Genomic DNA, 142,560 nt, shown 5'->3' on the forward strand with positions numbered 1-142,560 from the left:
AACATAGATTTGTATTTATTGCTTTATGCAGTTGTCTTTTAAGTCAGTAGAAAGGAGTTACAAATAAAAAATACATTTATAGCATCTTAATTTATTTATGTAGTTTTACCAGTGCTCTTTATTTTCTCATGTTGACTGAAGTTGCTATTTAGTGTCCTTTTATTTCAGTAGTATTTCTGGTAGGGCAGGTCTGCTAGAGACAAACTCTCTCAATTTTGTTTATCTGGAAATGTCTTAATTTATCCTCTAGTTTTGAAAGATAGTTTTACCAGATATAGAACTTTTGACTGACAGGGTTTCTTCCCCGCCCCGGTCAGTACTTTGACTTTGCCATCCCACTGTTTCTGGCCTCCATGGTTTCTAATGAGAAATCATCTGTTCATCTTATTGAGGATCCTCTGTATGCAATGAGTTGCTTCTTTCTTGCTGCTTTCAAAGTTCTTTGTCTTTGTCGCCCAGTGGTTTGATTTTTATGTGTCTAACAATAGATCCCTTTGAGTTTATCCTACTTGCAGTTCACTGAGCTTCTTGGGTGCATAAATTAATGGCTTTCATCAAATTTGGGGGGGTTTTGGTTATTATTTCTTTAAATATTATTTTTCTTTCTCTCTCCCTTTCCCTTCCTTATAGAACCTGATTGTGCATATGTTGGCGTGCTTGATGGTGTCCCACAGGTTTCTGAGGCTCTGTTCATTTTTCTTTCTTTCTTTCTTTTTTATTTGTGTTCCTCAGACTGGGTAATCTCAATTGCCTTATCTTCAAGCTCACTAATTCTTTCTTCTGCCTGCTCAGATATGCTGTTGGGACCCTCTAGTGAATTTTTCATTATACTTCTAGTGAATTTTATTATTGTACTTATTAACTCCACAATTTCTGTTTGATTCTTTTTGATAATTTCTGTCTCTTTATTGATATTCTCTATTTGGTGAGACATTGTTCTCACACTTTCCTTTAGTTATTTAGACGTGGTTTCCTTTAGGTCTTTGAACATATTTTAAATAGCTGGATTTAAAGTTTCAAAGACCTCACACTGGTAGCCATCTTCCCTGTGCACAAATCAAGCTCTGCTTGCCATCCCTGCTTTCTTTCTCCCACTTCACACAATGTAGCCAGGACTCTGGTCTCATTCCTGAGCCCCATCCCAAACCTCCTCCCCAAAGTCTTTCTTCTCTTCTAGATTGGAGGAGGGACCTTAAAATCAGAAGTTGTTTAGATCTGAGAAACCCTCCCCTCCACCTTGAGCCTTTGGCTGCCCTGCTGGAGAAGAGCTGCTCAAGGAGGTGTCCAGTTCCCTGGGGAAGTGAAGCGAGGCCAGAAATCCTCACGCAGTGTTCCCCCTCCTGCCGGGAATCCAGACATTCCACAAAGCTTCACTCACAAGGGATAGGTGTGGGAAGACAGCAAATCAGAAGCTTATTTAAAAAGCAGTTTAATTACTTCAAAATAATGAAATCACAATATATAAGCATACAAAAACCATGACTCAGCTGTCCTGTTGCTGACTGGCCCTAGGTTTCCTGCTATTTCTCCTCCTATCATTCTGGGGAACAGAAAGTGGTTCTACAGATTCCAACCAATTCAGTCAAAATCTGTACTCATTAGTTGTTCCCTCCCTCCTTATCCTGGGGTGTGTGTTGGTGGGGTGAGGGTGATGACGGTCGGCAGGATACGGGAGCTTTCTAAACCTCCCCACTTCCTAACTGTTCATGTTTCTATTAATAGACATGCTAATTAGTAGCAGCAGTAACAAAGAACACCATAACTCTACCTTTCACACAAATAGGGCACATAATCGAAGTGCCCTGTTTAGGAAGGACCCGAACGGCGCTTGGCAGAGGACCTGAGATCAATGTGGAGCCTGAGGAGCGCTTGTGAGGCTGGGCCATTTATCATCCTTGGGCAGGACTGGGTCAGGTCCAGGGACTGATCCCCTCCAAGGGCTGCGGCTTTATCAGGGCTCGGGCTGTGATCCGGAAGTGGTAATTGCAGGCCCTTGTCACAGCACCGGGAGATTCCACTCCCCCAAAATAAGGACTCCTAGTCCCAGTCAGGCCTGTGCTATCATAATGATTATGACTGCACCCATCTGACCTATCAAAATAAATACTACACATAAAAACACTGCACTCCTAAGCAAAACTGCCCAAAGAACATGGAGAGAGAGGACGGAATCTTTTTTGACTCAAAAAGAGGAATTGAAACGTGGTGCTCAAGGGGCATAAGAATGAGTTTGGGTCACGTGACTATGGAAGTGGGGTTCAACGAGCAGGTGTAGAACTAGGTCACGGGCAGAGGGTTGGGGTGATCCAACCTCCAGTCCGTGGGTTGCCGGGCCGTTCTGTAAAGTTTGGGTGTGGGGTTTATCTATACACGGTGTCCACGGACCGCTCCCCTAAGGGCACGGACATTCACCTATGTCACCTCATTTTGGGCACGGTGGCCGGCAGTCACTCCGCTGGACCCCTGGACCCCTGTGGCCTAGTAGACCCATGCGGTTTGCCCGCTGGCTCCAATGAGGAGCTGCTTCCGGCTTTAATACAAAGTGCTGAGGATCATTCCAGCTGCTGCGGTTTGACTGCCTTTCAGACAGTGTGAGGCCCATCAAAGCCTCTGTCTCATCACCCTGCAGCCGCCGCGGCTCCCGCTGGCAGCTCGACAGCTCAATCTGACTTGGGCTCCGTGCCTCTGAGCATTAAAAGATACTTCCCTGCCCGGCCCTCTTCTTTCCTGGTGTGGAACCAGCCACCTTCACCCAGGCGGTGCCTCTCCCAAAGGCTTTCTCTAGCCCCTAAAGACCTGTGCAGAGTGAGAACCTACATCCAAGTTTGTGGCATTGGGCAGAACCTGGACCTGCCTGGTGCTCTGAGCCCCAGCTTCCCAGGCTATAAAACAGTTCTCTCTGCCCGACTACCCTCACCAGGCGTGTGTAGGTCAAATGAGAACCCTGGGGACAGGGCTTAGTCAACCGAAAAGCTCTAGGCAAACTAGTTATCACATCTATCTCCTGTGAAGAGACCGGAGCAAAACACAATAGGCAAGAGAGAAAATCCTTCAAGTCTTGGTACTGGGAGCAGCTGGGGTCTCACGCAAGAGCATTTCCCATTTCCCTAGGCTGATAAAACAAGGAAAACCTGCATTCCTCCAAGCTAGACACTTGGTCTAAGAACACTCTGTATCTTCCCCCTCTGCGTTGAAGGTGGACAGGGGGCCCCGGCATCCAGGCTCCAGGCTCCCCCTGGCAGGGTTCAGGTCTCATTCACTTTTGTATTTACTAGGTCCTGGCACGCAACAGACACCGGAAGGGTGGATGGGCGGATTTTAAGACTTTATCTACCACACTCCTAATCGAACCATCTTTACCCTCATGGTTTATGAAACACTTTCACTTTGTGATGAGGCACAAGTTCTGGCCTTGGAGGGCAGTGAGTGATGGCTGCTCACACTTGTGAATGTACTTAATGCCTCTGAATGGTACATTTAAAAATGGTTAAAACTGTAAATGTACGCTATGTCTATTTTCCCACAGTACATTTTTTGAACAACCTCTTTCACAAACTTTTATGTTCCATGAATGGGTGAAGGAGGAATCCTCTTCAGTGCCACCACTGAGGCTCTAAAACACCCGATGTTTGTGTTGGGCTGTGTCAGGAGATGAGGGAGCAGGAAAGGAAGACCAGCTTGCTGACAGCTCTTGAGCTTCAGGGCACCGAGGGGAGGAAACACCTGGAAACCCACAACTATACACTGACGCATCATAAAAACACCGTGATGGACTTCCCTGGTGGCGCAGTGGTTGGGGGTCCGCCTGCCGATGCAGGGGACGCGGGTTCGTGCCCCGGTCCGGGAAGATCCCACATGCCGCGGAGCGGCTGGGCCCGTGAGCCATGGCTGCTGAGCCTGCGCGTCCGGAGCCTGTGCTCCGCAACGGGAGAGGCCACAGCAGTGAGAGGCCCACGTACTGCAAAAAAAAAAAAAAACAAACAAAAAACCCACCGTGACAACGACCCCAGGCTCCCCTCCCTGCAGGGCCCCGAGTGAACTCCCCCAGCCCACACTGCCGGCCTTGCTGCCCCTGCCCACCTGTGCACACCCGTCTCTTTAGGAGTTTGGCGCCTCTCCCTGGAGACAAGCTCCTGGGGATGAGGGGACCTCCATACACCGAAGGCCAACGGTAAGCATAGCCTGGCCCCAGAGTAGGGGCCAGAGTGGGCTGGATGACAACAAAATTGAATGACAGAGTCTTTTGTCGTTCCTGGAATTTTGTTGCATTGGAAAATATGCATTCCTACAACAGGAAATATGTTAACTTAGCACCCAGAAATATTTTGGTTTTGCAGAGATTTATGGGGTAAGTTTATGGGAAGGAGACTAGGCACTGGTACAGAAGCACTGGGCTGGGGGGAGGGAGCTGAGTACCGTCTTCAGGGGTAAGGGGCTGACTCTGGCATCATGCCAAGAGGACAAGATTAGAACTAATCAACGCAGAGGACGGGGCTTTCGCGTCATCCCAGGGAAGTTTGCCCAGTGACTGCCGTCCAGCAAAGGAGCAGGCTGCCTTGTGAGGTACCAAGCTCTGCGACACTAGAGGCATTCAAGCAGATGTTGAGGTTCTGCTTTAAGGAATGCAGGTGAGAAACTACATACCATGAGCTGCCAGGCCCTCACCTCCAGCCCACTGACCCCAAGAGTCTAGGATTCGTCTCAGCTGAGGTCGAAGTGAGAGTACGTAGTATAAGTGTGTGACAGGGGATCAGGATGGGTTAAACCAGGAGGCTCCCCTGGCCCAGGAGAATGTTGGGCCAGTTCACATCTTGAGTTCAGTTTCCCACTACCCCCTCCCCTCCCCCGCAAGCCTGTGTCGCCCTCCCCCAGTCAGCAGGGAAAGCACCTGCCTAAAAGCACCGCAGAGAGCCAGCCGTGCTCCTACAGCTTCCCTGGCGCAGGGAGAGGCGCTGGATCCTCGCCAGCGTCCTGCCAGCTCCTCCACCGTGGCAAGCGAAATTACCAGCTTCATCCTGCAGATCTATTTAAATCAGCCTTTCACGTCTGATGGATTTAAAAATATGCTAGAAGTCAGCGTCTTGAATATAGGAAACACAAACAAGCAGATGAGGCTGCGTTTTCCTTCCTCTGTGCCAGCCCCGCCCTCTTTCCCTCCTCCCCATCTCCTGCGCCCTCCCAGAGCAGTTTTCATTCATGAGGCCCATTTTCCCCCTCCCCACCCCTCCCCTTCTCTCAATGGCATGGAAGTCTGCAGCCTGAGCGGTGGCTGGGCGCCCCTGGGGTCTGGGTTCCCTCCTCAGCTCATAGGAGACAAAGGAGACCACCCCACGGGCATGCGGGGCGCCCTCACTCCCAGCTCAATCCCTGCCTGGCCGGGGGGTCATCTGCATTGGCCGTTGTGTGCAAATGCAGTGCCAGGCTGACCCCAGAGCTGGGCTCACCAAGCCCCCTCCCGTCCCAGATGAGGAGACTGCAGCCCACTTACCTGGCGGTCACGGCCAGCCTTCCCAAATCTCCGCATTCTGTTTTCCAGGAAGGCTGTTTGCTCTCTCCAGAGCCTCACAGCTCCCGATAAGCCACCTGTGAACACCTCACAGGCTGCTGTCACAGCAGGGGTCACAGTCTGTTCCCGGATATTCTGGAGCCTTGGCCCACTTTGGTTGATCTAACCCAGTTTTCTCCTGGTGTAATTTAAGCCATATTCCCTCTAACCTCTGAGCATCATCGCTTTGAGGCTTCATGAGCAGACCCGGCAGCATGTCCTCCACCTACAGGTAGGCAGCCAGGATTGCAGGGATTACAGTGGTAGAATCTGGAGAGCTGCTTTCCCAGAAACGACCCACCTACCGCTCCGCCCCAGTTGCACAAGGAAGGTGAGGCTTCCAACTTGAGGTTCTCAGCTTTGGATGCCCATTGAATCACCTGGGGAGTTTTTTCTTTATTTTTACTATTTATTTTTGCTTATTCTCCTTTTACTTGTTTTATTTATTTTGTTTAATTTTAAAATAATTTCTTAAAAAGATAATAACATTGTGCTTCTTTTGGGAGGGTATCATTCGGTGTCTGTTTAGTGTTTGAAAGTGTCCCTTTAGTTTTGTTATTTTACTGATAATACATTGGTGGATTATTTCTTTCAACGTACTTGGTTGGTAAGTACTAAGAAAAAAAAAAAAATACCAATCCTTGTATCGTTGGACTCCCCCCACAAGAAATTCTTATTTAATTAGAAGTTAAAAGACCTTTTAAAAAACTGTTTACTATTACCAATATTAACGATGGCATGGAGTAGTAGAAAGTGAAAAGCCCACCTGTGTGTGAACTCCTCCTCAGATCTGCTCTCTCGTGCCTCTGTCTCCACCCACAATCTTCCCTCTGTCTGGATTCCTTAAGGGCATTTCAAAGGTTTGCCTCTGTCCACACAGCTGGTCGTGAGCGAAGCAGGTGGCCTAACAGGGTTCTGAGACCTCCCCAGTACTGCAGACCCTCTCATTACCAGGCCTGGACAGCGGTCAGTGTAGGTGATCCCCACACTCAGGGGGAGAGTTGGGGCTCAGGTTCTGCACCCCATCACCCTGTGTCTGTTGGTCTATAGCACATACCCGAGCGCGCGTGTACACACACACAAACACACGGATCCACACACTCCACCTATTCCAATTTCATCCCTGACTCCCTTCCCAATCGTCCTACTGTTACTGACCAGGGTTCTCGGCCTCCTTAACCAATCGAAATTGACCAGAGGCCAGACAGGAAATTCAGGCAAGGCTTTACTGGGGCCCCTGCTGAAGCAGGGGGGAGTGAGGACAAACGGCAGGTTCCCTTGCGTGCTGTCTCCCCGATGGGGGGCAAGCCTGTTTCCCACATGGGATGAGGGTAGGGGTGTGTCCAGGGGTCAGGCCAAAGGGGCGGCTTAGGTGTTTTGCCCACTCCTTAGGTGGTGTTGTGTGCAGGGGGCACTCGCAGTACCCTGCTTTTGCTCCAGACTCTTCAAAAGTGGCAGTTGGGTTTTTTGGTCTCTTTGTATCTTTTGGTCCAGAATTTGCCCCAACTGAGCATGCACTGGTTATTTTTAGTCCCGTACAGTTTCTCTGTATTTTGTTGCTTAAGGAGAGATATGTCCAGGTGCAAGCATTGCAGCAAAAGGTACAAGGTCCCAGCAAAGGGTCCCAGGTCCCAGCCTGTCTCACTATCATGATGGTGTATACAAAGAATGTCACCTGCCATCTCAGTGAACAAAGGATGTTGCGGCCATAAAGCTATCAGCCACTGCAGCCCAACTGAGGGGATCTCAGGACGGAGGAAAACAGGACACTGGCCTTAGATAATTAACTTACATGTCAAAGAAATGACTTCCATGAGCCCAGACTCCTGCATCTTCCCTTACATAGAAGAGCACTCAATTCATTTACTTGAGATGTCTGGTTTTGTTTTTTCTGCTTTTCTTTTTTTGAGTTAGCAGTAATCTTTTGATGTTCCAGTTCCTGCTTTGGGGGTTTGTTTTGCAAAAATTCTTATATATCCTAGCTTCTCCTCTACCTCTTTGGAGTGGTCCCTCAGAGCCATCTGAGAGGCTGTCTCCCGGGCTTCAGTCCTCAATAAGTCTGCCGAATAAAACATAATTCTCAACTTTTAGGTTGTGCTTTTTTTTTCTTTTTTTTTTCAGTTGACAATAGCTTAAACTACTTTCCATGAAACTTTGCATACGTGCCATCCTGCCAAGCGATACGCTACCCAGGGGCTCAGAGCCAGTGAAGGAGCTACTAGCAAAGAGAGGGCTGGAAGTGACAGAGTCTGTGCAGATGCTGGCGGAGGGGAGAGGTGAGCAGGGTGAAGTTGCCCCTGGGTTTGCAGGGGGAGGATGGGTAGAGGCAGCCGGGTTTTAACACAGGATTTAATCAGGGTCTGAGGACTGAAGGATAAGGGGAAGGTGGGAGGGGAGCAGCCCGGCTGTCAGGAAGAGGAAGCGGTTTGGGGTCCAGCAGGGCTGGTGCAAGTCCCATGGGCTGGAGCAGAGCGAGGGAGGAGGGCTCTGGGGCGGGGGACGTAAGCAGAAGAGGCCGGAGCTCAAGAGCCTCCCCGAGCCTTCAAGAGGCTTTTAAATATCACCCGCCAGTGACAAGGAGCCACTGGAGGGTTTCAGCAGGGGAGTGGCGCTCAGATTTGCCATTGTGCTCGAAGAGGGTGGAGTGGAAGGACGAGGACAGGACTGGAGGCCGGAAGACAAGTTAGCATCTGTCACCCTGGTCCCGGAACACGACAGTGAGAGAGGCCAGGTGTGGTGAGGAGAGGGGAGGAAGGAAAACCTCAGAACCAACCAAGCTCAGCTCTCGCCGGGGTCCACATGTGTCCACTAGCCGCCGTGCCGTCCGCCTTGGCCTTCCCAGGGTCCATGTGCATCCGGGATCCCCAGTACGTCCCCGCCCCGTACTTTAAGTCATTAAATCTGCAACTTAGTTGAATTTTTACTTGACGTTTCTCCAACTAAATCCAGAGAGCCTTATTTAGCAAAGGGGATTTCTCAGAATGAAGTTGGGGCTTAGGGATTATGCACTGCAGACCTCAAGCCAGAAGAATTAAATTGTGTATCATCCACGGCTTGGAATTCCCCAGGCCATAGTTCCCTCCACGATCATGAGTAAACAAACCTAGCTGTGGTCTGTGGACTGGAAGAGAATAACAGAAAACCCACAAGTACCTGGCACTTTGGAGTTTACAAGTCTCTTCTGTGACACCCTCTGTGGACCATTTTCTCTCTGTGGAAGCATGAGGAACTCCTCCAGAGCATGGCTGGGACTCATCCAACCCAGGACCTTAAGTCCGGGGCCAGGTTGCTGTTTAGATGTGATCGCATCTACCGGTCATCTCCCCCAGGCCTCCCCTGATCCCCGACGCCGGCCCAGCCCTACTTCCCCCTCTGGTCCCCTCACCTTCTGCAGAAGCCCACCTCTCCAAAGGCCCACTCGTTAGGAACACGGTAGGAGTGATGCTTGCAGGGAATCTAATCAGAGATAATCAATAGGCAACATTAGCAGAGCTGAATTAACGCCCCGCTGGATGAGCGTCACCCAGCCCTGGCCAGCTGGCAGCCGTATCCTTAATTCCATTTCCGCTCAGTTATTAAAATGATTTTCCAAGAGATAGTCCCAGCTCAGCAGAGTCGCAGACTCATAACGGAGCTGAGAGCCTGGAGGGACCTGGCAGCCTGGTCCCTACCGCCCACTCTGCTGCATGTTGGCAAAGCCGCCGTGAAGCCGTGCTGCAGTCCTGGCGGGAACTTGTTTCCCCCTCGAGCCTTTATTTCTCGCCCTGACCCCTGACGGCCCAGCAGCCGTTCTACTCTCCCCACTAAAGGGTCTGGGGCAGGACCTCCTTGGAAAACTCTGAGTCCGGGGTCACAAAATAAGAGGCATAGAGTCGCAGAAGCAGGAAATCACAGCTTCGTCAGCTGGGTGGACGCCTGGAGGTGGTTCTAGGCTAGCACCTTCCTTGCATAGGTGAGAACAAACGCGGAGGCCTAGCGGGGATGGTGCTGACCTCAAGGCCACGCGGCAGGTAGGTTCCAAGGGCAGGAGCGTCACGGTCAGAAGCCGTCCTCAGCCCATTTGGCAAATATCCCCCAGCACCCAGAAGACCAATGATGGGCGGGGTCTGTGCCCGACATAACGCAAACACAAGTGAGATGCAAACCCGCCCTCCAGGAGATCACCGTCGAGGGAGGCACAAAAACGGACGCTGACAGTACAGCAGGGTACCACGCCTGGGCACACATCCGCCCAGAGATGCAGGGAGCCAGGCGGGGCTCCGCGGGGCTGTGTGTCCCACCCCTGGAGGGGCTCAACTGGACCCAGGTCAGAGCCACAGCTGCAAACACAGTCATGACGGCAAACCCATGCCAGCTCCCCTCGTCCCGGGCACGGGTCCCACTTAGCTCCACCACAGTCCTCTGAGGAAGGTTACCTCCAGTGTGCAGGGAGAGAAAACTGGGGTGGAGAGGCTGCAGGTCACGCAGCCAGGAGGTTATGGGAGAATCGGGGTTTGAATGCGGTCCTCCAGCCCAGAGCGTGCACTCCACTGTGCCTCAGGCTCCTCCCACGCGAGGGGACCGCGGGTCCTCCGTGACGACACCGCGGGAGCCTCCCATCACTGGCAGGTGTGCGCTCTGGCTCCAACTCTGCACCACGTGGCGGGCGGCGTGAGTCCCATTTAACAGCCTGAGGTCCCCCACGGCCTGGCCCTGCTCTGACTTCCCACCCCGTCTCTAATCCGGGCATCCTCAAGCTTCCTTCCGAATCGTTGCCAGGCAACGGCGGATCGTGTGCCTTGTCCCCTTGGCCCCAGAAAGCAAGCACTCTGACCCACTGTAGGCAGAGGCTTTGCCTGGAGGGGCTTCTCCCTCCCAGGGGCGCCTGCACGTTCTTGCCTGGGACCCTCAGTTCTGAGAACAAGGAGCTACCGTCTCACTGTGCAGGATGCGTTCCCGGCCATCGAGTGCTATCTCGTCTAACCCTCGCAACAGTCTGGGACAGAGGTGTGATCGTGATGCCATCTAACAGAGGAAGGTTTCACACAGGCGTGAGCAATTCCACTACCTCGCTGCGGGTCTCAGCCATTGGCTGGAGGAGCCAGGCTACAGCCTCAGGTCTGTTTAGGCTGGCTGGAGTTCAAGGTGTCATCCATGACTGTGAAGCTGAGTGGGAGCCTGAGAAGCCCGCGTCTTTGGCTTCATGCTCCATCCAACCGAGCTAACCAACTGTGGCCAGGAAGCAATTCTCATAACATCAGAAACCCATTACGACCCATGGAGACTCTGAAAGATGCTTCAGGAATACGCTCTGTGAGTAGAAAGCGATGCTGAGCATCACGGTCCCCTGGCAACAGCCGCCGGGGGCTGGAAGACAGAAGTATCCCGGCGCACACATCAGCCTGGTGCAGACCCGACATGCCCTCCTGCCTCCCGGACAATTGCATCCCTCGAGCCGTCCTTGTGGGAAGAGCAGTACGACCTGACACCAGAAAGGAAGAGGCAGACGATCTCAGAGCTGCACAGATTGCCCCTCTGCGCTTCCCTGTTGCGGAGAGGCAATCCTACAAGGCAGCCATCTGAACTCCAGCCATTTTCCACCAGCATCCAGAGAAGCCTCCTCTCCACCCTCCACCCGGGGCTCCTCGGGGTCCTGCCGGGTGTACTTTGCACGTACATTTTCTGTGGCTGATTTTCTGAAATAGGCAATAAGTTAAGTCTATTGCCATTTTCCAGGGGAAGCAACTTCCAAATTGAGTTCATTAGCTGGACAGCATGTGTGGCCTGCAAACCTTGTCCTGTCACTTTCCTGTTTAAAGCTCCAGTGTCTTCTCAGTGACCGAGGAAAAAGTCTGCTTGACACGGCCCCAGGCTCGCGACCGCGGACCCCGGCTGCATCCCAGGCCTCCCTTCTCCCCGTTCCCCCAGCCCCGGCCTTTTCCTTTCCTCTGCTCTTCTTTTCACACGTGCCTCCCTGTGTGGACTCCTTTGGGCGGGGCCTTCGCACCTGCCGTTTCTGCCTACGCATCCCCTACCTCTTTCTCCCTTACTCTCCCCTCCTCCTTTAAAGTCATATCTTCAGAGCGGCTCTCTTGATCCCCTAACAGTCTCTGCTCCCTCGTAATACGTCTCACTCTTGTGGAGCGTCTGTTCCTGGCGCCTGCTTTGTTCTCTGCTCTATTCCCAGTGCCTGGCGTAGTGTCTGCTGCCCAGGAGGGACCGCGACAAGTTTATGGAATGAGGAAATTGGAGGAGGCTCCTCACGTAGCTCTCCTGGGTCCCCCTGGGAGCAGAACCGGAGCCGCTGTGTTGAGGATGGCCCAGCACCCACGCCTAAGCTGGGAACCACCTCCAGGTGGCAGGTGGGGGCGTGTCTCCTTCCCCTGCCAGGTAGGTCTCCCACGTTTGGTGATCACACAGAATTCCTAGACCACACCTTCCTCCCCGCATAGGTGTTCTCCAGGGAGACGCACTCCTGGCCCTGAGCACAGAGAAGGACCCTCCTGTTCTGCTCTTTTCCCGACTCACCACGCCGTCGTGGCACACGCCTCTGTCACAGTAATGACGATTTATGCCAGTGGACTGTTGGCCGGTTATTTCCTGTTCAGTATAGCCAGACAGCTCTGGAGCATTTCCGTGGCTGCTACTGCAGTCAAGGTGGGTCTCACGGGTCTTACCGGTCCCCGCCTCCTCTCTCTTGCTGGTTCCCGGAATGTACTTCTGAGTCTCTCACTCTAGCCGTCAAAGAGAATAGGTGTCCCCGTTATAGAAACTGAATATGTCGTTGACCCAAAGCCAATACGGCGTTTCCTGGGGAGAGCAGTGTGAGTTGGATTCCAAGGTGAAGTGAATGCTGTGAATTCCCACTGCCCTTCCCCAGGATGCAACTCGGGCCCTCGGCCGGCTGGGGCTCAAGGTCACCAGGAAGTTCTTAGAAATGAGGTAGAGAGAGCCACAAGGGAGGGCCGTGCCCAGAGCACCCCAGGTGGGGCTGTGGCATCTCAGTAATTGAGGAGCTTTTCATTCTAACGGAAGGCCACACGCGTCTTGGTGCCAGGCGGTCGCTGCCTGCCGAAAGGCTGGGTGACAAACGTCAAGACCTCAGCGAGCCGCGTGGGAAGGCTTTAACGAGCTAAAGAGCAGAGCCACAAAGCAGGCCACTCCCGCCCGGGGCCTTTGGCAGAACTCTGCACGCGTGTCGCCTGCAGTGCTGTCCCCGAACCCGGGGCCTCAGCCTGCAGCCCCAGGGCCTAGCCCGCTGCTGACCATGCATGGCGGGGCCTGCTGTTCCCCCAGGGCCGTCAGAGGCCCACGGGCCTCAGGCGCTGGCGCCCAGCCGTACTTCTCAATGACAGGGTTGGAAAGCAGGCAGAAATGTTATTACTATAGTAACCGTAAGTGGAATTTCCATCGTACTTTCCATTTCCAAACGTGTTTTCTAGTTCTTTCATTTCTCCGTGTTACCTCCTTGCAGTCTCACCTGGCCCAGACTCACGTGGTTAGTTAAGCACCAGCGCTGGGGTTCGACCGGGTCCTTGGGCTCCAAAGCTCCGTCATGTGGCAGAGTCATCCAGGGATGGACGCTCGCCTTGGGAGGTGGGGACCGCATGGGCCTAGGGGTTTCCTCTGCCCCGTGTGTTCTGGCTTCTCTTGAGGCCGAGTCATTGGCCACAGCCTAGAGGTTGGTAAAGACCCTTTTCACTTCTGCGGTGTGAGATGACCTATCGCCAGGGTACAGGAAGGGCTCCGGGCCTTCTCTGAAAGTGACAGGCTGGGCCGCCGTGGGCAGTTTGTGGAGAGCAGGGCAATTCAGCAGGGTCTCTCTCTAGAGCAGATCAGGCCCCCCACCACCACCTGGACACAGCTTGTGTCCCCTGCTGAGGGGGCCAAGACTGCAGGGGACGGGGGAGAGGTGGGCTGGTCAGGGAGGACGGCTGAGGGACCCCGCTTCTCAGCTCTGGGGCAAGCGCAGGCCCCGCCCACCCAGAGACTGAGCAGCCCGCAGTGCGTACCTGGAGCCCCAAGGGCAGGGATGGTGCTGCGGACTCTGCTCTGTTATTACCAGTGCCTGGAGCCCATGCCGTTTCCAATACGTGTTTGTTGGCTGAATTTCTGCTCACTGAGCAGGCTGTGTCTGAGTCTCAGCTGAATATGGGCTGTTTCCAACAGGATGGGGGCAGAGCGGCCTCGGAGGCTCTGGACGTGAGCCGGGCACATCCAGCGTGGTCAGACAGGTGTGAGGTGATCTCCCATCTCCAGGGAGTCAGACTCCTCCCGGCAGTCACAGGACCACAGGCCAAGGGTCTGGGCTCCACACACCCAGGCGTGTAAGGTAGGATGCCTCACAGGTGGGGCTGTGCTCCAGGCATGAAGCCAGGCATGCAGGGAGGTGCCATTCAAGACGCCAGGGAGGGAGCAGGGATCCAGAAAAACCTGCCTTTAGGAAGCGGGCTCCAGAAACCAGGCTGGGGACCTGCCAAGTAGTCGAGAGGGGTGTCTGTGAAGGCAAGACGGAGCTCCTGTCCTATGTGGGACCTGGGACTTACAGATGGGAGACGAGGCAGGGCAGAAGCCCATGGATCTAAACTGGCCAATAGGCCAGGAACAGGCGCTTGAGCAGGTGACCGCCCTGAGGATGGGGATGGGCAGAGAGGTCTGGCTTAATTTCGTTCCGTTACTGAGGTCTGGAACCACGCTGGGCCTATCGGTGCAGTGCCCAGAGGAGAGGAACGCTGCCGAGGGGGGACCAGGGAGGGCCTGGCAAAGGGGAGACGGGCATCCCCCGAGGGGCAGAGATTGCAGGGACAGGAGCCTGGGGGTCCTTGAGTAGTTCCAGGGCACGTTCCGTGGGAGTCAAGCTGGTCCACTGTTGCCTGGTTCCTCCCACTTGCACCCCCATCTGTCCAGGGGCAACTCCGGCAGAAAGAGGCAGATCTCTTCCCTTGGAGCTTGTGGCCCAGCGGGGAAGCCCAAGCCTGCAGTGGGCCTCAGAGCAAGCGTAGAGGGGCCCATGAACAATCCAGGCCAAATAAGACCACGAAAGGGGCACCGCGGCTGCAGGCCTGGGGAGAAGTGGGGTGGGATGGAAGGGAGAAATTCCCCAGAGAGGGAGGAGAGGAACATGGAGAAAGTCACTACTGAGTCGGGTACAGTCAAGGAAGGAAGGATGGAAAAAAGAAAGAGGCAGAGTCAGGGGAAAACAGTTGTCACAAGTGAAGTGGTCTCCACAGCATCCCTGTCGTTGGGCTGAGCTCTCATCCCACCGCGAACGCGCTCAGAGCAGACGCTGCTCATTTCCCACTGAATCAGGGGAGATGACAGTCCCACTGCAGCGCTCTCACGGGCAGCACGGAGGGCGCCGTGGTGGAGGTGCCTCTCCACACTCTCCCGACTTCACTCCTGCAGCCCAGGGGCAGAGCAAGGAGCCAGGGTGGCAGGCGCTGAAGACCCGGGGCCCGGGAGAGGCCGCGGGGCTGCCCGCTTCTCGTCTTCTGGCTGGAGAGGCCTGCAATACTGCCGGGCCTTTGCCCAGCCTGGGCCTCCCCTTCCGGCCCCCAGGGGTGTCAGGAATGCCTGCAGCTTCCAAATGCCCAGAGCTCCCGGAAGGTCATCAACCTTGCTGGCTCTTGGTGGCCATGTGGGATTTGGCCCTGTGGACCATGGATGGAATTCTCCAAACCCGGATGGGCTCCCTGCCCAGGGATGGGCAGAATCCAGGGGCTCCCCGACTCCCACTAAGGGGTTCCCCTCGCGTGCCCTCTGGGGGACCCTCCGTCCTTCCTCAACCCCCTTCCTGCTTTTAACGCACTCACTGTTCTCCCCGATTAAGTTTCTCTATTTTTCTTGTCCAAAACATGTGGACAAAAGCATTCCACGATTTGCACTGTTATTTGTCTCTAGCTACAAAGAGAGGCCTCCCCAGCCGGAGATGCAGAGGACTGAGCAGTGCAACCGAGGACACGTGAGCAGGTGTGGAGATGGGGCCCAGCTCCCCCAGGACCCCACTCCTCCCCCGCCCCGGGGCCCAGAGGCTCAGCTACCATTGTGAGCAGGGCCTCCGTGCCCAACTCCCAGGGCTTCGGGGAAGCCAACACGTACGCAGATGCCAGAGGGCAATGAAAGGGCAGGGGCCGCTGCCACTGGAGCCAGTTGTCATTTTCCTGGGCACGGCCATTCCCAGGACACCCAGCTACAGGCCAGCCTGGCTCGCTCCTTCCCACACCGAAGAGGCAGCCCTCGGGCTCCTCGGCAACTGAATCCTCAAGGCAGCTTGGTCTGGTCCCTGCCCATGGGTGAGGCCCCATCTTTTCACCAAGAGATCATCCCAACCACAGAGATCTCATTCCTGCCACGGTTGAGCCCTGGAGCAGCAAGGTGGGGAACGGGGACAGGTGAAGGACTCCAGAGGCCCTGCCTGGTCCAGGGCACACCTGTCCCTCAGAGCCGGATGGCAAATGCAATCACAGTGTGTGACTTGCAGACAATGGGATGAGGCACCCCTGCTGGAGGACCAGCTCTGCCTGCCCAGGGCTCTCTCCAGCCCGGGAGGGCATCAGGGGTCACCAGGCACTTCCCTGAGGCCCCTGCAGTAGCTCACACCTTCTGCTCCTTCCCAAGAAGGGAACATTCTGGGCCTTCGAAGAATCCCAGGCCTCTGCTGACCCGGCAGGCCCCCATCTGGCTCTGCCCTCTCCACGATGGGACCAGAGTCTAAAGGGGTAGAGGTGGCAGAGCAGAAATCGTTTTGGGAACTGGAGATTTAGCAACCACTCTGGGGAAGGGAACTTCTGTAGAACCTAGGATGTCACCTCCAGGACCCAAGTTCTTTCACTTGGGCTCTGTGGGTGCCCTGTTCAAGATGGGGGGGGGGCGGTCCCATTGATGGGGAGGGTGCAGGCCAGGGCAGACACCCACCTAGGCAGCCAGTAACGGGGTGAGGGAGAGTAGGAACGAGACCGTCCACCACCACGCCCTGGCCCGTGCCTCCACCGGCCTTGCCCTCAGACCCTGCCCTCGTCTCACACTAGCAGCCCAGGACCGTGAGCTCACACCACCTCCTGCTTCCTCTGGACCCTCCCAGCCTTTCCCGCCCCGACCTTGGCCTCTCTCCGGGCTACACCTCGCCTCCCATTCTGGAGCACTCGAGGTTAACTCATGTCCCCCCACCCCAGCTGCAGGACTCTCCTCCCACCCCTGAGGGTCACAAGGGAGAAGCCCCTGGACTGGTCCTAGCTTCAGGGCTCCCTTTACCAAGGAGCTACCTTCCTTTCGGAAGCAGCACGACTGGATCCTCTGTTCCACTGTGGCCTCTGACCTCCTCCCGCCCCCCTGCCCAGAGCGCCGAGAACACAGCCGCCCCATCGCTTTGCTCTCATGTGCATTTATTGAGCGCCCACGGAGTGCATGGTCCTATGTCCAGGGTTCGGAGCCACCGTCCAGTCAAAAGGAGACCGGAGCTAGTACAGAGGACATTTCATAGCTGGGAAGGGGTGGGGAAGGGGGAGAACTAATCACAAAACAAATTCCTATTGGAAAGCAACAGAATCTCCTCTGAGAGTAATATATATTCTACGCACACACGCGCACGCACACACGCACACAGCCCTGGATGAACACGGACGTTACCGCTTGGCTGTATATGCAAGCACATACCAGTGTGCCGGGTAAAGGAACTAATAGGGATGCTGTCCGCGCACGCGCACCGCCGCACGCACAGCGTCTGGCTTACGCTATCAAAGGCGCTAGTCTCCAGGGTCTAGTGAAGCGATCTGTCCTAGATGCCTGCAGCATGCAAAACTTGAAGATCCGAGAGTCACGGTTAAGGAGGACGATGGGGACACGCGTGGACTCCTCCATCGGGGCCCGGCTGCCGCGCTGGCCGTGGCTCTCTGTCGGGACGACAGAGCCTCTGAGAAGGGCCCCCAGAGCAGAGCCGAGAAGCTGGAGGCCCTCTGTCCAGTGGCAGGGGCCTCAGGAGGCCGGCTGAGTTCACCGATCTCAAGGGCAGAGTGTCAGACTCCGGTTTGGAGCGTGTAGTCCTGCAAACAGGGTCCCTTGTGGCGGCGCCTCAGACGGAGGTGAGTTTCCGTGCTCGCTCGCTCTCTGCAGCCTCCCACGTGTGCTAACGCATTTTGTAGTAATTAGATACAGATGTTTCGCACAGCTGTCCCTTAAAATCCAAGTCTACTGTGAAATCGAGGTCTCGCTGCAAAGAAGGAGGAGCCGGGGCATCAGCGCGGAAGGAGGCGGGGACCGCCCCCCTCCCCGCAGGCAGAGGGCCGGGCGCATCTGCGCCGCTGGGGTTTTCCAGCTCAGGACTCCACTCCCCACCAACAGCCCTCGGGAGCCTCTTCCGGTGCCTCGTTACCCTCACGGGGAGGCCTTTGATTTCTAACCTAAGTAAGTCCTTCCTGTTAGAACACAGAGGTGTTCCCTCTGGTTTCATCCCGGGAGAAGTGGGGCGGTTGAGTCTCCCAGGGCGGAAGCCTCGGTGCACCCTCGGCGCCTGCCCGGCACGTGCCCGCACCCCGGGGGGCTCAGAAAGAATCACACGGCCTCCAGCCCCCCAGGCCAGCCTGAGGGATGCGAACCTGGTCTTCCAAGCCACCTCACACTGTTCTTTCCTGGCTCAGCTGGTCCTAAATGAGGCAAAGTCCATGGCCACAGCCTCTGTTCTCAAAACACCTCCCACCAAGGGCGGGAAGCTGTCCTCAAGGCTGGGAGGGTGTCCAGGGTGTCCTACAGAAAGGCTCCAGTTCCCCAGTCTTAAGGGGTCCAGGCTGGAGTCCTTGAAGGAGGCCGTCACATCCAAAGCCGCCTTCCTACCGCTGCCCCTGTAACTTTTCTGGTTCTGTACAAGGCAGCCAGGCCCCCCGGGGCAAGTGGGTCCTGGCAGCTCCCTGGAAGCCGGCCCCCCGGGTCCCCCCTCCTCTCTGACCCCGGCCTCACAGAGGCTGCCTCAGCACTCACCACGTTTTTGGCATTTGGCTTCATGGATATGGTCCCGTAGATCTCCTCCCCCCTCCGGACGGTGAGGTAGTCTTCCAAGTAGAAGACAGTCTGCTTCCAGTGGGTGTAGGGGGCGTCGGGGGCTGAAGGATGACAAGGAAGAGTTAGAGAAGACGTCTCAGAGGAGCTGGGACCCCGCGCGGACGACTCACTGAACACCGCAGCGAGCACTCTCGTTGGGTCAGACACCCAGCCCCTGCGCCTGCTCCAAGCCCGCAGGACGCCCCGCTCAGCCCAGGGACTCCTCCCGGGGTCAAGGCCCCACCCCCCGGGGACTGCGGGTCTTCGCTGGGGATCAGAAGAGAAACAAGCTGATATTACAAAGCCATACAAGGGGCGGCATTAACGACGAATCTCAAAATGCTACTGTTTTTCATTAGTTCAACAGAGTGAAGACTTTCAGACATTGTAGGGGAGAGATTTGGAGGGTGGCGCATCCTGTCTCCGCTTAAGTGACACCGTTCATGCCAACGCCACGGCTAAGCCGGTTTCGCCAATTCCACTGATACCCCAGTCCTACAAATAGCTTTCCCTGCCTGCCTCTCTGTCCTAAAACCAATCCTAGTTCCCTTGGCCCAGGCCTGCCCTGGGGTTTCAGCTGTGCCTTCCTACCCGGATGAATAGGAATAGGGGAAGATTCTTATTCCACGGACCCAACGCTGATCCACAGCTCACACCTCATGCATGATCCAAAGCCACACTGATGCTTGCACCTCCCCTCCCCTGTATTTGCCACGAAATCCCATCCATCCCTCTGGGCACCCTACAAATTCTACAACTAGATGAGGGGTCCTGTCTTATGGGCCCCCTTCCTCAGCAGCAGCTGTCCTTGGGACACTCTTCCCTCCCTCACCACCAGCCTCTCCCTTCCTCATTCTTCAAGGTCACAACCTTGGGCAAGCCTTGCCTGACCCAGCTGGATTAAGGGCACCCTGGGCTTATGTTACCACGGTGACTGTCATGCCCCTGCATAACCGTCTCTGTCTCTTTTTACGTGTTTGTGTCCTCCACAAGACTGCAATCTCCATGAGGGCCGGGGTCTGCTTACTGCTCTATCCTCAGAGCCCATCACCACCCTTGCTAGGTCTGTGAGTACCGAATAAATGAACGATGGTAAAAAGCCCCAGAGGGGGCGCGTTGTGACGCTTCAAGGTACCCAGAGGTGTTCGGTGACACCGCGGCTTTGGAACCTAAGGGTTGTAGAAGAACCCGTCTTACAGTCAGTTCCTCTTGCCCTTCAGGCTCTTGCCTCCCTCCACCAGGATTCAGGACTCATTAACACTGATTCCCTCTTTTCTTAGGACCAGAGCTAAAGGTGGGAAGACTTAGGGAGGATGTAGTAAGTGCCTTTCAAATACTTCAAAGGCTGTCACATGGAAGGACTTATATGTGGCCTTATAGATGGCTTTGGAGGCAGAACAAAGGCTAGACACTCAGAATCACTAGAAGGCAGAGTTTTAATCACAGGAAGGATTGGGGCTGCCCCACGACCGTGTATGCATACCTGCGGTCCGGCCCGGAGGAGTGCACACACAACCTGGCTGGGGATTTATCGTATGCCCAGTCAGACCAAGATCGTTCAAACCCCAAGATCTATTTTAATGGTGGTGAAGAGTCTGTCTGTCTGTGTCCTTTGCAATGAACCAGCTTGATCAAATGTCAGTGGTTTGGATACTCGAGTAGCCTTCGATGTGTGCATTTAGGAAATCGATGCAAACTCAAGGTCTAGTGGAGGGGAGGCAGCCTGAGGATTTGGAAGGGCTTGAAGGAGGATCATGTACATAGAGTCTGTGCCGCTCGGATCCTGGATCCCCAAACACACCCAGCCTTCCTGGCCTCCGAGGCGTACTGCGGCCCAGAGGCAAAGTCCACCTGCTCCCAGCACCTTCCCTTCCAACGACACCTAAACGAATTGTCAAAAGATCGTCTCCGGGGTGTGCAGAGGCTGGTAGCGTATGACTGACAGCACTGTCGCCCCCGCTGCCACGCACGCCTACCCAGACAGGTGTCTCTCCTGTTCTTAAAGACCTTCAGGCAAGGAGATTCCAGCAGCTACCTTCTGCCTCCTAATCAGATGCCTGTGAGACTCCCAGAGACTTCACTGGCTCAGCTCTGCCAGCCAGCGAGCCCAGAAGTCCACCTCTGATGCTGGTCGCCCAAAAGACATCAGCCTTGGGTTGGAGGAGAGTGACATTTCCCCTTGACATCAACATCAAAAGGTTAAGAACTTCCCCAAACATCTCATTTCCATGATGGGTCCACGGACTCATTGCTAAATCAGTTTTCTCAATGCAGGTTCTCCATCAAGGTGTCCAGGAGAAGTGGATGACAGTCCAGATGTTTTGACTCTGGTCCTAGAGATCTGAATTCAGTAATTCTGGGGTGTGAGATGGGGCCAGGCTTGCCAGAACGTAAAAGTCTCCCCCCAGGTGTTGGAGATACACAGCCAGTTGCTGTGCAGACCCAATCATTTACATCTAATACATCTCTTGGGTGGGTATCAGTGGAAGGGACATTTAATGAGGCAACAGTAGGCCCAGTGTCCAGTCTCCACTTTGCCAAGCATTTACACTGTGACCCTGGGGCTCATTTTCTACACCTGCAGAAAGTTTATCTCCCTGTGAGGATAGGTGATGGGAAGGGGAAAGGAAACACTGAGGACAACCGGCCTCCTGCTGTGCCCAGGACCGTTTTCCTGGTGCAATTATCTGTAGCTCTCCCTTTCACTCTCAAAGTGTCCTCATTTGAAAGATGAATTATATGGTCCCCTTATCTGTAACACAGCAGGCCCAGGTTAGGGTACTGCTAAGCCATTGAATTAGGTGCTTATTTAATCATTGTGAAAAGTGGCATATCATTTCACTTATCCATCAACTATGGCTCTGGCCTGTAAAGCAGTGCTGCCTCATTGTCGTGGTCTGGAATGTTCTAGGGATTCTCCAGACAGTTGCTGTGCACAAGGGTGAGCGTTCAGTATCACTGTGGACCACGACACCCAGAGTTCTGGTCAGTGGACAAGCCTTTCCCTCCCGCTCTGCCCCAACTACAGCCTTCAAGACAGTGTAAGTGGCTTTCAGGCTTCCTCGTTATGACCGTACCGTCATTCACTCGCGCGTGCATTCACTCATTCGGGCATTCAGCAGACATCCACTCAGGATGCCTGCCATGTGGTCCTAAATGTGGGGAACAGCAGCCAGTACAGCCTCGCCCCCTGAGATCCTGCAGCCTAAGTGAGAAGACACTCAGGTAGCTGGCCATAAAGTCCGGTGGGAGTCGTGACCGAGGATGGAGGTGGGGGTGCACAGGGGGCTGCAGGAAAAAATGGCTGGGGCCTCTCACAGGAAGATTTTCCCTGGTGCTTCTGGAGAGGGAGTGGAGTCCTGCCTCCTCTTTCTCCTCCCAATGGCTAAGTGGCTGGTACTTCTTTCTGGAATTTAATACTTTTTCTAGCTGTAAATTTGTAACTCTGTTCCCCGGGGGGGGTTCACAGGCTTTTTGGAGAATTAAAGACTATGCACGAAGAAGCTTCTCTGACCTGAGAAAATGGCTCAGTGTCACAGGGTGGCAAAGCTGGGAAGGGGTGCCAGGCCGTCGAGGTCCAACCGTGTCATTTCACTCATAATGAGCCCAAGGCCCAGAAAGGAGCTCACTTAAGAGCACCTCCACGGCCTGAAGGGCTTCCTGGCAAAACTAGGACTTAGCGCAGGCCTGCTTCTACTCTGGGTACTGCCCTTCCAGCAGTAGCCCCAGGGGGCCCAGTTCCCATTTCCTACCCCGCCCTCCGAGGCTGTGTCCAAGGGGCGGGGCAGCTGTGCTGGCACAGCCTGGAACCCTGGGCGCTTGTGCCCGTTTGCAGCGGCTTCTGCCCGGAGCCACAGCAGGCAGACACCAGCACCATTCACGGGGACTGTTTGCAAGCCTCACAAGCCGCGACGTGCTTTCACGTGGGTCTCCCGGAGCAGCTGCAAACCTTGGGGGCCGATGGCGAGGGGCCGCTTACAGCAGGCTGCACTTCGCCCGAAGTTCAAAGCCAGCTGAGACCAAACGATACCTTGTTTAGGCCTACACATACGCATGATAAAACTTTTTAAAATAGCAGGGGATAAGGAACTGAACATTCAGGATAATGCTCATTTAGAGGCGATGTGGAGGGAGGGGATAAGATGGGACCATCCGGGTAGCAGCAAAGGTGTTGGTAGTATTTAAGCCCTTGAGTTAGATGGTGAGCTCACAGGGATTTATTATGTGACTCTGAATTACTTGACTTGCATGTATTAATTCTAATCATATTTATTCATAATGTATTTCTGGTTAATATTTACATTCTAATTAACAATAGTTTATCTCTTGATATTAACTAATGTATTTACATTCTAATAATAATTAGAATTATTACCTTCTAGTTAATAATGCATTCTAGTTACTATTACATTCTAATTAATAACACTTTATTTACGATCTGTTACTGAGTTAGGTGGCAAGTTCACAGGTGTCCCTTGTATTAATTAAAAAGTAAGCAAAAAGTGAACTGTGCGTGATCCAATGATGGTAGCACGTCATGAGCCACGAATTAGGATTAATCTAATTCCGTGCATCTGAGGTCCTTAAAAACAAAGGAGAAATGTTCTTTCCTTGCTGGTCAGAGTGCAGAGGGTCTGAGTAAAGCCCACTGCCAAAGCCATGCCAGCTGGAAGATGGCCAAGATGGTAAAGATGGTACGTGCTGGACCAAAACCACGCTGTCATCGCCAGAAACAGATCACCTCAGGGAAAGAAAAACGCAGCCTGGAGCTACGGGGCTGGAGCCCAGGCTTTAGAGACACAGAACTCTTTCCAGAGTACCCTTGCCCCCTGACTTTCCCATCACCTGCGGCAGGGCGGACCCTGGGGGAGGCATCCCCCAGGGATGGAGGAAGCAGAGCCAGCCACCGTGGCTCCATCCCTGGCCTCCAGTCACAGGCACCGTCCTCGATCGGGGCCTTCCTCAGCCCTCACTGCCCCAACCCTCACCATTGCAAGGCTGAGTCTCACCCATCCTTCAAGGTCCAGGTTAAATATCCCTTCCTCCTGCTGCCTGTTCCTGCACACCCACCGAGAAGATAAGCTCGTCTGCTGCTCCCGTACGGAGGGTAGCAGCTGACAGTGACCTGGATCGGGGCTCTCTGGTCTCTTCCCCAGGATGAGGCGGCACCAGCGCTGGCCTGGCTGACGGAGACCAGAAGACCCTAGTCTTGATGGTCAGGAGACACCAACTCTGGAAGAAGCCCTTCTGTGAGGGATTAGGTGAAGTCTCTTGTCCGTTCTCTCCCACGAGAAAATTCCAGGCTCAGATGCCTTCACTAAGGAATTCCAGCAATCATTTAAAAAAGAAATTATCACTGAGCCTTCAAAAACTCTTGCAGCAGATAAAGGAGGAGGAAACACTCCCCAACTTATTCTACGAGATCAGAATTACTCTGTTGGCAAAGTCAGAGAGAGAGAGATTCACAAGAAAACAGATCTACAGACCCAGGGTCACTCATCTGTATAGATGTAAAATACATCAACGAGGTGTCAGAAAACTGGGCAACACAGACAAAGGATGAAACAACATGAGCAAGTGGGATCGCTGTCACCACGTGAAAGAGGACCACTGGCACCATGGCTGCAGGAAGTGAATAATCGTATCTTGGTAGAACTCACCTATCCCTGCCACGTGCACGCCCAGCCCCGGTGACAAGCTCCCAATTCCCAGGAAGACCTCCCGCGAGTGGTCAGGATGAACGCATGCTCAGGGCAGGAATCCTAGCTTCGTAAACGCATTGAACAGAGATCTGCTTAGAAATCTCGGAGCCACACCCCCGCTGGGAGGAGCTAGGAAGACAGAGATTAATGAGACGTGAGCCCAGCGGGGGGCGGGGGGGGGGGGGGGAGACGCAGGTCTGCAGAAGGCGATGGAAATGTTCAGAGAACAATGGCACAACCTACATTGGAATCCTGGGTAGTTGTTTACAAAAAAGAGATTGGATATATCTCCACGCGGCTATGGCGGCGTCTCCAAGACACATGGTTAACTAAAGACGGGGAGCAGGGGCAGTGTGTATGGTGCGAGCCGACCTGTGTTTTCGAGAAAAGTGTAGCTGGATGTCATACTCCGGTCATGGAAGATACCACCAGCGGAGGCAGCTGGGTCTACGATTCACAGAAATCTATGGACTATTTTTGCAACTTCTCGTGAGTCTATAATTATTTCAAATAAAGAGGAAAAAGAGTGTATATAGGTCCGTAGCTGCTTGTGCACCACTGAAATCGTGAACAAATATGCCTCAGGCACGGGATCGGGACGGGTGGGGGAGAGGTCTTTTTCCTTAACTTTTTATGCCCCTTTTTATACCCTTTCGTTATCTTTTTGTCAGACTGCACCCGTATCGCTTTAAGCATGGCCATGACAGACGTAAGCACAGGACGTTAGGGAGCCCCAGGAAGAAGGCCTAACCTTGACCCTAGAGGGAAGGAGGGGATCATAATACCTGAGCTGAGAGATGCAGCCTGAGCCGGAGGTGGCCAGGTGAGGAGAGGGATGGGGGAGCTGCCATAGGCTGAATCGTCTCCCCCCAGAATTCATGTGCCGGAGCCCCGACCCCCAGGATCTCTGAATATGAACGTATTCGGAGAGAATGTCTTTAGTTAAAACGAGGCCCTTAGTGTGGGCCCTCGTCCAATCTGGCTGGTGCCCTTGTAGAGCAAGGAGATTAGGACACTCGCAGAGACACCAGGGATGGGCACAGAGGAAGGACCATGTGAAGACACGGCGAGAAGGCGGCCATTGGCAAGCCGAGGAGAGAGGCCTCAAGAGAAAACTCCAGAGGCCACCAGAACCACGAGGAATACTTGGTTACAGTGGCCCCAGCAGACAAATACAGCAGGGAAGGAGACAAATCTGACAGAAGACCACTGCCCTGTGGATGGACGAGGGGTTGGGGCGTGCAGAGGCCACGGCCGAGGGACTGGAGATGCCTGGGCGCAGAGAGCTGCCCGGCCAGCGTGTGCTGGGCTGCGTGTGTGGCAGCAAAGGGGTGGGGGGGACGGCACAGCGCGAAGGGTGCTGAGAGACGAGGCTGGGGAAGTGGGATGGGGCCGGTCAGGGGACCAACCCCCTGCCATTTACCAGGCTAAAAGCAATCTGGGCTTATCTGCTACAGGCAGTGAGGCACTTCTGAAGGAGTTTGGAGCACGTCAGGGACTTAATGAGGATGGACAGAAGCTGGGAAGGCAGGAAGGAGACGTAGAGCCAGGTTGCAGCCTAGGGAAGCAGACACTGAATCCGTCATCAGGCGCCTCCCTATCCTCCACCCACACAGAGGGGGCTCGGGAAACACTAAATGAACAAACGTGCACTTGAAAGGTGGCCTCCACGCCTGCCTCTCCCCACCCGACACTTGCTCTCAGCTCTGGCCACACCAGCCACAAGTTTTTTACCTTCTCCTCGGGCAGCCAAAACCCTGGGGACGTGCGATTCCTCCACGGCTGGAGAGGCTTAGGAGGTGCTAAGTGAGGGCCCCTGGCTGATGCCCCCGGCCCTTGCCCCATATCCAAGCCGGGGAGGTCACTTCCCGCAGAGCCTTAGCACGAGGCCAGGAGGGTCTGGAAGGCCAGCAGAAGGCTCACCTGTGGAAAACCCCATTTTTTTGTGGCACTTGGTAAATTCGATATTGAAATAGGTGACCAGGGCGTGGACGTAGTCATTGCGCTGTATCTGCAGGCAGAAGGCAGATGTGAAGGACAGCTCCTCCGTCTTCACCGTGTAGATGTCCACCTCCTGCAGCCCAGAGAAGAGAGAATGCAGACGCTTAGTGCCTCCACCGGGTCTGGGCCGTCCTCAGCTTCATTCCCCAGGGAGACTATGGATGGCAGACTCCCCAGGGTGTCATGGCTCTTCGGGGGACTTCCCAGGCCCCCCCCCCCACCATGACCTCCTCCATCCTTTCTAGGGTGGAGTCTGCGAAGGCAATGCTGCAAAGAGATTTGAGTCACAGCCTGAGGACAACAGAATCAGGAAGGTAAATCTTCTGGGGATGAGTGCTGATGCGGGGGAGGGGAGAGGAGAAGAGGATGAATTAGAGCATCTGTAAACCCAACCCAAATATCCTCAGAGCAGTCCCCCTCGGCATCACTAGTGCATCTAGCTGTTCTCAGGCTGTGATCCCTGGAGGAGCACGTCGGCATCACCGGCGGCGGGGTGGAGCGGGGATTCCAAGGGGTGGGGTGGGGTGGGGAGGGCATCCCAGACCTACTGAATCAAGGCAGTAGTGCGTGCCCTGTCAAGCCCTCCCAGGTTCCGGCGGACCTGACTGCTCCCTTCCCAGCAATGCGAGGTATGGAGTATTATCTCAGGAGTGAGGACGGAGCCCGCACGGTCACAGACTGAGCCTGGGCAAGTCAGCCGACCATTTACCACAAGCCCGGACAGTTAAAAACAAATGAAAGGGGCTTCCCTGGTGGCGCAGTGGTTGAGAGTCCGCCTGCCGATGCAGGGGACACGGGTTCGTGCCCTGGTCTGGGAGGATCCCACATGCTGCAGAGCGGCTGGGCCCGTGAGCCATGGCCGCTGAGCCTGCGCGTCTGGAGCCTGTGCTCCGCAACAGGAGAGGCCACAGCAGTGAGAGGCCCGCGTACCACACAAAAAAAAAAAAAAAAAAAAAAACAAATGAAAGGGGGAAATAAGAGGTGAGAACTTTTCAGTTCCAGCTAGGAATGGACAACACAAGGAACTCATCGTTCTAACAGTTTCAGCTGGGGAGTGGTTGCACATCAGTCTTGCTGGGAGCGGGAGTAAAATGAACAATGGTTTGCAGCATGGTGCCCTTTCTGCGAGAAGGATGCTGACCCGTCGTCGGCCGGCTCCAGCAAGACACAGCAGACCTCCCAAGGCCCAGGAGGCATCCCTCCCACTGCCGGGCTGTATGGCAGAGACCTCCGTCCTGAAAGCTCTGTACGGGCCAGACAGACACCTGTGTGCCTGGAACGGTCCCCGGGGCGCCCCTGAGACCCGGATGATGGAAGATGTTGGGAGTGACTAGGAGAGAGGGGTCTCCGGGTGGGGAAACAAGAGCAGCGAAGAGACAGAGACTTTTATCTCTACACGTTTCTAGGATGAATAAAGGAAGAACTGATGCAAAGCATCCTGGGGACTTCAAAGCCAAGTCCTGTCTCCGCAGGAGGGCAGTGGACAGAGGCGCAGGTGAGGTCGAGGCAGCCAGCCAGCCCAGAGCCTTGTTACGGTGCGGGCTGGCAGCTGTGACCTCCTCTGACCTGTCGGTTGGGAAGAGGGTGGGACTGCAGGTGCAGGGGACCGTGGGAGCCTTCGATGTCGGTGACATCACTTCAGATGCAAGCTTAAGGACGGGGAACAGGGCTAAAGGTCCCTGTGAGCCCGGGGGTCAGGCGTGCAGAACTCGATGGGGTTAGAAAGCCAGTCCCCTTTTACCCCAAGAATGCAAGAGCCCTGGGGAGCATCCCCAGGTAGTGGCTGCCGTGGGCTCCTGCGCTCCCCCTGGGAGGATGCGCTCACTGCCAGCCAGGCAGCCAATCCTTCCCCGATGTCTCCAGTCGGTAGGTCCTGCTTCTAAACTAGCGAGCAGGGCCCTCACCAGCCTCTGTAACTTCCACCCACGGAACAAGCCACTGCCCGCTTGTGCTCACGTGGGTCCCCTAAACCTTTTCTTCTCCAGCATAAACTGCATCTCCTGAGTCATGGCTTCTGACGCCGTCACCCTCCTGATCTGGGACCCGGTTCTAGCAGCCTCTGACCTCGAAGCTCACTCTGCCGGCTCCAGCCGCCTTTAGCCGGCCAAGCCCCTCCCCACAACATCCCTCTCATAATCCTTCTTTCTGGGACCCGAGCGCAGGGGGGAGGGTCCTTCATTACATGTCACCCTGTTAGTTTGGGCCACTGCCCAGAGTGGGGAAATCTTTTTAGCCCCAGTACCTGTCAGCTTATGACGTTTGCCACCCCTCTCGGCCACGTGGCTGCAGGTCCCTCCAGCCCAAAGACTCTTAGCGCAGCTGTGCTTAACTGTGATTTTGTTAAGGGCTTCAGCAGAGTCCACTGGGCCGGGCTCACGCTGTCTACATTCACTGACGTTTCCTCTCCTTCTCCACTGGGGCCAGCCCGCCAGGCTCCAGGCTCCTTCCAAGGTCCCCGTCCCTTTCTCTCGGGCGCCCGCGGCCACGGGCCTCGCCTGGTCTTTCCACTCTGCTTCTGGCTCATCTCAGGGGTCTCACCACCTCCGCCCCTGTCCGCACCATTAGACTGGAGCCCTTTAGACGCGGGGTCTGGACGTTATGGTCTGTGCGCCCTCAGTGAGCGATGTAACCCCTGACACGCACCACTCTTCTCCTAAAACTGTCTCCCTGCCTGAGGACTCTCCTTCCCATCCCCTCCCCAGGCTTCTCCTTCAGACCAACCAGCTAATCTCTCTGAGATGCATGCACACCATGCCAATCCCTGGATCTAAAGCCTTCCACGACTTTCCATGGTTTACCTAAAAGGATCCAAGCCTCTTGGCCTGGACTCAGAGAGGGGCCTGGGAAGTAGACTCATCTGGACCTGGTTCCTTTCTCCTCTGTCCTCGCCTCACTTCGTCACCACTCTCAGCCTGCACAAGAACAACGATGCACATGCACGCACACACGCACGCACACACACACACACACACACAGCACCCCATCTATCGGGGATTCCGTCTCTATAGGGTCTCAGATGTCCATCAACCAATGTCAGCCACCAATGCCCTGACAGCGTTCTCTAGGTCCTGTGGACATTTGCATCTTGATAGGGGCCGCCGAAGGAGCAAAAACCGTCCAGACTGAAAGGATGATCTGCGTTAGAATGGGCGCGAGGGAGGCGACCGCTGGTCTCTGGAGTGGGGACAGGCAGTCTGTGTGGGTGCGTCAGCTGTGACTGGGCCTCAGAGACACAAAGGCCTCTGGTCAGGGCCCTCCCTCCTCTCAGGCCCCAAGTGTCCAGAGGCAGACGCATTATGCTGGCCCCCAGAGCCCTGATCCCTTTGCCAGAAGGCTTTCTCTTTCAGTAGCCGCCTCAGCATCCCTGAGACCCCAGCGAGACCCCTGGCTCGGCCTCAGGCCGCCCCACCAGGCGCAGGGCTCCGCAGGCATCGGTGACTCAGAGGGGCCCCGGCCGATGCTGTCCCCATCACTACATCATGTTACAAATGGATGTCTCAGATCAGAAGCCTGGTCAAAACAGTCTTAATTATAATAAAGTGTCACAAGCCCCAACGTTAAAAGCGATGAAAATAGCAATTAAGCGTGTGAAGAAGGGCAAGTGTTTTCCCAGGGAAGATGGTGCTGACACATTAGTGAGAGCTGACGGATGGCTCTCCTGGTGGCAGAAGCAAACACAGCCGTCCTTGCCCTTCTCAGAGCTCAGGAAGAAAGGTGACATGCATAGAGGGCCCAGAGCTCCAGCTCCGCCATACCCACAGTCCCAGGCTGCACTCAGGTGTAACCAAGGAGAGACCCTTGCCTGTTCCTGGCTGGAAGGGGAGAGGGAGGCGGGGTGGGGGGGGGGGACAGAGCAGGCCAGTCTGGGACCAGCCTTGGATGTGCACAAGTGCCGCGGCCACACCTGCAGGGCAGGGTCAGAGAGCGACCCAGGGCCCAAGCACATTGAAGGAATCTTATCCCCACGCCACCATGGGCAGACGCCTAACGGTTCCATACAGCTGCCGTGCGTCATTTTGGCAAATGCAGTCACACCAGGCGATTTCCACTCGTACTACAGTATTGGCAGCCATGCTCTGCACTACGGGTGAGTTATCTGGGGTGGACTTTGCTGGATCTTGTTTGGGATGCCAGAGAGAGAGGCTTCGGGGACAGAGGGGCTGGTGGGAAGAAATAAGAGGACGCTTGTTTCTCATCAACCCTGCCTGGACTCAGAAAGGGCCGAGTTAAGAGGCAGCAAAACCCTTCGGGGCGAGGCCAGGGCTTAGACTTGGAGCCAGAACCCTCAGGCGGGATGTTCCAGCAGGGAGGCGGTGTCTATCTGATGGGACCTGTACGAGGTACCTCTAGTTTTATTTGTCCTCTGAGGTCCCTTTGAAATGCCATGGTGACAAGCCTTGCGTTTCTTCTCAGGAAGACTGTGACCGGGGACAAGGGACCGTTCTCACCTGGACAAAGCAGCCGTTTGCATCAGTCCTGCAGAAACCTCCCCTCACCCCGGGCTCTTCCCCGTTGCGTCCACCCAGAGTTCCCGAAAAAGCAGTGAGGTGCACAGGACCAGGGCAGGAGGGTATGCTTCAGCAAGGTGAGGGCTGGGAGGGCTGATGACAACGGACACAGTGAACCCAGATTCTTCGATTAAGACATTAACCTGAAGCCTATGAGATGGATGTCTTTCTAGACTTTAAAAAAAGTAGTGAAATATCAAGAGTTTTCCATCGTTGGACAGGATAGATTAGCATATGTAAATGCAGATACTTAGAAAAAGGGTTGGAAAGATCAGCTCATCCTGTGGACAGCGGTCACCTCTAGGAGGAGTGTGGGGCTGGGAGGGAGGGGAGGTCTCGGGGGGCTTTTATCTGTACCCCAGCAAATTTGGCACGTCTGATATTTAGTGATAAGAATGCACTGGGTAAGGACTGGTCTGCCGAGGATGCTGGCGAGCTGTTCTCCGTCTGCGCTGAAGAAAGCCTTGGAGGACAAGATGTACCAACAAGGGCACTCAGGAGGAGGGAGCTCCATGCGGCCGGGTCAGATGTGTGCTTAGAGGTGTGGGTGTGAGGCTGCTCACACGGCAGACTGAGGTGTGGGATTTCTTGCCTAAGAGGCCAGCGCCCTCGGAATGGAGGGGCTTCCCCCACCTGAGCCTCCAGGGTGTCCTCCCTCGGATATTCCTCCAAGTCACCCGACACCCCTCCCCCCTCACAGCACCAAGGGACATGCACCGCCCACCCCCCAACTGTGCCACGTGGAGTCCAGTGGCGCTCTCTCCCCAGCTCTGCTCAGTGACAGTGCCGGTTTTGACGGGTCACCACGGGCTGCCAGAGGCTCTGGCCGTGGCCTTGCCTCACAGTTTGGGGCCCCGCAGGAGCTGGCGCGGCCTCTACTCTAGGCCCAAGCGTCCAGGTGGCACAGCCAGGTTCCCGCACACCCAGGCCCGAGGAAGCCGCGTCTGCAGACCTTTATTAAACAGGCATTGGTCACCACTTGCTTTGGGTCCACGATGTCTACCAGGGGCTCCTTCATGGCAACGTCCCGGATGCAGGTCATGTCAAAGCCATAGACGTTCTCCCACCCTGTGGGAAGAGAGCGAGAAGTGGCAGCAGGACCCCCAGAAGTCTCCCGACCCTCCTGAGTCCTAGAGGGTGGGGGGCAGCTTGTGTCCCCCTGCCTGAGGACAGGAGAGTTGCTTGCCTGGTGGAGAGCTCTGCAATGTGCCAGACGCTCATTCACACCATCTGATCTGTACAGGTTCCACTTTAGGGTTAGGAAAAGTAAAGCTCAGAGAGGCTGAGAAACTTCTCCAAGGTCACACAGCAGACTCCCACAGGGTCAGGACTAGAGCCCACACTCCTGATTCTTCTGTACCTGCTCTCCTGCCCCCTCTCTGAGCCTCAGAGCCTCCTACGAACTCTCTCCTCTGCCGTCCACATTTCTACCTCGGAGCCTTTGTTCCAGTCATTCTCCACACCTACAAGGCCCATCTCTTTCCCTCCTCCCATCCCCGCCAGCTGAACCTCTCAAGCAGCAGAAAGAAACATGGGCTTTCAGTGAAACAGGCTGCAGCGTGAATGCCAGCACCACCACTTACTGGCCAGGCCCTTGTGCAAATTTCCTAACCTCTCTGAAACTCCATTTTCTCAACTGAAGAAATGAGGGGCAGGGGCAGGGGCAGGGGTAGTCCAGGAGAGGGCTTAACTTTCTCACACGCCATGATGTTCTCTCTAAGGATGCATCTCGTAAGACATATCCCCCCGTTGGGGCACAAAGCACCCCAACAGTGCTCTTTGGCCCCTTGGGGCTGTTCATAAGATGCTTTAAGCAGGGGATGTATTCAGGATGCAGGGTTGGAGAGTAAATGAATGCAGGTCCGATGGTCCAAGATCACCCTTAAATGATGGCAATCATTGATTGATCACCTAGCCCTGGCCAGACCCTTCATTGAATCTCCCCAGCAACCCCGTGAGGACACCTCCATATGACAGATGAGAAAACAGGGGCTTGCAGAAGCTGGCATCCAGCTCACATGCAGTATCTGGCCCAATATCCCACAGCAGGGGAATCGTGGAGCTGGGGCTCAAACCCAGCTTGGGTCCTAATCCTTCAGCTGCAGTGACTCAGTCGTGACAGCAACCAGGAATGCCATTTGCTCTCCCCACAGCGCAGAGAGCACCTTAGCAGAGTCTTCAGTTACTGGCCAGCTGAAATCTCACTTGTCCGTTTATTCAGAGGGGTTTAGAATTACACTGCAGTAGAGACGCTTTTCTCTAAAATCTTACAGGATTAATTTTTTTTAAATGTTCACCAAACAAATGGTACCTTAGGGAACTCATGGCATGTGTTTAGGAGAGGGGGGTGGGAGGAGGGAGGTGTGAATGGTCAGGGAAAGCTGTGCCCCTTTTACTCAGATTCTTTTCAAGGGCACACGAAGACCTTCCTCGGGGAGAAGAGGCCGAGAAAATAAGCATCTCCCAGAGGGTGAGCACTTGTGAAATTCTGGCTTGAGGATAAGATGCCAGTCAGATCCCATTACATACACGAGGCTGGTGCCAAAGTCCCAACTGAACCTACCTGTGTTTGGGGAAGTGTGTCAACAGCAAATGCTTCAGAGAAGACCTCCTTCTAGAATCTGGAAATAGCTGTCCCTGCTCACCCAGATAGAACACGCACACCAAAACACACTGCCTTTGTTTAAAACCCCTTCTCAAGAGACCTGCAGCCACGCACCTGCTCTTTCCCTCTCCCAGCCCTGCTTTAAGTTAAGGTTCAGTGAAAAAGTCAGGCAGATATCTAAGAGTCTATGTGGGTGATGGTTAAAGTCCTGGGCTTTGGGCTTCAAATCTGGGCTCTGCTGTTTATTTGCTGTGCAACTCCAGGCAAGAATTTAACCTCCCAAAGAGTTGGTTTCTTCTTTTAGATGGAGATGACGATCATGGTAGTTACTCTATAGAGTTAAGAGGATTAAATGTGATAATATATGTAAAGTACATAAGACAGTGCCTGGCCCATAGAAAGCCCTTGATACACAGTTGTTGCCGCCGTTATGTGGTTTGCACTCTGGCTTTGCCACCATCCAAGCTGTGTGACCTCGGCAGATCAGTCCCCTTACCTCTGGCTTGTTTTGTAAAATGAGGAGTTTGGTTCCGTGGTTCTGTGTTCCGGAATCATCTGGGACACTCTTTAAAATACAGATTCCTGGACCACAATCGGACCTACTGAATCAGAATCTCCGGATTTGCGCCCCAGTGAGCTGGAATTTTCACGTCTACGTAGGCAATTCCAACCAGTTAGAAATCCTTGAGCTAAATAATTTTCGAAGTCCCTTCCAGTCCCTTTCAAATGGACTTAAACTACACAGGCAATTCCAACCAGTTAGAAATCCCTGGGCTAAATAATTTTCGAAGTCCCTTTCAAATGGACTTAAAGCCTCAAATGGCCATTGTGACACCTTCTCCAACGACTCTCAACCATGGGGCCTCTCCTCCCGTATCCTCACCACCTACAGCAGAGCATCTGGCGCAGGAGAGGTCCACGGATAACGCTTTTCTAATTGGAATGTATTCCCAAACTTTTAAGCCTGTCCTGCTTCACAATGCCTCGTGTTTTAGTTATCTTCTTAGGGGTTAATTCGTGTCTTATCTCCCCAGCCAGACCGCCCCAATTCCAGTTATTCAACGACCGATCACCCAGGACATTAGACTTTTCTCTCCTTTCTGCTGACCATTCATTTCCCACTAGCTTCTTTACCATACGCGAGGCAGGGATGGGAGAGGATAGACATCCAGCATATTAATCTTTTGTTGTAATTCTGTCTTGTCTATTGAATGAGTGAATGGGGGGTGAGGGTCATCAGCCAGCAGGAAATATTGTAATTAATTTTCTGGGGATTAAAAAAAATAACATCAGAAGGACCTGTGAAATTTAGTTTATGTATTAAAACAAACTCTTGAAAAGGACCATGCTATGGTACAATGAATGTAACTAAAGCAGCAACAAAGCCCAGACCTACCATAACTACAGACCAGATGGACTAAAAGTCCCACTTTAATGGCCTGGCAGAGGAAAAGGCATGCTCCTCTCTGGGTATAAATTATGCATCTGTCTCTACTGTCCAGCATTACTCACAAGGCCCAGCATTAATAAAAATTACAAGACACATGGAAAAGAAAGAAAAACATGACCCACCACCAAAAGAAAAAATAGTCAATAGAAACAGACTCAGAGATCAGGTGTTGGGATTATCTAACAGAGACGTTCAAGTACCTGTAATAAATATTTTAAAGAATCTAATGGAGGGACTTCCCTGGTGGCACAGTGGTTAAGAATCAGCCTGCCAGTGCAGGGGACACGGGTTTGATCCTAGGTGCAGGAAGATCCCACATGCCACGGAGCGACTAAGCCCATGTGCCACAACTACTGAGCCTGTGCTCTAGAGCCCACGAGCCACAACTACTGAGCCCACGAGCCACAACTACTGAGCCCATGCACTGCAACTACTGAGTCCGAGTGCTGCAACTACTGAAGCCCGCGCACCTAGAGCCTGTGCTCCACAGCAAGAGAAGCCACCGCAATGAGAAGCCCGTGCACCGCAATGAAGTGTAGCCCCCGATCGCCGCAACTAGAGAAAGCCCGCGCACAGCAATGAAGACCCAACGCAGACAATAAATAAATAAATAATAAATTATTTTAAGAAAAGAATGTAACCTGTAGAGAGAGACTGCCTATTTAAAAAAAAAAAAAAAAAAGACTCTAATGGAGAAAACATGCATGAACAGATGAAGAATTTCATCGGTGAGATGGGAACTATAAAAAAGAGCCAGTGGAAATGCTGGAAGTGAAAATCACAATATCAAAGATGAAGAATTCTTCCAATGGGCTTATGAGCGAATGGATGTATCGGAGGAGATAATAAAACTGTAAACAAAGACAGGAATACGAAAGACCGGAAAACAAATTTCACTCTTCATTGGAGAGACCTGTAGCTACATAATCCCTCCCTTCCCTGGCCCAAGTAATTGGAGCTTCCCTGCTAGGGCAAATGGGACTGCCTCAGAGAAAACCAGAGCAAGTTCCACGAGGAGCCACTTACAGCTTCTCCTCTAGTCAGAAAGGAAGGTGTGCATAATAGTTTAATACACTTCAGGCTCTCAGATCAAAGTCAGCTCCTTGTGTAAAATAGGCTAGAAATAGAACTCTGGACGTCGGGGTGGTGGTGGAAGGGGAACCCATGGAGAGCATCTGAGCCCTCCAAGAGGTTCTGCCCTTCAACCCTTCAGCTACAGGCACCACCAAATCTACACGAGGGGTTCCTTGTCACCTTCTCGTCGGTGGGGAAGCTGGTGCCCATCCTCTGACCCTCAGCAGGTTCTAGATTCATGTACTGGGCAAAAAAATCAAATAGAATATCTACCAAATTTCCTTCCAATTTTGAGATTCTAGAAATCCCCAGATTAAAAAAAAAATTTTAATGATTGCTCCTCTCTCAGGGTTAAACCGTCCACCTTGCACATCCGTCTGCTGGTTTACTTCTATTCCTTCATTCATTTTCTCATTCATTCATTCAACAAAACATGCGCGGTGAGCCTCATACATGACAATCACGTCTCTCTTTCTGTGGGGAGGGGAGGAGAAGGGGGGAGGGAAGGGGACAAATTGTTTTCTTAATTTCCTTTCTGCAAGGGACTGGGCTTGTCTCCCTTTCCTGCCCCACTTTAAGATTTTTCTTTTTTAGCTGTTTCTTGAGCCAACCGGAATTTGCTAACGATTGTTCCCTTGGCAATCATTAACCTTTATGCTTTCACTCTTGATTAAGACCTGAGAGCAATCAAAATCCCTGTTTATTTAAAACAGATTTCTAAATGGGCTTGCTTCCTTCACTAAAAACAGAAGCAGGGCATTAAAAAAAAAACGACGTTTAAATAGAAAACGAGAATATGTTAAATAAAATGTAAAGGTGCGTGAGATTTTTGGTTTGGGGGGCAGTGGTGTTGACAGGCTACAGAGTTTCCACAAGAAAAAATGGGGCTGACTTTTAATTTTCTTTTCTTTTTCAGAAGGTATGAACATTGCAATGGGCAGGACAAGACTCCACCCCACGGTCTCCAGTCCTGGGCTGGCACCTGAGTAGCGGCCAGTGCCCCAGCGCCTGTCAGGACGGGTCCAGTCCTCATTGCAAGATGAGTTAGCCAAGGTCCATGATCCAGGCAAGGAGGAGGGTGAGGTATGTTTGCTTTTAAACCATGAGGAAGTTCCTTAAAGAGCTGTGCCGAGGGTCGGAGCTCAATCAATATTTAGTGCACGTGAGAACAAAGAATGGGTCTGAATGTTCTCCCCCAAACACGATTTACACAGTTACGGCAAGAACTCCAAAAACAGCATTACCGTGCAGCTCCAGGGCAAAACATGTCCTACTTATATATGCATTTGATCAACATTCACTGTTGAGCTGTTTCTGAAACTTATCAGGAGGGCACATCTGTCCTAGATTCTGAGCCACTGGAGGCCAACGAGCTCGGCAGTCAGGCTCGGGGGCCAGAGCCACGAGCAGGAAGGGGTTTAGTGATACATTCGGAGACCAGGCTGGTGCACGCAGCACCAACAACTCTCACGTCCCTTAGTATATATCACCTCACTTAATCCTCATGGCAAGTCTATAGGATTGGGGACTTCATCTCAACCGAGGCTCAGAGATGTTAGGTAATTTGCTCACGGTCACCCATAGGATGTGAAGCCAGGGCTGGCCAACTTCGTAGCAGGGTCATCTAACCTCGGCCCCCCCACCTCTCATTGTTTATCGAGTGTTGGAAATGATGCCAGAAGGGCTGTAGGCACAGGGCACAGAGCCTCAGACAATCGTCCCATTTCTGTCTTCTCCCGAACCCGTCTCTGAACTTCATGCTCTGAGTTTATATTTCCAGAAGGGTGTGAACACACACGCAGATGCACTCAATCTGTGGCACAGCCCAGCTGTGGTATCGCCAGCAGCACGAACAATGATTAGACGGCACAAGACTTTGTTGAGCTCTGGAGGCCTAGCCTCTGGGGGCAGGAGGCCCATCTGTCCCGTCTGGGAACCCCTCCACTGTAGGTAGTCTTGCCAAGGGGGTTTAGCACTGCAGGGGCTGGAACTCAGATCTGCAGAGCCCATTAGACCGTTTGGAATTTCTGCTTGTGCTCTGGTCACGTCGCACGCATGCCCGCTTGTGTGTGTGGGGTCTTTGCCCCTTGGTCGTTTTAGTTCTGGCTGAGGACACATGGCTGTCTCTAAACCTTATGAAAACATAATCCGTTTAATCTCGTGGAGGACCAGGTTTGTGTCACTGAGAATGGTTACCCTTTAAATGAAATAAAACACAGCAACCCTTTGGGGACCAGATGAAACATTGGAGGGTTTGGGGGGCTTTTTTCTGAGACAACACGTTTTCAGTTGATGAGACAGAATGAACAGAGGTGCGGATAAGTCCCCTGCCTGCCCCCAGCACCTACATGGCCAGACCCCATCTCTCCCCATCTTTTACTTAATGGGAAAGAGAATCGATATTACGCTGAAAAGTTTGAAGGGTACAAACGCAGGGTTCAAAACGACTGGCCTGGCTGGAGACCCGTGGTCCCTGCCCCTGTGTGGACGCTGGGGATAAATGACCCTTAACAGCTTCCAGCCCCCCCGGGCACCTCTGCAAAAACTCAGCTTCTACTGCTTTGTCCATTGTCCACTTACGCTGTGTTCATTCTCTCCCCGCTTTATCTCCCACCAGCCACGCTGCTCGTTCCCTCTCTGTAGAACCCCACTCTTGGGGCCAGGGGAAAACATCCAGAGAGAAGAATCCAGAAAGCGTCACAGGTAAACTCCAGAGGCACGGCAGCTGTGGCCGCGAGAGCAGCTGCTCATCGTCAGCCCGCTGAAGCGCTGTCCACCCCAAACGCGCAAAAAATAAATAAATAAAAAAGCCCAGGGCTTCCCTCGTGGCGCAGTGGTTGAGAGTCCGCCTGCCGATGTGGGGGACGCGGGTTCACGCCCCGGTCCGGGAAGATCCCACAGGCCGCGGAGCGGCTGGGCCCGTGAGCCATGGCCGCTGAGCCTGCTGGTCCGGAGCCTGTGCTCCGCAACGGGAGAGGCCACAGCGGTGAGAGGCCCGCATACCGCAAAAAAAAAAAAAAAAAAAGCCCAACAGAGAATCAAAAGGTAACTTACAGTGGATTTTGAAGTCCTTGTACTGTCTGTCTTCAATTGCTACCACGTACAATGCTGCCCGGTCTGGAAACATAAGCCCTCCAGGTTTCTGTTGATGAATTGTGGAGAAATGGGTCTCGTAATCTATTCACCTGACAAAGACATCACATTTTTGAACTCCACATAGAGTCACCAGACAGGCACCCCCTTGCCAGTATTTCTCACTCAGCAGACTGTCTGTCACCTTGGCCGGGACTAGGGTTGGGCAGGGAAGCTCAGTTTTGACTTTGGTACATGGGAAAACTCAAGGGGCCGAGATGGGGTCAATGGGACACATGAGAAGGGGCAGAGGTATGTCCAGTGAGGGACGGTGGAAGATGTTTTAACTTTTGAGCCTGGAGAAGCCAAGGTCAAAAGCACACTGGGCTCTCTGGCAGCCATGCAAGTCCCTAGCACTCGGTGACCAGCATAGACTTTGGACAGCAAAGAATGGGTGTCAATTATACCAAAAGAGGCCAAGGTTAGACCTAAGAAAGCTCATTCTGTCCCCAGAAGCAAATCTAGTTTAAAGAGAGGGGCCCGGAAGCAGTGGCTGTATTCTTCCTGGGCTGCAGGCGGTAGGGTAGAGCAGCGAGGCAGCCAGCAGACCAGCGAAGGGACAGCATGCAGCAGGCTCACCAGCCACTTGTCCCTGGCAAAGATGACGGTGTTGAGCATCGATTCATAGAACAGACAGTAGCCCATCCACTCGCTGATGATGATGTCCACCTTCTCCTCGGGCAGTTCCACCTCCTCCACCTTCCCCTTGAAGATGGTGATGACTGGAAAATAAGAACCCCATGGCCACACTTTTTGGGCACCCCGACCGGGAGCCATGAGCACCCCACATCAGGACCCGATCGACTTACAGGTGTCAGCGCTGTTCTGATTCTCCTTCTAGGAGGTGGCATATCTCCCTCTTCACCAAGCTAGTTTACCCTAAGAGGATTGAAAACTCTTGGCATGTTCCCTCTAAAACGTATCGAGCAGTTGCTATGTGGCTGGCACTGTGCCAAGCCCAAGACAGGCACCTGTCCTGTCATTGCCCAACAAGTCTTTGAAGTAAACACTCTATTCTTATTCTCCTCTTTAAGGAAACTGAGGCTTAGAGGGGTTAAATGATGACCGTGTAAACAGAGCCCGGGTCTGATAAGCAGCGACTCTTACACTTATCAGGGTCCCCACCCCACGTCAGGCTACTGTGATGATTCAAACCCACAGCAGGAAGAGAGGCTGCCTCTCCTACCCTTGTATCTGTTCACAGCCTGGGCTTAGCCCCAGGGGGTGCCCATCTAGAGCTGGAGAGGAAGGAAATTTGGTGTTTTGACAAGAGCTTGGGCTTCGCACTCAGGGAACCTGGGTTTAAGTGCTGGATCTTCTCATCACTAGCTATATGACTTTCCGCAAGTTACTTGACCCAACCCAACTCCAGTTCCCCAGAGAACAACCGGGGGAAGTGATATCTACATAGTGGGAGGTTGTACTGATGTAATGAAATGTCACAGGTGAGGTGCAGGCTCGCAGTTGGGGCTCTAGAGAAGGCAAGTATTATCTGGCACCGTCTCCTTGGTGACCGGCCGATGGAGAGGTAACGGGGGTAAGATCGGGACAAAGGCCCTTCTCTAAATGGCCTCTGCACCTGAGTCCCTTGCAAGACCCCTCCCTCTACGGCAGGAGAAACTTCTCAGTTGAGTTTTTGATCATTTGACGTAGACATACACAGAGTTTGGGAATCTCGTTTTGCATTCACTGCTGTAAAGATCAGAGCAAAAGCTATCTTAGATGCCACTGGCTGTGCAGTTGACACAGGGTGATGTATTGGTTGGCTGGTCCCATCAGAACCTTTCCTCTGGAAGGAAACTCTGTCTGCGCCATCCTCTGAAAAAACCACCCAATGCCTGAGCTTTTCTGGGAAAACTAAACAGTGGCCTGTACTCAGGAGTAAGAAACAAAAGAAAACAAAACACCACCTCTGTCCTGAATCTGAGTTTCCTGAAAATTAATGCGATGACAGACTCCTAGATGGCAAAGGGCACTCAGGTCACCGGCTTTACTCCCCATCCTCACAGTGGATGGTGCTGGGTGCCCATCAGCAGTGTCTGATGATGATTTGCTCTCCAGGGTGTGGTGTTTAATCAAAGCTTAATCAGATGAGGCCCCTCTGGAAGGAGTAGGTGTCAGGCACTTTGGGCCCAAAGTGGGGTTTGTTTTTTTTTTTTTTTTTTTCCCTGCAGATAACTTTAATAAGGCATGGGCTGATGGTTGATTTGTGGAACTAAAGGTCGAAGAGGGAGCGCATCACATCTGGCTGGCTCATGCACCGTTGGATACTTTCCAGCCGAGTGGAGTCCAAGGCGCGGGCCTCCTCTGCAAAGCGGCGGTGTCCCTCGTCGGTCAACTTCCAGAGGCAGGATCGGGGCGGTGTGCTGGTTCCACCCTGCGTGCTGACTGGCACTTTCTCAAAGCTGTCTCGGAAACAGAGATCGTGACGCACGGTATCCTTCCAGCCTTCAGGAGCCGTCCGGAAAAAGGGGAAATGTTGTCGAGTGAGACTGTAGATCTGTTGCAGGTTGAGGCCACAGGGAGAACCGTTTCTTAATGCCAGTGCAATTAGGTGGAAGTAACTGAGAGGGGGCCGGGACCAGAGCCTCCCCTCCTGGCTGTTGGCTTGCCGAAGCCTCCGACTCTGGAGGGGGGCCCTTTCATGAGGGGACGGGAGAGCCACAGCGGAGCTGTCATCCTGGCCCTCAGCCTTCTCCTCCTCTGTGAGCTCCCAGCTGCCGGGGGAAGAGGCAAACCGCTTCCGAGGGGGATACTGGTCTCCAGAGAGCGATGGCGACTCCACCACTGTGGCCTCTGGGCATCTGGCAGAGTCTTCTTCTTTTGGGGGTGGCTGAGGGCACATTGGCCCTGATCACTCCCCGGCTTGTGTGGTCCTCCTGCTTCCTGCGCAGAAGCCCTGCCCCTGGGAAGGAAGGGTAGGAAGGGCTAGTCTTCAGCAAAAAGCTCGGAAGGGGAGGGGGCTGTCAAAGCTCTGCTCCTCGGGGGCTTGAGACCCAAGGGCAGGAACTCAAGCTAGAGCAGGACCCAGGATGCAGAAGGATCATTCACAAGGGGACAAAGCATGGGGTTTTTGAAAATGCAAACAGAGTACCTAATTTAGTTTACTCCGAAGAAGACCTGGCAGATATATGCCGGATCCACCTGCCTAATCATTTGCATGCAAAGCCTGATTTGTCTGATTTTCGTAAACATTTGAAAGTGTTTTCCTTCTCTGTGCACATGTCTTGAAGGCTCTTCCGTAGTGTCTGCACGTGACTGTGGGGCTATGGGTCGGTCCCTCCTCCTGCATTAATCACGACCTCCCTGAGGAACAGGAAGATGTTTTCTCCTGCCTCGGGTGCCCCATGGCCTCCACTCTGGGTGCCTAGGACAAGACTCACCCGTCATTCCATAGACAGGACTCCACAGGACCGTGGGAAGCAGATGTGGACAAGAACTTCTAACCCAGTCTAACAGACAGGAATGTACAGGATACTCCTCGGGTGCCCCCAGCGAGAGTGTAAGCACTTCCTGATCTCTGCCCTAGTGCTCCTATCCACTAGCTGCCTACCCTGATCTGTATGGATGCAACAGATGATAGGTAGGTAGATAGACAGATAGATATAGACGATAGACAGATATAGACGATAGATATAGATGATAGATAGATATAGATGATAGATATAGATGATAGATATAGATGATAGATAGATATAGATGATAGATAGATAGAGACGATAGATATAGATGATAGATAGATATAGATGATAGATAGGTAGATATAGACAATAGGTAGATATAGATGATAGATAGATATAGATGATAGATATAGATGATAGATAGATAGATATAGACGATAGATATAGATGGTAGATAGTGATAGATAGATATAAACGATAGATATAGATGATAGATATAGATGATAGATAGATAGATATAGACGATAGATATAGATGGTAGATAGATGATAGATATAAACGATAGATATAGATGATAGATAGATATAGATGATAGATAGATATAGACAATAGATAGATATAGATGATAGATATAGATAGATAGATATAGATGATAGATAGACATAGATGATAGATAGATATAGACGATAGATATAGATGATAGATAGATATAGACGACAGATAGATATAGATGATAGATAGATAGATAGATATAGACAATAGATAGATATAGATGATAGATAGATATAGATAGATATAGATGATAGATAGATAGACATAGATGATAGATAGATACAGACGATAGATATAGATGATTGATATAGACGACTGATAGATAGATAGATATAGATGATAGATAGATAGATAGAAGATATATCATAGGTGCAGTGGATCACAGAACAGCAAAAATCACAGTTTCTGCCTACCAAATGCAGAAGGAATCAATTAACCCCCTACAATGCTGAACAGCCTGGACCTCTGTCCACTTATCACCCTTCTGCATCCAAATATTTCTGGGAACAGGCATGACCCCCCGTCAACTTGGCTTGTTGAGTAGATGGGCCCTTTGTGAAAGGAAAAATGCACATCTCACTTCAGTCCAGCTGTGGCCTGGATTCCAGACCCCTTTCATCCCCTTGTTCAGGTGCTTTTGTGCAGTGCCCAACCTTCACAACCTTACGCTTGGGTCCTGGAGGCAGACGACTTATATTCTCGTTCCACCTGACAAGTAACCTCCATCAAATAGTTCCTCCCCTCTTTTCCTCAATTTCCTTATCGGGGTAAAACAGGAGAGAGATTGAACCTAGAAATCCCACAGATACTTTGCAGCTCCAACATGCTTTCCGTCTTCAAATATGTATTGAGCATGTGTAAGGCATTCTGTGAAGTTTGCCAGTGGAGACGGCTGACCTCAATGAAGAAGCAGCGCCTTCACCTCCAGTCTGACTCTAAGCTGCAGCAGTTCCTCAATCCTGATTTTTGAAAAAGAGGTTACATTTTCTCTATGGACCCAAATACAATCGCCCCCCTGAATCATCAGGGGTATTCTTCCTGCTTTCCGTAGTCGCCACTAGCAACCACTGAAACTCCCCGATGTAAGTGTCCAATCTGCAAAATGCTGCCTCTTGTGGTGGGGTTGATGGCAACCCAGTGAGGGCATTGGGTTGTCTCTGAGGCCTGTGTGGGTACATGCAGCCCCGGGCATCTCGTCTCCATGGCAACCTTTTCAAGGGGGATCTTGGCCTCTGATATTTAGGCTCTGATTAGCTATGGGCTGCAGAACGCCACTCCCAATCTGGATCCCACATCATTAAGACTGTGTCAGTTCTCAGGATGGCACTGAGGTCATCCTCTGGGGCTGTGCTTCTATTCCATAAGGATGATGAAATTTTGTTCAACCAGCTATGACAGGACCCTGGCTGGTAAGTTTTAGAAGGATTTGTCATACGTACGTGTACAATGGGGACCCGTGAACTCTAACCTGGGAGATTTTTCCCCTGTAACTTCAAGTTCTCAAATTAGACACCCAGATATTTTGGGGGGTTGTTTTCAGTGGGATCTTTTTTCTTTTTGTCTTGAGTGATTATTACAGAAATGTAGTCACTCTGATTCCTGGTCCCTTGTTTGACTTTAAAAAAAAAATCAGCCCAGACCCATCCCTTTGGGCCCCTACTGTGTCCACCAGAGTCAGCTGACCCCACAGAGCCCGAAGTTCATGGTGTCCCCGTTCAGGCCCCTCCCTGGCTCGCAGAGCAGACCCTGTGCCACAGAAGAGTGGGCGTGAGGGTCGTGAGCGTGAAGACGGAGAGCAGGTTACTGGGCCGTGGAGCCGCCCCGATGCCACCCCCCCCCGCCCCCGTGGCCCCAAAGCCACGTGACCCACGCGCCTATTTGGGCGACACAGAGCCGGCTGCACACCCGTCCTGAGGGCCTGACCCACCTCCAGCCTCTGATCCCCTCCTCTCCATGGTCTATTTCAGCTTCCTGGTTCCAGGATGGAGCAGAGCCCTTGACAGCTCACTGAAATCCTTACCGAGTGAACGGATGGATGAATAAGCGATTTTCAAAAGAGGGCACGGAGCTCAGAGACAAAAGATCTTCAAACTAGTCCTAATTCGAGAGTAAAGCACCAGTAGCGTTTGACTAGCAGCTGGCAGAGTGATTTCACCTACGTTACCTCAATCGTCTTCACGGGAACGTGTGTGGTTGGTTTTATTGTTCCATTTGTCTAATAAGAGGAGCAGAGTTTGGGACGTCAAAAGGGGAGCCCAAATCTAGGCCTGTCGTGCAGCCTGGTACACGTCACCAACCTCCCTGAGACCCCTGTCCTGCATCTGCGAGCGGACAGAATCACGACCCGATTACCCACCGCTGTCAGCAGTGTAAACGCTCCCACCGCACCCAATTCCGGCTCACCCATGATGGCACCGAAAGCAGGGCCGGGAGAGAATCTCTCGCCGGGTGGTGTGAGTCGGGTCCGGCATGCCTGGGCGACCACCCCATCCAAAGCAGACCCCCAGTTTTCTCAACTACTCCATCCTGTCCTTCCAAGGGACCATCACTGTTTGTAATTCTATTGTGATGTTGTGTGTCCGCTTGCTTTGTGTCTGTCCCCTCCCTGAGACAGTTAAGAATCACGAGAGCAAAGACCTCGTCTGTGCCGTTCTCTGCCAACTCCGCAGCACCTGGAGCAGGGCCCAGAGGGTGGCTGACAACTCCCCTCCTCCCCTGGAGTGGTGCACAAAACCCAGTCCTGAGATTATTCATGGGCCGCTTCTGATCGGTTAGGAAAGCAGCCATTGCCAGGAGCCACTAGTACAGGTTCATTAAAAACAATTATATCTGCTTAATCTCTTGCCTTCTTTGGACAGGGCTATTAGTCAAGTTAATGAATGAAATAATCATAACAATAGCTAACATTTATTAGCTGCTAACTGCACATCGTACACTGTTGTGTTTTACAAAGGGCTGTCCTGAGAGACACTTAACCATTGGGCTCTCCAGGAGAGAAGCCCTGATTTGTAGCATCTGCTGATTTCTCCGTGTAAATACTCCCACTGTGGCCAATTTCAAGCCACCAAAATGCCCACATCCGTTCCGCAAATTCACTGAAAATTTAACTACGGGCCCCAGCACGCCGTGATTTCACATAGGGTAATTACGTACGGCTCACAATGACCCTCTGTGGTCCGTACCGCTGTTATTCCCATTTCACAGAGCCGGAAACGGAGGCAGAGGAGGTCAGGTGTCCAAGATCACAAGCTGATCTGCTGGAGCTGAGTGTGAACCGGCCAGAGCTCTCAACCACCGTGCCGGCCTCCCACAGGGGCCTGACAAGGCAGCCCCGCCGCAGCCTCGTGGCGGGGAAGCTGACCAATGATTCTGGATTCGCAGCTGCTCCCCGACTGTATTCAAAGGTGCCGATTCAGAGCTGAACCGGACCAGCCCATGGGAGCTGCCCCACTCCCCCCCGGCCTCCTATCAGTGTGTAGATGACACCACACAGAGAACAGTGACCCCCAAAGGGTAAGGCTCTGGGGAGTCCAAGTAGTTTGTAAGGAAGGACCAAATCTCACAACATGAGGTTTGATGTGAATGTAAAGTTGATTCTCAGTCTGGATGCAAAACGTCCACGGACCGGACACAGGTTAGGAGCTGCTGCTCGGCAGCCACATGAGGGTAGATTGCAGGTCGTGGCTGATGCCAGCTCAGTGCCCGTGCGGCACGGCGTTCCCCGCAGCTGCTAAGCAAGCTGGAGGTGTTAGCAGCGAGGCATCTGGGCCCCTCCAGCCGTATGGCTGGGTCCTTGGGCGGGGTGAGAGGGACACTGAAACATGGCAGAGGAGAAGGGGGCTGAGACCAAAGCAAAGTGTGAGGGAACTGGGGGTGTGCCGCCTGCATCTGTGGGAGAAGGGCTGCCAGGTGAAGGGGCGTCCCCCTCATTTGTGGTCCCCAAGTGACGACACAGAGCATCGGTCAGGCTGCAGGAAGGCAGGCTCCACCTCAGTGGGAGGAAGTGCTTCGAACCGTCACAGCCCCAGGCGGCTGGTAGTGGGGTCCCCATCAGGGGAATCATCCCAGGATGCAAGTATGGAGGGATGTCACAGGAACGGAGAATTCAAGCATCGTCTATAAGAGGCTTGGGGCGAGTGGCCAGGAATGAGCAAAGCGCAGAACTGTAGGTCCTTCCTACATAAAGGTCCTTCCTTTATGTAGGAAGGACCTACAGTTAACGCTTGTGCTACGAGGCGCCTCACGTGTATTATATCTAATCCCCCAGGAGCCCTGCAAGCTGTGCACGGAGGTGTCTCCTCCGTGGGGAGCCACCTGACGAAGCCCTTCCTACCGCCTCTCTCTGCATCGTGCTCTTCTCAGGCCTCTCCATCTATGGCATTGACGCTCCAGGGCAGAAGAAGAGAACTGTCTCAGTCCCTGAGCTCCTCTGTCACTTTTCACAAACGAATCCGCATTCCTAAGCATCCCCGGCAGCCCACTGGTCTCCTGGGCAGGGAAACAGAGGAAACGGGAGCTGTCGGTGCTGAAGTGCAAGAGGATAGTCTGAGCACGTGTGTGGGCCTCTCGGTGGCAGGAGCCACGTGAAGGCTGCACGTCTGCAGGTGGCTGCGTGGAGGTGTGCGTCTGCCTGGGAACAAACCCATCCCGGGAGCCGTACGGAGGTGGAGAGGGAGGGAGATTGATTGATTCTGGGTAGCAGGTATTTTATGTCCTGGGTTGTTATTTATGTCTCTACACCTACGCTCCCGAGACCCACACAATTGGCTGTTGCAGTGTTTCAAAAGCATTTCCATGGAAGCCAAGCTGTCCTCTTTCTAGTACACGTGCCAAGGCAGAGCGAGCTAGGGCCGAGGACAGCGCCCTGGGGGCCTCGCCAGCTCCACCCACCTGTTGCTACCCCCGGGGAAGAAGAAATAGAGGTGGCTTTGCCTTGAAAAGGCCCCCAGGACCGTGTGAGGAGTAGGACAGGCACGGGGCACGGGGGTGACTATTCACCTGGGACAACACTTTGTCCCTCCTGGGCCGTCACCTCCTTGGCACAGGATCAAGTGTGAGCCATCAAAATACAGAGCAGGGAGTGATTCCCTCCGGGAGTCATGAGGGGGGCTGAGCAAACCAGATGCCACTAGCACACGACAGGCCAGGGGGTATCTGAGGCCCCTTGGAGGGACCTGGCTGGGGTGGGGGTGCTGTGTGCAGAGGCAGCCTGGCTGCACCCACTGGAGCCTGAGCCCAGAGACGAAGTGGTCATACGGGGGGGCTGCCCAGCATGGGGGTCAGAGCCCAGCACAGGGTGGCAGGTGTGTGCGCAGGAGGTGGTGACAGTGGGCGACTGTTCATATACGGGGGCCGACCCAGTATGTAAACACATTAAGAAGGATGACAGCCAAGGTTTCACTGTCAGAGGACGGAATCACATAGAAAAGGGGGAAAGATGAGAGGGGGGAAAAGATGAGAGGAAACCCCGAGGTGCTGAATTAGAAGCAGGGGTATCACATGAAGGGGTCCGGGACAACGTGCATAGATGCGGAAACATGCATTACGTCAATGCGTGTCCACATACGTGACACCACAGACGTGAGCATGTGTGAGCACACACGCAAATTTTTCCCACGGAGACAGTCTGGGAGCCTCGACACCCTAAAATCAATGCACACACCTAGCCCCATGTCCTCATTTCTAAAAGCCATCGTCCACTGAGGGGATTCAAGACTCTGCAGAGAAATGGCTGATTCTAGAACAGAGACATGGAAAGTACGAGATGAGCCCGGAACATTTGTCCCACAAGATAAGGAAGCTCACGCCAAGTGAAGGGGTTACGTGGACAGGACATAGAGGCAGCTCCAAGCTGCTCCCAGGAACCAAGTCAGGGAGAATTTGAGCATCAGATTAAGTACTGACACCAACAGTGATGACCGACTGAATAAGACAGGCAATTAACGGGGAGGAAGGAAGTATTTCCACGGTTCAAAGTACCTCTCCCAGAAAACCTTACTCATCACTAATGAACGGGGAGACGGCTGGCGGACATAACCCAGGCCAGGGATCCAGGCAGACGCCGTCGCAAGAGGACACAGCTGCACTGCGGGGACGCCACCCAGGATGTCCTGAGGATGCAGCATCGCATCCGAGGCACCCCTCCAGGACGGGTGACCTGAATCCAGCCGCGAGGAGGTGTCCCACGTCTCCAAACCGAGTGACATCCCACAGAACACTGGCCTGTGGTTGCCAAGCATCAAGGCCACGAAGGTTAATGGGAGTCTGACAGTTCCAGCTTGAAGGAAACCAGGACAGGACAACAAAGTGCAGCGGGCGGGTCAGAACCAAGTCCTCTTGCCCAGAAGGATGCTGTTGCATCAAAAGCCCACCTCAGATGGAGCCTGAGCACAAGACCATGACGGCGGTGGAAGCTGGCCTCCCGCTTTGGATGGTTGCGTGTGGCTACGTAGGAAGTGCCCTTGTTTGTAGGAAACACGCACTAACACGCTCGGGGATGACAGGGCATCGTGTCAACAGCCTGCTCCAAGACTCAGAGGAAAAAACAGCTGTATTTGCCCCTTTTCTGTAAACTGGGATATTCCGAAGGTTTAAAGAAATAAGAGGAAAAGGAGGAAAGAGAAAAAGGAAGGGGAATAAAAACATTACAAGAGTTGGAGGCAGGGGAGGGCAGGAGGGACCTCGAGCTGTGAGCCGGAGGGGCCTCTGAGGGTGCCGCCCCTCCCCTCCCGAAGGCCAGGGATTCCTCCCATTTGGGCGCCCGTCCCCACTCTGCTGTGGTTGCAGGGCCATCACCCTCTGCAGAGGACCGCGGTGGGCCAGGGAGGCTGGCCCACCAGACCCCAAAAGCTGGAAGCGAGAGAGACAGATACAGGGCAAGGGGGTTGGACAGACCCCCGAGGGCGGGAATCACTGTGCAGTGAAACAAGGGCAGAGGCAGGGGAGGGTCCAAATATTCTTTGGAGGCTCCTGAGGGCCCCCAGGGTTGAGACTCAGTAATTCGAGAGGAATCTGATCCCACAGGTACTTGCACACACCCTCCCGTCCTAAGAGGTTTGAACTTTCACCTTCAAGATCGGCAGGCACTCCCGGTGCTTCCTCGTCAAACTAAAACACACACTTTGGGAAAGAGCACAGGAACGGCCGCCGAGAGCAGAGGCTCTGCCCCACGTCTCCTAACCTCAGTTTCCACATCTCTCAAGTGGGGAGAAACACTTGCCGTATTTCTCAGAGTTGGGGGAGGGAGGGCAGATGAAAACACGAGGACGCCAGGCTCCGTCTCCCTTGTAGAGAAAGAATTGGCCGGTTTTCTTTCTCCATCGTTCGTACGCAAGTCGAGAGGAACCCTCTCTGTCCCTTCTGCCCAGGTCGAGGACTTTCCCGACGAGTGTGCAGAGACACCTTGCTCCCCCGAAACAAGCGAGATTGGACACCAAGCCGGAGGGCGGGGTGGGGGGATGTGAGCCACGTTTCGCCTACCTAGGCTGGAAGGACTTCTAGACTCTTCACGGCCCCCTCCACTTGCCCACCACCGCCCCTCACTCCCTCGTTCCCTCGTCCCCCAGCTTAGACTCCGTGGTCCATTACTGTGATCAACCAATGGCTCCTCCCTCCCTCCCTCCACTGTGTCCCCAGCGGCGCCCAGATCCAGCTGGCCCTCCCCTCCGCTCCGACTGGGGCTGCTGGACGTGGTTGGGAACAGCCGCACACCAGGGAGGTGGGGGCCCCTGCAGGTCTGTGTCCGCCCATCTCCAGCGGGCGCTGACCCTTCCCCACACCAGCCCTCCCTCCCTCTCTCTGCAAGACCGTCCCATCACTTCTCATCTCCCTCCAAAACCCTCACACCCTCCCCTCCCCGTCTCCCGCACCAGCGACGGCCTCTCTCTTCCTTGAGAAAATGGAAGCAACAAATCGGGGCTTCCCTCCAGCAGCCCACCTCCATCGGACCCACACTCCCCACGTCCCCTCTGTTACCGTGGCTAAGCTGTCCCTTCTCCAAGAAGAAGACCCACTGCTCTACCTGTGCTCTGGATCCCACCCCCTCTTACCTTCTCAAAGTCCTTGCTTCTGAATTTATTTTTTCCCAAATCTGCAATTTTTTTCTGTCTATCTACAGGACAGTGGGATCGTACACATGTTTTCATATCTCCTATCCTTAAAAACCAACTCCCTTCCTTGGCCTCACGTCTCCCTGTCGCTACAGTTCCGTTTTTCTGTTCCCCCATCACAGCAAAAGGAGTTATTTACAGCCCTTCCTTCACAGTCTCTCCTTAACCAACTTTACCTGGACTTCCATCCCCACCCTCCATCCAGTCTGCACCTGTTAAGAACCCCAATATCCTCCATCGTCACAATCGTTCAACGGTCACGTCTCTGTTCTTATCTTACTTGATCCGTTGGCATCCTCCTCCTTTACTCCTCTTTCCCGAAGGTCCACTGACCTCACTGACTGTATCTTCTCTGCCTCTTGCGGCCTCTTCTCCTCTGCTTGACCTTCAAATGTTGAAATGCGCTGGAGCTCCATCTTTGGCCCATTTCTCTCCTGTAGCTCTACATTATCCTTGAGGGAACTTGTTCTGGGGCTTTAAATAAATCTATACGCTGAAGACCCCCAACCACAGAGCCTGACCCTCCCTGGAACTCCAGATTCATATCCGAGTCTCACTCTACACGTCCACCTGCATCTCCCCGGGGATCACAAACCTAACCCATGCCAAGGAGAACCCTTGATTTCTTCCTCCCTCCTGTCACTCAACATTCCACCATCCACTCTTACTCAAGGCAAAAAGCCAGCCCTGCTCCTGTCTTGTTTCTCTGGCCCCAGGCAGTCCGTCAGCGGGTCCTCTGGCCTCTATTTCCCAGCATCGCCCAAGAGGTCACTTTTTCCCACCTCCACGGCTGCCACCCTGGCCACACAAGAGGCCTAACCGCCTCCCCCCACCCCGGCCCCGGGGCTACGAAGTAGCCTCTACCTGCACACTGATGCCTACAGCCTATCCCAACCCATTCACCATAGAGAATGCCCCTCCGTTGCTTAAAATCCTTCAAAACGTCTTCAACATCCTTAGGAAAAAAGTCCAACCTTGTTTTCCTAGTTTATAAACTAGGAAATGAGTGATGTGGCCCCGCTCAGCACAAGGCCTGGGGACTAAATCTCATCCCGCTGACTGATGGGAGATACAGAAATTCTTCTGATCGGGGACGCTTGCGGGGGTGAGTGTGTTCAGGACGGGTCCCAGAGGGAGGGGCCGGGGATGTCACGAACACGTGGGAAGGGAGTGAGGAGAGGAAGGGAAGGGAACGCACATATCTTTATACTCAGACTCCAGCTGCAAGAAGGTCCCGCTCCCGAGGGCAACCTACTTGCCAAGACAGTCCCAGCGGCAGCAGGGGCTGTGGCGTGAGAGGACTGCATCTCTCCAAAGGAAGAGTCTGGGGTCTGGGGAGACGCCACTAGGTGGGTGTCAAGAGAGGTGGGGCTAGGGTTCGTGGAGAGAGAAGAGGTGGAGGAATGGTTGCCATTTTGCAAAACTCAGCAGATGCCTACAGCTGGGGGCCAGGTAGAGGGCTTGGAAATGAAGGATGTAGCCTCAGGCTGGGCTCACGGAGGCTGTGCTGGGACAGACGTGCCCTTGGCCGACCTGGCCGGGATTGGGACCCTCGGAGCCCCGTGGGCACAGTCCTGCTAACAGGGCCTCAGCTGGCCTCCACGTTTCCAAGGCCAAGCGCTCTTATATCAGTCTCTGCCACCCAGACAAGAAAGTACAAGTCCCCTCACCCCCTTCCATCCACGGGAAAGCACGCAGAGGTAACTCTTACTGTTGTCCAAGTGGTTGGCCTTAATGATCTTCTCTGAATAGTCAGAAATACTGGAGCATTCAATCTAGAAAGGACACAGAGCAAAGGAGGAAGAATCACCGTATGTCCAGGGCCAGTGTAACAGACGGAGGGGCAGAGGTCTGGAGGGGTGCGGTGACCTGCCCACAGCTGCACGGCTACTTCGTGGCAGATGAAAACCTAACCCGCGGCCCTCCCAACTCACGGGCTCTTCCGCTGGTCTGCCTTTGCCCCACCACGGAGGGCCCAGTCTCTGAGCTGGGAGATCTGGGAGGGGCTGGCAGGCCTCACTCTCCTGGCACAGTCACTGCCCTCCCAGGAGAGGAGGTGGGAGGCAGAGACCCCCAGAGTGGCTGTGAGCCTCCCTGAGGTCATCCTCCCACCCCCAGCCCTCCCTGGTTAAACGGCACGGTCCACGAGAAGGACCATCTGAAAATGGCAAATCAGGGCGTCTTAAGATCCTTCCCCACCCCACGGGCAGACGCCTGTTAACTCTCATCCCTTCCGCAGTCTCCACCTTTGAAAGAATTGGTTCTTTTGAATCTAGAAGTCTTTCCAGGCTCCCCAAATCTCCTAAGCAAAGGGCCAAGGTATTTGAGAAATTCGCTGATGATACACCGAGAGCAGGACCTTGTGGGAACAGCAGACCAAGCCCCAGCCTGGGGTTAGGAGGCCTGGGACAGGCGGGGAGGCCAGGTTGCTGGAAACAGAGGGACAGCTGCCAAGACCTATGGCTGGAGCCCCGCACCTGGAAGGGGAGGACGGGCAGCCCTGCCTAGCCTGGCTCAGCCCTGGGCTCCCGTCCGATTCCGGAGCTGAGCTGGGGCCTCAGAGACACCCTGGGAGGGAGGGTGGGGCGTTACAGGGGGTGTACGTCCTGCCCTGAGGCTCTGCGAGCGCCTTGGAAGGGGAGTCGGTCCCTTGGCCAGAAGCCCCCATCCTGGAGGGGAGGCCCTGTGAAGGAAGGAAGGCTGGCCCGTGGGGAGGGACGGTACCGTGGAGAGCGCAGGACTTGACCCTGGGCATCCGGGCTGGAGCCGTGCCCTCAACACGCACCTCAGGTGAGTACATCATAGCTTTCCCAGTCAAGGCTACAACAGAGGTGTCTTGAGACAGGTCAGGGGTCCCAGAGACCCCCTCCAGCCAAGGCCCCGGGACCTTCCGGGCCAGGCATGGAGGAGGGTGCCGTTCCTGCCAGGCGCTTAGGGACAGGCACTGATGGGGGGACACGGGGACTTGGAGGGCTCTAGTCAACCGGGAGCCAGGGGGTGTCTCAGGACAGGCCGCAAGATGACCGAGCTAGCGAAGCCCCACTGAAAGCTCCCCGCCAGCCTCTGCGCCGGGCTGTCCTGTGCTCGTGCTCTGTATTGTTTGACTGCAGTGTGCCTTGAATTTTGATCAAGATGAATTCCCATCTTCCAGCCCTAGACCCACTGCATCTTTCAAATGTCAGTCGGAAGCTCAGAGCTCTTCTGTTTCAGTTTCTTCCCAGCTCCGGAGCCTCCCAGCCCCCCGTCCTCAGGGAGCCTTCCCAGAAGGTCCACCACTGCCACCTCTAGCTGGAGAGGCAACAGCGGCCAGAACAGCAGAATTAAATCTACCAACTTGCCTTTAAAGAACAGAGAGAGAAGACCGTCTTGTTACCACCTAGGGCCCCGACTATACTAATAAACGCTGAGCATCTGACTTACGCCAGGCGCCTTTCTAAGCACTTGGCTTACGTATTAAAATCACTCACTCCCCACAGTCACCCCGTGGGCAAGGTCCTGTAATTATGCCCATTTTATAGAGGGGGAAACCGAGGTACAGAGGAGAAGTGAATTGTCCAGACACGCTTCTCGGGAGTGGAATAGTGGAGATTCCAACCACAGCTCACAGGTGTAGCCACCCTGCCCCGCCACCACAGCCCACAGTAGGGCTAAGGACTCTAAGGTAGTGATGACACCAAAATGGTTTCAGAAAAGTCAAAAGTCCCCCACAAATGTCAGCTATTCCGGGACAAGGCCAGGAGCAATGCCCAGGTGACAGGGAGCCCGGGAGCCTGCCCACCTCCTGAGAGCTATGTCTGACTTCCGCCTGGAGGGTGTGACCCCAGCAAGGAAGCGTCCCCGCAGAGGCCGGTGGAGGGAGTGGCGTGCTCACCCCAAACACCTTCCTGGCCCCTGCTTTGGCGGCAAACATGGAGAGGATCCCGGTGCCGCTCCCCACGTCCAGCACGACCTTGTCCTTGAACACGTGCTTGTTGTGATACATGGAGTTCCGGTAAGTGAGCGTCCGCACCTCGTCCTTCAGCATCTCCTGTGTGGAAGGAAAGGTAGAGCTGACGTATTCGGGGCACCTGGGCGCACACCTGTCAGGTCACGGGCCCAGGGCTGTCCCGACAGATTCCTCAGGGACCTCAGTTCTGTCATGAGGTAGAGCCACGGAAGAGTACAGCTGCGCGAGGGGCTTCCCGCATCAGTACACACAACGTCCTAAAACTCTGCCCCTTACAAGGCGAAAGAGCACCTTGTGCCATTAAAGGAGAAACTCCCGTCCAGACCTGGGAAAGCTCCAACTTAACCAAAACCCAAAGAAGGGAGCAATACAAACACAGCGTGAGAGATTTAAGTTAGACCTGAAGCAGAACTTTCTGCCATCGTGAGAGAATTGTCGTGAAACAGGTTATTAAAGGAGGCTGTGTGCGTGTGTGTGTGCGTGTGTGTGTGTACTTTTTCTATTCGCTTGGTTTGTTTTGTTTTGTTTTGTTTTTTTGTGGTACGCGGGCCTCTCACTGGGTGGTGAACCCGAGGGGCTCCCAAACACACGGCACCCACTCTGGATGACCAAGTATTTGCCACCTTAGAACATTTTAGTCAAAGTAAGGAATGTAATGGGGTGGATTTGTTGGTTGGTTATTGCTAATTGTGCTAGAAAACTTTGAAAAAGAGAATGATGAGCTCAGGGATTTAAATTCCCAGCTCAAGGTCTTCATATAGCACCTGAGAACTTCTATGGCTTCTGGGGAAAAAAAGAAAAGAAAAGGAAGAAAATAAAAGAAAGGAACAGAAACCTTATTTTCTTGCAGGGTCAAGATTTCTGAAAACCAAAGCCAAAGTCTAATCCTGCCTGAATTACAACACAAATTGAATTCCCATCCTTGCATGGCCTCTTTTGTTAAAGTTGAGTCATCTGTTGGGAAAGAATAGGGTCCTGAAAATTGGAATAGGAACATACAGGCAGATTCTGATGAAGCTGGGACCTCAAGTCCCTAAATTATCCTATTCTCTGCCAGTAGAAACACCTTCTACCCCTGCCCAAGAAAGTTCGTTTTCCTTTTCCTGAAGAGTCATACCGGTGTCCTTTGAGGTAGTTGCTTGCCAGGTAACGTTAATATTCCTCAGGACCCATCCCCAACAACCCTATAACTGGATTTGACTCCACGCAGACCCCAAAGAACAAGGCACAAAGAGTGACCCATGAGGAGGTGTGATACACACCAAAAGAACTGCATGATACTTCTAACAGATAGATTAAAATATAGGGAATAGATGTGGGGATGTATAGTAAGGGTGAGGGATCAAGATGGAGGGAACATAAAGTTGGATTGAGCCAAGTCTATTGACATAGGTCCACTAAGCAAAGACTGTGGATTCACTGTTTTACCTCCAGGGTCTTGGAATGCCTCTAACAGTTGGCATGGTTGATTGACTGAAACATGGACCAAAAGTTAGTCTACACTAAACGAAAAGGAAATGCCAGAACTTCCTTGATCTGCTGAAGGGAAAGGTATCCAAAGACTTCAGGAGACTGGAATGTTAAAATGCATCTGTCACATGAGACTCGCTCCCCAACGCCAGAGAACAGACCTCTCACCGCAGCTGTGAGGAAGAAGTTTATGAGGGAAGTCCAGTAGCCTTGAAGAGCTCTGTGTGCCCTTCTCTATAGATCAGAGATTACACTGGGAACTGAGATTCCTAGTTGCCATGGGAACAATAGCCAACTAGGATCCTGGGGTATCGGGGACCAAATTGTAGTGTGTAATCGCCAAAGATGAGGTGGGCATGGTTACTGTAAAGGAGAGGAGAGCCAAAGCAGTATTCAGGGTAGTCAGGTTCACCAAGACCTACGGTGCTGGCCAGTTCAGTAAAGTACCTCTAGAAAACAAACAGTGGAAAACACACTAAATTCTTACTTGATCTGTTTAAGCAGAAAAGTTATAGGTCTCATGAATGGAAGTCAGGCTTGAATCACCAAAACAGGGAGTCATGGCCCCTCAGTGGGTTCCCAGACTTGAGCCAATTTATAGATGTAGGAGCCCTTAAATGAAGGGGAGGCCATGTCACATGAGGAGAAACTCTGTTATGTTGACAAAAATGTGTGCTGTTAATCTTTCCCCAAGTCTTCCCCAAGATGACCTGCAGGCATTTACCAGCACGTGTGCATTGGAGAAAGGAAAATAAACAGATTTTTGAGGGTAATTGGACACTGGCTCTGAACTATTGGAACACTAGCTCCATGAGACCCATTAATCCAGGGGACTAATTCCAGGAAACGCACATCCACGTCCAATTTGCCGATGTGGCCTGTGCAGAAGAGAGACGGAGCTTGGAGGATGGCTACGGATCATCGTAAACGTAATCAGGTGCTGACCACAACGGCAGAGGCTGTTTCAGATGTGGATTCATTGTTTGAGCAAATCAATCCAGAGAGTCGCTGGGGTTTTGTTTGTTTGTTTTATCAATTTTAGACATTTATCCTCTATATTTCTTCAAACATTTTTTTTCTGTCCCATTCTTTCTCTTCTCCTCTAGAATTCCAGTTACTCACATGTTTTACCACTTAATTCTGTCCAAAAGTCACTGAGGCTCTGTTCACTTGTCAGTTTTTTTCTCTCTATTCTTCAGTTTCAATGATTTCTCTTTCCCTGTCCTCATGGTCATAGATATTTTCTTCTATGTACCCTATCTGTTATTAATCCCATCCAGCGAATATTTGGTCTAGCTATTACATTTTGCAGTTGTAGGACTTCAATTTCACCTGTTATATCCATCTCCTCCTAGAAATTTTCTTAAACCGTATTTATTATAGTTATTTACAAATCTTTATTTAATCATTCCAACACCTGGGCTGTCTATAGATCTGTTTCTATTGACTGATTTTTCCCTTGACTATGAACCAAATTCTCTTGTTTCTTCACAGGTCTTATCATTTTTATTTTATGCCATAGATGGTGTCCAAGGATCAACAGTGGTGAAGTTAGTTTGTTGTTGTTCTTTTTCCAGGAGGGAATAGCCTTTCTTTCGTTAGGCAGCTGGAATGATGGGCTGGCCAGTTCAATCCAATCGGGGCTGAGCAGGTTTAGGAGTTGGGTAGGTTGGGATGCGGGACTTTAGTTCCTGTATCAGGGCCTGGGGCCCCACAGGGGCTAAAAACATTTGTGTTTGCTTTTCAGCCCAGCACTGCCTCCTGTGTTGCCCCAGGGCTTATATCTTTGGTCATATTAGAAACTGAATAAGGTGAGGGTTTGGTTAAATTGAGTTCATGTCTGACTCTTAAGTACTTCGAAAGTGAGCTCAAGCCTCTCCCTCCAGAAGCTCTCTGGAACCAAACACTGCAAGACTGCTCAACATCAAAAGGACAAGGCCTCAGAACTGTGAGACCACAAGACTGCAAGACGGTATCCCTAGAACCAGGCACGGGGCACGGTGTGAAATTGGTGCTCTGTAACGACAGAGCCCAACTCCTGCACACGAATCATAGCTCCGAAGTTTTCGAGCTCTCCGGCCAGCCCAGAACATCATTTAGCATTCCGTGTCTCAATCTCTTCATCTGGAGAATGGGGTAAAAAGAGAAGCTATTTCATAGGGCTGCTGTCATGTCTAAATAGGTAGAGTTAGTGTTACAAAAGTGCTAGCTCTTGCTCTTTGTGAAAACTGTGACCTTTTCATCTCTGTGAAGAAATTGTTGAGGGTGAGTAAGGAACGGAGGCAGAATAATGACAAAGGTTCAGAAATCACTCAATCATACTCGTAGTTCAGAGCCCTCACTGCCTTTCCTGACGGAATTAGGTTGGCCCAGTATCTCTGCAGGTCCTGTTGCTGCTAAAAGGGATCCCCCCAAGGGGCCCCCTTTAATTCATTATCTTTCATCACTTCTTCGGCCCCCCTTTCTCTTCTTTAAGGCTCTAGACCACAGGAGTTCATTCCGAAGGCACAAGTTCTGGGGGCGGGGGAGAAGTTGTGGCTTAGCAAGTCTTCCCCTACTCACCCTGTTCAAAGAAAGAGTCTCCCCCACCCTTCCTGTACCCCTGCTTTAATCACCCCTGAAGGAGAGCAGCCCAAAGACGTCTCCAGACATTCAGCCAGGAGCATGCCACTCTTCAGTGAAAACAATTCCCACCCCCAGCTGTGGGTGACTTTATCTGCTGCCCACTGAACACATGGCAGCACATTGACTAATTGCTGGGAAATGAGGCCCTGAAGAATCTATTTCCAAAAAACCTGCAGTAAGATTGTGAAAAGAAGATAGCTGGCCAGGAGTGGGCTCAGCGCCCGGGGCTGGGGGGCTGGGAACAGGGCCCCACTGGGGTGGATTCTTCTGGCAGCTGAGGCCCCATGCCCAAGGCTGACCATTCAAGATGCTGAGAATTCAGAGCTAGGATCTCAGAGGTCATGGGGCTGGGCCGCTCCCCTCTGTGCACAAGGACACATCTGTCACATCTGCTCCTGTTCAGGACTCCTTTCTTTTCACAGAGGCCCTGGTCTGGAATGCACAGGCCCCTGACCTCCGGAGGCTGAGCATGGAGTCATCTCAGGAGAGGCCATGGGATGCAAGAAGAAAAGTGTCCAGAAGCACCTCCTGCTGTGCTCTCCAGCTCTCTGCACTGTCCCCCTGCCACTCGGCACTTCTTGTTTGTATTTATAGACTAAACCACCCCTATCCAGCCTGCACCATGTTTCCCAAACACTCAGTGATCACTGTTAATCAGCGAGCTGGCAGTGCCGCTGCCCGCCCGTGTGAGCATCTTGTTAATGACGGGAAGAGGCTGCCAAAGGGCCAGCTCGGCTCCGGATGGGATGGCGAGACGTGGGTCTTGTCCAGACTGCGGAAGCAAAGGCATCGCCACGAGCCGTCTGGCATGGAAAGGAGATCCCTTGTGTTTGACAACGAGAAATGAACAGGCCCTGTCTGCAGAGAACGACGGTAGGAGGCCATCTACTTGCCCTCACCTCCTTTTACAGCCAATGATCGTGGAGCCCAAACAGGCCGGAGGGGAAGCTCAGGGATGAAGGGAGGCCAGCTAGCTGCCCCAGCGTTAAAGACCTATGCATTTCTCCAGGAGCCAGGATCTAGGCCTGGTCCCCAGCAGCAGCAAGAAGGATTTAAGCTGGGTGATCACAAGTACCTCCCAGTGTGAAGGGCTGCTAAAACTATTCTCGGACAGGTTACTAAGGAGAGAAATGAGATGGTGACGTGCAGACCCTTTACTCCAAGTTCATTATCTCAGTCTGCGCTGTTTGTGTATGTGCAGGAACAGGTCTGATTTTTCTAGCAATACGTGAAATGGAGGGAGCCTGGTACATACTATATGTATCTGGTGACCCTGGGTATCTTCTCCCAGTGGAGATCAGACCCTCCGGATGCCCGGCCTTCGTGGGGACCAGGCAGTACCTGAGTGATGAGATGAGCTGCTGTTTCATCAAACCCAGACGAATCAGACAATGTGCCGAGTGCCGGGGAACCCTGTCCTGAAGGAATCATAGAGATATAACAGCACCGGAGGGCACATCCTAGGTGCCTACGTGTGTTGCAGGGAGGGGTGGGAGGAATCAATGGGAGGGGGCGCTGCGGGGCTGGGGCCTGAGGACGGGAGGGCAAATGGGAGGGGCACACTGCCTTCGGCTGGTCCCTAATGGGGGTCCAGGCAGGCCCAAGGGGGCCATTTTAGGATCCCTGGAACTGCTGTCTCCTCCCAGCAATCTGCTCTGAGACAGGTGCCCAAGGACACAGGACTGTCCTTCAATTAGAGGCAGGGTCTTGAGGAGGGAAGCTCTTAAAACCACCCTTCCTGCCTCCCAGACCGTCTCACCTCTCAGGCCTAGGACTGGGCTCCGTGCACCATCGCAGCCACACCCCAGTGGAAGCCACCGAAAGCTGCAGCCTCAGCTGCCCAGGCCCCCCTGGGCCGGGCTCCCAGAACTAAACACAGGGCCCAGCCCCTCCCCCTGCGGGTCCCAGGCCTAATTAATGCTCTGACGGGGAGAGCAGTCCTCTGGGGCCAAACCCCTCCACCCTCTACCTCCATGGGAAATTGCAAAAGGAACAAAGCCAGAGTTTCCATAAAGAAAGAAAGGCTGTATGGCCTGGAAATTAGGAAATGAAGCCCCGGGGCCCCCAAACGTGCAGGTTTCACGTCTAGCTCTGTGTATCAGCTCGTGACCTTGCACGGAGAGGAACCAGCAGAGATGAATGAAGGTTGATAAGATTCGTAAGGTCTTAGATCCTCATCTGTGAAATGGGGACAAATAATAATACCAACCTCACAGGGTTGACCTCAGGAATAAATGAGCCAGTAACATAAAATGCTGGGAGCAATACCCAGTGTGGAGCAGGCACTCAAAAACTTGTTGCCTATTACTTAGTAAACACACTTCTGGCAATCGCATCACCGTTAGGATACAGGAAGGGTTTACAGAAGCATCTAATTGAAAGGGGAGCTTTGGGACTTGTTTTCAAAAAGCATTTGCATAGCGAGCGAGCCTTTGTTCCTTTCTCGATATGTCTTCACACTGAGGGGATAACAGAAGTACCTTCTTCATAGAGCTCTTGGGAAATCAATGAAACGACACATATAATGTACTCAGAAGAGTGGCCAGCCCTGAGCAAGCACTTGGCTCATGTCAGCTGTTTATTTGGGGTGAGGAAGTGCTGGAGATGGTGGGGAGGGAGGTAAAAATACTGTTGTGGCCCCCGCTGCAGCCAGGAAGCCTCTAGTTGGGTAGCTCTGTTCTGTTCTACAGCTAACATCAATCTTCCCTGCTATGGAAGAAGACAGCATCTAGACATAAGAATTTCCTGAGAATCAATCAGGGTGTCAGACAGAGCCAGGTTTCCAAGGAAGCCTGCTGACTCTTCCCTGGAAGTGCTCATTGGTCCAGGATGAACCTGAGGGCTCGTGCCTGACTGAGGACTGGACATCATGCCAGAAGGTCACTGTGGCCTTGGGACGCTAGCTGCAAAGCACCCGACCAAGGGCGTCCGGTCCTCCCGGACCTGCCAGGCTCAGGGTCAGGAAGAGGCGAGGGTGCTAGACTGTAAAACAAGGACCACGGAAGCACCCCTGGCTCTCGGCTCAGGAACACCCAAACACGTGCTTTCACTTGCTCACCTGCTCCAGGCCTGGCCCTGACCCCCCGCCTGTGGGTCCCCCGGATGGAGACAGGGCCAGGGCCCTCGAGCGACGGGGAGAACTCCCTTAATGACAACAGAGGGCTGCACACACGATGCAGTCCAAGGAGACGGGGCGGCCACAGCGGGACCGGGGTTGCCCCGATCGTCCACCAACACAGAATGCTTTACCTCGTGGATCCCAAAGTGGGCGTAGGAGTCGAAGTAATAGTCCCTCGAGGTCATCTCCTCCGGGTTCAGCAGCTTGGACATCTTGCCCCGTCCCGGGCAGCTGGGCTGAGTGGACACGTGGTGGACACACTGCACAGGCTTGGCTGGGACGACGGGCTGCGGGGGCTGCGAGGGTGGGCTGCTCACCTGCGGGGAAGAGGAGGGGCAGGTGTGAACAGCACCCACGAGGTCCTGCCCTCTGAGACTCCACCCTCCCTCCTTCCCCCTCCCGCCCCGCCCCAAGCCGGCTCCAATCAGCCCCAGCAGCCCCAGGGAAGGGGCGATGGTGTCCCCAAGCTGTTGGCTGTGCTGTGTGGGATGGTGGCGTGCTACCCAGGAGCCCAACCAACCTGAATTTAACCCAGTTCCGTCTCCTACGAGTGGGTGACCTGAGCAGATCTGGGCCTCAGTTGGCCTATCTGTTAAATGGGGACAATAATACCATCCCTTAGAGGCGAATAAAGGGAAAGATGTAATGGCATCACACAGCATCCCAGAGCAGAGTGGCTGGAGTATGGATTCCAGAGCCAGCCCCCCGAAACGTGAATCCCAGCCCCGCCACTCGCAGCTACACAACCTTGGACAGAGTTATTCACCTCTTGGTGCCTCAGTTTCCCCAACTCTAAAACGGGAATAAAATGGTCCACACGTCCTAGAGTCATCTTGAGGATTAGACAAGTTGGTGCCTGGAAAGTGCTTAGAAAAGGGCTCAGCGCATCGTGAGTCTGAGTTCTTAAAATGAGTCCCACCTGCGTCCTTAGGCAGATCAAGCCCCTGGACCTCTCTCCACCCCGCAAACAGCACCTGGCCCCCAAAATGCAGGTCTCTTAGGTTCTGGTTTCTCACACCTGTTGTCTTGCCGCTCCACCACCCCCGGTTTCTGATTCACAGTTTTACTCTGAACATCAGCAGAAGTTTCCTCTGAAATGCAAGCGCCCACACTGAGAGCCAGCCTCCTGCCAGCGCACTGCCCTTTCCTGGGTTCCCCGACCCTGACAGCCAGCTCAGCTCCACACACCACAGCTGCTGCCCGGCGCTGACCAGCGCTTCCTCTTCCACGGGCTAACGGGAGGACAGAGGAGGAGATGGACCCCCAGAGGCTCAGCGTTCACTGCAGAAGCATCGTTCTGCCGGGAGAAGAAACACCTTTCCCTGAAGTGTAGGAAATCCAGATGTGCACGGCACAGCAAAGGCCTCAAAGGGGGCAGAATTCTGAAAAATCTGTTTTCAGTGATGAGTTAATATTTGTAAAGAGTTTAGAACGGTTTCTGGCATGGAGTACGTGCTCTATTATTGCTATTCTCATCAGCAGTACTCAGAGTACATTAACATCTCCCTATTCTATGCCTCAGCTTTCTCATCTGTAAGCTGGGTCAGTGCAGACTTACCATCTCCTTTCTAGCAAGGGAAACAGGGAGGTCCTAGAGCAAGATCAAGAAATCCGAGTCCATCCCCTCCATCGTGCCCAGAGTCCCAGGCTGGAGGGGAGCAAGCTGGGGAGGGTGGGGTGATGGTCCTGTTTTCCTGGTGTATCTAGGCTACAGCCTCTGGGAAATAGGCAGACTTCCCAGTTTAGCAACGTCAGGTTTCAGGTCGGCACGATCCCGGGCTGTCTGGCAGCAGAGGCAACGGGCTGCCTCATTAGAATGCAGCAGGTGTGCCCACCCTTCACTTGGGATGTTGGTCACGGTCTCCAGGAGGCTAAAAATAGACCGCCAATTGCACACTCCCGTGCTGGCTGCAGTCACCTCTAAAGCTGGAGGAGGCTCTGTGCATGGAGCTCACCCCAGTCATGACTCCATTTAAATTTATTAAGGAGAGAGAAGGTCCCAGCTGGACCAGGCTCTCGCATGGTCAAGGTCACAGGGGCCTCCTGCACCGCTGAGCTCCACTCGACCCTGAGTTCAAGGTCCCTTTCACGGGGTCCCCTGAGATTCTTTCGACGGTGCCAACTTACGAAGCGCCCACCACACACCATGCATCACGCATCACGCGTTGCATCACGGGGCAAAGGATGGATGGATTCAGGGTCCGTTCACCTCAATAACCACCGGTCACGGGGACAAAGAGGTGACTGTGAACCAGGCCGTGGGGCCGGAGGCTGTCAGCCCAGTTCGGCCTCCTGCAGAGGCGGACTTGCGCTCTGCCCATCGGCTAACAGGGTGCCCTGTCCCAGGAGGCTGAGCCTGGGGTGGGGAACAGCAGTGGAGTATGATCCCCAGGCATCACCACCTGGGCTGGTGCTCTTTATTCCACAAATACCCACTGAACGTTGGCGGCTGTGAGTGCTGTATGGTCCCGTGGAAGAAACAGATGTGCGGGAACCGTGCCCTCAAAGGACGCTGTCTGGTGGAAGCGGAAGACCCCTGAGGTTCCACTGGATGATGGAGAAAGACTTGTTTTACAAGACAAGGTCAAGCAGATTGCTCTGGGTTCAAAGGAGAGAGAAGTCACTTCAGTGAAAGAGTCAGAGAGGCCCGGGATTGCTGGGAGCTTTCTCCACAGATTTTGGTGGGGGGGCGACAGTGGGAGGGAGCTCTTGGAGGGTGTGGCTTCCACAACCAGGAAAAGTGTGGAACAGCAGTGAGTGTGTCTGGGGAACTCGGCCCGGATAGTGGGAGATGGGGCTGTCAGAGATTACAGCCAGGCTAAGAGGTTGTATTGATTGATTTATTTATTTTACTTATCTATTTTATTTATTTATTATTTCTTTTGCGGTACGCGGGCCTCTCACTGCCGTGGCCTCTCCCGATGCGGAGCACAGGCTCCGGACGCGTAGGCTCAGCGGCCATGGCTCACGGGCCCAGCCGCCCCACGGCATGTGGGATCTTCCCGGACCGGGGCGCGAACCGGCGTCCCCTGCATCGGCAGGCGGACTCTCAACCATTGCGCCACCAGGGAAGCCCCGAGGTTGTATTTAAATACGAGACGACGGGGAGCTGTTGGCACTTTGTAACCAGGGAGTTCTAGGCTTGAGCTCTAGTTCGGGAAAATTGATGCGCTGGTAGCCTGCAGGAGGGGCAAGGGGGAAGGAAGAGGGGGGCACTCGGGCTGGGGAGGCAAGGCATGACCTCTGAGGCCTCTGGTTCCAAAGTCCAGTCAAGAGATAACGAGCCGCTGTGGTGTCAGAAGGGCTGCCTGCAAGAGAAATAGCAGAAACAGACCCACAGGAGTTGGCAACTGGCGGAACGGAGGGGAGAAGAGAGAAGCTGGAATCAGAGATGACTTCAACATTTCAAGCCTGGGTGGCTAGGAAAGTGGTGGTGACATTAACAGGAATGAGTGAGTCAGCAGGAAGAGCCATGTGGGGCGGGGGGAAATAATGAACTTCGGTTTGGCTCTGAGAAGTTGGACGTGTCATTGCATCATATAAGGAAAGATGTCTGGCCGGCAGGCAGTGATGCCGTCCCAGCCGGTAAATACCATAAACACAGCCGAAAGGTCAACGGCAAAGTGAGAAGCACATCTCTAACATACATGGCAGACAAAGGTTAATAACCTTAATATGGAGAGAGCCCTGACAAGCCAGTCCAATTTGACACTGGACAGAGGATCTTACAGTCAATTCACATGAGGCTAAACGTAAACGGCAAATTAACGTGCTGCAAATATATTAACCTCTCTAGAAATCGGGTAACTTCAAATGAACACAGAAAGTTATAACTTTTAAATACCAAATAAGCTCAAACCTCCCCCTTCCAAAAAGACTAAAACTGCATTTGTAATGGTTGCAGAAAAGTAGGTGCTGACATATACCTTTAGTGAGACTGCTGGGAAACTAGTTTGACAAAATGCACTGAAAAGCACAAATCCTTTAACCCAGCCATTCCATTTTGGGGAATTTATCCTAAAGTAAGGATCGTGGATAATCTTGAGCACGTAGCTGTACGAATTTTGTGACGACACTATTCGTCATGGCAGAAAATAAAGAGTCAACCTGGGGGTTCCATGAAACAGAACCGATTGTACAAACTACGGTGCGTCCACACTGGAGGCTACACAGCCACTTCAAATGTCGCAGAAGAGTGTTTAATGAGAGAAACGTGATCGTGACAAACTGTGGGTTGAGGAGAACCAGTGGGAGATGAGTACACAGTGTGATCGCATTTTTAGAATTAAAACGTTTTCATGCCTGTGACTGAGGGGAAGGCACTGGGATGGGCCGCAATTGTCACGGTGCTTGTTCACGGGGCTGTGAACAGTGCACACTTTCCTTCCTTGTGTTTGTTATATATATTTTTTAAATGTATGCCACTAACAAGTACTACATTTGTAAACAGCCAAAAGTAGAAATTTGGAAATGTGATCCCAGACCTCGGATGGGAAACTGAGGCTGGCTCTCTGGATTTGGAAACCATCTGCAGAGCGGAGCTGAGGGGTTCACTTGGGAGAGACCCCCAGAGAGGGGGTAGAGGGAGTGAGGATGGGGCAGGGAGAGAAGCAGGAAGCATCCTTCTCTGAGGACCTTGGAGGTACCAGGGGACCTGGGGGGAGAGGCTTGGGAGGATGTGTCCTCATGCCTCCAGTTCTGTGACTGCCCCTCCTCTAAAGATGTGTGACCCAGGCGTTGTACTCCAGTGACTAGATGGCGGCACTAAAACAAAGCCAACCTTTGTCTAGCCTCATGTGTCCAGAGGACGCTGTGTTCAGGAAGTTGTGCAGTCACCTCTAAAGCTGGAGGAGGCTCTGTGCGTGAAGCTCACCCCAATCTTGACTCCATTTAAATACATTAAAGAGAGAAAAAGTCCCAGCTGGACCAGGCTGTTGCACGGTCAAGGTCACAGGGGCCTCCTGCACCCCTGAGCTCCATTCAGCTCTGAGTCCAAGGTCCCTTCCACAGGGTCCCCTGAGACTCTTTGTCTGGTTCTGGTAACATATCCACATGGTTGTCTCCAGCCTTGGACTGCTCTGTCCTGCTCTCCCCCTTCCTCCCCAGGGCCCAGGGCTCAGGGCGCTGCTCTGGTGGAAAACCTCCCGCTGCTGCCTGCCCCCCAATCCGCTCAGGGTCACCTTCCACTGAGAGGATTTGTGAATTTGTCTTCTATTCTTAGTACCAACTGCTGATCAGGACTCTTCAGACGCTGTGTCCTGCCCCCAGGCCTGGCCTTTCCCAGGGCATCTTCAGCACAGTGTTTCTCCCCAGTATTTCACCTGCGATTTCCCTGGTCCACCCCATCCCACTGCAGCAAACAGGCCCAGGCTCCTAAATGCTGAGATAAGATAAAAGGCTATGGAAACACCAAAGCTGGAGACGGGAGGATGGCTCCCTGCCGAAGGGGTGTCCAGCTGGTCCTCAAAGGGTGGGTGGGATTTCCATGGGCAGGGCTGGAGATTCAGGGACAGAATTTTTTCACCTAACCCCACTTGCACCTAAAAATGAGGGTAGATGATGATGGTGGTGATGATGGTGATGGTGGTGATGGTGACGATGGTGATGATGATGATGGTGGTGATGATGGTGATGGTGATGATGGTAAAGGTGATGGTGATGGTGGTGATGGTGATGATGGTGGTGATGGTGATGGTGGTGGTGGTGATGATGGTGATGATGGTGATGGTGGTGATGGTGATGGTGGTGATGGTGATGATGGTGATGATGATGATGGTGGTGATGGTGATGATGATGGTGATGATGGTAAAGGTGATGATGATGGTGGTGATGGTGATGATGGTGGTGATGGTGATGGTGGTGATGGTGATGATGGTGATGATGGTGGTGGTGGTGATGGTGATGATGGTGGTGATGGTGATGGTGGTGATGATGATGATGGTGATGATGGTGGTGGTGGTGATGGTGGTGATGGTGATGATGGTGATGATGGTGGTGATGGTGATGATGGTGATGACGGTGATGATGGTGATGGTGATGGTGGTGATGATGGTGATGATGATGGTGATGATGGTGATGGTGATGGTGATGATGGTGATGATGGTGGTGATGGTGATGGTGGTGATGGTGATGATGGTGATGATGGTGGTGGTGGTGATGGTGATGATGGTGGTGATGGTGATGGTGGTGATGGTGATGATGGTGATGATGGTGGTGGTGGTGATGGTGGTGATGGTGATGATGGTGATGATGGTGGTGATGGTGATGATGGTGATGACGGTGATGATGGTGATGGTGATGGTGGTGATGATGGTGATGATGATGGTGATGATGGTGATGGTGATGGTGATGGTGGTGATGATGGTGATGATGATGGTGATGATGGTGATGGTGATGGTGATGATGGTGATGATGGTGGTGATGGTGATGGTGGTGATGGTGATGATGGTGATGATGGTGGTGGTGGTGATGGTGGTGATGGTGATGATGGTGATGGTGGTGATGGTGGTGATGGTGGTGGTGATGGTGATGGTGATGGTGATGATGGTGATGATGGTGGTGGTGGTGATGGTGGTGATGGTGATGATGGTGATGATGGTGATGGTGGTGATGGTGGTGATGGTGATGGTGGTGATGGTGATGATGGTGATGATGGTGGTGATGGTGATGGTGGTGATGGTGATGATGGTGATGATGGTGGTGGTGGTGATGGTGGTGATGGTGATGATGGTGATGGTGGTGATGGTGGTGATGGTGGTGGTGATGGTGATGGTGATGGTGATGATGGTGATGATGGTGGTGGTGGTGATGGTGGTGATGGTGATGATGGTGATGATGGTGATGGTGGTGATGGTGGTGGTGATGATGGTGGTGATGGTGATGGTGGTGATGATGGTGATGATGATGGTGATGATGGTGATGGTGATGGTGATGATGGTGATGATGGTGGTGATGGTGATGGTGGTGATGGTGATGATGGTGATGATGGTGGTGGTGGTGATGGTGGTGATGGTGATGATGGTGATGGTGGTGATGGTGGTGATGGTGGTGGTGATGGTGATGGTGATGGTGATGATGGTGATGATGGTGGTGGTGGTGATGGTGGTGATGGTGATGATGGTGATGATGGTGATGGTGGTGATGGTGGTGGTGATGATGGTGGTGATGGTGATGGTGGTGATGGTGATGATGGTGGTGATGGTGGTGATGGTGATGGTGGTGATGGTGGTGATGGTGATGATGGTGGTGGTGATGATGGTGGTGATGATGGTGATGATGATGGTGGTGATGGTGATGATGGTGATGGTGGTGATGGTGATGATGGTGATGATGGTGGTGGTGATGATGGTGGTGATGATGGTGATGATGATGGTGGTGATGGTGATGATGGTGATGGTGATGATAGTGATGGTGATGATCCCTAACAGTGACTGAGGGCCCACTGAGTGCCAGGCACTGTGCTAAACACTTCACGAATATTATCTCATAAAAGCCTAATAATAAGTGAGGTACTGAAATTTACAGGCAGAGAAACTGAAGCTCAAAAATTCAGTCAGTTGCTAAGCCCAGAGCTAGCAAGTAACAGAGCCAAGGCGTGAACCATTTATTATCTGACAGCAAAGCTGTGCTCTTGAGCCTGACACCGTGGCTGGACCAGTTCAGTCCCACAAAGCCTGACAGCTTCTGCTGGGAGCCAGGCCCTGTGCTCCGAAGTGGGTGGCAAAGCAAGGCCAGGCAGGAAGCCCAGCCCTGGGAGGGGAGAATGAAGGCCAAAGGCAATGTGGACAATGCCTCGGTGGAGGTTGGCACAGGTAGGCACCTCGCCAAGGTGACTGAGTTCCAAGGGGAGCAGACAGGGGGCTCCAGTCTGTAGGAGAAGCTGAGGTCCACGTGAGGAAGGGAAGGTGTCTGGGGTCACGTGGGCAAATCTAGAACTGGGACCTCTAAGAAAATAGGGGAGGGGATGGGGAGAGGAAGGAGAGGCTTTGAGGGGGAAGAGGAGTGGGGGAGACCCGAGGGGAAGGCAGACGGCTGGGGGCGGAGAGCAGCCAGCGCTTTCTGCACCAGGCAGCCGAAGCCACCCCAAGCCCATTGGGCTATAAATGGCAGTCCCTGGCACCGGCCCAAGCTGTACAGATGATTTTCCTGAGAACAAAAGGCGCCCCTGAAGGAGCCAAATCCTGCTCCGTCTCCAAATGTCAAGACAGCTTTTGCTAACCTGAGTCTGTCCTCAGCATCGGCCTGCCATGCTGAGGTCCCGCAGAGGGACAGAAAGGGGCCTGCAGGGGGTAGCGGGGGCCGCAGGGGGAGCAGAGGAGGGCGTGGGAGCAGGGGGGCTCCCGGCCCGGGTCTCACTGCATGTTCCTTCCCAGCTGTCTTCACCGTCTCCCCACCCAGCCTGGGATCACCCTTTTCTCCCATCTTGGCCGTGGTCCATGCAGTCGGTAGTGACCTGAGCTAGATCTTCTAGCACCATCTGTCTGCCTCTAGGTAGGGGCCGGAGCTCAGCTGAAGGGGGAACGTTCTAAGGGTGGGTGTCGGGCAGCAGCAAGGCAGGCATGGCTGTGTCGGGCACCTGGGACTCTCCTGTCCCCCATGACCACACCACAGATACAAAGCTTTCATGCCTGCCTTTGGCCAGAGATGAGCCTGGTTCCACCCTCCCATCCACTCTCCTGCACCCGTGTTTCCTATCACCTGGGCTGAGAGAGGAGCTTTCAGCAAAGCAGTCTTGCAGTCAGCCTCCCCAGAAGGAAGCACGGTGCTGGAGCAGATGCCACGACCTGGCTCACTGCTCTTCCCCCTGGGGGTCGGAAGCCTGCACGACTCGGGGACGGGGAGAAGGGTCTAGACACCGCTGGTCCTACAAGCTGGAGCTGTCTCCCTGTGCATCGCTCCCAGGCTTGCTCATTTGTCAACTGTCACCCTCATGCGCCCCTCTAGCGTTGGCTTTTTAAAGGCACAGACTCTCTCTAGAGCCCCCTGTGGCGAGGCCAGACACTGATGCATGTCACAGAGCGTCAGCTGCTGTCACCAGCTGGCACCTCTCTATTATACTGTGTCCCTGAATCTAACTCTGGCATCTCAGCAGAGCCCGCCCTCACATGCTTTTTCATTACTTCAGACTCAAGCCCCTCCCAAGGCTGTGCTCCCTGGAAGCCTCTTCCCCCCGGGTCCTGCCACGCACCTTTCTCAGTTCTCACCCTCCCTCTTTCCCTAGGGCTCACAGAGGGGCCTCCTGCCGTGGCTCTCGCTGGGTGGTCCCCACACCTCTAGCATCAGCATCACCTGGGGGCTTGTAAGAAATGCATGTTCCCGGGCCTCGCTGGCAACACTAAATCAGACTCTCTGGGGTGGACCCCAGCAATCCATTCCAACACAGGCCCACACACGCGATTCCCGCTGCATCCCAGAGACTGAGAACGGCTTGTCTGGAGTTGCGTTTTTCCACACTGTTTCCCACAGAACAGACACTCCTGGAACAAGGGGTTCTGTGGTCAAGTGAGTTTGGGCCAAACAAAAAGCTAAAGAGATTTCTTTTCTTTTCCAGCTTTCTTGAGATAAAATTGACATATATCATTGCGTAAGTTGAAGGCATACAGTGTAATGATTTGATACATGTGTATACTACAAAATATAAAGAGATTTCTTAATTGCAATCCTTTTAAGGCTTTAATTTGCTAAAATGAATCGTGAATCTCCAAGAGGGAATGAGGGTGTCTAGTGCTACCAGTGTAATAGCTGTGGCATTCTTTTTCCCTGAGAGAGCTATAAACATCTCTAGAAATTACTGTTCTGAAGGAAGCCATCTGAGGTCTCTGACTGAGGGCAGTGTTTCTCTCTTACGATCTGTGTCAGTCACCTTGGGTGGGTATCAGGCCCCACCCCAGACCAGCAGAATCCATTCCTGCGAGGGTGAGGGCTGCCAGCCTGCACTTTAACAAGCCCTCCCGGGGCTCCCTGTGAAGCCCTGGTCCAGGCAAAGTTGGGGACAGCTTCTTGCCTTCTCCATTCCTCTGCGATCCCTGGTGCAGCCCTCAGAGGCCACCCTGGCTCTGCCTCGGTGCTACTGAGGTTCCCAGACAATGCCAGAGCCGGGCCAAGGTCACCTGAAGGAGAGGCAGCCACGGGTTACAGAAAGCACCTTGGCTCTCACAGCAAAAGGACCGGGATTGGGTGAGGGCTCCACCACCTGCGGGCTGGGTGACCTGGGCCGGTCCCTATCCTGCTGTCACGGCCAGGGTCACGGCGTGGCTCAACTCCAAGGGCAGCCCTTGGCAGCCGCATATGGTGTCCCGGTGCTTCCCGGCGCTTCCCGGCAGCCCCTGGCAGTCTGTTTGTGGCACAACGGCCATGCCTGCTTCACATCGGGATGGCGTTGCAGCCGCACGGCACCTGCTCTGTCTCCCAGATCTGGAACTGCTGGGAAGGAATCTATTGGAGTTGTTGCACCTGACCTGTTCTTTAAATAAACTGGGGCTGTTTTCCAGCTATTAGTCACTTTCCCCCCAAGCCTCCACATACTGAATTCTCTTCTTATATCCTCAGATATTTTGGCTGCAAGAGATGTCAGGTTAATTGGGTGCCTGGCTCCTGGCTCTTCCTCCTTAATGGGCTTACAAAGCAGACTTGCCATGCATCCCCCCCGCCGCCATCCCTCTCCCCTCCCCAAGCCAACAGGGGCCTCTCTCTCCTTTGACTTGAAGGACGTCACCAAGCACCCTCTCTGCTTCCTTTACGGACAGATGTGCAGAAAGATACAGCCAATCTCTTCCCCCACCCTCATCCTGCCTGGAGTTGGACGAAGCCTTCGTCCCAGATATGGGTCACATCATCCCTGTGGGACCTGAGCTGGGCAGGTGACTCTATGCTCGGCCGGGGTCACCGAGGAGGCAGAGGGTGTCAGACGGAGGTCACACATTCGGGGCACCTGTGGGTTCTGGTCTTGGTTCTCCCCCTATTCAGGTTATGATGCAAAATCCATTTAACCTTTCCGACCTTCAGTTTCTTCCTCTGTCAAATGGCAATAAGTATGTGTCCTGCCTCTTCCACGGGCTTCTGTGATGAGTAAAGATGCTGTGTGTGTAAATATTCAGAGGCAATTCTAAGGTGTGATAGAGGAGAACAAGACTTGCATCTCTGGCCAACTGACTCTCCGCCCCGGTGTTACTTGGGGATGCTGCCTGAGCCCTTCTCTGGCCCTGGACACAGTGGCCTTGGCTGCCCTTAGCGCTCTGTTCCTCTGGCTGCCTGAGCCTTGTCCTCGCCCTCCACACCGTCTACTCCCTGGGCTCTGAGCTACCCCTCTTCCCCAGAGGTTTCTGAGAACCATACAGTTGCTGTCTTCAAGAACATGCCCATCGTGGAAACTCAGTCATTTTCTCCAGACGCCGACACCTGGTCTCTCCTGCTCCTAGTCTGTATTCCTGTGGCATCTGCTGGTCCAAAGCTACTGGTTACGTACGTTCTGCCCTTTTTTACCGGCAGACAGTCTCATGCAAATTTTCTCACAATTGTAGGTGTTGCTTCTACAGCCAAGAAGTAAATTCCTTCAGAGACCGGTACCCAGATCTGATGTGTCACTGTTTCCCCCTTAATGCTTGGTACAGAGCTGGGGCTCAGTAAGGATGTGATGATTAAAGTATCCTTCCACTTCTACCGGGTCAACGCTGCCCTTCATAAATATATCATGCAAGGTTCCTTCCCACCATGCAACCAGAGACCTTTCTTTCCCCTTGAGAGGGCGGGGAGGGAGGTGGCAGCAAGGAAGACAAAACTGAGAAGGATAACCCTGAGGATCTGAATAACACTCAACGCTCTTTGGAGGAGTCAGTGGTGCCCCAAGTGTCTTTACCGAGAACTGTCTTATCATCTCCCAGGATTTCTAGGAAAAGGAAATATCTTGCAAATACAGGATGCATTTACTAACCCCCATATTTCCATCCATGTAGACTACAAGTGGCTTCAAGTACAGATTCGAGCGTATTTGTAGACGCTTTTCCAACAGTCTCTTCACAGCGAAGTGTTGCAGGGAACGGGGCTGAGTTTCAGAGAAACTGACTGGCCGATTTAGTCCCCACGGTGGGGCTATTCAGGACGCAAGAACTGGCCCTTCACAGAGTCTCTGGCCCCATCATCTGTCCAACAAGCCAATGGCTGGAGATAAATGAGCTACAACGTCATAAATCAGAAAGAAAATCACAAGTTGTAGGCCAAGACCAAAGCCACATCAGCTCAATCCAGATTCCCATCTGGTTTCCCAGGACTCCAGTTCTAGGAAACCCATTTGCTCGAAATAAATATCTTTCCGCCCAGATTCTTAGCAGAAGTGAGTAACTCCTTTAATCAGAGATTCCAATGTATTTACTGAAAACACTGGTGTTCCAGCTAGAAAGGGAACAACGTCAGCCACCAGATCTACTCCAAAGGTGGCCTCACATTAGCCAACGACAGATCCCAGGAATCTGGATTTTTCAAAGCACTCCCAGGCAATTCTGACGGTCAGTTTAAAAGCTGAACAAAACACGTGAAATAACAGTTTTCAAGACGCTGAACGTCGGGCAATGAAGAACAGTACCTTTGAAAGCTGACAAACAAACAAGGCAAACCCCATGACGTCTCAGCTTACTGCCTGGTAAATCTGAGCTGGGTTGTAGGGAGTGGAAACCCAGGCAGAGAGAGGCATCTGCCTTGGTGGAAGAGACAGAGGTGGGAATCAGGAAAGCAAGACAGCTAGAGTTTGAAAGACAGAGTGCTGGAGGGTAGAAGACTCTACGGGGGCGGGGGGGGCTTTGGAGGTCTGGAGTGAGTGCCCCTCAAGTCTTCAGCTGAGACTGACCAAACTATGCATGTGAAGAAACTACCTGAGACCAGGAAAAGAACGACAAAGAAGTTAAAGGGACGACTTTACGGTACTCACACGGGGCCAGTAAAGGGCTCTTGTCTCCCCAAGCCAGAGTGGAAAAACCTCAGAATTCATGAATACTCAGAAGACTACTATCCCCCCTCAGTGGTGGAAAATTAGCCCTGGATTAAAGACTGCTCTGATTCCACCTAACAAAGCTTAAAAGCAAGACCTGAGAGGGTTAAACTCTCCAAGTGATTTAACTGCATCCCAGAACTAAGCTTAGAAATACAAAATATCCAAAAAGTATCCAGCTCCCAACAAGGTGTGGATTCCACAATGTCCAGCGTTCAGTCAAAAATTATCAGGCTTGCCAAAGAAGTGGGAAAACGCTACCTATAATGAGGAGAAAAATCCATCTCTCCAGACCAACCTAGAAAGGACAAAGATGATGAAATCAGTAGACAAGGTCTTTAAAGTTATTACTGTAACTGTATTTCACATGTCCAAGAAACTAGAGGAAAGATTAAGTGTGTTATGTGGCGACACAGAAGGTAGAAAATGAACTTCTAGAGATAAAAACTATATGTGATTTTTAAAAATACACCAGATTAGATTAATAGCAGATTACATGTCACAGAAGAAAAGATTGACACAGGCAATAAAAACTACCCAAAATAAAACACAGAGAGAAAAAGATTGACAACAAAAAGCTAAACAGAGCATCAGTGAGGTGCGAAAGAACTTCAAGTGACTTAGTACACATGTGACTGTGGTACCCAAAGGGAGGGGAAACAGAAAAATACTTAATGAAATATTGAAATGGTGGCTGAAATTTTCCAAATTGACAGAAACCATAAACTTATAGATTCAAAAAGCTCAGCAAACCCTGAGGAAAAGAAATTAGAGGGAGAAAAACACACCAAACTATATCACAATTAAGTTGCCTAAACCACTGATAAACAGAAAGTCTTAAAAGCATCCAGGGACGGGGGATAAAGATACGTTACATACAAAGGAACTAATATAGGAATGAGAGCCAACTTCGCATAAGAAACAACACAGGAAGACAGGACAGCACCACCTTTAAAATACAGAAAGGAAAAAAAAAAATCTCTCAACTTGGAATTTTATACCCAGTGAAAATATCTTTCAAAAATAAAGCCAAAGTACAGATTTTTATAGACATACAGAGGTGAAAGATTTCATTATCCACAGGTCCACATTATAAGAAATGTTAAAGGGCATCCTTTGGGCAGAAGGAAAATGATAACAGATGGAAATCTGGATCCACACCAAGAATGAAGTGCTCTGGAAAAGTAACTTTTATGGATAACCATAAAAGACCTTTTCCTTATTATTTAAATCTCTTTAAATGATTATTGGCTGTTTAAATTAAAAAATAAAAACAATGTCTTCTAGGATTTATAACATAGGTAGGAATAAAATGTATGATGGCAATAGCACAAAGGCCAGAAGGGAAGGAACGGAAGTACACTGTTGTATCATTCTTATAGTACATGTGAGGTGCTGTAATATTACTTGAAGAGAGACTATAGGTTCATTATACTTACTACAAACTCTAGGCATCCACTTTACAAAAGCACAAAAAGTTATACATAATAAGCCAGCAAAGAAGATTAAATGGAATCTTAAGAAACACTCAAGTATCGTCCCCCAAAAAAGGCGTAAAAAGAGCGCAAGTGTAACAAAGAACAGATAAGTAACATAGAAACAAATAGCAAGATGGTAGGTTTAAACCCTACAGGATCAATATAATATTTATAATTACATTAACTATAAATGGTCTGAACACCTCAATTAAAAAACAGAGGCTATCATATTAGATTTTCTAAACAACTACATGCCTCCCTGTTTGAAACTTACTTTTAACACAAAAACAGTTTTTAAAAAAGGATGAAAAACAATATACCATGTTAACTTGAATAAAGGGAAAGCTGGAGTAGCTATAAGAGTATCAGAGAAAGTAGATTTCACAGCAAATAATATCAAGAAAATGAGGATCTCTTCATAATGATAAAGTGGTCACTTCATCAAGTAGACACAGCAATTTCAAATGTTTATTCATCTAATAAAAGAGATGCAAAATATATGAAGCAAAAACCGACAGAACGAATCATTAGGGAAATGCAAATGGAAACCACAAGGAGACACCACCTCACACCCATTAGGATGGCTAATAATGAAAGAAAGCAAAAAAACGGGAAAATAAGTGTTGGCAAGGATGTGGAGAAACTGGAAACCTTTTGCAATGAGAATGAAAAATGGTGCATTCACCGTGGAAAAGTTTGGCACTTCTTCAAAAAATTAAAACTAGAGTTACCATATGATCCAGTAATTCCACTTCTTGGTATATGCCCGAAGTAAGTGAAAGCAGGGTCTTGAAGAGATATTTGTGCACCCGTGTTCATAGAAGCATTATTCATAATAGCTAAAATGTGGAAGCAACCCAAGTGTCTATTAATGGAGGAACGGACAAGCAAGATGTGGTCTATGCGTACAATGGACTATTATCCAGCCTGAAAAGGGAGGGAAATTCTGACACATGCTACAACACGGATGAACTTGGAGGACATTATGCTAAGTGAAATGAGCCAGACACAAAAAGACAAATACCGTATGCCTCCCCCTACATGAGGCACTTAGATTAGTCATATCCATAGAGACAAGTAGAATGGTGGTGGCCAGAGGGTGGAGGGGAGAACGGGAGTTACTGTTGAATGGGCACAGAAGTTCAGATTTGCAAGACGAAAAGAGTTCTGGAGACGGATGGTGGTGATGGTTGCACAAAAATATGAATGTACTTCATACCATTGAGCTGTATGCTTAAAAATGATTAGGACAGTAAGTTTTATATTATGCGCATCTGACCACCACGAAAAAAAATGGAGAAAAAAACTGATAGAAGCAAAAGGAAAAACAGACAAAACCTGATTATTCTGGTGGCTTGAAAAGCATTTAAAAATCAGCAATCCCTGGATTTAAAGCCTATGAAATCTGGATGCAGCATTTCCCATTTTATCTTTTCTATCCCTTTCAAAATTCCTGAATCAAGAGACTTGGCTGGGAGTGGTGGTGAACACAACACATTAAACGTTTACTTGTCAAATGAGCACTTTAGTGCAAATTCACTCTCAAGGTCCATTCCCTCCTGAGAGGAGGAAGAAAGTATATTGTTATAATGATGGGAAAGAGGATGAAGACAAGCCCAAGAGGCCATTTTCCCAGGGCATACCTGTGGCTCAGAGACAACAAGTCACTGGTTCAAGGTCATAGAGTCAGAAACTGGTGGAAGGTGGAGTCAGACTCAGGAGAGGCAAGTGCTGCCTCGAGGCCGAGACTCTGACGGGCAGGAAACCAATAGTGACAGCCCCGCCTCCACGAAGACACGTTCCCGGCAAAGTCATCCCACTTAGGTCCCACCGTGCGGCGCCCTGGACGCTCTTAAGCACGTGGTCATTTTCCCCATTGAACACAATCATCTGTCCCTCTCGTGAATCACCCCACCCTGGACCCCATCTCCAACAAACTGGCGAGGGCCCGCCTTTATGTAGGTTCGTAAAAGATCTTGGAGAGGCAAGCGTCTGACTGGGCAGCCGGTGAAGTTTCAGCGACCCTCAGCCCCAGAGCAAGGACCACGCGATGAGCGAAGGCTACGTTGAGACCTGGGAGCTCTTTCTCCAGCCCCGGCTTTGCCCCTGCCTCTCTGGGCATCCTTGACCAACCTTTACCCTCTCTGGCCTTGGATTCCCATCCGTGGAAGGTGGCGGCACCGGATTCAAGACTGTGGACCAAGCAGGCATGTATGTGGAGACCACGTGGGCCGCGTGGACAAGCGGAGGGAGGGGGTGGATGCGGACACCTCTGTGGGGAGCAGGAACCAGGAGGCCAAATGAAACATCTGTGCAGGGAGGCTTGGCCCATGTCCTGCTGTTACTTATCAGCATTGTGCTCACACCTGGGGCACCGAAGCCCAGAGAAAGGAGAAGATCCGTGGAAGATGAGCCCAGAAAAATAGGTGCACAGCCCTGAGAAGCCAGCTGGGAGGAGAGCCTGGGCTGGTCACAGTCACCAAACACAGAAAACAGAAGGCACCGGAGCCCGGGGCAGTGGCCAGTGCTGACGGAGCCTGCTCCCCAGAGCAGGCCAGAGGAGGAACCAGCCACGGCAGTCCAGCCACACAAGGCTGGGGGGGAAAGGGACGGCGGCTGAGGTAGCTGGGGTCAGTGAGAGCAGTGGTCCTCAAACCCTGGTGGACATCCCACCTCCACTGAGGCTGGATCCCAGCCTCGGATCCAGTCAGTCTGGGGTGGGGCTGAGAATCTGCATTTCTCCCAAGTTCCCAGATGATGCGGGATTGGCTGCTCCAGGGATCCCACCAGTAACCAGCAGGAACTTGCGTCCTGGGACGTGGCTGCTCGAGTTTGGAACCAGCGTCCGCCACTTCCTCGCTCTGTGACCCTCGGACATTCACTGCATCTTTCTGAGTCGCAGCTCCCTCTCTCGCAAGCCAGGGACATTATTAGTATCTGCTCTCAGGGTTATTTAAGAATGAAATTAGATTATGCATGGAAAGAGCTTGGGGCAGAGTAAGTGCTGGGTGAACACCATCAAGCATTTCTGTTCGTAAGGGCAGTGTAGCGGAAGCCCCCGGTGCTGGTAAGATGACCCCACGGTGACCTCTAGGTGTCAGGGCTCAGGAAGAGAGAAGTTACTCTCAGCCCAGAGGTGGTGAGGGCTCGCGTGGAAGCCTCAGTTGAGGGGAAGAGTCGACGGTGGAGCCTACAGGGAAGCAGCTGGAGGAATAACTGTTCTGAGCTCACTCCCCTCCCTCCTCTGATATGCTGTTGCTCCGTTGGTGGCGCCCCAGCTCACAACACCCCACCATGGGACCCTGCCAGCCCGCAGCCTGGGGGAGCTGGGGTGGGGGGAGCCTGTCCATGCAGTTCAGCTTTCTGGGGCAGAGAGCAGGGTGGAGAAGGATGGAGAGCACGTTAGAGGAGCAGATGTAAGACAGCAGCACGCTTGCACATCGTGTCATGCATACTCCGCCCCCTGGGGCAGGGCGACCCCCTAATCCAGCCAAGAGCTGGGGGACTCGGAAAGGCTCCAAGGCTCTGGGTGAGCAGCTCCTCTCCAAACCACATCCTGCGGCTAGAAATACCAGCCACACCCCAACACGGATCTGGTCCCTGGCACTCCCAGCAAGGTGAGCGGGACGGTCCTGGTTCCAGCCCCGGCCAGGGCTCTGGCACTGAGCCATCCAGGCACCTACCTCGAAGGAGACTGAGCTCTTTGGCTTTCTGTGGGGAACAAGAGACCACCTTGCGGGAAGCAGAAGAGAGAGGATGGATTTAGCCGAGACTGGAAAATAGACACAGCAACCTGACACATGGAACAGGCAGGGCTCAGAGCCCGGCTTTGGCCCTGAAATCAACTCTCTGGCCTTGACAGCGGACCTCTCCTCGGAGCCTCCCTCTCCAAAGGACAGTCACTATCAGTCCTGCCTGTTTCTCTTCCCAGCTCCTCCTTAGCCTTCAGGATTTGGGGCCTAGAAAAGGATTCCCAGATGTGTTAAGTCACACTAGGCTCCTTGGATGAAATCGCTAGAGCCGTATCTAGCCACAGTCATAGATATGACTGTGATTATTCATTATCTAAAATTGGACGGGATAAAGTACTGCAAAATAATACACTGTAGGGAATGTTCTGCCGAGGCAACGGACTGAATTAAAACCATCGCTGTTAAACATTTCCCACTGGTGACCTGTGGTGTTCTCTTTACTCACATGCTGGGTACCACAGCTTCCCTGATACTGACGGGAAAGTGACGTGTAAGACGCAAATGGCCGGCTTTCCGAAAAGGTCCAGGCACAGTGAGGTGTAGACACTGTGACAGGGAGGTTACCTTGAAGAGAGAAGATGGTATGCACCCTGTCACGGGCACCATTCATGCACTGAACACTGCGACAGGAAGAGCAGAGTTAGCGCTGGAAACCTGAAGGGTGTCTCAGTGACTCACTGGTCCCGTCCCCTGGCTTCAGGTAAGATGTGATCAACCAGCCCAAAGGGTCCAAGGGGCTCCCTGGGGGTCACTCAGCCAGCCCCTCAACCTGAATATGAAATCCCCACTCACCCCGAAACATACGGAAACTTAAATAAGAGTCATCCGCTCAACAGGAAAGGCTCCAAGGCTTGCCCTATTCGGGTTAGGAATCAGAGCTCTGCAGAGAGGCTTCTGGAACCCCCAAGACCCAGCCCATTTTGTCACAATGGCAAGGGGAAGAAGGACAGCCTGGAAGCCTCCCATTAGCACTTTCTGGGAGGGTGGGGTGATGCCGGGCGGATTGAACGACGTTTCCCATAAGGAACGACCAGAGCACCTCTCCTTACGGGTTCAGCCACCTGTCCAGGTTCACTCCCTGTCATAACCTTTGTCCTTCTTCCTCCTAAAGGATAAGACTCCTTGGTAAACCTCAAACTCCCTGATTTTGTTTTCTGCTGTGCTCTCAGGGTCAAAGCCAGCTCGGAAAAGACACGCCCCCTAGTAAGCAAGCTGCAGTCTGGACTATCACCCAGGTCTCCTGAACCCCATGAGCTCAAACCTGAAGTTCTTTAACACCCAGGCATCTCCACCAGGGCCAGAAGAGAAGGAGAACGGTGACCCTGATGTTAACTCACAGCATCCAGCAGCTGCAGAACAAACACCCGCCTTTGCTCCTCTGAGCAAAGCATCTCTACCCATAACTCATGCACTCGCTCAGCCAGCGTCCACTGAGGCCACCTGGAGTGCAGGCATCACGCTGGCTGTCGTGAAGAGGACGACCTGGCAAAGGGCAGGGACAGAAGCGGGGCGGCGGCTGCAGTGATCCAGACAAAGGATGATGAGGGTCTGACTGGAGGCAGCGGGATAAGGAGAAGGAGATGCAAGTAAAGGATGGGAAGAAGGTAGATTTGGCAAGATTCTCTTGCAAATTCTCTGGGGAGGCCCCTGGTATGACTGCTGACCAGTGCCCTTCAAGGAGGCAGGAACCCGGGGCAGGAACAGATGCACAAGCTCGGAGGAAAGGTAGGGAGCTCGGTTTGGGTCGTGGTGGACCTGAAGTGCTTGCCGCACACTGAGGAAGAGAAACCCAGCCAGGAGTGCAGGTCTGGACGTCACAAGACGTGCAGGAGGATGAGGTCATCCAGGGACGGGAAGCCGGGGTCAGCGTCACTACCAGCGGGAAGGAAGAAGGATCCACGGGAGGGCTGGAGAGAGAACAGCCACAGGTGCGGGAGAGATGGGAGGAGGGAGGACGCAGGACCCCGAAGAGGAGAGGGAATCAGGAAAAACGAAACACAAACAGCGTCGGATGCCGTCGATTGACCAGGTGAGATTAGAGACCGTTGCAGTCGGTAACAAGGGGGGCTCCAAGGCCTGGGGCGAGAAGATGTCAGAGGACGGTGACTCCAGGGATGGCCGTCGCATCACCCCTCCTCTGGGCCCCTGGCATAGCGCTCGGCTGCTGGCACCAGCCACGGTACCAAAGGAATACAACATCCTGGCTCGGCCTGGATCCTGGGAGACATGCCAGGTCCCAGTACTTTAGAAATGATGGTCCAGCAGTGCACACTGCGGAAGACAAAGAAGTATGGCACTGACAGATTTGAAACTCAAACCTTCCCTTTCGTTCCCTCTACCCCGTACGCGTTCGGAACGGGCGAGACCCATGGCACATCAAGTGTCTGGTCATGCGGGGGTTAAAGGGACCACTGCCCAAGACGGGAGCCTCTCCAAGACGTAGGTCCCCAGAGCCCGGGGCCAAGAAGCTGAGGCTGCCTGCCCCACCAGCTGAACCGCGAGCCCTGCACGTCTCTCCTGCCTGAAAAGGAAAGAGCCATCGCTCTCAGCAACGCAGAGGGCCCAGCCTGGGGAAGGGTAGAGCCCGAGCCAGCAGGCGGAGAGCAGACGCGCAGGCAGAGGTTTCCGGAGGGAGGTTCGTTCTCCTGCCAGCCTCCTCCCCTTCCGCCCTGTTCAAGTCAGGACCCTGGAAGAGGTCAGCTCCCCGCCAAACCCAGACGGGTGGCACCTCTTTGCTTGTCCCCAAACCTCCACTTTCTACACCATTTGCCACCTCGAGGGGAAAGCATCTCGCGCGCTCAACAGCACAAGTTTAGCACACGTGGGCAAGTCTGGAAGGGGAAGCCATGTGGAGGATGGTGATGAGCTGTCTCCATCCCCTCTGGCAGCTCGATAAGGGGAAACAGGCACAAAGTTGGCCTGGAAGGCACCTGAAGCAGCAGGGGAGTCACAGCGAAGTTTAAGGCTTGCACAAAGCCTCCCCGCTTTCCAAAGGTCCTCATGCCCTGGCCTCCATCTAGTTCAGGGCTGCCCTATCAGGTGGGATAGACAAGGACCAACTCAGGCGTCTCTCACACGAGTGACTGAGAGTCAGAGGGCAGTTGGCAACAGAGTCAGGGCTGTGGGTTCTGCCTCAAGCTTCTCGGCTCTTCCCAGGCTACCTGGTATCCGCCGAGGGCCCGAGGAACCAGAGCGAATAATCCAGGGAGGCCGAGGCCGAGCCCCCTTGGTGCTCAGGATGGAACCTGGCTGCCTTGACTAGGGCGTGTGCAGTACCCTCCAGGGGCGGGGTGGGGCTGAGAGCTCTGGTCTCTGATGCTGAAGCAGAGCTGGAAGAAGAAAGGGAGGTGGGCACAGGCTTGGCCGAGCTTCAGTGACGCCTCCAGGAAAAGCCACCAGAGCTGGCCGTGTGGACAGAAGCCCAGGGCCCTGCTGTACCGGCAGCCCAAGCCACTGGTTTGCTTTTCTTTCCCTCCTGGAATATGGAGCATCTTATTTTTAACTTTATAAATAGAAGAGTGAGTGACAGCGCCGGCCTAAGACAGTCACATCCTCCCGCAGAGCGCCGGCCCCAGAGCAGGAGGCTGGGGCCCCCGAGAGCCTGCAGCTAGGAGCCAGAGCCTCAGGGCTGTTCAGACCCCTTGTCTGGACATATCTGCCTCCCCCACCCCACCACGGCCCCTGCTCACATCAGCTGATGATGGAGCATCAGGCCTAGTGGGAAGGAAATACATTGCCTGATATAAACCCCGAGATTGCCCTGCTTCGAGTGAGGTTCCGCAGGGCTACCTCCACGGTCTCTCTGCCCTCTCTTCCCACCGCAGAAGTGCAGGGAATTCCCCCCACAGCCCGGGCAGAGCCCTGACCTCCCCCTTCCGCCCTTTCTGAGACTTAAGGCTTGCCTTGTTCAGGAGGGTACGAAACGTATGCCCTCGTTTGTCTGAAAAATCTCCTCTTACCCAGTTTGCACTGAGTGTCACCATTCTCTCTGCAGTCCTGCCCTTGTCGCACAGCAGTGAACATCTGTCTGGGGCAGCTTACCTGCAGCCTTGCTTTGGGTTGGCAGATGATGGCTATGACCTCAGAGACTTCCTTTTTAGGGGACGCTGGGTGACTGACGGTCCCAACCAGCGTAGAAGGAAGGGAGCCATAGATAATAATTTAAACGCCAGCATCCACAGAACATTTTCAGTGCAGGAAAGGTATATGTCACAATGATCACTCGTAGAACAAAAGGTCTGTAACCTCTAACAGGTACCAGGCGCTGTGCTGGGTGCTGGGATCCGATGGTGAACAGCACGGATGGAGCCCCTTCCCTCACAGAGTTTACGGTGGACTTGCAGATGAGGAAGTCAGCCAGCGAGTACAAAGCGATACACACTGTGACAGAGGATGCACAGGTACTGCAGGATCACATGGCGGGAGAGCTAAGCCTGACTTAGATAAGGGGGTGGAGCCAGGGAAGGCTTCCTGGAAGAGGTGACATCTAAGCTGAGACCTGAAGGAAGAGTAGGAGGTGAGGAGGGGAGGGAAGGAGATGAGTGTAGCTGGAGCAGAAGGGAAGGACTTCAGAGAACAGCATTCAGGGGCATGAGCTTGCGGAGCCAGCTAAGCCACGGCAAGGAGGTGGGTCCTTCTCCGATGGTAATGGAAAAGCCACTGAACGCGTCTGAGGATGGGAGAAGCAGCCAGGTCGCCACTTCAGAAGGCATGTTCGTGCCGCTGTGAGGACAGACCAGAGCCAGGCGTGGCTGTGTGGGGGGCATCCAGGAGGTGATGCAGAGATCCAGGCAAGAGATGGGGGGCGTGCCCAGGACGGCCAAAGTGGGACCCAAAAGAGGAGGACAAACTCAGGGCAGAGGACAAGCCGATGAGGTGCAGAATCACCAGGATATAGCCATGGAGACGGGACAGAGGAGATGGGGCCTGTGCCTTGGGCAACTTCACACTCGGCAAGATGACGACCAGCAGGAGGGGGCAGAGGGGTGGGAAGCGGTGACACCAGGAGGGGCCCTGAGGAGTCTGAGGTCCCTGCGTGGCACCTGAGCGGAGGCGTCCTGCGGGCAGCCAGACATACAGCCCAAGCTCGAGGGCCGGATTTGGGCTTCGGCTGGGAACCCTCAGCACATCAGGGAGGAGGCGTGAGGTGGCCTGGGGAGAGCGTGTCGCGCCCGAGAGGGTGGCCACCCAGCCCCCACCTGAGGAAAACAGCACCCGAGGTCGCACATCAGCTGCAAAGCCAGGGCTGCTAACCTTCCTGACCCTGACCCTCAGATCCGCTCTACAAGATTCCCACCCAGGGCCTCACTCCCCGCCCCCCCGCCCCCATGTGCCCCCATACAACCACCCCACCACGTTGAGTCATCAGTCCCTGGGTCAACCCCAGAGCTCCAGGCTAGCGGTTAAATGTGCACCTCATTGTGCGTTACCTGCTCTGAACTGCAAACCACACGTGACAAGTACATAAGCACACGAGCACGTGCTTCTGCGTGACGGCCCCGCAGACTCACGTACGTGCCCACACCCCACGCGTAAACACGCCCGCCGCCCCGCAGCCTGGACGAGGTCGTTTACATCCACCCGCGCGGAAATCCGCAAGGACTCTTCCCACTTTGCACTGCGAAGTTTCCCCCAAAAGCCAAACAAAAGCTAAGCAAATAAACGCAAAGTTACGACAGGAGGAAAAAGGTGAGAACGCGCGTCGAGTTTCTTTTTTCTGTCTTCTCCTGTGATTGTATTTAACCTTCACGGATTATAAAAATGGGTGTTAATCCCAGAGGCATGAGGATGAGACTCAAAACTCACGTCTGCCCCCAAAACCCTCCCCGACGGTACCCTGGGAACCGCAGCTTTCACTCTGGAGAGCTGGGAGTAGACAGACTCCGTAACAAAAGGAAGTTGGCTGGTGTACGTGTGATGTGCGAGTTTATCTCCTTTATTCATTCAATAAATATTCATCACTTCCCTGCTAGGTGCCTGAAGGCAAGAGTTGCACTGATACACGTTAAGAGCAAACATCCCTTAATTAGGATCCCATTTACCCTTGCGATGGGCTGCAATCACTTTTGTGGGATTCTCTGATTGCGTCTCCTTAGAGAAGTGCTGTCATAACTGCCTATCAGGGCGAGATGAAGCCCTTGGATGTCATGCGCCTGGGGGAATTGCAGCCTCTCGTTTTCTGGCAGCCCCAGCTGTTAAAGGCCACCCCTTTCCTTCCCTTCAGCTAACAAGAGACGATCCTTCACCGTAGAGCTACAGGTGGGGACCTGAAGGAGGGATGTGCTCATCAAAGTTCCCTTTGTAGTGGTTTGGTCTCAGCTGTACCACCCTCTGGTTGGGCCTCACCCACCGTGAATGTCCTTTACTGGATTCATGGCCAAGAGGACAGGGTGTTTAACTCGGTAATTAACACCCGATTTGCGGTGCCTGCCTGGGTGATGCCTCTGTCCTCCTCCCCTCCCGCCAGGCCTTGTTCTCCCGCCGTGAGAACATGGGGAACATCAATCCAGTTATGGAGCAGTAGGAGTGGCTCTTGTCTCAGCAGCAGGGCTTGGGGGCACCCGGAGAAGGCCAAGAGGTCTGAAGTGGGTGCCCATCTACACCCCCCTACTTCTCTCCATCCCTAGGGGCTCCGTGAGGTTTTGTTTTCCTGCTGTGGACATTGCGAACACCGGAGCCCTGGACCCCAACACTGAGTGTGCGTGTGGAGTGGGGCAGGCCAGCCCGCGAGGCATGGAGAACCCTGTCCCTTCTGGGAATGTTTGGATCAGTGAGTCCATCACGTCACCAGTGGAGGCCCTTTATTCACCTGTGCGCCCCCCGCCCCTTTGAGACACCACCGGATAAGCCCGGATGATAAATCATAGCTCATCTTGACTATCTGCCGTGTACCTACGTGAGCTTCACACGAAGTCACTCATTTAACCCTCATAATAGCTCCGCGGGATAAGGTGCTACCACCACGACACAGATGATGAAACCGGGCACAGATGACGGTGTAATGCATGCACGCCAGGACCCAGCCCGGCTGAGGTCTGCACCCAGGCACGAGCCCCAGGTCCTGCACCCCGAACCTCTGCACAAAACTGCCTCAGGCCCAGAAGCCAGCAACCCACGTGGCTTAACTGTTTGGAAGGTGCCGAGAAAGTCCTTACCGCTCCTGTCCTCCAGAAGAGCCCTTCACGGAAGCTAGGAACGGGCTCACAGTGCTACCGCTACGATAATTCTCTGGCAACGACAGAAAGCAAATCGCCTGGGAGGACGAGGGGATTGAACACGTGGAGCCGGGTACAGGCTGGCAGAGGCTCCAGCCAGCCTCCACCCTCTCCCACACACGGACGGACGTCTACCAGTTCCTTCCAGTCCCCAAAAGGCTCTCAGTGGGTGGGACCTGGTGTGGGCAAAAGTGAGGACACGCTTCCCACTGGGGATGTGAATAAAAGAGGGGGAAGAGGCCCCAGTCAGCAGCAGGACTGTAGTATAAGACTACTTACTGGTCCTGTAATCTTCGTCAAGACAACCAACCGCTGTGAGTTTCCATTTCTTCGACTACAAAATGCGAATAAGAAGAGTTGCTTTGTAATGTTGCGTAAATTAAACAAGGCAACGCATACGAAGCACTGAACACACGCCCAACACAAAATAGGGACGTGAAAATGGCAGCTCTTGTTATAATTTTGCTGCAACTCAAGGAAAAGGGGGCCTGACCAAGGTTCTGCGGCAACAGTGGGCAAGTTGGACAGTGGGCAAGCAGCGGGAGACAGACTTAAAGGAGAGAGACGACCTTCACTGACTCTGCAACTATTCCGAGCCCTCTCTACAGATTCATTGCCATCTGCCAGCCACTCTCTACTCAGACCTACTACGTGTGGGCACCATGTTAGATGACGTTATGAGTTGAATCAAGTCCCCCCAAAAGATGTACTGAAGCCCTAACCCCTGTTACCTGTGAATTTGACCTCGTTTGTAAACAAGAACCTCGCTGATGTAATCGGATTAAGATGAGGCCATACTGGACAGGGTGGGCACTGATTCCATACGACTAGTGTCCTTAGAAGAAGAAGAGATACAGACACACGTAGGAGAAAAGGCCACGTGAAGACGGAGGCAGAGAGGCAGTGCTGTGTCTACCAGCCAGAGCAGAGCTGACAAGCATCAGAAGCGGAGAAAGAGTCAGGGAACAGATTTCCCCCTAAGAACCTCCAGCAGGAGCCCACCCTGCTGACACCTGGATTCAGACGTCTGGCCTTCAGAACTGTGAGAGAATAAATTTCAGTTATTTAAGCCCCCAGTTTGTGGCACTTTGTTGCATGAGCCCTAGACGATGAAATAAAACTACAAAGATAAATTTAGGAAACCAAGTTCCTGTCCTGAAGTCTCTGCTATTCATTTCATCCCATGCAAGAAGCTGGATGAGAGTTCAGGTTTAACACGGTGGCCTCGGTCCAACTTCCAGAAAGGTATACTTTGTTAGTCAAGAGTTTTGCCTGGCCCACCAGCCGGGACTCCCAGACCCAGGGACATCCGGGAGGAACGAGGACTGTCCTGGCCACAAGTTATACTCGGTCCCCGCCACCCATGGGGCATAGCAGTGAGAACTGAAAGCAGGAGGAGAAAGCCGGGGCTGGTATCTTTTCCTCGGTTTCTTCCCAATCCACCATTCTTTGTTTCTCCTGTTAACTTCTCCATTCTTTCCCTTTGTATTTTAAGTGTCTACTCTGTTCCTTCTGCTGTCTTCACAGCCCGGTGGACTGGAAAAAGCAGAGGTCTCAGTGGCTAGAAAACCAGAGTTTGAGTTCCATCATTTACTAGCCGTGGGATCTCGGGCAAGTAACACTAACTTTCCGTGCTTTGGTTTCTTCATCTGTCCAATGGGAATAATATGTAACTTGACGTGTTATGTATGGTGTACAGAATGTAACATATGTGTCTATGTATGTAACGTACGACGGCACCCATTCAACGAGATGATATATGCCGAAGCATTTTACGTGTCGTACGAAAAGGACAGAGATCTTGCTATGCACAATTCTTAGATCTTACGTAGGGAAACGCTGGTTTTCGATATTACATATCAGGATATACCAGAAAATTAGCACCAAATGTAAAAACAGTCAAGTCGGTGCTAAAGGGGGTAGAAACGGCGTTGACCTAAGAGGAAACATGGACCCGACGCCAACACCGAAGCGCTCTGATGTTGGCAATGTTTTCCCGTCTCTTAATTTGAATGATCTGAAGTTCCCATCCGGCTCTAAGATTCTATGACTTTATAAAATTACACTTTAAAAAGAGATCTTTGCTTAAGGGGCACCCATTACAAATCTGGAGAAAGCTGTGATACCTGGGGGACTTCTAATAACAAGTGAAGGAGAAAAGCCATTTGAGGTGTGAAGTATCCCGTGGGCCGGGTACCACCGGAGGGGCATGTCTTCTCAAACACGCTTCTCCTGGCTAATCCAGAATTTCAGAGGAAGGGGTTGGAAACGCTCTGAACAGAGGCTGGTAAAGAGGGTGAGACACCCCTCCTGCAACCCCAAATGCAAAGGCAACCAGACGGTTTTTAATCTCCTTTTAGAATAACATAAACCAAGGTGACTCCAATTGCACCAGAAGAGATGGAGCTCAGACCTAAGGAAGAACTGACTTCCTGACTGTTGAGATGCACAAGGGGTTTGGGGAAGTTGCCTCCTGTGAAGCTTTGTAACAAGCAACCAAGGGGCCAACTGCGTCGTGCGAGCAAGAAGTGGGCTCAGGGCTGGAAGCGCGGACAGAGCGACCTTCGGGAGGCCCCTTCCCGCCCGCGCTTCCCCTCCTCTCGCCAAGTCGGTGCACAATGGGACAACACGCCTGCCTGTCACTCAACACGACCCCACCTCCAGCTACCTTGGCAGCTCACATCTCGCCACACTGCTCATTTTTCTCCTGCTGGCACCGTAGACTCCAAGGTGTAAATGCTGTTTTTACAGATTTTTGCACGTTCCGTGCTGGAATGTGATAATCACTTCACATCACAGTTAGCACCGAGGAGGAAATGAAACCCACTCCCGAGTCAGAGACGGGTGTGTGGTTTCACCCTCTTTGACAGCCAGAAGCCAGCGGGGGACTCTCTGCAGAGCCACACCTCTCGGGGGCGGGGGACGCAAAAGACACGTGGGCATCTTCTTAATTCTCCTGAGCTCAGTTCAGGGCTGAAATCCGTGTTTGCTGAGGGCTGTAGACTGTGGTTTGGCGATCATTTCAGCTGGAGAAATAAGGAAGTAGGAGAGTCCATCCAGCTGGTGCTTTTCTGGCGCGACTCCTAAAAGCTGACAGGTTGACGATCCTGCAGGCCTCGGGAGCTCGCCATGCTCTAAACCCTTTGCACGAATTAATTCATTCAATCATCGCAGCAGTCGTACAAGGCCCAGAGGGGTTCGGGGACTTGTTCATCATAACAGCACGTCCACTGAGTTCAGTGTAAAGCCAGGCAGTCTGGCTCGAGAGCCCCACGCGCGTCGGAAAGAGACACGATGCAGACCCCAGAGAAGTGGGCCTGGGTCCAGCCTCCTCTTGCCCTTTTTCTTCTCCTCCCCTCACCTTTGTGCTATAGGACCACACGCTTGAGCCAAAAACCCTGAGAAGAGGGAACCATGAGCGACGTCGGAATTCAGCCCATTTCTCCCCATAACTCACAGGGCAGCACCCATTGGTACCCTAACCCCACGGTCCTATTGTAGGAATTTTCCCAGCCCATAATTATTCTCTCTCCCCAGGCCAGTAAGTCAATAGCACATTCCAAAACCAGTCTCCAAAATGACTCCTGTGCTAAAACTATTTTCTCACCCCGGGGGCTTCTCCTCTGAGGTGCGAAAACCCCAATCAGGGAGTCGCACGGTAAATAATGCATCAGGCTTTCACCGAGAACCAGTAAAGCAAGCAGAGGCTCAGAAGGGTCCATCATCCCCCAGGGTTCATAACTGGGCATTGTGATTCATCCATTTATCTGCTCTTCAGACAAACACCCCAGGGGAAGAGTCAGTAATGATGGACCATTAAACAGGTACACAGGCAACCAAAGTGCACCCATGCTTCGAGCTTTGCAGCACCTCGATTCCCAGAAACTCCACTCATTTTTTGAGTTTTCAGGGTCCACAATAACCTAAGCACAGGAGTGGGAGATGGGAAGCCCGATTTTCAGAAAGCCGTGAGTGATTAACACCCAGAAGCCTCACGAGCTTGTTCATAATCTCATGAATCAGTCAACATTTGTGAGCATTTTAAATTTACTCCGTGTCAGGTACAGTGTTACGAACAGGGTAAACACCCTCCCCCCCAAAAAAGTTCATTATCCAACTGAACAAACAGACATGTAAAAAGCCAATGGGAGATCAGCTCGGTGCTTTGTGACCACCTAGAGGGGTGGGATAGGGAGGGTGGGAGGGAGACGCAAGAGCGAGGAGATACGGGGATATATGTATACGTACAGCTGATTCACTTTGTTATAAAGCAGAAACTAACACACCACTGTAAAGCAACTGTACTGCAATAAAGATGTTTTTTTAAAAAAAAGCCAATTATCCTGTAATAGGAAAAGTGAGAGACAGGTGTTAGGAACACAGAAGAAGGAGAAGGAAAACTCACTCTCCGTGGAGTGGAGGATAAATGGTCGATCTGGGAAGGCTGCTGAGAGGAAGAGACCTTTGAACTGGGTCTTGCTGGGTGAGGAAGACCTTTTGTTTCGAGAGAGAAGGGGGGGTGGGTAGAGTAGCCCAGGTAGAGGAACCAGGAAGCACAAAGGCATTCAGGCATGAAGGCAGTGTTTGCAGAGAACTGCACGGGGCAGGTACTGAAGGGCTAAGGAAATGGGCTTTATCCTGTGTCCTAAAGGCAACAGGGCGACATGGTAAGTTTTGAAAGCAATGTCTGATCATGAGCAGATCTGTACTTCTGAAAGCCCGTCGAGGGCTGGATTAGAGAAGAGGACAACAGGAGAGAGGCTGTTGCCTTAGTGAGGGTGGTGGCCTCTGCACGGACAGCCGGCTGGGAAGGAGACCAGGCAGTAGAAGGTTTCCGATGACACATGCGGAGCAGGGGATGATGCCCTCGGCTGAGGAGGAGAAGCGCATCTGAGGGACAGAGCCAGAAAAAGCAGAAACGGAGCTCACCATGCCCACCCTGCTCCCGCCCCAGCTCCAAACTTCACCGGTCAAGGGAGGCTCTGCTCACAAGCAGGTTTTTTTGTTCCCCACTCTCTCCTGCCTGCTTAAGGATTAGAATATCTCTCCCTAAAAACCTTGTGAGAGGTCACCTTCTCCCTGTCACCCTTGCCTGTCCCAACACCGCATCTCTCCCTTCCCAAACATCCTCTCTCCCTATCCCTCTCTCCTGCTCCCATCCGAACGTGGCATCCTTTTAGAAGTCACGTAGGGACCTCCCTGGCGGTCCAGTGAGTAAGAATCACTGCGTCCACTGCAGGGGGCAGGGGTTCGATCCCTGGTCGGGGAACTAAGATACCGCATGCTGTACAGTGCGGCCAAAATAATAATAATAATAATAACAAAAGAATAGAAGTAGCAACGTAGGGCAAAGGGCAGTGAATCAGAAGCAGGGGCAGTCTGTGCTCCAAGGCTGTCTGTCCTAGCTGACCAGGTAACTTTCAGAATTTGCTGAACCTCTCAGCCTCAGCATCCCCACCTGTAAAATGGGGCTAAGAAATGAAAACTAATCTTTGCTTATCTCACAGGATTATGGTGAGGATGAAATGAGATAAAGTGCTTGTAAACCACACCAAGGAAAGGCAGGAAAAGGTGCTACTGAACTATCTGCATCACCTGGCACTACCGTCCCCCAGACTGTGAGTTCCTTGAGGGCAGGGGCCTGGTGTCTTCATCTTTGGATCTCGAGAGGCTAATCATTCCTGGCACAGAGTCAGTGTTTGATAAAGACGTGTTGAATTAAAAACAAGGAGCGCTACCACCATAGACACAACACACACACACACACACACACACACACACACACACACCCCACAGAGGCATCCTTGCCTCCCTCTCTCTCACCATAAATGCAGGCAGACCCACAACACCCCACTTTTGGAAGTACTGCTCTAGTCCTGGCTCATTCCAAAAACAGCCAGTTCCTGGAAGAAAACCAAGTGATTGTCACGCTGCCTGGATGCCTCCATTGGCCACGTTTGACCAAGTCTGAATTCTTCCCCTTCTCAGGGGAAGCTGTGAAGAACTGAACCCCAGACTCACTCCCCTTCCCGGAGCCCCAGCTGGATCTGCCCCTCCCACTTTGTGCCAGGCGTTCGACATGGGTTTTTTTCTTTTTGTGCTCGCAGGAGCTCGGCCGCCTATACTGCTGTTTTCATTGATGCCTTGAGCAGAGCTGGCATGTGCAACCGCCGAGAAGGGGGAGTGCGGAGCTGCGGGGGAAGCATGTAAAAATAGCCTGGCGCGCGTCGTTCGTTCTGCCTGCTCCGGACTCCCTGAACCCGGGCCGAGGTGGGGAAGCTCACATCGCCGTGCACAGTGCGGAACCTGGCCGGTCGGGGTCTGCACCCAGACACGGCGCAACAACCGGAGGGCCGGGGGGGCTAGAGAACTGCGAAAACTTTTTTTTTTTTTTTTTTTTAGAAGCCGAGCGGTAGGGGGATGGGTAGAGAGAAGCTGTTTCTTGCTTCTAGCGCTCCAGCCACACGGCTGCAGGGACTGCTACGTGCCCGCTGGTCCAACAGATTACAGAAGTGCAGCCTGGACTCTGAGCTAGTTTTAGAAACCCATTCTGCAGGTGGGCGATGGGAGGGAGGAGGGCGAGGGGTTTGGTAAGGCTAGCTCTCTGCCTTGCACCACACATCATTCTGAGTGTCTGCTTGCCTGGGGGCGGGTGTGGGGGGGCGAAGAGGAAGTGGCGAGGGGACCGCAGGCGCGCATGCTTTGCCCTAACTCAAGGCGACGGCATTAGCTCCCGAACACCCCACTGTTCTCCCCCAGAGCGTGTTTGTTTCGAAATCGACAGTTGCCAGATGCACGCTGCTTCTAGTTTCTCAGAGAACGGGGATTTTCAAAGCTTTGCTGCCTACGCGGTGGGGTTAGGAGGCAGCTGCAGTTCAGACCTCGAGGGGAGAAGATCGGCAAGGGTCTCTGCCCCTTTCTGCAACCCAGCAAGACAGAGGGACAATCCCCGTGCCACACCTCCATCCCGCCCCACGCTGCATATGGGTAACCATATGTGAAGTGCACGGCAGCCCCACCAGACACCCGGCTATTAATAGAGCCCGGGAATTTGCTCTCTGCCTTTTTCCTGCCACCGAGTAAGGGATGATCTTCACACACATACCCCACTCCGCCCCCCCCTCGGCGCACCGTTCCTCCACGAAGGTAAGGGGGCTGCCCACGCGGATCCCCTTCGTGACTACAGGTGCCCAGAGCCTACGGGCTAACCCAGTTGTAATGACAGCAGGGTCAGAGCGAGGCCAAGGAACGCAGCCTCCAGTCTTTGCGGCTCCGAGCCAACTCCAGAGTACAGAAAGGGCAGCCGCTGGGCTGCCGGAGGCGGGGGACGAGAACGCAATTTGCGGAGCTAGAGCGACCTCCTGGGAACTGCTGCGGGACGAGCGGCTGCGGACCCATTTCCCGATGCAGCGCGGCGCGCAGGCCCCACGGCCCGCGTGGGCTCGGCTGCGGCAGGAGCGGGCGCTGTCCCTGGTCCTGAAGGTGGCCGCGGCCCGAGCTTCCTCCCCAGGGTTAGCGTCCCAGAGGCGGCTCGTAGGTGCTGGAGGGCAGACCTCTCCCCGGCCCGGATCTGGGCGCGAGGGTCTGTTGGTGGTGCCCAAGTGCCATCCCGGCACGGCGCACGGGGCCCCCCTCCCCGACCCCCATCCCCGCGGCCCGGAGCTCTCCGCGGTGCCGCGGGGACCGAGAGCTCGAGCTTGAAGGGTAACGCCGAGGGAGCGGCCGGCCGGAGACGGTCAAGGCGCCGCAGGGAGCAGACGTGGCCCCCGGATCACCCATCCCGATCCGGCTGAAACCGGCACCCTGGAGCCCTAACGGAGCCCAGAGGGGAGGGCAGGGGAGTTCGGCCGCCCAGCGTTTGGGACGTGGCGTGGGGGAGGGTGGAAAGCGAGCAGCGGGGGGCAGGAGAGGGAGCTGGGGTGAGAGCGACTCTTTTGCATTTTCAAGAGGGAGGGGGCCTGAGACAGGCACTGTCTTTCCCGCACCCAGCACACGCACACACACACACACACACACACGCACACACGCGCACACGGCCGGCAGAAGCAAGCGGGATGGAGCTGGGAAAGTTTGGCACCAGGTGCGGAGCGGCGGCGGCGGCGGCGGCGGCGGCGGCGGCGGCGCGCGGCGCGGGGGTCCCGGCGGGCTGCGGGGTCTCCGAGCCCGGCCTCTCGCCTCCTTACCTCGGTGTTCTCGGCCGTGTTCTCCGCCATTTTCCTCCTTAGGAGCAGGCAGCGGGAGGAGTGTTTCATGCCCATAAGAGCCAGCAAGGGTTTGGTGATACGGAGATAGTGCCGAAAGAGAGAGCTGGTGTAGCTTTAAAAGAGAGAGAGAAAGAGAAAATGGGAGGAAAAAAAAAATAAAATAAAAGCCCAACCCAGTCCCTCTGCTGGAGCATCAGCCGGTACCATCAACCGCGGTGGAGTCTTTCCTGCAGTCTCCACTTTGTTTTATTTTCCTCCCTTCTCATCGGCTTCGGATTCCTTCACACAGTTTCGAGTTCCTGTGGCGCCCGCGACCCCCTCTCCGCCTCTCTCCACCCGCGCTGCGGGCCAGGCAGGAGGGAGGGAGCCCCGAAGGCTCCGCGGAGGCGGCGGCGGCGGCGGCTCCTCGCCGGCTGCTCGCAAAGTCCGGCCGGCCGAGGCAGTCGACAACTCCTCTCAACTTCTGCCGATCAGCGGGCGAAGCAACACGCTTCCTGCGCGTCCCTCCCGGGGGCTGAGCCGGTGAGTGGGGGCGGGGAGGAGGTTGGGCCGGGCGGGAGGCTGCTGCTGGGCGCAGACCGAGAGGGCCCCCGCGCCCCGGGCCGCCCCCTCGCCCGGGCTCCGGGGGTCTCTGGGCCGCCTCCACTCCCGGGCGCCGTGGACAACTTGCTGGGGGGGGGCGGGCAGGGAGGGGGGGCGAGGGCTGCGCGGACGCAGCCGGGCCACGCGTGATGCTCAGAGAAGGCAGGCGCCGGGGCTGGGCTCCGGCAGGTCCTCGGACCCGGTGTGCGTCTTCCCACCGAGGACGGGCCCTGGGCAAGGCTGGGCCACGGTCACCTCGCTCCCATCCCAGCGCCCCCCCACCCCAGCTCTCCCGCTCCGCTGCCAATTCATGCATCCTTCCTCCGCGTTTGGGGTTTGGGGAGCCACGGGGTGGATGCCCGGATGAGGGAGGGTCCTTAACTCTTTCAACTCTAGGACTACGTGTAGCATCATGACCCCTTTTTTCTCCCACTCTCCCTCTCCAAGGACCTGGGGCTCCAAGCCTCGCCCAGGCCGAGAGGGTGGGACCAAGGTTCAGCCAGAGGTGGCCTGGGAAAGAGGGTGGGAGAAAGTCAGATGGGTGAGCCTTCCGCCGCGCTCCCCCTGCCCCGGTCTCCCCTGGCAGCCCCCTGCCCACACATCTCTCTTCTCCCTCCTCACCCCTCCCCCAGCATCACCAGATTCTGAAGTCCCTTCTATGGGAGGGGAGGAGCATGTCACGTACCCATTAGGATCCTCTCGATCCTTTTTTAAGGGAGTTTGGGCGGCAGCAGAAGGTGTGAATTTTTATACAATGCATTCCTGTCTTCACTTTGAGAGCTTCTTTCTCTCTGTCTTACTGGCCATCTGTCAGGCGGGTGGGGATTAAAACGGGCTGGGGGGGGCGCTCTGTGTCCCCCATTACAACAGGCCTCTGGGGCTGACTCCTTCGAAGACAGCTGCACTTTCAAGCTTTCAGTTCACAAGTCAAGGGCAGGGACCTAAAAGGGGCTCCTTGGGCGTCCTGGCTCTCTTCCCTTCCCCCCTGTGCTTACCTAGGCAGAGCAGTCCTGCACGCATGCCCTATTTGTTATTTAATGTCACCTTTGACAGCCAGGAGGTGTGAGCCTGATTGCCCTCAACTAACCGGAGTCCATTGAAGAAATGGGCCAGGATCTAAAGACATTTCCATCACCTGGTCCTCGGGAAAGAGAGGATACATTGCAATAAGTGGAGGAGGGGATGGAGAGTAGGCAAGAGGCTTGAGTTAGTGGGTGAGTGTGTGTGTGTGTGTGTGTGTGTGTGTGAGTGTGTGTGTGTGAGTGTGTGTGAGTGTGTGTGTGTTGAGGAAGGAGTACATTTAAATGAAAGAATGACCTTAACCTCCTTAACCTTCTCCTCTCTCAGACCACAAACCTGGATGCGTGTTCAGGGTGAGCCAGCAGAGTCTGGCAACACCTGGTCAACCTCCTTCCCTTTCACATCCTGCCAACGCGCAGAAGGTGGTGGTGGGCAAATGAGCTGAATCTAAGGAGTGACCTTTACCCTCTTGAACCGCATTTTCTCTAAGCATCCTTCTCAGAGACGAAAGATCTTGAGACATCTGATCTCCTACCAAGAGAGGCTCAGTACTTGTACAGTCAACAGAAACCAGAAAGGGTCTTCCCAGTTCTTCAGTCCTATCCTCTCATTTTACGGATAAGGAGCCCGAGATCAGAGAGAGGACACGTGTCTGTGATCCATCGGCTAGCGGACAGAGCATCTCAGAGCAGCTCCCCAGCCCCCTGGCTTCCAGTCCCGCGCTCTGTCCCCACCCTGCCCCACCTCATACTGCTGCAGCCTGTGCAGTGCGTCCATTCTGTGACTAACCGGGGCGGGGAGGGAAGCTCAGACAAGCTCCCACCGAAATAGGCTGCTGCCTGTGCGTGATTATGTTGCTATGAGAACCTCAGTGGGTGTGTTTCCTCCATTCTCTGTTGAAATCTTTTGCTTGGCTTGGCTTCTCCCCAAGCACGGCTCCCCTTGGAAGGGGGAGTGGAGAGGCTGAGATGGAGAGCTGTATTCTCATAGCAAAGAGTTTTCTAGTCCGACCCATCCAACCCCGAGCCAGCCTGGGGAGGCCAGGCCACCAGGGTGGCTCCAGAGTGGCTGGAGGACAAGACTGAGCGGTCCTGAAAGTGGACACTCCTGTCCTCTGCAGAGCCACCTTGGAGCAGAGAGGAGTTGCCCCTTCTACGCTCCCACCTCTTTACAAATTCACAAGCAAAATAACTGTTACGTTTAAGAGACTAAGTTTGGGCCTAATTTGCTACACAGCAAAAGGTTACCTGGATACCCATCTCCTGGAGTTGTGAAAATTCACGATGCATGAAAAGTGCCTAGCACATAGTAGGCATTTTGCGGTAGCATTTTCTCACCATCCCCGCTGTTCACAAGAATTCGGTCTTTCTCCTTCTCTTTTGTATAGGTATGTCACATAGTCTTTTGCAAGATTTAGTCATTCCACAAAGAACTTACTGGGCATCACTTATATACCTAGCTCATGACTAGGCCCTGGGCTTAGCAATAGGCAACAAAAGATACTGGAATGACCATTGAACAGATCTTAATTTAATCACCCTGGAGGCTTTGACACAGAGAGAACTTTTGTAGAAGAGCTTTGGAAAGGACTCTGCTGGGAGGCAAAAGGACGTATGACAAGGAGTACAGGGACTTCTCCAGGATGTGAGTTAAATAAGTGGTCTGCACAGTAGGTCCTACTGGGTACAGAGGTCCCGAAGACACATTTTGCTTATGTCATTTTTCTTATGCTAGATCTTCAGTGCCACAAAATGTATTGAAGAGTACATGTAAAATGCTTAAAACAAGGCCCGGCTTATGGTCAGACCACGGACATTGTGCTAACCTTTGCTAGGCACTGTGCTAGGCTCTGAGTTAAACTTGACAGAGCCCTTATGTGCTGGAGACTTTCCCAGATGTGTCCTCATGAAGTTCTTTCGACAACTCTTTGAGGTAGAGAGATGCTGTCACTGTCCCCACATCATAACAGATGACACAGAAACACAGAGAACTGCCCCAGTGGTAGAGTCGGCTTGCGAATCCAGGAGGTTACCCAGGTTCCAGGAACAAGGGAGTGGTTCTAGAAGGTTTCAGTTGGACTAACGATTTGGTGTAGCTGTTGCAGCAGAGCTGCAAACCCTGGAAGGTTGAGCAAGGCCTCTGAAGTTCCATCCCGTAATCATCTCCTCCCAGGCCTCCAGAAGGTGAAGACTGTGTGTAGTAGCTCTACTCCAGGAGCCAACCAACCGTTCCTCTGCTGCCTCCCAAAATCCAGTGCCCGGGGGGCCAGGATGCCGCTTCTCCGACCTGCAGACCATACTGCCTGGGAAAGCCCAGATTCTAGCCTGTTCACGTGTGCTTGCTTCAATAAAAGGGGCTGTGTAAGAAATAGCGTGTGTCTTCCCCCTCAGGGAACCTCACACGTGGCCAGGGCTCACATATGGCCGAGACACGCTGCAGTGAATCCATGGCTCCTCAAGAATCAGGCCACAGCCGTTATCCATCACCACCTCCCAGCAGCGAACCCAGCAGTGCGCTTCGTGTCTTCTGGGAGATGGGAGACAAGCCAAGGCTGCGGCAGCCGACTACCTGGCTGAGCCTCCAGACGGCCCCACACCTGGGAAGTTCTCCTGCACAAGAGCCTCTGCCGTCCTAATTCTCCCCAACCCAAGGCTGAATTATTTCTTAAACTGTGTTCCGAAAAACAACTTGTAAGAGTGCCACCAACGCCTGCAAAGTAATTTGGGTTTCTTCCCTTTTTTTTTTTTTTCTTGCCATTAAAACCGGAATGTTATGTCTTCCTTGCGCGGATAATGTCTGATTGAATCAACTCACTGTGGTTTTGTGCTGGATATGATACTGTTTGGTTTGACTGTCTATTCTCACTATATTTGGGAGGCATTTTCTTAGTAGGTCTGCAGTCAGAGCTTAATCCTTGGTGTTTTAGGCCCCTGAAAAGCTAGACTATTTTCACCTGCCTTTCTCTCAGGGTGAGGAGGACTCCAAAGACACCCAGACATTTTCTCAGTGGCCTACGATGGAACCCAAACTTCTCTGGAGAAAGCAGAAGAGGGACACAGTGGCAGAGCCCTTAAAGATACTAAAATATTCTTTCTACAGTGCTATCGCGACAAAAAGCAGCTTTTTCTTCTCGGTGGAAGTTGTACACGCTACTCCGTTCCTCTTTTTCAAGCCTCTCATAAAGGCTCCCCCTTTTCTGGAAAATCTCTCCTGAGTCCACCTAAAGCCAGCTAGAAATCAACTCAGTCTATCTGGTGCAGGAACTTAACACACATTTTCTTCCATTAGCCCTTATACCACAGCTACTACAGTAGCCAAGCACTGTGCCAGGCATTCTGGACTAAAAGATGAAAAGACAGCCCTACCCTGATGACCTGTCTTCCAGGAGGAGTTGGTTAGGGATTAAGGTACTATCAGAGGTCATATGGATTGGTTCTTAGAGGTTAAATACAGCTATAATAAATGGCTTATAGTCAGGAAGGCCCTGCCAGAGCTATCTATTGATATGGACAGGGAGACCCTGGAGGCTTTAAGGCCTGGACCAGTAGCCTCCATTCAGGTAAGGTTGGGGACAGCTTCTTTATCAAGATACCAAAGTTCTTGTGTGCTTCCAAAACTTTTATGGATGGGAAGTTTCGCAGCCTTGGCCCCCCAAAAGCATTAAGTACTGATGCCTCTTGGGGCATATAACACACTGTGACCTGCCGTAGCACAGGGCTGATCTCTGGAGTTTCACGGGTGGCCCTACCTGAAGGTGCACAGAGAATGGAGGCGGCAAAGAAAGCTGTGCTTGATTCCACCTGTTTCCTTTCTGGACCAGTTAACCACCCTGATCTATTTCTTCCATTCCATCCCCAAAGGGTTTTTTCTTTAATATAAACCTCTGCTAGATTTTTTTAAATGTACAGTATTACCCCTCTACGGTGATACTAACATTTTGCTGTGTATCCTCCATTTGTTTCTCATGCAAACGTATGAATAGGCCTTCCTTACAGTCAGGTTACCTCCTGATAAAACCCTCCCAGATGGAAAATACCATAAGTCAAAAATGTGCTTAACGTACTTAACCCTCCCAAACATCACAGCTTAGCTCGGCCTACGTTAAACATGCTCGGGGGGGGGGGGGGGGGGGGGGAAGCAGCCGCAAGGCACAGGGATATTAGCTCGGGGCTTTGGGACAGCCTGGAGGGGTGGGAGGGGGAGAGTGGGAGGGAGGGAGACGCAAGAGGGAAGACACATGGGAGCACATGTATATGTATAGCTGATTCACTTTGTTATAAATCAGAAACTAACACACTATTGTAAAGCAATTATACCCCAATAAAGATATAAAAAAAAAAAAACATGCTCGGAACACTTACATTAGCCTACAGTCGGACAAAATCATCTCACCCAAGGCCTATTTTATAATAAAGTGTCAAATACACCATGTAATGTATTGCGTACTGAACTGAAAGTGAAACACGGAACGGCTGTCTCAGTACAGAACGGTTATAAGTATGTCGGTCGTTTACTGTGATCTCGGGGCTGACGGGGAGACCTGGTCGCTGCCACTGCCCGGCATCACGAGGGAGGGTTTCCCTGCCTATCGCTAGCCCGGGAAAGGATCAAAACTCAACATTCAAAGTATGGTTCCTACTGAATGTGGATCACTTTCACACCATGGTAAAGCTGTAAAATCGTACATTGAAACTCTGTATATGTGTTGTGTAGACGTGGAATAGTACACATGGCTCAGCAACTTGGTTTCTTTGTTACACAGTGTATTATAGACTCCTTTCTATGTTATTACATGTAAATCCAAGTTATTATTATTTTATTTTTCTTTTTTTGCGGTACGCGGGCCTCTCACTGTTGTGGCCTCTCCCGTTGCGGAGCACAGGCTCCGGACGCGCAGACCCAGCGGCCATGGCTCACGGGCCCAGCCGCTCCGCGGCATGTGGGATCTTCCCGGACCGGGGCACGAACCCGCGTCCCCTGCATCGGCAGGCGGACTCTCAACCACTGCGCCACCAGGGAAGCCCCCAAGTTATTATTTTTAAAAGCTGTAAAACGTCTCAATGTGTGCATAAGCCATGCTTTCGTAAACCAGCACCCTACTGATGGATTCTCAAGTCATTCTAAGTATCTTGAATGTCACTCTAAGGAATTCTGCAATAAATGTTCTTTTACACCCTTATAAACAGGAGCTTTGCTTCCATAAGATAGTTTCCCAAAAGTGATATCATTTTAATTTTTATTGCCAGATCCTCTCCAAAATGTGCTTCCTCAGAGTGTAGCCTGAACCCTTGGAAGGTGCACATCCAGCCTCCCTTCCCATCTGCTATTCCGATGTCGAGTACAAAAATATTTACTGCATTCAAAACCCCGGAGTAAGCACTTGAGGGGGAAGATCCCTGAAATAAAAGACACGATCCTTGTTTAAAACGCATTTCGACACCAAGAGCTCTACAGCCTGGCAAAGTGTTCACGAGATGGGCTGAGACATGGGGTATTTTTCCCTAGAGGGAAACCAGATTGATTCCAAGTCTAGGCAGCCAGGCATGAATTGGATGTTACCAAGAGGCTCTATAGTCTGAAAAATAATAAAGACAAAAAAAAAAAAAAAAGTACGCATCAATTACATGCCACTTGGGATACTCAGGCTTTCGGGGCCACCTTCATTTCCCATTCCTTCCAGGAGGCTGTGCCGGAAGGAGAGCCTGGCTTGGAGGCAGGATGCCACTGCCACTTTTCACGGGGCCTGATAGAAACCCGCCACCTGGAAAAGCACAGCCTCCACCTCCCAGAGGAGTCTTGTTTGGTCCCTTTTGAGATAACATTTGTCGTGTTGCAGACTTGCCCATAAGATGTGACCCACCCGTGACCCCTTAACCCAAGGAAACCTTATACCACTTAAAACCTCCCATTTCAGGCTATCAGAGGATGCCTGAAAGTGTGAGAGACGCCGAGGGAAGAAGAAGCAAAAGGAAGGAGAGACCTTTGGCCAGAGCCTGGGAGAAAGGGCCTGGGCTTTGTGGTCCTGCAGACCGGTAGGTAGCCTCTCCATCAGTACAGGAGTGGCTTCCTGGTGATCGCTCTCTGGCAGATGCATTGGGAGAATAAAATGAACCACCGTAGATAAAGCATTAAGCACATTTCCTAGGAAATAGCGTTCTAAGAAAAGTGAGTTTCCTTCCCAGCATCTCTCCGGAGAGGACCATGTCTATCCACGTGGGACAGTAACGGCGTGACGCTCAGGGACAGCATCACTGCCGGGGGCCATCGGATCTGTGCTCTAGTCCCAGCTCTGTCGTTCAATAGCTGGGTGGCTTCGAGGAAGTCACTTTCCCTCTCTGAGCCCCCTGCCTCTTCTTTAAAAGAAGGGGTTTGCATGAGACAAGCCCCACATCCCCTTTCTGCTTTGTCCTTTTTATGTCTGGCATGAATTATGTTTCTAACCACACCCACATAACAACAAAGGCCGGTCACATGCATCTCAAACCAAAACTCAACTCTGGTGACCAAAACAAAGGCTGAGGAGTGGGACACACTCTCCCCTGACGTGTCAGAGTGATCAAATGGAAGGTCCGCTCCTGTCGAGTCGGAGACTTACAAAGGGGGCCTGCAGCTAACGTTCATTACAATGGTCACTCCAGCACTGGGCCAGGATTAGGGCTTTCCAGAGGTCAAAGGGCAGATGCCAGTTTTTTAAACCGTCCTGTTTGACTTTAGCGGTCTCAAAGTCATCACCAAGTGGTCGTTATAAATAGTCATCACTTGATTTCCCAGACGCTTACGAAGGAACAGAGCTCGATGGGAAAACCAGTGAATTCCTTGACAGCCCGGGCTGCGGGGCTCTGGTCAATTACAACCCTATCAGGTCTCAGTGATCCGTATCGGTGCATGAATCGTGCAAACTGGCAGATTACCCAAAAATCGCTTGTCTGCCCCATTTTATGTTTCCAGGTGCGTGCAAATAGAATTTATACCTGTCTCATGAGTCTTGGCTTCAAAATCTGTTCAGATTAATGTGTTGTCCCCAGTACACAACGTTGGCCACGGGCGGTGGTCCAGACAGCGTCCAGCTGGGTTGCTGGCGAAGCCGGCCAGAGTTCTCATCCTATCAGGAGCGGTCCACTCTGGGGCTGATTCGCCTGTGGGGAAAACAAAAATCAGTTATCATCCTCACGTATCTCTCAGGGTTATTCCATGGGAAAAACTGCATACAGGTTGGGTGACATTTAAAAATCACACAGCAAGGAAAGAGTGGCTTCGGTTCCGTGGACCGTCCGGGTATCCGTTTAATTCAAATGCAGCTGTGGCTTCCAGAGGGAAGGGCTTCCCTCTCTTGGGATAGAAATATTCTGGAAAAGCTAAGGGCCTCTCCTGTGGACATGCCGCTTCTCTCCTAGGGCCTCACGGGAGGAGGGGGAGCCTGGGGACCTCAGAGCAGTGACTGCAGGCCAAGCAGTGCCAGGCCAGGCACTGAGTCCACACCAAGCCCAGAGGTGAGCACGTTCCTAACGGGGGACTGAACATAGCCTAGAGCCCGTGCCTGCCCACAGCTCCACCAGGAGGAAGAGCACAGACCTGGTTTTACATCCAGATTCTGATACTTTCCTCTGTGACTTTGGGCACATCGCTTCACTTCTCTGAGCCCCGAAATCCCCACCTGCAGAAAGAGGTGGGCCGGATCGGCACACAAAAAGATGCTCAGCATCACCGATTATTAGAGAAACGCAAATCAAAACTACAGTGAGGTAGCGCCTCATGCCGGTCAGAATGGCCGTCGTTTAAAAGTCTGCAAACAACAAATGCTGGAGCAGGTGTGCAGGAAAGGGAATGCTCCTACACTGGTGGCGGGAATGTAAGCTGGTGCAGCCTCTATGGAGAACAGCATGGAGGGTCCTCCGAAAACTAAAAATAGAACTACCATATGATCCAGCAATCCCACTCCTGGGCATATACCCTGAGAAAACCGTAATTCCAAAAGATACATGTACCCCTATGTTCATAGCAGCACTATTTACAATAGCCAAGACATGGAAGCAACCTAAATGTCCATCGACAGATGAATGGATAAAGAAGATGTGGTACATATATACAATGGAATATATTCAGCCATAAAAAAAAAAATGAAATAATGCCATTTGCAGCAATATGGATGGACTTAGAGAAGGTCATACTAAGTGAAGTAAGTCAGAAAGAGAAAGACAAATACCATATGATATCACTTATATGTGGAATCTAAAATATGACACAAATGAACCTACCTACAAAACAGAAACAGACTCACAGACATAGAGAACAGACCTGTTGTTGCCAAGCAGGAGGGGGAGTGGGGCAGGACGGAGTGGGAGATTGGGTTGAGCAGATGAAAACCATTACATATAAAGTAGACAAACAACAAGGTCCTACTGTAGAGCACAGGGAACTATATTCGATATCCTGTAATAAACCATAATGAAAAGAATTTTAAAAAGAAAAAATATATATATAACTGAATCACTTTGCTATAGAGCAGAAATGAACACAACACTGTAAATCAACTCTACTTTAATTAAAAAAAAACAAAGGTGGGTCAGGTTGGTGCATCCGGCCTGACCCAGAGCCAGGCTCATTGCACACCTCAGTAAACGGGTGCGACGGTGTGCTGGGTGTGGATGTGACCGACTTCAGTCTGCAAAACTGCATCTGCTGTTATGTTCGACTCTCCGAAACAGAACACCCCCAGAGGCCCAGTATCTGTCAACCGGGTGATGGCTCGAGACAGGGCCACTCCATCTAAATGGCACCTATCAAACCGTATTCTTGCTGCAGCTCTTTCTGTCACATCTGCTTAGTAACTGCTCTGAGTGGTGTCACCCTGGGTCGCATACCATACTGGCAGGTATGGAGGACATTGCCCTTTTCCCTTAACTTCTGGAGAACTCAGCTTATGCAAGTGGCCAAATCTGCCACTCAACATCTTCAGGACTCGGTGGATGCATCCTGAACAAACTGGGATTAATCACAGGCAGGAAGGAAGGAGTCGGCACCTTGGCAGGTGGATGGCTGAGGAAGAGGGGGAGAATGACATCAGAACAACTTTGCTTATACAGCCTGGCTCTTCCACAGCCTGCGAAGATGGCCTTTTCTTTTTGAAACAGATCTCCATCTGTATCTTTCCCCGCTGTCCCATAAACCAGCCCTGGAAGGTTCAGGTCACGGTTTCCAGCTGGGAGGCTCTGAGCAAATCTCATCCCCCTCCTTCCGCCTCATTTTACCCTCAAGTTCATAAGACAAGGGTAGGCTTCCCCCTTTCTTCTCCTGATTGGATAATGCAGTCCCTGAAAACTCTGCCCTTTCCCAAGCCAAGTTTGGGACAAAGTTTCCAGTCCTGTAGAATCATGGCCATGACTTGGGTGGGGAAGAAGGAGATCGCACCCATGAACTACTGGACTTTCTCTAAGCAGGACCAAGGGCTCCTTTCCTGTCCTGGGATCAGAGGCATTTTTGTCTGTCAGCATCTCAGGCAGGGCTCGGCTGGTGTAAGAGGAACTCCAGTATAACCAGGCCACTCCACCCTGTGTCACAACTGAGTAACAAGGGTCCAAAGTTCCTCTTCTTGAAACTTCATGTGACAGAGAATCCCTTATAGTGCCCTAGCCCCCCGCAGACCCTCCTAAGGGTCTCTAGGGGACCCTGCAGGACCACACTGCGTGCACTCATGCTGAGTCTTCTTCTTCGTCTCTGCTCCCCTGGGTCAACATCCAGTGACCTTGAACTTGCTTCCGGAGCCTTGCTGTGGCCCGTGTTGTCAACGTCCCTCAGGAAGCTGCTGATGGCCATGGAGGCTGCTGTCTCCCTGTGCACCTGGCAATTCCCGATGTCGTGCAGAAGCTAGGGCAGATCTGCGAGCCCCCAAGCTCACTTCTCGTGCTCTGAGTCTCACTGAGCCTTCTGGGGAAACGGCCCTTTCCGTTTCTGACCCTAACCCTTCCGTTCGTCTGCCAGGACACGAGGCCCCGTGTCAGGGTGGAACAGAGCTCACACCCCATCCCCTCTGCCACCTCGGTCTCTTCGCCTGTCTTCCAATCACAAAATAACGGCACAAGCACCTCTGTTCTTCAGCCATGGATGAAAGCGCCCATGCAGGTCAGTCCATGCAAACGATATACCCTGGGGGAGCAGAGGGGACCCGCCCCAGTGTCGATGGCTCGGGCTGGGTGTACTCAGAGGGCAGATGGGTGGGCAGCCCTGTCTTTCCCTTTCAGTTTCCAAACATTTGCTCACACCTCGGTGACAGGAATTTCCCACCAGTGTATCTGGTCATGTTCTGCCCTACATGTAGTGGGCAGGTGGGTGGTAGCACGTATGGAAGGTCCATAACAGGGAGGACCCGTTCTCACACCAGTCCCAGCTCTGTCCTCCTGCTTCAGCGAGTTTCATATCTCTCTGCCCCGCCTTCCCCTCCACCCCTACCACCATCAGCTATCACCTCTCCTGGAGAAACAGCCCAAGGCGGTTGCTAGCTGTCAGCCATGGGTGGCCTTCCCAGAGGTATGTAAATTTCAGGAGGATACTCTGGAAGCCGGTCTCACCTCCAAGTGACAAAGGAATGAATCTCTAATGGTGGAAGGTCAAGCATCAGTTCCACGCTGATGAGAGCATCGTTCTGGGGTGGAAGTTCACCCCGCACGCTTCCCAATCAGGTTACGCCAGGGTTTCATTCTCCTGCCTGACAGTATAAGTTGTGCCCTGGCCGGCGGGCTGCAGAGAAAGCATGGAGTTCTGGGGAGGGGGGGCGGGGAAGCACTGAACTGAAATCAGGAGTCTCAAATTCTAATCCCAGCTCTGCCCCAAGTTGCTGAAGACCCTGGGGAGGGAGTTATCAAGAGAGAAGTGGGAGGGCGTGGCTAAGATCTGTCCCGGCGCTTCAAGTCCCTGGCGTTCCCGGTCATCTTCCTCTGTAGAGTTTCGACGAGCTGAATCCGTGGGTCACTCTCAACTCTCCATTCTATTGTTGGGAACCCGTGGTGGCATCCAGAGGAGAGGTGCTTCCCCAGCTCCAAACAAATGAGGAAAGCAAAGAAAAAGTACTGGGAAAGCGTGTGCTCCAAGGGCTCCAGCACGTGGGCCACAAGAACACCCAACCCTACCTATCTTCAAAGTGGTTTTTCTGTTTAAAAAAAAAAGAAAGCTTAAATGCCACCTCTTCCCCCTGAGGACCTCAAATGCTCATGGTCTCCCAGTAGGAATCATCTATTCTAAAACACTGCATCCAAGTGAGGCTTGCAGAGAGGGTCTCTCTAGCTGGGAATTTATGGAGAAATATGCCAGCCAGGGTTCCGCATTCTCCGTGCCCACGCAAAGCATCCGTGGACTGGGACCGCTGGGCGTCTATTTGCAAGGCAGCCACAAACGGCTTCCTGTTCCTCTCCCATCTTCCCCACCACCACTGCCTCCTCCTCTCTGCCCCCACTTCCACAGTGTCCTCCACTTCCACTGAGATGCTTTTAAATGAGTGGATAGTGCCTGAAGCATAAATAAAGAAACCGGAGGGCCGAACCCGACACCAACAGGTAACATGTAAACACATGTAATACGTAACATATGTAACACACACAGCAGGTTCCAAGAGGCCTCCTCATTCCGGGGCAAAGATGCCACGAGACCATGTGTGTCCAGCGTTCCTCGGGGGGTGGGGAGAGCCCTCAGGCTGGTCCTTCCCCTGAGCCCAGTGGGCTTGCACAGGAGTGATTTAACCTTTCTTGGCCATCAGCAAGTGAAAAGCAGGAAAGCCTTTTCAAGAGATGTCACGGTAGCTGTGTCTTTGGAGGTTTTTTTTTTTTAAGCAATGAAGCCAGTTATCTAAGGAAAACGGTTTAAGTCTAGTGATGCCTGGAGCCAGGGGGCAGGACATAGGGCTTCAAGGGCCCCCCACTAGGTTGCACGGTCTAGGACTATAATAAAAACACTAGCCAAGTTCCTGGGGCCCTCCTGAAGACAGCCGGTTGGGCACGGCTGGTTCCCAGCCTCCCCCAATCTGGAGAGCCAGGGAGAACCCGGTCCAAGGCCCATGCGGGTGAAGGAGTCTTGGGACCAGCTCTGGCCCACAGGGAACCAGGCCCAGCCACCAACAGCGGCCACCAGGGAAGCACAAACTCATGCCTGGAACATTAACCCCGCTTGGTTTTCTCAGACACATTCACACGGAGGAGAGAAATTGGAGGGAGAAGGTTACTTTAATAACATGAATTTTTAAAGAGCTTCCAAGACTTTCTCTGTGGAGAGGCCTGCCGGGGGCTCCAGCCAGGACTGGCTCTGCCAGCTCAGACTCCGAGGACCTTGGGGCAGCCACTTACGCCTCCCCTCCCACCCGCCAGGCGTCCTAAAGCAGCACCCCGTGGCTTGGCCTGGACTCCTAGTACCTGTAACCTCCTACAACAACTTTTATTTCCTTCCTTCATTCCTCCCCAGAGCCCTCAGGGCTGCTTCCTGACGGATCTTCCCCCTCCATCCAGCACAGCTGCCAGTCTCTCAAACTGGCCAGGCCACCGCGCAGACCTCCCAGTCAGGCATATGCCTGATGTTCTTAGCAACCTAACTCTGCCATCGCGCTGTTTCCAATGGGTAAAGGTCACACAGGTGTGTCTACTGCCACCCAGAGCGTCAGGCTGGGAGAGAGAGACTCTCCCAGCCTCATCCCCTCTGAACACTCATGGGATGGATTTGAGAATTAAGAGACAGCAAACACTTCATGGGATGCTGGCAGCCCCAGCCAGGTAGCCATGCCTCTTTAGGCTCCAGAGACAAAAGCGAAGGCTCTGATGGGGGCTGAGAGGAGATCGCCGGCGTCAGGTCCATCGCACACTTTACCATGGTGACCGCGCAAAGGCAGCCAGACCTTCTATAGCAGTAGCTGCTTCTGTTCAGCCAGCTGTCCTGGGGAGATGATGAGTGAGTCCACTCACCCCCAGCTAGGAGCAAACTGACTGTCTCTTTCTGAGACAGAAGTGTGTGCAGTTGGGCCAAAAGGAGGTTCTTCACTCCCACTTTTATCCTGCTTTTTGTGACCAGTTTTCATTTTTTTAGAGGGAGCCAGTGGATGGTAAACTCTTTGAATCCCTAATGTCCAAAACGACTCTTTTTCCCCTACACACTTGAAGGAGAGTTTTACTGGGGACAGATTCCGGCTCACTGTCTTCCCCACCCCCGAGGGTTCATGCTCCTGGTTCCACTGCCTTTTTTTCATTTAGTGTAGCCAGTGAGAGGTCTGTTGTCCTTCTCACCCTTCTCCTGTTTAGATCATCTTTTGTTCCCCCCTCTTTCTCTCTGGAAGTTGTTAAGTTCTTGTCTCTGTTTTTTCTAGTAGTCTTCCTCTAACTTTGCGGTTGTGCTGTAACTAGTTATAGGTGTTTGTCACTCTCCCTACTTGACCCTTGGTCATCCTATTTAATCTTGGGACTTTGTCTTAAATTGTTTCTTTTCTATCTCCTGGTAAATTTTCTAGCAGTGTTTCTTTTCTACTTTATTCTTTCCCTTCCATCCTTTCCTTCCTTTGGAAACTTCTTGTGGACAGAATGTGTCCTCCACGTCTCAGTGTTTCTTTCCATATCTCCGTCTTGTGGTCCTTTAGACCACACGCTACAGAGAACTCCTCCAGTGCACGAATTTCTCTTCAGTTACATCCACTCTGCTGGTCCAGCCCATTTGTTGATTTTTACAGGTCGTTGTGAACATTTTTAGCCTCCAAGGTCTCTGGCTGAGTTTTTACAGATCCGATAGCTGTACTTATTCCAAAGGCTTCTGGAAAAGTCCTAGTCTGCTTACACCGTTAGCATTTCCCTGAGTGCGAACTTTTGTTTGCTGCCATCAGCACCTTTTGCACATCTTTTTGGTGAATCCTGGAGGCACGCTCATTTTTTGTATCAGAAAGTCCATGTGGGCCTGGTCAGCAGAGGGAAGGATTTGGATATATGGTGGGGCAGGTTTTACCCCAGCCTTTCCAACATAAGCAAGGGAAAGCCCCTGCTCTTGGTAGAGTGAGTGAGCAGGGAGTGTAGAAGTGGACATCTTCCTGGGTTGTGTCAGTCACCCGGAACACTGCCCTGCCCCTCTCACCCAGGCATCCAAGCAATCTCTATTGCCCGCTGCCTGCCCCGTGGAGGTCAGATATGGAGGTGTGGAGGGATTCATCTGCCTGCCTGATCCTCCTGGTAACCCCAACTGCTCACCCTCTCATGTACTCCTGCCTTCCCTCTGCCCCATGTCTGCCACTTCCAGTCCCAGAGCCCATTTCTTAGTAATCCTTCTGTAGGGACATTTGAAGCTTCCTTCATCAGTCGGACCTTGACTACTTTCCATCCTTCAGGGATTCGTCCATTTCTGATGTACCAGGGACATCCTTTTTTGATTTCTGGCACCGCTGCTATTTTTTTTAAAGTATATATTCTGTCATTTCTGGGAGTTTGGGATGGAAGGGTGAGATTGCCAATTTTGCTGAAACCCTCATCTTGAACCAAAGAAGTGATATGCTCTCAATAAAGAGTGGTTAGATGAATGAATGGATCCTAATGCCTCACTCTGCATTTTATTTTAAATTTTCCTGCGTTTGAAAAATACTTGTTGATTCATTGACAGTGACTGATTTCAACAAGCTCCCCCTCCCATTCTAAGTGGATGGACAACTGGCCATCTGTTGGAAGGGTCTTAGGCCCAGTTGAATGGCTGTTGTTTTTTTCGCTTTTCCCTATTGTTCTGGATTTCCCAAGGATTTATAAATTGAAAAAAGACCCTCACGCTTTTCGTCAATAACAGGTGTGCACATGAGCTAATACCCGCTGGGGCCTCCTGATTCCAAGTGCAACTTGGTCATCCTTCCGAAATATTAGGGAAAGTTGGATTCTAGAGAAAGGGGTGGGCCTTTGACAGCACAAGAAGGAGATGAAACCAGCCCTCTTCCTCCTCTGCCTTTGAAGCACACATGGAAGCTCAGTGATGCTGTCCCATTTTTTGTCATTGGAGTCAAAGCCGGGGGAACAAGTTTCTCTCCTCTGATTCACATTCACAATCCAGGCACCACCCGTGGCCAGCAAATGTGCCACTGGTTCCTGTGGAACGCGGAGGGGCCCAGGTTCTATAGGATAAGTTCCTGCATGGGCTGCGGGATGGAGGATGTGGCATCACGTACAGCCTCATGAAGAGTTATGTGTACGTGTCATGAAGATATCCTGATTCCATTGGAGAGTTCAGTCTACCCCTTCTCAATAATGTGGCCGCCTCCCCTCGACTCACCAAGGCCCCGTCCCATTCCCAAGGTCTAGCTAACTTTCCGTCCCGTAAAACGTTTCCTGTGGCCTCCCAGCCCCAGGGGAATCTTTTCTTTTCTTTAAACTCTCAAAGTATTATACACCATGTCATTCACTTTGACAGAGCATCTTACAGAGTTTTGTCCTACTTTAGTCAAAAGTTACATCCAGCCACTGTGAGTCTGCAGAACACAGCTTAAGGCAAGGAAAACGCTCTCAGAAGAGTTCAAGAACTGTCATCGCGCTGTCCCTGCAACACCCCAATCACCAAGCCAAAGCTGATTACCCTTAGGTTGAATACGAGGCTCAGCTTTGCTCATTAAACAAAATCGCTTCTGTCCTTCCTCCAGTCGGTCCTCGATTGGTAAGGGTTACGGCCGATTAGGGTACCGCAGCGGCAAAGCAATAACAGGCTGGGGAACAGTCAAGGGAAGGGAAGGTTGGGACCAAACCATTAAAAAGAGATGAAGCTGTATTCCTTGGGTTCCGTTTCCTAAGGCAGAGGGTGGTGTCCTTTTAAAGAGCTCCATCAAAAGTGCTCAGATGAGATGTTTCCGAACTTAAAGGCCATAGGAATACCCACCACAGGGAAATCCAGGTACCCGGGGCACCCCACGTCCACCCTCCAGTCCAAGATGAACAAAATGCAGCTACCTCCCAGTCTTGTGCTGTACGGGGGCTCCGCCGTGTCCTGGCCGTGCCCCTCGGTTTCCCCACTGTGAGCCCCAAGAGCACGGAGCCAGACCTTCTGTGTGTCCCCCTCTCGGTGCCTGGCCCTACTCTGTGCTGAGCATACAGAAGGTGCTTGTACACACTAGTCGAATGAATGAATGAGCGAGTGAGTGAATGAATCAGTGGCCACACCCCAGTTCTGGCCCATCCCCCTAGCCCTTATTTTCAGGCTCACCGCCTTTCATTATTCTGGAGCAAGATTAGGAAGCAGGTTTTTCTAAACAATTTTTGCACAACCAGGTAGCCTCGTAAATAGACCCCTGCAGCCCCACAGCCCTCGTGACCCCCTTTCCCCAACCTCCTCACATCCAGCACCACCGGAGGAAAATTGGTTCCCACCTACAGCCAATCACACTCCAGGCGAACCCTACAAATGCAAGTTCCTGCACATATACATACACATACAGGATGCTGATTCGCTCAAGATGCTGCCTGGTTTCTCCAAGACACAGGCCTGGTCAGCCCAGTTCCTGAGGGCCCCTCCTCCCTCCACCATCCACAAGTGGACAGACTCCAAGCCCTGTCCCTGTTTGGTTCACAGCCCTGCTCACGTCAGAACCTGCAAACAGCTGCTGACCTTCTGTCAGGCAGAAAAGAGGGCAAGAGGTGGCCGTCAGAGCTCCAGGGCGACCATCCTGACAAACCCGGCCGGGAGGGCTCCACCGGAGAAGGCTGTTTTGCAGGGACTCATCCAGTCTGCCTCTTCTCCTGACCTGCCTGCACAGCCCCGAGCAAGAAGCCTACCCCAAGAGAGGGAGGGAGGACACGTGTCTGCGGCCGAACCAGGGCTGGGGCTCGACGGGAGTCCTCCAGGGCCTGTGAGTGCAGATGTGCTCGCAGGCACTCGCCTGATTCACTGTTTATAAACCTTGCCAGTAGCAGAACCTCTTTCACGCGGAGAATCAGACTTGAAAGAAGACGTCTTAATTTCCGCCCGCCTCGCCCGACAGGCTCCCGTTTCTGTCACTGCACGTGGAGGAGGGCTTGTCCCCTTCCAAAGACTTTTGGAGGCGAGGCCACAGGCTCCCTCATTCCTAGACACCCCACCTCCTAGCAAGAAGGGCTGCTGTGTGCCTGGCCTGACCCACCCCCACTGCCGGCTGAAGCTCCCCTCAAAGTTGCTTGGCTCCCAACGGGGCCAGAAAACTCTTGGGCCTCTGCTCTGGAAACTGCAGTCTTGGGAGGGAAGATAAAGGAATTTTTATTAAATCAGTCTTAGGACCAGTGACCTAAATGAGGTCTTCCCTCTACCAACATGCCTAGGTTTTTAGTAGACAAAGCACGTGACTCCTGAAGCTAGGCTGAGTACCCAGCCCAACCCCGTTCTTGGCAAATTATCAGAAAACCAACTTTAAAAGCTCTAACATGGGAAAATATGTCTAAAACACAGAACTAGAGGCACAAAGTGCATCGCCCTTCAGACCCCCGGCCTCCACGCACATCACACACCCACAGGACAGGGAAGAGGGTGATCGTTACAAACGAGAGTGTTCTGGGACACAGGGCTCTCCCAGGACTTGAGCACAGCAGCTGCCTGTGCCTCCCCACCCCAGCATCAGCCTCCTGGGACCCCAGCGCTGGGACCCCTGGCCAGGGGGAAGAGGCAAGCTCAGCTTCCCAGGGAGGCCGGAGGGGACAGCCGCTGCTCGCCCTGGCAGGACCACACTTAGGGAGGTTCGTGCAGATTGCTTGCCTGCGTGCCACCTCCACCTCTGCTAGAGACCAAAGCAATGCGTACCCCAGGAGTGTAGCAACTCGGGAGGTGGCCGCAGGCTGCAGAGCCAAGGAGGACTTGGCCGGCAGGGGGCCGGCAGCTCAGCCCAGGTCATCAGGCAGAAGAAACCCCCAGGGATCCCTCGCAAGACAAACAGGCAAGTTCACTGGTTCGCCTGGTGGCAAGTGACATTCAGAGATGCTCTGACCGGCCTGAAACTGATTTTAAAACAAAAGCTGAAACCGTTTGGGTAGGGAAAGGTCAGTCCTTGGCTGACGGTCCCCAGGTCCAATGTCCAGCGCCCTCCCAGGCAACCAGGACTCGGCTCTGCACACCCCCCATATGTGCTCGGCCCCATACCACCACTGCCACCTCTCATGAGCCGGTGCCTCGGGGACAGCCCTGGACCCTCCACGCCACTGGGTTTGCTCTGCACAAAGTGGGAGAAGGACGCAGTCTCCCCATGTGACATTTCCCACCTCTCCGAGGCCGGGCAGTCGGCAGTACTGATGAGGGTCACCTGTGTGCTGATTGCACCACTCAGACAGGGACCCTGCCCTCAGGGAGCTTACAATCTGATGGACTGACAGCCCCTACTCTCCAGAGGAACAGAAACAAACAAGAAGGAGAGCACTATAAACCGATAAATAATTAAAGTGAGGATTCCAATACCGCCCGGAGACAACTCCAAGTTTAAGCTGTCCGTTCAACAAAGGTTTATGGACAACCTGAGGTGCCGGGCTGAGCACTAGGGATATAAAGATAACGAAGACATGATCCCTACCCTCCGGGGCTGCATCACTCAGCCAAGAGCCCTCGAGAGAGACGGGAGGTGAGGGCCTTGACGGGACGATGGAAAGACTCTATGGAAACATTTGGGAGCCGCAACTAGTCTAGGTGTGTGCAGGAGAAACTTCCAGCCGGTGATTCCCGAGAAGAACCCTAAACAGTGGTGAGGAGTGTTAAGGAAATAGAAGTGGAAGGGGCCAGGCCCCGGCGCGGGCTGTAGACAGTGGCAGTGGCGTGGAAACAAGGAAGGGATCGGATAGGGGTGGCTTCTGGGGAGGGCACAGCTCAGGAGCCAGCGCGGGGGCACCGGGCGACTGTCAGTGGGGATAAGCTAATGGTCCAGAGACAGAGCAGGCGCTGGTCCAGGGCAGGAAACAGCGGGCTCCACTGGGGGCGCACCTGCCCTGAGATAAAGATCAAAAGACAGCTACAGAAACAGACTCAGCCCCCAAAGAGCAGGCGTCGCCTGCCCCCTCGCCAACAGCTGGACACAGAACACAGAGGCTCACAGAGGTTAAGTAACTTATTCAAAGTCACACAGCAAAAGTGCTGTCGGGACTTGAGCACCAGTCTCTGGGTGCCACTCGCCACGCTCATCAAGACCACGGGATGTGGGGGGCCTTGGACACCCTGCTAAGGAGTTTGGACTTTATCCCGAAGGCACTTGGGAAGCCGTGAAGAATTTTAAGTGGGAGGACGCAGTGTCGCATTTGTAGACGCTCATCCTGGCCACTGCGTGGAGAATGAATGGGAGGGGGCATGGGCGGGGGACGGAGGCTGCATAAACCCCAGCAAGAGATGTCAGGGGATCTGGAGGACACCGTGGCAGCCGAGATGAAGGATGAACTCCACCGACAGGGTGAGGGCCGGGTTTGGGTGCAGAGCAGAAGGAACCACGGCGCAGAGCAGGCACCCGGGTGGGCTGAGCCACAGCTGGGTCTCGTGCAGTGGTTGATCTGGCCAGTGGGTGGCTGGAGACAACATTTACCCAGATAGGGAGCCAAGGAGGAGCAGGCTGGGCGTCAGGGAAGGAATTCAGTTTGGGGGTAGCCAGGAGGAGGTCCCCGTTGACAGACGGTCCTCCGGAAAGACCTCTGGCCGGGCGCCCACGCCAGCCGGCCGTCACCTGCACCACGATAACATTTGAACTCAAGGAGAACGTGACAGTTGGGAACGGCAGAGGGCAGACACGGAGTTCTGGAAGACCCCGATCTCTAAGTGGGGTGAACAGAGGAAGAGGATCTCAGCAAGGAGACTGAGAAAGCAGGGCTCGAGAGACAGCACAGTCAGGGAAGTCAGGGCAGCAGGGCATCTCGGGGGAGGCGAGGTCAACGGCAACCCTCGGAGGAGCCTTGGAGGAATGGGGGGCCTGGGAGGGGTGTCCACTGGGCTTTATAAGCGGAGGTCAGCAGTGACTTCAGCTGATGGTAGCACAGTATCTTCGAGGGCAGAGGTGGGCAGTCTATGAGAGCTCGATTGTGAGGGTTGGCAGGTGAACAGAAGGGGATGCCGGTAGAGACAGTAAACACAGACGGTACTTTAAAGAACGCTGAACTGTCAAGAGAAGCGGCGACCAGGCCCCAGTTTCAGAGGGACCTGGGGCTGAAAGAGGGTTTTGTCGTAAATTGTATTGAAAGAGCCAGGAGCGAGTTTAAACACCAAGGGAAAGGAGCTGGTGGTGAGGAAAAGATTCAGGCAGGGAGAGAACCACCAGACACGGAATAAGCCCCCCAGGCAACAGGGAGGGGAGGGGACTCAGAGGCGAGGCGCGGGGCGCAAGCGCCCTCCACCAGTGTAGTGGGACGAGGGGCTGCCAGGAGGAGTGGGCAGAAGGGTCCTCCCACGTACTGAACTTCACTTTCACCTTGAAGTACAAGGTGAGGTTGCCGGGAGCTGGGGCTGGGGAGGGGAAGTTAGCAAGAAACAGAGCTCAGGGAGACAGCTGAGGGTTTGGGATGGCACTTGTGGGGACCAGGGATGAGGGTGTGTGGGACCTCGGGGCCTCATCAGGGACAGCACAGCTGGGAAGCCCCGTGCTGGCCTGAAGCCGGGAGCTCGTGTGGCCTTCAGCCACTCTCAGCCAGCCCAAGTAGGAGCACAGCCGCCACCCAGCGAGACTGAGCCCAAGTGGCTCCCACAGCGGTGGCTCAGCCGGGCAGACGAAGAGGCCGAGGAGGTGACATGCTTATTGCAGGAGTGGCTGACACGGCGGGTCATAGCGAAGCACGTGACAACGCGGGGGACTTACTAGGAGTCTTGGGAGGAAGACTCCCAGGCCCTTGATGCTGGGGGACCGAGGGATGAGAAGTCGGGATGCGAGAGGTGCGGGCAGGTGGGCCCGTGACGGGTGGGGGGAGGGGACGGTGATGGGGACGGCTTGTCTCCACCAGTGCCAGCGCACAGCAGCCACCGGCAGCGAGGGGCTCCCCCGCTGGGGCTTCTCCGGGCACCTAGTGCCTTTCCCCGCCCAGACCCTCCCCTCCCCCATCTCCCGTCCGCACTGCATCACAGACTCAGACTGTAAGAGCCCGCTTCACATCAGGCTGGCGCTCGGCGGACTCAAGGGGCAGACAAAAAGGAGGCGCTCCCGGCCTCCGATCAGAGGTCACCCTCCCGGCAGCCGGTGTCTCCCCCCAGCCCCCAGCCCCGGGGCTTGCTGTTCTCTGATCCTGCTGGCTCTCGGCTTTTCGATTTGCCCATTCACCCCCACCCCCATTGACCCATGGCAATGGGTCTCTGGCCCCTAAGCCTTCATGGACCCCATGGCACCACTGGTGGTGTCACCCCTATGCTGGATCCAGCTCTTGCCTGGCTGGGACACTGTTAGCCTAGCCCTGGTTGGAAGTGGACCGCGGTCCTGGCGGCCTTGCTAACTCCCTGGGAGTGAGGAGGGTTCAAGCGGCTTGGGACTGGGCCTGGCCTTCCCTCCCCATCCACAGACGTGGCCGGGCAGCTGATTTCCTGGTGGGCTCGCGCCCCATGCCCACATGCGGTGGGTGAGTGGCCCCTGCCCACCAGCCCCCTGGAGCCAGCCCGGTCATCACACTTCTCAGAACATGAGCACCTCGCCTCGGGCCCTGTGCTGGGAACCCTATGGTCACGGCGATGCCCCAAGCACTTAGCCGTGGGCATAATCCTCACCTTACAGTTGAGGGAAGGCAGGCTCAGAGGAGTTAAGTAATTTGTCCTGACGTCACATAGCTGGCAAGGGGCAGGGCCAGGATTCAAAGCGAGGCCTTTCTTCTACCAAAGTCAGACGCCTCGACCCCCTCCCAGCCAGCCCTCCTTGAGGGTCTGATGGCTCTCATTCATCCGTCCATTCATTCATTTACCCAACATTTAAGGACTCACTAGCCTCCAAATCCTACTTTGGGATTCAGAAACGTTCAGTTTGGTGTAAAAAGGAACAGGTTCGGATGGGCTGAGGTGTCAGGGAAGCAGAGGCAGAGTGGAGCCCATTCCTTAGGGCAAACTGAGAATTATCTCCTGTAGCCAGAAAGAGCTCTGCAGACATTCCAGTCGCCTCTTCTTGTTCTCACTTACAGGACCCAAAAAAGGAAGAGAGAGAGAGTTGGGAACGAGACGGCACTTCCCAGCCTCGCCCGGGGAGACCTGACTCGGGGAGAAAGAGCTCTGCGGGCAGGGCTGTCTCGCGTGTGCACTAGCTTCATAGTTTTTATCGCTGGGACAAAGTTCAGACAGGCCAAGTCTTAGGAGACCTGCTACTCCCTCATTTGGCACGCCCCGCACACACACCCATCCCACCACCAACACAAACAGTCTGCATCCACCTAGGACACCCGGCTGTCAGCTGCCATTCTGTTATCCAAGCTACAGCCGACAGGACCGGTGGACATCTCACTTCACGATGGCCAGTGTATCATTCCCGGAGGTGGCCTCGTGTGAAAGTGGCTACTGACAGGGGTCATGGTGACAGTGGTCTAATCGAACTCTTTCCAGAGATTTGAATTCGAGAGAAAAGGCAGCTGGTAGTGTGACTAGAAGCTAAAAGGCACAGAGAGAGAAGCGCAAGTGAGCCTCTCGGGGCCGAGAATACGCGGAAGCAGGTGCTTGAGAGTGGCAGAGTCGGGGCAGGGGCCCAAGGACCAGGCGGCGTGGTCCGGGGGCTCCATCTCGCCAGAAAGCCAGGATAAGCACGATCCCTGGAGCTGCTTGAGATCCAGAATCCTGTTCAAACTCCCGGAAGCCAATCTGCCCTCAGCATTTATGGAATCTTTCCAATTTCCAGAAGTATCCTTACAATAAATCCCCATTACTGAAGGTCACCCCAGAGGGCCTCTGTGCCCCTGAGAGAGTCTGACTGACCCCCAAGCTCCTTAAACCTGCGGGGGGTCACGGGGAGAGGACGGAAGAGGGCTGGGGGCTTGGGTGAGTCTCCACACTCAGACGCCTGCTGCCTTTCACCCCATCCTGCCCTCCCGGACTCCTGCCCAAAGCCCAGCAAGTGGCAGGAGCCCGGGGTCAATCACTCCCCTCTCCCTCTGCCTCCACGGGCCCCTCTTAAGCCACCCGGGCCACAGCTGTCCACCTGAGGCAGTGATTTATAGCAGTGCACGGTCCTTCCTTCTGAGAGATACCAGTCCCAGGTGGGCCCTCACTTTGCACCTCCCCACCTCCTTCCCCCGGAAAACCCTGGAGGTAAAGGCACACACGGATCTCCACTCGCTGAGCAAAACTGACGATGTAGAGCCTGGAGGACGGGGTTGGGGGGAGTTTAATCAGGCCTCCCCTGAGCGGCCCCCAAACACAGCCCCCCATTTCCTGGGTCCTCTTTCCCTCCACTACAGCTTTCTGTGTTCTTGGCCCCCTGAGTGAGAGGCACACGGAGTCTTTTGGCAAAATAACAAAAGTTAGTACAACGGGGGCAGCTGCTGTGAGATCCCAGATGCAGGAGGCTGGCGGATTCGGAATACATGGAGATCACCGGCTGTCCGGGGTTACCGAGGTCTGTGGGGACGTCTGCCTTTCCGCAAACACAGTGAGCATCCCGCTTCTCTGGGAAACGAGCCATTCCACATGCCTTATCTTTCTAGCTCACTGACATTGGACGCCAGAAGTTTTCATATTTCTTTAAAAGGTTGGAGGTTTTAAAAGAAATTATTTTTTTTACAAGTTTATTACCGATGACCTGCTCCCCTGCTTCTTAAACTAAACATTTTGGAAATAAGGCAACCTTCTCTTGAGGGGGTCATCAGTACGGATGCCCACTGCTGTGTGGGGTGTCACCCCTCCAGAGCACAGGGATCATGTCTTAGTCGTCTTTCTATCCCTTGGCGCCCAGGGCCGCAGGTGGCCAACAGGGACGTGGTGCCCATTTGTGGGGTGGCCTTGGTGAAGCCGGCAGAGGCTGCAGGCAGAGCTTGGGGCTCTAGGTGGCTCTGCTTCTGAGTAAAGATCTCCTTGTGTCTGAATCCTCCTTGCTATCACATTACCAGGCTGCCAGATCTTCTTCAATATAACATTTTTTTAAATCGAAATATAGACTACCTATCACAAAATGTACCCTTTTTTTCTTTGTGGTACGCGGGCCTCTCACCGCTGTGGCCTCTCCCGTTGCGGAGCACAGGCTCCGGACGCGCAGGCTCAGCGGCCACGGCTCACGGGCCCAGCCGCTCCGCGGCACGTGGGATCTTCCCGGACTGGAGCACGAACCCGTGTCCCCTGCATCGGCAGGCGGACTCTCAACCGCTGCGCCACCAGGGAAGCCCAATATGTACCCTTTTAAGGTGGTTTTTAGTATATTCTCAAAGTTGCACAACCATCACCACTATCTAATTCCAAATATTTTCATCCCCCCGACCAAAGAAATCCCATACCCGTTTAATTGTCACTCCCCATTCCCCTCCCCCCAGCCCTGGAAACCGTTACTCTCCCTTCTGTCCTTCTGGATTTGCCTCTTCTGGACATTTCTGTAGAAATGCAGCCCTGAGTATCTGGCTTCTTTCATCAGCATAATGTCCTCAGGGTCCACCCGCGTCTGACCGTTCCCGGCCCTTCCCCCTTGCATTTCTAACCTACTGTGAGCATGATAACAAAACTAGTTAGAATGTGTGCCAGACAGAATGGATCGGTTTTGCGTAAAACCCTGCGCTCCTGTAAAAATGCAGGGCATGGCGGGACCTATTTCAGATGCTGAGAAGCATGGCCGGCTTGCTTCCAATCTCTTGGCTGTTTTCTCAGTGGCTAAGGCTTCTGCATAAGCGACTCCCAGATAACGAAAGTATCAACTTAAGAATTGTTCATTTCCCTCGTGCTGTTTATTTTTACACATCCTTCCGCAGTTCTCTGTTTTGAGTCTCCCAGCAGTACTGAAGAATTAGTCTCTATGACAAAGAGAAACGCAGCCCCAGACCTTCAGGAACTGCCCTGTTGCCCACAGGTCGGCCTCGGTTTGTCAGGGGTAGGGCAGGCGCTGGACCAGGGTGTTCTGTTGGACATAATCTCCCAGGACACCAACGTCAGACAGTCACTGACCGTAAGGGAGACAAAAGCAAGACTACTTCATAATCTGGTCTAAGCAGACGTACACACGTCAGGCGTCTCCCCATCCTAGGTATACGCCCAAGCGTCTCAACTTCTAGGCGACAATTACTAAGATCCACACTCAGAACCTCCCACCTGCTTCCTGATTAATATTCAACCCAGAGAGAGACCCCGCCATACTGAACTACACCCTCCCCAGAATCACCCAATACAAGCCCAAACCCCAAAGTTTCTTCTGACAACCCCTCCACGGGTGAGCGTTCTTCCCCTCTTGTAACAAGTCAAAAAAACCCATTTTTATTCTATTGCAGGCGCGTTCTGGGTGGGTTTTGACTGGAGGCAATTGGCAGAAACGGAGGTTCCCCTGAAGAGTGACCTTAGCCACAGCCGAGAAGCCTTGTTTCCTGGAACCCAGAGACTCTGTTCTCTGCTGTGGACCTCACATCCGACGCCTCCAGGCCTCCCACCAGCTGGCCCATGGCTGGAGGGGAGCTCGGCCCAAACTGCGTTCCAGGATCACCTTGAGGCCCTTTGGCTCTGAGCACATTCTGTTCTCCTAGGAATGAGATGCTGCGGGAATTCTTGGTTGTCTGGTCAGACTTGGGTTGCTCCCTGGGGAAACTGTTGTCTAGCATTCTAACTGCTGCTCCTACGTCTGTCTGTCTGTCTAATGTCTTAAGTGCTGTTTGTGGGAAAGCCGACAGGAAGAGCACAGACACGGTATCAAGTAGTCTGTCCTGGCACTGGTCTCTGGGATGCAGGAGTTCAGGAGATCTCCTCAGACCAGCATCCTTTGGGACCAACTTTATCTCAGGTTATTGATTCGAAGCCTTCCAAAGCCCCCTTGCCCAATCTTGTCTTTGTGTCGTTCTAGGGAACTGCCTTCTTTAAAGTTCCATCTGCCTGGAATCTGGAGGATTCGGGTCAGCCCCTGACTGCTGACGACCAGCCGTTGTCCTCTGACCATGGTCCCGAGACACACAGCCCCCTTCCTGAGTCTTCTGGTTTTCTCAGGGTCTTTCTTCTTAACCTGAAACGACACACTTCTTGGCCTCACACCTGCTGCTTCCACATTCTCTGTTGTCTTAACCCATTTCTCAGTTCTCTAACACAACGTGAGAAACAGTTTGGAATTGCAATGGCCACTTGGGGGAATTTTGGCAAGAACAAGGTGGTTCATTTGAGAGGAAACTGCATGAAGATCTGTCTTGTCTAAGACAGAGATTATCTCATTTAATACAGGAGACACAACCCCCCACCTTAGTTTCCATACTTTGGGGATAAATAAGTGTTGGCTTTTTACCATACAGCTCGATACAACTGTCAAGGGCCCATGCTATTGTCTAAAACAGTGTGAGGCCACTCTTTCGAGTGCATATGTCAAATTCTGCTTTTCTATATCTCACCTTCCTTAGCTCTTCATGCAGAAGAGACTTCGTTAGCCTTATAATGATCATTTCATGTTATTGGAAACCAGTTTCCTCTAATTTTTTGGTCCCCAGCCCTCTATTTTTCCTTCTCTTGGAAAACTAAAGATAACTGACCAAAAATATCCCTCAGTAGTTGTGTGTACGTTCCAGGAATATCTAGAGCCCAGATGAACAGTCAAAAATGTCTGAAAGGGAAGTTATTCGGTTGTGTTTCTTTGCGTGGACGCTGAGAAGTATACTTACATAATAGTCTTTTTATTTTTACTACATTGTTGAGATACTTAGAAAAGGCTTTAGCTCCGAGGTAGAGTCTTGGGCTTGATTCTGGGTCTTCAAAAATAAGTTGCCCTGTCCAAATAATGCCAGCACAATGCTTTCAATGAGGCCACGGTTCAAATTCTCATAATTCAACCTTCCTAAGTTTTCTATACTGGTTTCATGATGTAAGTAAGTTCTGCTGTTTCCATAACTTGTTTAAAAAGAAAAATTATATATATGCCGCATTATATTCAACTAAATAGAATAGTGATAATGGCTCGCGTAGGGGGTGTGCAAAGCCCTTGAGATTCTCGCCCATGTGCGTGTCATCTACTGCTTATCGCTGTGCTTTGCTCTCTTTCCTCAGCACGAGCTCCCTTACCTTCCTCCTCCTGCTACTTGACTCCCTATGTTCTTCTGCCACTTAGGAAAACCCAAAACTCGTGTTTTTCTTCAAACTTAGCTCTTGCTCTGAATTTAACTGATTTTTGACAAACTCTAATAATACTTCTTTAAACACTTAAGAAGGTGGATTTCCTTCTGTGGGCCCTTCTGGCTTTTAAGTTTCTCTCACACTATTAATTCCAAATTGGAGTCTTTAAAAATTGAAATTTGCCTGCACTTCAACAAGGTGTTTCTGCTGAGGTTATTACAACCCTATCAGCAAAACCTAGTTCACCAGGAAGGGGAACTAATACTGCGGCTCTTCCGGCTGCAAGAGTCCATCTGTTCTTGCTTGGCAGGAACTATTTGAATCCACTCAAGGAATCTGTCCACCTTGAGGGACAAAAAGCTGGCTCACCCCTATGGTGCTAAACAATATTCTCCTAGTACGGTATGTGCCCCACGAGGGGATTATTTCTCCTGTGGACATCATGCTTACACCCACCTGCCATCACACTAACTCGATCTCTATCTCTTCAGCATAGCTACTGGAGACTTTCAGATGCTTCAAATGACCACCCCTCCAGGTTTCCCTGAAGAGTGTACTCAGAGGCCTCCAAAAGAGGCAAGCACAGAGCACATCACGCACTCTGAGAGCCACAGTTCCCACGGGAGGGGTTAACACGGCTGAGAAAGGTGGTCCAAACTTGTCTCTGACCCTAACAGACATCATAAAAAACAGCACCCTCTGCCCTAGAAATCCAGCAGGTCAGTTCAAATGTCATTAGCCAGAGTTAGTTCATGCTGGATAATCACAGACCCCTCAGTTTCTTCTTAGGTAGTCAAAGAGAAACTGATGTTACAGCAAACAGGTCTTGCTATCCCTATACGTCAATACTTCAGGACAAGTAGGACAGTATCTGACCAGGTACAAGAAAAAGCCACCTGGCTCTCTAAAGCAGACCCAGATGGATTCTGGGACATGTTTTCACTGTCTGAGTTTTATCTAGGCCCCCTGGCTTTGAGACCAGTCACGAGAACTAAACATCCTTTTGTTTCCAATGGTTGCCTGTGTTGCAGTGGGTTGATATATTCTGTCCAGGATCTTTGATGCTATTCTGCAGTCATTAGCAAGTCTCAGGAGCCAGCAACTCACCTTGCAGCAAAGGAACCAGAAGAAGACTGACCCCCTAGGCCAACTACACACTACGTTCTCTGGACCCCCTCCTAATCTTGACCTGCAAAAATTCAGCAGTGGGCGAGATCTGGATGTCAGAGATGAACGTCGTACAGCTTGGCTCTATCTCCTTTGGCCAAAAGGAAGAGTCTTTGGCTGGAGGACATGGATACATGAATTTACCCATTTTTTAGAAAAGGAAACAGAGATTAAGTGACTTGCCCAAGTTCACACTGCTGACAGATAGCAAGGCCAGAACTCGAACTCAGGATGTAAGACCTGGCCAGGGATCTGGGGGAAAGTACACCCTGCTGAGTTGTCTTCCTCAGCACCAAAGAGGGGGAAGAGACACTTGGGGACCCCACATGCCATGCCAGAGGGACCACAGCCTCGCTCAGTGGCATGACCCACAGAATGTCAGAGCTCAAAGGAACTTTAGAGACCATCCAGTCTAACCTCTCGGTTTACAGATGAGGAGACTCAGGCCCAGAGAAGAAAAGCAACTTGTTCAAGGTCACACAGCAGATTAGTGGCAACGCTGAGACTTGAGCCGAGATCACCAGAGCTTGGCGCCCCCGCAGCGTCCCTCCCTTCCCTCATCAACATGCATTCATCCTGGTCACCAGAGCCTGTTATCGTGTCTGGCTTCTGTGCCCCCCCCCTCACAGGAAGAGACATCTCCCCCCTGGGGGAACCAGTTCCTCCCATTCAGCATTTCAGACAAGTCCTCTAGGTTTCTCAATTGTCTATCTCGGCCACAGAGTGAATTACAAAAGAATCCAGCTCCCCTTGGTACACATGCATAGTTCTCCATGCCAAATAAAAAGAAGCAGCAAGTATGACACTAGTGGGCGGGCAACCCCAAACTGCTGTTCCCTTTCAAACATTCTCAAGTCACCTTAAATCCACCCGTGCAATTATCTTCTAGGTTCATTCTCAAAACTGAGATTCCAAATTTCAGGTTCTATTTATAGCCAGACCATCCTACTCCCCTGCTCAAAAAATTTGTTACTCCTTGTGCCTTAAACATAAAGTCACAAAGCTTTAACCCATTATCCAAGGCCACCTGTGATCTGGTTTAAGCCTACCTCTAGTGCTAATGCCCCCTATCTCCCCATCAGGCACTCAATGTACCCCTAGAAGCCCAGATATACTAGAAACAACTGCGCCTTTTCTTACCCCCAAACCTCTTACCTCTCTCTTGACAAATCAAAGAGAGATGCTAGAGTGTATGCCTTTTCTTCCCCGAGGGCAGGGTCTTTTTAGTTTATTTTTGTTAATCCCCACCTAGGAGAGAGCTCGGGAGGTGACAGGTCTTAATAGTGAGTAAATGAATGAGTGTGTGCTTAGAAAAATTACATTTGTCCTCCCTCTCCACGCCCGGGAAAAATCAACTGCTACTTTAGAGAAAACAGATAATGTCTTGAGATTTTCTCAACAGAATATAAACAGAAAGCTCAAATGAGATAGCAAGTTGGAGAAAGTGTGACGCTGCTTTATTTTTAGGGTATTTTTTTCTTTCTTAAAGAAGTACACGGAAGAAACACATTGCATTAGCAGTTGAGGAGACGGTATCGGCTATCTTTGTGGCTTGTGTGCACTTTTTAACCAGAATTCATGGCTGGGGAAACGAAAGAGCCTCTTTGCCTGTGTAAGTGTGCTCCCTTCCTTTATTGCTTTAAATAGGCAGGATGCGGTTTGCATCCTTTCACCGCTAATGTTTGCTTTGTGTTTCTGAACAAAAATAACTTGCCGTTCAGATGGCTCTCGAAGGCTGTTAACCATCCCCTCCCCCTTGTACATGGCACTCATTTGTAACCCAGGTCTTGAGTATTGCTAATGGAGGCTCCCCCAGCCCCACGTCTCCTGGGATAAAGCAGTAGGTTGTAGGGCCCGGTGTGTTAAACCCCAGGTGACAGCAGCGTCTTTAACCTATGAGAATCCTCAAGCTGGAAGGATCATCCCGCCCATACAGCTGCTCTAGGCGAGAACGTGCACCGACATCCCAGGGGCATAAAGATCATCGCCATCACCATTGTCAGGTGACGACAGCTCTTTACAGTTTACATATCTTTTTCCTGGTTGTACTCCCTCTTGATCGTTAACAGTCTCCTGCAAGATAGCTGTTACTCTCTAGAGCACCGCCCAAAATGGTAAATGGCTTGTCCTAGAGCACACAGCCTGGCAGGGCCAAGATTCAAATTTAAATCCAATGCTTTTCCCTCTATGCAGCTGCAAACCTCCACTAGAGTTCATGAAAGTCCAACTTCTTAGAGAAATGGAGAAAAAGCAACTATAACCTTCCTTGATATTCTAACCTAGCTAACAATCTTCGGCCAGAGAAAATCTTCCAAAAGTCCAAGACAGATAGGTACACGTGTACACCTGTAGGTGTATACATTCACCCACCAGCCATAATCTTCCATCTGAAACCAGAAACTAGAAATTCTCAGGATAACATTGTTTCAGTCATAAATCTCACTTTCAAGGGCAGTTCTGATTCGGGTTTCTAGCTCCATCCTTCCAGATGTCTCTGATTTTACCATAAGCAAACCCCGAATCCTAGGGCCTTTCTTCTGCTAATTTCACTCCTTCAACACACACTCCTGCGGCCTCCACCGCTCACCACTCTCCACTCTCCAGTAGGTACTGACCCCTACACTCAGGCAGTGATGTATGCTTCGCATGTCTTTTCCATCTGCCTGTATCTATGCTACAAGATCTCAGGGGAAAGGACCAGTCAGATCTTTCTAACAGATACGTTTCTGTGACCTCACTGGCTTAAGACCAGTTCAGCCCAAAGTGACCATGCTTTTTGATGTTGGTTGCAGTCAGGGGACCGCTGGCCCTCCTCAAGCACTTTAATTCCCTGGCACGCCTTCTCCTCGGCTTGTCTTTGGCCCTGCCAGCAGCTCTTCCTAGGACCAGTCCTGAAACTCATACGTGAGCACACAATGGGCTTTGTCATGAGGAAAAATAAGAGGCCCAACTCCCTTCTCTGTCTGCAACGTGGACTGCTCGCGAGAGCACTTCCTGCTCCAAGACAGGAGGGAGGCTGTCTCAGAAGAAAGAGAAACTCATGTACGCTGAGGACGCGCTTCTGTCCAATGAGGTCAGGGCGGGGCTGTTGGCAGCTTCCGTTAATTCCGTTGGGGCAGGTGAGTGGCAGCCGGCAGTTAGCTCTGAGGTTGCGCTGAGGATGCTGGGATAGCTCTGTCTCTGCGTCCTCTCTGTCGCCTGGGGTGGCAGCTCAGACACGATTGAGGAGAGAACCCTTGGTGGCCAGGTGGGGCTGCTGCCCTAAAGCCCCCACCGAGCAGCTCCCACCTGGCGTGCATGGAAGCACCCACACCTCAGTGAATGGCCCTGTCTTTGTTGGGGGTGCGGGAGGATTTGGTCCAGTTTCGGGAGGGGGCACAGAAGCAGAAGTAAGGGCAGCGCCCCACCCCTCCTCCAGCTCCCCTGCTCCCCTGTCCCATCTCAGGGTCCTGGTCCTCTGGCTCTACGCCTCCACCCCCAGGCTTGGAGGCCCCTGCCCAGTGCCGCTCCAGCTCTCCCCTGCCAACCTGCCGGTGGCAAAAGGCAAAGGCGAGTGGGTGAATCATGGCCGGGTTTGGGTGAGGGACTGGGACCCAGCTTTCCCTGGCCCTGGCCTACGCCTCCTTGGATGCTAAGCCATGAACAACTTCCTTTGCGGTGGCTTCCCTTCCTTTCCAGCCCCCATCACCCCTCCTCTAAAGAGCTTTCGCATAATGTGGTCTTTCATCAAGATTGGTGATTCACTTCCCATCAAACTGTAAATACTCCCCTCTAAAATGAGTAAAATGAGTAATCCTGGCTCTGAAAGGAGCAGCCTGGTCCCTGGTTCCTGCTGCCGCCTGCCTTTCCCATTTAAAGCCCGGAGGGGCAGGTAGGAGATGCCTTGGTGCCTGGGCAGGGGAGGGGGCTGATGCAGGCGGGGGTCCGGGAGACTGAGCACCTGAGCTGGAGGCGAGGCAGCTGCTGCATTGGGCCCCCCGACAGTCCTTTCCCAGCCCCCACCTCATAGGGGTCTATGAAGGGCCTTTGGTGGGCATGTATGAGGACCTCTAATAACGTGGCGAAGTGTCCCTGAGGCTCTTCCCGCGCTGCCCGGGGCCTTTGACCACAGCTTGCAGCTCTCTCCTCACCCCAGGCCCCGCCACGGGCTCCCCTCATGCACGCGCCCAGATCTCAAGAGGGCATCCATAGGCCACGCCTCACATGCGGGTCACCATGCTTTGTACCCTGTGACACCACCACCCTGGCCGCAAATGTTGGACGTGGGATTAGTGCCTGAGCCAACAGTGGCCACCTTGAGGCCAACCAGCGGCCCAGGACGTGGGCTTGCTGGGGCCCCAGCCCCGAGGGCCCAGCAGTGTCCTCCCTCTTAAGGACTCAGAGGAAACTTAAGGAGATACTGACAGAAGGACAGAGAAGCCGGAGCCTCCGGGGGGCAGGCGGTGGCCTCAGGAGCTGAGAGAGATGCAAATGAAATGCTGGAAGCAGGAAGCAGTCTCTAGGCGAGATCAGGTGCTGGGCCCCCGTGACCGTCCAGGGCTCCACGCGGCTGAGAGCCAGAGGTCGCCCGCCTTGGCCATGTCCTCATGTGGCCTTACAATAAGCCCCCATTACATCAAGTCACCTGAGCCTATCACTGCTTCCGGAAAGCTGAAAGAGCCCGTCGTAAACTTTCCGCAAGAGACACGGGCGACCCCGTCGTCCCAGCCCTGAAGACCGTGCTCCACCAGAGGCCGGAGGACCCTCCCCGCCGGGAGCCCAGGCTTGGGGGATGGGCCTGAGAAGGGGGTTTCCATGAACGAGAGCACCAGGGTACCACACGAGCTGAGCCACATCCGGACCTGGTCACGGGGGGGCCTGATGTGAGCCGTGCAGCGGGGCTGATCTGAGCCAGCCGGGTGTGGAGGCCTGAACCAATCAGGACTGGGTGCAGTGCCCTCGGGGTGGGCTGCTTTAGGCCGGTCCTCTCCAGCTGTGCAGGGGTGGCTCCGAGAAGGGAGCTCGCTTCTAAGGATGCCCCCTGACTCTGTGCTCTCCCCCGCCAAGTCGTTGAGCCAGACACATCACCCCCAGGCCCACCTCGAGGTCACCTCGGTGTGGAGAGCGTAGCCTCTGGCTTTTCCCAATAGAAAGCAAGGTTTCGGCAGTCAGAGGCCACGTCCTGCACCTCACCTACGGATCCTCACCCAAGACCACGTGCCAACCACCACCCTCAGGTCGCAGCGCCAGGCCTGTGGTCCCGCCCGCTGAGGCCTTAGGCCCCAGGAGTCCTGGAGGGGCTCTCTGATCACATGAAAACATGACCCCATCCAGTTCTTACGTGTCTCCCCCATCAGGTTGTAAGCTCTGGACAGGCTGGAATGTCTTTTGTTTGATTTTTTTCTCTTGAAATGCCAACCAAGCTGCGCTCTGCCCACAGATACATAAGGTTTGCTGAGCGGTCCTCTGATTGGCCCCTCTTGTACCCTCCTCGTGCCCCACCATGTCTTAGAGATGCTTGCCTCTCAGGTCTTCAGATGTTTCTATGGCAGCCTTTGGCGGGGGGGGCGGGGCGGGGCAGCCTTCCCACAGTAACCGAGGCTGTTGCTTGAACATTCCCCAGCCCTTCAGGGGCCCCAAGACGAACCAGTCTTGCAATCCAGGGCTCCTCCACCTTGGGAAGCCTGACCCCAGAATCCCACCCTAGGGAGGCAGATGTCCTGGGAAGAGGCCCAGAAGACAGCAAGCCCCATTCCTAAGCCTGGGGGTGCGGGCAGGCTGCAACAGGGTTGTCTATGAAACAAGGGGCTTCCAGGTCACACAGCTGCCCTTCTGGTACATCCTTGGATGTGGGCCCTCAGTTGCCAGCAGCGAACTGCAGGAAGGGACCAGCAGAGGCTACCTAGCCCCCCCGCCAGCCCTGGACAGGGGGACCCCAGCCCAGGGCAGCTTCTGAGGAGACCACTCGGGACATGAGCTCTTAGAGCTCTCTGGTGGGGAAAAGTCAAAACACGCATGGCTGGAAATAATTTTCAAGTTCCGTTTCAGATTCTCCTAAAATTTCCTGTGCTCTGGCATCTGGCCAGAGAGGATGTATTCATCCTCTCTCCGTGGTGTTTGAATGAAGCCAAGAGGAAGGGGGGCCCCCATTTTCTCAGCTCAGCCGCCTGAAGGCCACGCAGGCCTGGTGCTTTCTTCCTAAAGAAGATTGCAGGTCACCGGGAAGATGTTCTCATTAATAATTTTGACTCGGCGTCCTGCAGCTTACTTATGGGGAGAAGCCCCAGCTATCTTCCCTACTCCCCACCTGCCGGACAGAGAAAAACGGCTACAGTTTTGTAGTGAAACGGCACGAGGCACGGTAGATCAAAGTGATGGCCGGGATCAAGGACATGAGCAGAAGGTCAAGGCGAAGGAGTTAGGGCAGCTGCCCCTGGAAAGCGTTCCAGAGGCTTAAGTGAGCCAAGGTGCAAGGTGGAGTCCTCAAGTAATCATACCGTGATGTGACCTAATAGAGCAGAAGACCCCACAGGGTTCTCTTGGCTAATCAGCTCCGAAGGGGGCGTGACTGCCGGAGCACAGAGGCATCACGAAGCCCCCTGTCCACCTGTAGCCAGGTAGAGCCATGGTAGGCCAAGCAACTGCAGATAACATGCAGCCTCCCAGATGCTGCTGGGCAAAAGGAAACTTACAAAGGGACAGTCCATATGCAAGTATCAGGAAGTATGGTCACCCCGCGTTTTGCAAGCGTCCTTTTGCTGGTGGACGCGTGTTAGAGGCCCCACGAGTGCTTGAGAACCAACGGGTGTGGTAGAAAGAGTGCCGGACTGGGAATCAGAAGACCTGGGTTCTAGGCCTGGTTCTGCCACAAGTAGCTGTGAGACTCCGGGTCAGTTACTTCCCCTCTCTGGGCCTCAGAACGCTCACCTGTAACCCGAAGGGGCTGGCTCAGATCACCTCCACGGGCCCTTCTTTGGCACTTCCCCAGCACATCACATGAACAGCTCCTGTTTGCTCAAGACGGACTCCTGCAGTGGTTTCACTCCACCGTCAAAGCAGAACAAGGCTGGTGCAGACCAGAGGGCATCCACTGGTCACCCCTGGCGTCCCCCAAACCCCTCAAGGCTCAGCAGGATCAAAACTATCGTCATCGTAAAGCTGAGTGGTGTGTACCTTTGCCGACGTGTTGATACTTGCACTGATGGCGCTGAGTGCACGGTGGGTGCATTGCTGGGCCCCAGGGCCAGCCAAGGCAGGGCTGGTCATTGCGGTCGGCACGGGGCGCTGAAGGTGGGGGAATGGCAGAAGAAAAATAGCTAGTTTCCCTTGAATGGCAGAAGAAAAATAGCTAGTTTCCCTTGAATGGCAGAAGAAAAATAGCTAGTTTCCCTTAGGAATGCCCTTGATGAAGCAGCAAACGCGAATTTTATTGCATCTTGACTCCTGATACGCTTTGTACGGTATTCTCTGGGATGCTGAGGGAGGTACCCAGAAAGCACTTGGGCTGCACAGCAGGACGAGGTGGGGCGTCAGGAGCAAAAGCCCACGTGCCGGTGAGTCGTGGGCCGAAGCAGCCGCCTTCTACACGGAGCAGTATTTTCACTCAAAAGAACAATTTATACTACAATTATGTAGACTCTGGTACTTGACAGCCATTTTTTTCAAAAATCAGTGAGCCGGTCACTTCAAGAACAATTCACAGTATTTTTCTAGCCAGTGACGAAACTGGATCTTTCCAGAGGAAACTAGAATTTTGGAAAACTTGGATCTGTCGTTGTGACCCTGACAGCTACCCAGTACTTAAAAACTTTGCTAATAAGATTAGTATGAACACATATAATGTCTTTTATAAAGAGATGTGTCAACCTTGAAAAGACGTGCACAAACGTTTTCCAGAGAAGTTTAATGTGTGATGATCCAAAAATCTCACATGGGGGCTTCCCTGGTGGCGCAGTGGTTGAGAGTCCGCCTGCCGATGCAGGGGACGTGGGTTCGTGCCCCGGTCCGGGAAGATCCCACATGCCACGGAGCGGCTGGGCCCGTGAGCCACGGCCGCTGAGCCTGCGCGTCCGGAGCCTGTGCTCCGCAACGGGAGAGGCCACAGCAGTGAGAGGCCCGCGTACCGAAAAATAAATTTAAAAAAAATTTTTTTAAATAAATAAATAAAAGAATCCAGCTGTCTTCTGTAAATCAAGACATCAAAAAGATTTGCAAATGTAAAACAGTGGTTCTCAACCAGGGTGAGGTTGTCCCCACTGCCCCCGGGGACATTTGGTTGTCATAACTGAGAGGAGGGGTGCCCCTGAAATCTAGTGGGCAGAGGCCAGGGATGATGTACAATGCACAGGCCAGCCCCCCAATACCAAGAATTATCTGGTCCAAGATTTCAAGAGTGCCATGGTTGAGAAACCCTGATATAAAAATAACACTACCGCCTCACTCAAGTTTTTTGTTTCACAAATATTTACGTGAGCATGTAATGGGCATATTATTGTTATGTTTAAGTTAATAGATTTTTTTAAATTTCACAGTTTTAATTTGTAATACAGGAACCATCAATAGATGTAACCCCATCTAAACAAAAGCTCTTTGGTGTCCTTAGTGACTTTCAAGATTATAAAGGGGTTCTGAAGCCAAAACGTTTGAGGATTCCCGAGACAGGCAGGAGAGGGTACAGATTACAAAACCAAATTTGCTGAGCAGGTCTACACGTCGGCCACCATAAAAATAAGAACCCTTCATGGCAGGCCACACCTCTAGAGCAAGGCCAGGTGAATAGGCAAGTGCAAGGGGAAGGGTACCGACATCGGGGTACCCTGTGACGTGTCAGGGTTTGGAATCACTGCGAGGGAAGCAGCAAGGACTGAAATGCATTCACTGTTCCCCAAAAGCTTACTGTCTAGAAGGGAAGAGAGACACATGAACTGCAATTGTAACTAACATGTGGGTAGGAAGAAGCGAAACATATGCACTGGGTTAGTGAGATCAGCGGGCAGGAGCCTACGGTTAGGGGTTGGCGTCGGGGCCGGGGAGGGGCTGGGCGGGGGTGGAGATAAAGGAGACAGGGACGGCTCCCCCGAGAAAGTGATGTCTGAGTTGAGTCTTGAAGGATGAGTAGGAATTTGGTCACTGGGCGTGGGAGGGGGCAGTGCAGCAGGGGCCCTGCAGGAGGAGGTGGCGTTCCAGGCACTGGGAACAGCACAAGCAAAGGCGCACAGGTACGAAACGGTACAGGAGATTTGGAGAAGGTACGAAAGGATGAGGAGAAAACGAAACCTGGACTAGATATGCCCCCCCCCCACAAAACAAATGCAATGCCACCAATAAAACTAACATTAGTAAATCAAGAAAGGACAGCTCTGATAATACCAAATATCTATTTTTAGAAGAGAATCAGCTGGTTCATCACTTAGGTATTCTGATACAAAGTACGTATTTGGGAAAACAAAAATGAGACCTTGCTCTCTTGTCTGGACACAGCATAAAATGCTCTGGGCGCCCTTCACCCCCTTCACACACCCTTCTCTGTCTTTACACTCTCTCCATCTCGGGTCCACCAGGGCTCACCAGAACGTTCACTGTGGGCCATCAGATTCTGCTGGGAAAGGGCAGCCCTCACCCTCCCAGCTCATTGGCACGGACGCCCCAGAGTTCACTCCCCATTTTTCAGAAAGGGTCCTCCTGGTTAGTTCATCCAAAGACACGCACAATTGTTTTTCTTACCAAAGGAATCAGTCGAGGTGGTTGCACGTTTATTTTTGAAGCAGTAAATCAACACCATTCTAGAAAATGGGGCCAGCCCACTGCACTAAAGCACACGGAGGTGGGAGGAGGCCCTGCTAGTTGCTTAAAATAAAAGAGGAACGGGAAGAGAAAAGCACCATTTTCTAACAGCGGCATTGCCCATCTATTCCCACCAACAGCCTCCATCAGAGGCCGAGCTGATGGGAAGCGCATAGCTTCCCATTTCCCCAGCGTCGGGGGAGAGCCAGCCCTTTCCAACAGACATTGCTGGCTGCACAAGAAGCCTCTCTGACACACATCTGGGACACTGCTTCCAGTACAAGTCTGACTGGTCCCCCTTGAATTAAAGAGGTCTAGCCAGTCCCCAGCCCGGAGCCTCGGCTCGCAGAACCCGCTCAGAGGGCCTAGGCAGGGTGGCACGGGGCGACCCACAAGGGTCAAACCAGGATGGGCATCTGTCTGCCCAGAACAGCAGGCAGCCTATGCAACACAGCCAGAGTGAGGCTGTGCAGGGGGTCGGGATGGGGGAGTGAGGTGTTGGGAAGGAGGGCCGGTGATTCCACGAACAGGAGCAGGAAGCTATCACGCGGGGCAGAGGCCCAGCAGCAGCTGAGATGGGGCATTTGGGGCAGACTGGGGGCGAGCAGCAAAGGCGTGAGGATGCCAGCAGTGGGTGACGAGCGAGTCCCTACTTATGAACAGACAGCCTGACTGCAAGGGTCTCACCCTTAGAGGCCTCGCTTACACCCCTCTGGTCAGTAACCCAGGAGTGGAGAAGCACTTCTGGACTTCGTGAACGTCTACGGGCCCAGGCCCGGGAGGCCTGCGGGCAGCGTGAGTGCCTGAGGAGGTGAGCTCGGCAAGGAGGAGGGGGCCGTGCATCCCCAGGAGGGCCGCGGCCCCTCCCACCATCCCGGGCCAGGATGCAGGCCTAGAGTGAAGGCTTATCAATGGAGTCTCTAAATCCAGGTGGAATCATACAGGAGCCCCTGTTGGTGGGACCAGGAGGTGCAGGGCTCAGAGATGCTTGTCCTGAGGGACCGACGGACCTCACACGCGACCGCAGGAAACACCCACCATCACAGGTCCCACGGATGGACGTGTGCTGGGGCCATCGCTAAGGGGGGATTCCAGGCTGGCGAGCATTTCATCCACAGGAGGTTCCAATGTCAGGTGTTAGGTCAGAACAAAGAGCTGTGTGTGCCAGCTACTATGGCCACCTTCCACCTCCCAGCCCATCAGAGCCATCAGACCAGCAAACGGAACCATCAGCGCTGCCCCAATGACCCTCGAGTAACCCCGAGATGCGCTCGTTTACCCAGTTTATCAGAAGCTAGTGGCTGAAACACCATAGCTGCTATAACAATAACAATGGAGACTCAAATAATAGCTAACAGTGCCAGGCTACCACTTCGGTGCCCCTGCTCTCACCCTGGGAAGCAGGCCAGCCCATCGCTGCGTCGCCTGGGTTTCTCCCTGTTTTGCTCTCTTGCCCCAGGAGTTGCAGTGGCACCCACATTCTGCCCTGAACGTACCAGCCTAGCTCCTGTCATTGAAACGGTGCTATTGGCACGACCTGGACGCCTAGCCCTTCCCGCCGAGGCAGATTTGACCTCTACATTTCCCCTCTGACCAAGACATTCACTCAACACACACTGATCACAAGAAATATCTAGAGGGAACTGAGAATGTGTTCAGAAAATCAGATTTTGCAAAAAGACTAAAAGGGGGCGACTTTGGGGGAAATGTGCTGGTCTCCCTGGGACTTTGCCCTGGGAAAGTGAGCTCCAGGGCCGCCAGAGACCGTGGTCCCAAGGCTGTTGTCTGGACCAGGCATCCTTCCCCTTGTTCCCATCCCCTTAGACATCAACAGGCCAAAAGAGCACAAGAAGCAAGGTGCCGGAAGGGAGAAGTGCCCGGGAGGGTGATCGCCATGAGGTCCAGGAAGGCATCGCATATAGGAGAAGGGGGTTCCCAGCATCTGGGAACTGCACTCTCCTTGACCCAGAATGGCCGGGAAACAGAGCTCCATAGCACATCTGATAAGAAAGGAAATTAACCCAAAGCCTTGTCTGGGTTCCAGGCTAAGGAGGAATGGGACAACAGCCATCTCACTCCTGGCCACTTCCATAGATGTATGGAAAAGCACAAAGACTTTGAGATCACCCTGTACATAATATATTGAAAATATCACAGGGAGATGTGAGAGTGAACGGGTGGGGCGGGGGGAGGGAACTCTGAACCGGGTTCAAAACGATGATGTTTAAGCTGAGAGCAGGCTATTAAAATAGATTCAGTTATAAGAAGATTTGGGGTAGTGTATCACGGGAAGGGAAACCAATGCAAGTCTCTAAGGTAGGAACAAACTTGGGGAACAGAAACAAAGGCAGCTGTGGCCGGGGAGTACCAGATGTTGGGGAGAAAGGCAAAGCTGACACTGACCAGGTTGGAAGGGCCGGGTTGTGTGTATAAGTCAGGAGCCCCCAGGCCAGGGAAATGGGTCTGGATTTTATCACAAGTCGGATGGACAGCACTTGGAAAGTTTTAACCAGGAAGGGTGGTGTGGTCAGTTTATGGTTAAAGATAACTCCGCATGGTAGCGCTCCTGGTGGGAAATCATGAGGGCTTTGACCAGGGTGGGAGACAAAGCTGTACCGGTCTGGGAAATGTCTTAGAGGCAGTCTTGACAAGACTTTATGGTAGACTGGATGTGAGTGGGGGGAGGAGGGAACCGAGGACGACCCCTAGGGTTTTCCTTGAGCAATCCTAGGTGGATGGTGGGCCACTTAGACGGAGGAGAAGGGGAAGCAGGTTTGGGAGTCGTCATTAAGAACGCTGGTTTTGGACATGTCGAATTTGAGAATTAATAGCTTATAAAATGTAATGCTATCATAGGACCCATAACGCTTCCCTGGAGCTGTGGCTTTTTCCCTGGGGTTTTAAGGTCTACAGGGAGGAACACCTGCAGGGCCCACAGGGTTATATATCATCCTCAAGGTCATCAAACAATGGCTTTGTCCTTGGACCACTCATTCATTCATTCATTCATTTACCCCACAAACACACACGTATGTCCCAGAGAGAAGGTCTACACTTTCCTCAAGCTTCAAAATAATCCAACCCATAAAAGACTTTGGATCTAGAATCTGTCATTTTACTTTTCAAGAATTATCTTTGGTAGCAGATGTAGGCACAGAACAATACAGATGAGGCCAAACTATGGCCTCATATCTCCCAGTAGAGAGTGCATTCGAGGGGATTCACAACAGCTCCAGGACCCACCCTGGGATCCCAGCCACACTGTAGGTCCAAATGGGAATTTCCTATTTCCCATCCCCCCAGCAGGGACTGGGCAGTTCACGTGCTGGGGGAGGGGAACAGGTCGGGGTGGGTTGCTGCTCAGGAGCCTCGGTCAGAGCTGCCACCGGTTCCCGTCTCTCCCCCACCGCACAGCATTCTTGAAGGTACGCTCTGAAAAGTCATTTTCCTCTCTGTCTTTGGTTTTTTATTCTTTCTCATTTTCACTTTTGTATTTCTGCCTTCTCAGTTTAAAAAAAAAAATAATAGCCACCCTACAATTTGCTCTTCAATTATTTTATCAAGTCTTCAGATTTTCCGAGCTCCAAAACAGTTTGTTTCAGTATTATTTCCATTGTGCTGCTTTCCTTGTGTTTCTTTTCTCCATTTCTAACTTTTTTAGCTAGATACTCGTGTCCAGTTCATTACCACACTTTCATTTTTAGTTTAGTATTAAATGCTATGAATTTTCCTCTTTGTATAACATTGGCTCTATTCCACTGATCTTGATATAAAGTGTTTTCACTGTCAGTATTTCAAATAATTGTGCAATCTGGGTTTTTGTGATTTTTTTTTTTCTGATTCAAAGTTTATTTAGAAGAGTTTTGAGATTTCCAGAGCTGTTTTTAGATTTCTGTGACTTGTTTTCTAAATTTACTGAAATGTGATTATAGAAAATTTTATTTTTCAAACAATGTTGAGGTCTTCTTTGTATTTCAAAGGGTAAATTCTGAGGAATGGTTTATGGTCACCCAATGTTGAACATTTGTTAAATATTTTTAATTACATTACACAGATGTTTTATATCCAGGGGAATTTTAAACTCTTTTAACAGAACCGTCTGCTGAGCCAGCAGAGCTTTGTATTTGAGTCCTCAGGGACAACCAACAATAGATTTTCCCCTTCTTTGTGCATTTATTCCACAAACATGGAGAGCGTTGAGCACCCACTTTGTGCTAGGACTTCCACAGGGCCCTGGGAACACAGGAGTGAGGCCTGATGGTTATGGATGGACACATGGTCACCACATGGTCATGAGTCCAAAGGCTTTCCCAGTAGAGGGGACAGTGAGAGTGTCACCCTGTGATGGAGAAAGACCACAGCCCAGGAGTCCCTAGAAGCCTAGACATGCCAACCTTGAGATTTGGTCCATCACCCAGCTTCTGGGAATATTCAAAGCAGATGATGACTTGGAGCAAAAGGGGGAACTGTTCCAAAGCAAGTGGCAAGGTGAGCCATGCAGATGAAGTGTTGGAGACTTACAGAGGGTGACTACAAGACCTTGAAGAAAAGCGGAGAAGAAGCATTTCTTCTTCTCAAAAGCCCAATTCTGTCAAGTGAGCTGAAAGCTCTGGATGGTCCACTGAGGGCTCGGGAGGCTGACAGACACCTCCTCGTCCCTACACAGGGGGCTGCTGATCTGAGAAAATGAGTAAGTGAAGCAGTGATTAAAGTCAAGCTCCTGGAAGAGAGTCCTCATGCATTTGGTAATCCAGGTGGAGCATCTGACAGAGAACATTACTCCCCAATCCCTGGGCACAGGGTAGAAGGCCTGGCTCCCACCCTCCAGAAGCCCCTCTTAGCTGCCATGACTTCCTCCCCCTCCCCGCTCCTGCTCCTCCTTCCCTCCATTTATCCCCCAATCCTATGTTTCCATGGATACAAACTCAAGGAAGCTGGGTGGACCACTGCCTCCCCCAAGCAGGCTCCTGCCCAGGCTCAGTGGTTCACCCCATCCTCCCCTGGGGCTGGGTCTCCCCTGGACCCCCTCCCTCAAAACAGGAGTGAGTTCCCTCCCAGGGTCCCCAAGCCTCCACAAGGCCACACTTGTCAAAATCACGAAAGACCAAGAGGACCTTAAGACACTGTTTGTTTCTCAAAACATTTTTGTACTATCTGCATATATTTTTCATTTAGAGAACTTCTAAATGGCAACTGTGCTTTTGCTCTACTTGCATCTTGATAGAATTATAAGTTTCAGGACAGTTTTAGAAAACAGAGATCATTTAAGATGCTCCCATTTTATTATCTTTTCTAGAAAATATAAGTAGTAAATTTTCATTTAATGATTCACTCCACTACTCGCTGAAAATATATAGCATGTCTGAGCAGTTCAACAGTAAAGGACATTTGAAATAGCAAAACCCGTATCCCTCTGTTAATGTTTCTGTGCTCTTCAGTGACCAAAAGGTGGAAGTTATTTGTTGATCTCAATGAATTACGATTGATCTTTTAAAAATTAATGTTAGATGTTAGATCCTGATATGCCCCTCCCAGATGTTTCTTCCTGTAAATGTGGCCTGGCTTCTGAAGGAGATCCCAAGGAAAACATCACAGCCAGAAGATTGCTCCACAATTGCCAAATTCACATCCTTACCCTTCTTTGATGGGATATCTCCATCAATGAAAATCCTGGGTCACACCCCCAAACAGGTATTTCTTTGTATGTAAGTTCTATGTGTGTACCTCTGTATTAATATATTTATTGTAAAGCAAACAGAAAATGTTTTTTGAAAGAATGCCATGAAAATTTTTCAATGTTCCCAATATATTTAAATTTACTTATTAATTATGCAAAATGTCTGCTCTCCTTAAAATGCTAGCCACAACCATGTTTTTAGTGAGAGCAATGTGGTGGAATTTGCTTAATTTTTTTGAAAAGAACTTTGGTATTATGCCTTGACATACATCAATTCAAATATCTCAGACATAAAACTTTTAATACATCAATCCATGCTTGCTTTTATGATCCTCAGAGCTAAGAAAGGTAACCCACAAGGGCACTATGGACTCACCACCCAGTCTATGGCCATACCACCCTGAACGTGCCCAATCTCGGAAGCTAAGCAGGGTCGGGCCTGGTTACTTGGGTAACCGGTACTTGGGTGGGAGACACACCACACAAAGTGCATCATTAACAAGAGGAAGCAAGTCTGTATTTTTAAAGCCTAGAGAATTGGGGGGCGGGGGGTTAAGTCAACTTCTTATCCAATTAAGTCTCTCATTGTTTTTTAGCTCATAATGTAGTGATGGAGAGACTGTTCCAGGCACAGAAGAAGGGTTGATTCTGCTGTTTTTCTTGCTGTTTTCTTGCCTTTGAAAAATCACTGTTGTCTTTAACCCATGCATTTATTCGAGGAATCTTTAAGTCACTCACCCATTTTAACGGTTAGTTTGGTTCAAGCTAGATAATACATTTTAACGTGGCTTGGGGAAATGGCAAAACCTTGCAGCGTGCTGGAAGCTCACAAACCAGTAGGGAGGCCACTGCCAACACCTTTGCATAATGAACCTCCTCCTTCCCTCAGCACCCTACAGGGGTCGCCATACAAGGGGCTGGCACAGGGCTCCAATCACTATCCAGATAGATTATTTTTAAAGGTAAAGTAAGAATCGAGGTCTAATATCTTCGTCCTGTGCCTCAATGGTTTGTGTGGGCATCCCGGTAGAGGCCACCCTATTTGTTTTCCAGATGCAGAAAGACGAGGCACACGCAGGTCACACAAACATTACGGTCAGAAGAAGAGCTGGCTACACCAAACACCCAGGGCTCTCTCCACACCACATGGCACCTGAATCTTCTGCCACACCACCCTCTCCATTCCTGGCCCTGTTTGGGACGCCGAATTCCCACAGAGAACAATGAATGCTGCAAAATCAAGGCAATAATTTCACGCATGAGAGCAAATGGGTGGATGAGAGCAAGCTTATCTGGGTGACACAGAAGGCACCACTTTTTATGACTATTGGATAAATGTGAGGTC

The 142,560-nt window shown here is 52.6% G+C and overlaps 1 protein-coding gene and 1 pseudogene across 3 annotated transcripts; both read right to left on the minus strand.

Moving 5' to 3' along the window:
* Positions 1-16,892: 16,892 nt before the first annotated feature.
* On the minus strand, positions 16,893-95,952 carry PRMT8 (protein arginine methyltransferase 8). 3 transcript variants are annotated; one of them, XM_065887661.1, is made up of 10 exons: positions 95,852-95,952; positions 62,377-62,562; positions 54,958-55,113; positions 52,798-52,861; positions 39,605-39,747; positions 38,948-39,035; positions 31,717-31,832; positions 26,179-26,329; positions 18,494-18,615; positions 16,893-17,729 (listed from the first exon to the last, which is right to left on the minus strand). In XM_065887661.1, the coding sequence occupies exons 1-10, from the start codon at positions 95,924-95,926 to the stop codon at positions 17,646-17,648; spliced, it is 1,185 nt and encodes a 394-aa protein (XP_065743733.1). In that variant the 5' UTR covers positions 95,927-95,952; the 3' UTR covers positions 16,893-17,645. The 3 variants fall into 3 exon arrangements, with proteins under 3 accessions (XP_065743733.1, XP_065743734.1, XP_065743736.1); XM_065887662.1 differs by lacking the exon at positions 95,852-95,952 and adding an exon at positions 71,771-71,818 and having other exon boundaries at positions 17,646-17,729; XM_065887664.1 differs by lacking the exon at positions 95,852-95,952 and adding an exon at positions 64,535-64,567 and having other exon boundaries at positions 17,646-17,729; positions 62,377-62,481.
* On the minus strand, positions 41,241-41,870 carry LOC136130682 (forkhead box protein R1 pseudogene; annotated as a pseudogene).
* Positions 95,953-142,560: the final 46,608 nt, after the last annotated feature.

Source organism: Phocoena phocoena, chromosome 11 (assembly GCF_963924675.1).
Source record: "Phocoena phocoena chromosome 11, mPhoPho1.1, whole genome shotgun sequence".
Classification (NCBI taxonomy): domain Eukaryota; kingdom Metazoa; phylum Chordata; class Mammalia; order Artiodactyla; family Phocoenidae; genus Phocoena; species Phocoena phocoena.

Bases quoted from the DNA above. Each gene is read 5' to 3' on its own strand.
- PRMT8 (XM_065887661.1), bottom strand. From the start codon at position 95,926: ATGGGCATGAAACACTCCTCCCGCTGCCTGCTCCTAAGGAGGAAAATG. The intron at 31,833-38,947 runs GTAAGTTACCTT...CTCTTCCCACAG, and splicing joins CAAGGACTTCAAAATCCACT to GGTGGGAGAACGTCTATGGC. The intron at 26,330-31,716 runs GTCTGCAGACGC...TCTGGGCTGCAG, and splicing joins CCAATGCCTGTTTAATAAAG to GAGGTGGACATCTACACGGT.